Consider the following 144,139-nt stretch of genomic DNA (forward strand, 5'->3'; position numbering starts at 1 on the left):
AAGCAATAGGTTTAGCCCCACATTTTTCCATTAATTTAGTTTAGACGACCCTGGTTTAAAGTAGAACTAAACCCTAAACATGAATAAGGCTAAATATGACATATTTTATATAGTGAACTTATTGCACCAGTCTAAGGTTTCAGCTTGTCAAGAGCAGCAATGATCCAGGACTTCAAACTTGTCACAGGGGGTCACCATCTTGGAAAGTGTCTGTGACACTCACATGCTCAGTGGGCTCTGATTGTCTGTTGAGAAGCTAAGCTTAGGGCTCGTCACTAATTATCCAGCAGAAAATGAGCTTCCCCTGTAATATAAGCTGATGCTACAGGTTTGCTGATTATTAAATTCTGATTGTGCTAATTGCACTGGTTTCTGTGCTGCCATGTAGTAATTATGTGTATTAATTACTAATCAGCCTTATATTGTGACATTTCTATTCTATGTGTACTGTATATTGTGAGTGGGTCCCTAAGCTTAGTAAGTGACAGCAGCACAGAACATGTGCAGTGAATCAGCAGAAAAGAAGATGGGGAGTTTTTGCAGCTTTAGGGCATAATTAATCTCAAAAATTAGAGGTTTTTGCTGAAGCTAACCTCGAAAAACTAAATTTTTTTGGGAAAAACACAACTTGACCTTTGATAAATAACCCCCTTAATCTTCCAGTGTCCCAAAATACTTAGTGCGCCTATAATGGCTGTCATGCTTTGACAATGCTATGATATATTATATAAAAGGGTTAATTCTCTTTTGAATAGAATATATTATTATACAGGTCTGGTCCGTAGGCCCTGGCATTTCAAGTACACATTCAACGCATCTTATAGTTGCCGTTCTGACATTTTAGGGTATAATGTACCCTAATTATGAAAATATTAGACTACAAACCAGTTAGAAGTTCATATATATAATATATATATATATATATATATATATATATATATATATATATATATATATATATATATATATATATATATATATATATATACACACATACATGCGTACATATATAGTTGTGGAAAATCCATATACATATATTCTTGTAGTATTTGGTTGATGGATGTGGGTTAGTGACTTGGCAACCAGGCAAGCAATTGTGAAGCTCGATTTTAAGTGCAGATTTAAGAGATAAGTTTATGCCTATGGCATACATGCCATATTGTTAGTGCATTTATGAATCATTTTTTTAATTTAATTACCCAGTTAAATTATAGGGTGAGCTTATTTTATGCATTGATCAACTGACTCCATTCTGTTGGCTAGCTATCACTGTATGTGTATGTATATTTTTATTTATATAACGCACTTGAGTACACAGCACTATACACCAGATCAATGAATTAATAGAACAAACAAGGGGTCATTACAATAATAAATACAAATAAGTACAAAATACAATAATAAATGCACAGTACAGTAACAATAAAGATTAAGAATTTAGAGGGACATTTATCAAAGGTCGAATTTTAAATGAATATACTCAAATTTCGACCAATAGAAATTTATTATAAAAACCGAATTTTTTAAACTCGGGTGAATAGGATCGACCCAAAAACTTGAATAGAATGTAAATCAAATTCTATTCGAATTTTAAAAACTCAATGTCAGGAAGGCTGCAAACAACTCCAAATTGATTCCTGGATGTCTCCCATTCAGCAATTGCAATTTGGCAGGTTTTAGGTGGCGAATAGTTGAATTTGAGCCCTTAAAGAGCCAGAGTATGATAAATCTCGAAATTTTCTAATTTTGGATGACTCTCTAGTCGAATTTGACAGTTTTGACTAAAAAACTCTGGGGTCCCTGGCAGTGGTGTAACTAGATATTTCTGGGCCCCACAGCAAATTATTTTTCAGGCCCCCAAAATGTCTAGAGGTTGACTTGTTTTACTAGTATTTATTGAAACTGTATATGAATTAGGGCCTCATGGGGCCCATACACCTCCTGGGCCCCTCTGCAACCGCAGGGTCTGCTTCCTCTATAGTTACGCCCCTGGTCCCTGCCCCATAGAGCTTACAATCTAAATAGGAGGGTAATTTACAGACACAAATACACCATCTAACACCTGTCAAGGTCATGTAGAAGCCAATGGCAGATGTGCCTTGAATAATTTGAAGCTGTTAATAGCCTTCATGATGTTCAAACTTTTTTCAGTGAGTTTCGCTCAAAAACCCAAGCGATTCGAGTCTTTTTTTTCCACAGAAAACAAATTGAGTTTTAGGGTTGTTAACCCAGAATTCACTGGTTCAAGTTTTTTACATTGGAGTTTTTTCTTAAATTAGAAACCATTCAAGTTGTGAGTTCATTTGAGCTCTAAAAAGTTTGCAAAGCTCTGAAATTCAACCTTTGATAAATAACCCCCTTAGTGTTGTAGGTTACAGTGGGTGACACTGTCATATACAGTAAGTGCCAGTTCTCAGTTCGGGTGTTATGTGAGATAGGGAATTATAATTAAAGACATGGAATTTTTGTGCATACAAGACTTTTACTGTGTGCATAAAGGAAACATGAGAAACCAACTACTTATAAATTTCGTATATTTCAACCTTTCTTCAAAGCCTAACACAATACAGGCTGATTGTAGCTGTGGACACAGCGTTACTTATGTACGCATCACAATTGAACCTTTGCCAAGTATGTACTGTAATACTGTATTTAGCTCCTATCAAAGAAACACTAAGAAAAAGACCAGAAAGTTATAGAACATAACAAAGACACTTCTCACCATCAGAAACCATGGGAATTATTGAAAAAAATACCCTTTTTAATTATAGCTCTCTGTCAGAAATCCCATTTGCATTTCTGCTCAGGCAACACCTATGACAATGGAAGGATTGTGAAAGGTTATTCTATACAAAGCCATAGTTCTAAAGGATCAGTGAGGCTGATATAAAACATGTATAGATAAAAAGGATAAAGTCAAATAGTATGAAATCCAAGCCTGCATGTCTATGGTACATTTGCTAATGTATTAAAGGTTCCTTTTGTACAGAGAGATTTCTGAAAGCGCTAATGCTGTGTACAGATAGGCGCTGGTATATACTGTCATGGTCTGCTAGTATATAGGTGCAGGTGGTTGAATGAAAGCAGACACTGCTTGTTATACCAGTGTCAATAATATGTTTTGCCTCCAATGATTTCAATTATCCCTTGCACTAAGGTATTTTCTGGAACTTTGTTGTCTGTGGGAAAGGGCATTTCCAATGGGAAATAAAGCACCATCATCCTAAGAATGATTTTCTGGGCTGAGGTTGTTAAATCTTATATAATGTTCGGCACCCAACACCAGAACAAATGCCAAGTACCCTGGTCTCGGCTCGTGCTTCACCTGTAGTGTGACCGCCTTTGGCCTCGGGAGGAGCCCTCAGCTACTTGGATGCCACCAGGACATAAACGAGAGGTGCAAGGCAAGAGGTTCTGGGTAGGCAGAGGGGCACGACTGTTTAGCGAGAGTCTTTGGGCGGAAGGTCGTAGTACAAGGCGTTAGGCAATAGAGTAGTGAGATCAGGCTGGGTCGAGGCAGGCAGAGAATAATCATAGTCAGGCAGGCAAGGGTCAAACCAGGAAGTCAATCAGAGGGTTAAGCAGAATTGGAGTCGATAAACAGGCAAGTGTCAGGAAACAGAGAGTAGAATCGTCAAAGCCAGGCAGGAGTCAAACGGGTATCAGAATTAAAATACAAAAGCTTCAAAAGCACAAAGCACCAGGAACAAGATCCTATAACGGGCAAGGTCTGGAAGCTCTTTCAGGCTATTTATACTTTTTTGAATTTCACGCCCTTGCGCGCTGACGTCATCATGTCAGAGCGCCTGCATCTTACTGACAGAGACCGCAAGGCGGGCGTCCCCGCCGAGGGGGCGGCAGGCGTCCCTGCCGTCCCCCCCACTAGACCACCAGGTAAGTTCCTCACATCTTTGCTCTGTATGGCAAGTGCACTGAAATGGTGAAAAAATATCCCTTAAAAAGATACTGACACCAGAAAATAACCTTTTTTTTATATCTATCATAACATTGTCTTTGCATACGATTTATAATTTTTCCATACAAGTATTTGCCTGATGCTTTTACATTACCTTTTTTACCCCCAAGTTCCTCTGTGAGAAGGCTGCCATATTTGTGCAGCAGGAATATGGTAGCATCAGAAACTCTAATTGACAGGCTGAGATGGGACAGTCAGGTTGGCAAACAGTCAGGTTTAGGAGCTTCAACTAAAATAAATATTTAGGAAGGCCGGTATTTTTTTTCCAGAAAAGGTGGCAACCCTACTTCTAATATCCTCATATTTTGCAACAGAGGGTGCTTTATTTATTATAAATAATACCGGCCTTCCTATATATTTCGCTTTTTTCCCTATTAATAACATTGGGATCAACCATCATTTTTACAGACCAGGCTTATAAAATACCGGCCAGGTGGCAACCCTATTATAATTTAAATGAGTCATGTGACAGAAATGACATCACTTAGCTCCGATAACCAATGACATCATTAGGCACCGTTTATAAGAATAGAATTTTCAGGATATTCGTGGCTCTTGTGTATTATAAATAAAATGATCTGCATTAAGGGGCAGATGTATGAAGGGTCGAATATCGAGGGTTAATTAACCCTCGATATTCGACTAGGAACTAAAATCCTTCGACTTCGAATATCGAAGTCGAAGGATTTAGCGCAAATCCTACGATCGAAGGATTATTCGTTCGATCGAACGATTAAATCCTTCGAATCGAACGATTCGAAGGATTTTAATCCAACGATCGAAGGAATATCCTTCGATCAAAAAAACTTAGGCAAGCCTATGGGGACCTTCCCCATAGGCTAACATTGAGTTTGGTAGCTTTTAGCTGCCGAACTAGGGGGTCGAAGTTTTTTTTAAAGAGACAGTACTTCGACTATCGAATGGTCGAATAGTCGAACGATTTTTAGTTCGAATCGTTCGATTCGTAGTCGTAGTCGAAGGTCGAAGTAGCCCATTCGATGGTCGAAGTAGCCCAAAAAACACTTAGAAATTCGAAGTTTTTTTAATTCGAATCCTTCACTCGAGCTTCATGAATCGGCCCCTTCGTGTTTGCATATAATATATAGTGAATTTGGCAAACGGCAAAGCTCCAAGCATTTTTCCTGTCATAAATATTTTTGAAAATGGCTGATACAACTACAATTGTTTTTCGAAATCTGTAACTTTACGAGCTAATGAGTGCCCCGAACAATGTTGCCTGGGAAGCGACAAAACTGAAAATAGTATGGTTTGTGCTACTGCCACAAAAAAGTTATCTATGGTACCACTCAACATAAATACCAAACAATTAAAGATAATATAATAGAAAAAATGAAAAGGAGGAAAACACTCACAGTTCACCTCAGTCCCAAGGTGCAAAAACCATAAACATTGTATCCAAAAGATGTAAGGGTCTCCAAAAATAAAGAAACAAATGTAAAAAGTAAAAAATTTATTAGGACATGAAGACCTAACGCGTTTCGTGCCTATAGGGGCACTTACTCACAGCCTATGAGTAAGTGCCCCTATAGGCACGAAACGCGTTAGGTCTTCATGTCCTAATAAATTTTTTACTTTTTACATTTGTTTCTTTATTTTTGGAGACCCTCACATCTTTTGGATACAATGTTTATGGGAAGCGACAAAGCCCGCTTTCAATTTAAATTCGAGATTAAGCGTGCCTAAGCAAAAGCATTTTATGTCACTTGTCTTAACACTTCCGGCAGTTCCGGCGGAACTTTTGTGCTGCGTTTTTTGTTTCCGGCGGACATAGTGCTGCCGGACCCGTCCCCCTGGTGTCGCCACGCGTTCTGCTTCATGTGACAGGACACTGTGCAGACTAGTCCCGTTCGCCGGTTACCATGGGGAAGAAACGCAAGAGTTCGGTAGCGGAGGGGGATTCCGTAATGGAAGGGAAGAAAGCAAAATCTATGGCGGTGGAGTTCACTGGCACTCACTTGAAATCCCTACTAAAGGAACCACAAACTGCACTGAAAGGTGAGCCTGGCACCCTCCCTGCAGCTACACGCTTCCCCTGCTGCCAGACATTTCACATGGATGGACTTGCCACATCTCATGTAATCTGTGAACTATTTACTGGTTACTTTTATAATGTGTAGGAACATGTGTCCCCGGTTGTAAGTGCAAAGGACACAGAAAATCACTGAGGGTTTATGTATTAGGCTTGGCCTGTGCTGTAGAGTTATCTCTTTACTTTACTGCTGGACATATAATTACAGTATATAACTGTCATGTAGAGTTACCGTAGATGCCCTCCCCTCCCAATTACTGTTTTCTTATGTTTAGATATTGTTATAAACTGTAATCTTAAGTAACTTTCCATTATTGTATTCATTCCAAATTGTTAGTTATTTGTTGATGCAGTAGCAACTCAAAACTGACAGTGTAGCAGAAGTCAGTTCTACACTGCTCTCATTATATGGCTGGCTTCTGCTACATTGTTGAAAAATCAGAAATGCAGCATTGGGGCACTTATCTTTAAAGGAAAACTAAACCCCCTTGTTAATAAAAACCCCTACCCCCTACCCTCCATAGTCCTCCCTCCCTGCTCCCCAACTCATAGGAGTTAACACAAGTAAATGCCCCTAAAATGGTAATTACCCCTCATTGCAGAGTCAGCACAAGAGAGCTCACAGGGGCCATCTTCAGCACTTTGGGAATCTTCAGTAAGTAAAGGTGGCCATAGACGCAAAGATCCGCTCGTTTGGCGACGTCGCCAAACAAGCCGATCTTTCCCCGGTATGCCACTAACGGGAATGGCTATATCGGGGGTAATCTGAACGTTTGGCCTTACGGGCGAACGATCGGATTACGATGAGAGCGCAGTGGGCTCCGGCGGGACGGTCGGGAAAAAAAACCAAACCTGTTTGATCGACCAAACGACCGATCTCCGCCAGACGAAAAATGTAAAGACTCTCCACACACGGTCTGAAAATCGTACGAATCCTCGATTTGTACGATAGGATCTTTGCGTCTATGGTAGGGGTAGGCAACCCACGGCTCCAGAGCCTCTTGCGGCTCTTCATCCTGCTTGCTGTGGCTCAGTCTTGTGGCTTTGCCTGTCACGTCGTCTATACAGCCCTCACCTGCTGGCAGCTTCATGAGTGTGCGACCGCGGTAAGATAGCGGTTAGCTTACCGCGGTCGCACATTCAGGAAGCCGCCAGCAGGAGCGAGGAATGTATAGACGTCCCAGGAGTGACAGACAAGACTGAGCCGCAGCAAGATGATTCATCCTGGTCCTTACCGCGGTCACCCACTCAAGACAAGAGAGGGAAGATCAGCATGGAGCTTCAGAAACCAAAGTCACATTAAACAGAGGAGAACACTAGCAGTGTTTAATTTATTTCAAAGTAGGCCTACATATGCACACTGCACTTCTGTTTGTTGTATTCTGTTGCTGTAACGGTTAAAATTAAAAAAAGGTTAAATCTTTTAAAAGTTTTAAGCTGTGTTATGTTTTGCGGATCCAGACTATTTTTCTTTAGTGGTAGAGGGGTCAAAATGGCTCTTTTGATAGTAAAGGTTGCTGACCCCTAGTCTATGGCCACCTTAAGCGCCGTATCGACGAATGCGCAGTTGTAGCAATATTCCGGTCCCGAACAACTGCGCGTGCGCCGAAAGCCACGGAAATTGCCGAAGGGACTCGAATCGCCGGAAGATGGTGCTCGTGAGCTCTGCTGTGCTGTCTCTGCAATGCACGGAAATTACCAGCTTAGGGGCATTTACTTAATACCTGTGCGGAGGGGAGCAGGGAGGGGGGACAATGGAGGGTAGGGTAGTTCTTCTTTAAAGAAATAGTAACACTAAAAATAAAAACATTTTAAAGTAATTAAAATATAATGTACTGTTGCCCTGCATTGGGAAATGTATGTTTTTTCTATAGAAGGACGACTATAGTTCATATAAAGAGGCTGCTTTGTAGCCATGGGGGCAGCCATTTAAGCTGAAAAGCGAGAAAAGGCACAGGTTACTTAGATAACAGATAAGCTCTGTATTAGAATAAAATGGCTTTCTATAGAGTGCATCTGCTATCTGATATGTAGGCTGTGCTTTGAATGGCTGCCCCCATGGCTACTCAGCATTTTGTTTATATAAAATATAGTAGAGTTTCTGAACAAACACACCAGTTTTACCAGTACAGGCAAACAGTACATGATATTTTAATTACTTTACTACACTTACACGTTTTGGTGTTACTGCTCCTTTAAAGAGGCTTTTATTAGTGACTAGGGTCTTATCCAGACAGTTAGAACCTATTCGACAGGAATTGAATTATTCGGTTTGTGGCTTGATAATAACATATACTTTTTCTTATGCTCCCCAGGTTTGGAGCAGTTCATAACCTTGGCCCGGAAACTCCCTTCTTCTGACCTCTATGATGTGGTGGAAGGATACATCAAGATTTCTGTAGAATGCGTTGAAATTGTCAAGTTGTTAGAAGGAGAAAAGCGCCCAGAGAGTGAGGTGGGTATAAGAAATATAAACGGTATAAAACAGGTATACTAACCGAGAGGTGTTGCCGTCTTATCATTCATCTTTAGTGAGATGTGCTGTTTATCTGAGACCCCTGTCTCTCCTGGGAATGTTCATTGTAGTGTTAACTACATCATTCAGTAGTTGTTATCAAACAACTAATGAATGTCGGGCAAAATCTAAACCCTCTTTATAATGTGTATTCCTGCTAAATCTGTATTGATATTCTTTGTTAAATGTTGCTGTAGGACTCTTAATGCCTATTTTAGTACTGCTTATGTGGAAAATTCTGCAGTTCTATCTCTGTGTAAACTGTGACTGCACTGGTACTGAAACATAGCAAATAATGTATGCCAGCCCATCAGCATGTGGCAATAACATAGTAAGTTTGGTTGAAAAAAGACACTCGTTCACCAAGTTCAACCTTTTAAAGGGGTTGTTCACCTTCAAACAACTGTTTTCAGATACCGTAGATCACCAGAAATAATTACTTTTTCCAATTACTTTCAATTTTCTATGTGTGACCATTTTTCTAATATTGAAGTTTCATTTTTCACCTTCTAAAGCAGCTCTGGGAGGGGGGGGGGTCGCTGACCCTGTAAACTGTTCTAAATGGATACATTTAGTTGATACATTTCCTATCTCTGTCCCTGCTGAATCCCTGAGTTTTCATTAATTGTATTAAACAATACAAAAATTATAAAATCCACATTAGATTACATGACAACACAGGAGCCAGTGCAGTCTGTATATTCTGATTATCAATCAGTCTTGCTGTATCGGCTTCTGGCAGATATTATTTGACTTGTGCTGTTTTTGATAATTTATGATGATCCCTAAGCAGCCAAGACCACACTGAGCATGTGCACAGTCTTGGCCTTGCAAAGATGTATAACAAAGTTACAAGATGGTGACCCCCTGAAAGCTGCATAAATTATTTGTTTGATTAGGCTTGTTGTGCAGTAAGTTCATGTTTATTTTTAGTATACAAAATACAGCATTATAGCCTTATTCTCTTTTAGAATTGCACTTTAAAGGCAGCTGTTAGAATAGATACAATAGAGAGATGCTGCTGAGAAATGGATCAACTCAATGTTGCAAAATTGTAACAGTTCAGAGTCTACACTTGAATTACTGAGCTGCCAGACTCAAACACCAGAGACAAGGACATTCAACTTTAAACTTAGATTTTGGAAAAACAGTAAAAAAAATAAATAATGGAAAATAATGAAAAAAGTCTTTATTTCTGGGGAACAATCTACAAACAAATTAACAAAGTGTTTGGAAGGTGAACAAACCTTTTAAAGGATCAGTAACACCAAAGAATGAAAGTGTTTTAAAGTACCGTAATGAAAATATAATGTTGTGTTGCCCTGCACTGGTAAAACTGACGTGTTTGCTTCAAAAACACTACTGTTGTTTATATAAACAAGTTGCTGTTTAGCAATGGTGGAAATTGAAAGAAGGCTATATGGCACAGGTTAAATAGTGGATAACAGATAACACCATTATGTTCTACAGAGTTTATCTGCTATCTGCTGTGTAAGCTGAGCCTTTTCTCCTTTGAATGGCTGCCCCCATTGCTACACAGCAGCTTATTTATATAAACAATAATAGTGTTTCTAAAGCAAACACACTAGTTTTACCAGTGCAGGGCAACACTGCATTATATTTTTATTAATTTAAACACTAATTTTTTGAGGTTATTGTTACTTTAAGGCTATATATAACCTGTCTAACTGGCAGTTGATCCAGAGGCAGGCAATAAAAACCCTCTGAAGCCTCACCAATTTTCCTCAGAGGGGGAAGAAATTCCTTCCTGATGGAATCGGATAGCAATCAGACCAGTCCCTGGATCAACTTGTTCTAAGAGCTAATTCCATAACCCTTTATTCCTCATTTGCTAAGGAGCCATCCATCCCCTTCTTAAAGCTATCTAATGTATCAGCCAATACAACTGATTCAACAACAACTAAAATTTGTTTATAAGCTGAGCAATTGCCTGACAGGACAGACCTCTTTGCACCTGCTAATTTGTAGGCAATATTTGCTCAAGTATCATAAACCCTGTGATTTATATGGGAAACAATTTCTTAATTAAGCTTCTAAATTCTGATAGAATCTATAGAATAGAATTGGTGCTATATTCAAGTTTCAAATATACACTGGTGTTACAGCCCTATTCTGAAATGAGTTTCCCCCCTAAAAGTTTCCACTAAAAATTTGGATTTCATAGTATAAAAAAAGACTAAACTATTTTCTTTTGGGTTTTTGGCATTCGGACTTTAATAAACAACCCCCACAATATTGCATTGGCACTAGATGCAAAAACAATTGTTGGCATAAGCACTTTATAATTATGATGTTTGCTAACTGCTATTGAGAGCCACCGGCACTATTCATCCCCATTTTAGGATTAACCATATTTAAAGGAGAATGAAGTTCCCAACCAAGAGGGTGCCAAATGTTAGGCCACCCCCAAGGATCGTAATAACATTTCTGATACCCTGGGCTGGTTCTCCAGTTACCAGGTTACTGGAGTGCAATGGGGCACTTACTAGAGAGCATTACTCTTCCTTTGTGCTGGCACGCATGCACAGTTAATAGTCGAACCTAAACAAAAAAGGCAGCTTTTTTTGCTCTACTGTGCATGTGTTGCCCATTGGCTTTTAAAGACAGAAAGACAGAAGACGGGAGGAAGAGGATTGTTCACCCAAAAGTGCCTTGGGCCAGTGCAGTATCAAGTAAGTCAATAGTCATTGGGTGGGGGGGGGACAACCTTTCCTTTTTCTTTAAAGTGTATAAATCTAATTTTGTTTTTAGGTCTCAGCTGTTTCTTAAAATGAAATACTTTGCTAGGTAAGCCTCTGAAGTAGTGCTTCTCGCTTTCCTCTGCTATAGACCTCACAGTGGAAGCCCTTTAGTAGAGCATTAATATTATTTCATCATCTAACACTGTATTTCTTCTTGCAGATGATGTTAATTTTTCAAGCCTTGGAAGCCATTTTGCTGAGAACTGCCAGTGACCTCTCACATTTAAACCTTGCCGGAGCCAACATTGTAAAGAAAATGATTAACACGCACATGAAATTAATCTATGCGTCTGTTTACTCGGAAACCCACAGGTAAACCCACAGATGGGAAATTTGCATGAGCTTGAAACAAACATCATGTTTAACCCTGTGCTTCAATAATCCAAGCTCAGGAAGAAGCAATGGTTTAAATTCAAGGGGAATGTATCAAATGATATATAAATTTTGTGTATTTCTCCTCTGCTTTATTTCTTGTTTGAGATCATAGCTACAACTCGATATATTATTGCCTAATCGAGATGTAAGTGACAGATCAGTAAGCTCATTTACTTACCTCTGCAGAGCCGATTACATTGAAAAAAATTATATTCTTTTTGCCAGTTTAATAAAGGTCTGCTAAGCTCTAGAAACCTAAATGATTGGTTTGTGTAAGTTAATACACGTTTGTTTTTACATTCGCTCTTATGCATTTTAAATTCAGTGTCCTTACCAGGTATATATGCCACAAATATTTGCAGGCAGTCTTGAGTAGTCCCATTTCAGAAAGAATACAATTTTATTTAATGATTTTTTTGTTCTAGATCAGGGGTCCCCAACTTTTCTCTCCAGTGAGCCAGATTTAAATATAGAAAAAATTGGAGAGCAACATAATCATGCAAAAAGTTCATAGGGGTGCAAAATATGGAATTTGACCTTATGTGATCTACAGGAGGGTCTGTTTGATAGTAAACATGGTTTATATGCAACTAAAGTTTGCCAGGAATTCAAAGAGAAACATCTGCTTTGAGGCCACTGGGAGCAACATCCAAGGGGTCAGAGAACATGTTGCTCACGAGCTACTGGTTGAGGATCACTGTTCTAGATGCTGCTCTTATTATTATCATATTATTCTTATTCCTGTCATCCCAGAATGTTTAAAATGTACTAAGTTAGAATAGGGGAGTATGTTAATTACCACTACTGTGGTGGAGGATCCCATGCCTTCCTAAGCTTCTTTATCATTCTGTTAATAAATCCTGTTAAAGGAAAACGACACCCTTCAAATGTAGGTCTCTATAAAAATATATTGCTTAAAACAGCTCATGTTTAAACCCCTGCTTCATGTAAATAAACCATTTTCATAGTAATATGTTTTTAGTAGTATGTGCCATTGGGTAATCCTAAATAGATATAAAAACTGCCATTTTTAAAAAACAAAGGCCGTCCCCTGGGATCGTATGATTCACGGTGCACACAAACAAACCATACACATGAGCCAATTAACGGACAGAGTTCTGTCTTTTGCTCCCACGCTTCTTCCTGTTACAGTTAGAGCTGCAGTATTTCTGGTCAGGTGATCTCTGAGGCAGCACACATCATGAAATAGTGGTTTCAGGCAAGAGATGTGAAAGGGCAATATTTACTTAAATAAATATTCCAGTTTGATAAGATTCTTTAATATGATATAAACTATCTGTTGCTCAAGTATTCATTTTGGGGCTATAGTTTTCCTTTAAGGACTACAAATTCTGCAATGCAATGAGTGGGGGTTAGTTAGGATCCTTGAACACTGTGATCATTGGCATAGCTACCATGGAAGCAGACCCCCTGCATCAGGAGCAAAGTCTCGGACCATCCTCACCTCAAACTAAATTGCAGAGGGAACTGAGGAAATGTTTTTCCAGGGGAGCAGAACTCTCAAAGCTACAGCTATGACTATGGTCTGCATGCAGATTAAGACGAGCTCTGAATCACTGCATGTTCAAAAGTGCTAAGTGTCCTTTTAACAACCAGATCTTTAAATGCCAAATATACACATTCATTATATACCAGTATTTTATATCTGCATAGTGTAAAAAAGCCAGATGGTGTAGTGTGGCTGTCTTAATTTCTAATGTATAACTTGATATTCATATCTTCTAACATTTACTTGATTTTTAAATATCCTTCAGCTTTGTAATTAAAATGTACTGTGCCTTTGACTCTATTTATTCTTTTTTCTCTTCAACAGAATGTCCAGGATTTGCTTGAATTTATTGTCTGCCATGGTGACACAGGGACCTGATTGTGCCAGAGAAGTGTTCAGCCATTTTGATTTTCATAATAAATTCCTGCCGAATTTGTTAAAAAGGAGAGACAAACAGGTGTGAACTCTGACTCAGAGTATGAATAAATTATATACTGTCTAATGGTTCATCAACAAAGGAGATGAGGTTGAAAAATGGAATATGTCCATCAGGTTCAACCCTGTGAAGGATCGAATTATAAGCAGTGTCAGACTGGGCCAATGGGGCACCATGGTGGGTGGCACAGGATTGTGGAGGGGGCTTTGTGGCGGGGGGGGCCACAGAGACAGCATTGCCGGTGGGCTCCAGGCTGACCCTGCAGTGCAGTGTGCTAGTTTGCACACATAAAATCATTGGGACAAAAACATGTAGGGATGAGCACACTTCAGCACCCACAATTAAAGGCAGTTATTCTAATTCTATATTGTCATATGGATGAAGACTATGAGAATAATTTTTTCTCTTTTTCAGGGAAGGCCGGATGTCCGAATGGCGTACATTCAGTTTGCAATGTCTTTCTTAATTTCTGGGGACAATCCAACCATCATACAGATCATAGAACTGAATGGTATTTCTACCTTTTATTATATATTTACAAAGAACATTAATTAGAGCAGCAAACCTTGATTAGGCAACAGACTTACCTGCAGCTGCTGTGAATAATGGTATGGCTTTTTTTACCATTCAAGTCAGTACAGGAGGTGGAAAATGGAAAAACACTGGCAGAGAAAAAGCCTCTGTATATAAAATACTCTATAAATACAAAAAATGTTATAACTAATTATATGGCAGTTAACCACTTTCCAAAAAATTTGTTATTATCGGTTCATTTTCTACATTGCTTGTTAATGGGGATTTTGTTTTCCAATTTTGTAGTGTGTGTCCCTCCATTTATAGGGCCAACAGTTATGTTTATTAGGGGCCTTATTTATTAAAATCCCAGTTTTTCTAATTATTTAAATAAAAAAAAAAGTCCAGTCAAACTAGTATTCACGATTAGACCTTATTTATTATTAAAAAAGCACAATTTAATCGGATCAGGGACAAACTCAATAAAATCGAGCAAAAAACGGAATCGTATTTTTTTCTGGCTTTTACCCAGAAAAGCCAGATTTTTTTCTTTTTCTTTTTTTTTTTTTTTACCGGAAAAGTCCGAAATAGTTGGATTTTCAGGCTAATTCCACCGCAGGCCACAGAAATGTCCCAATAGGATAGGGACCTCTCCAACCACTTATATACAACCTCGGCAGGTCTGAGATTCTGGATTTATGGATTCAGACTTTTTCCATCCTCTGTGTTGAATTTTGAAAAATTCTAGTTCTTTTTTTCCACTAAAAATTCAGATTTTATAGTAAAAAGAGTTTTTGACATACGGACTTTAATAAATAACCCCTTAAGTGTCATTTAAGTCTGACTTGACAATTATAGGCCATTAACTTGTTATTCTTTTATACTGCAGACTTTGTTGGAGAGATTTTCACTGGCATAAAGGAAGATCGTATTTCTACCATCAATCTCCTTCTTTCACTGCTGAAAACCAAGGTATAACTACTTTATGGCCTCTTACACACCACAGCGTTTCACCTGATTGAAGTCACGTGGTAAAATATAGATATAGGTTTTATATTCCTTTTAAAGACAGCACTTTAAGGTGGCCTTACACGGGCAGATTAAAGCTGCTGATATCGGTCCTTTAGACTGATTTGGCAGTTTATCTGCCTGTCTGTGGGGGCTTCCAATGGGTCCTCCCGATCGATGTCATGGCCAAAAATTGGCCAGATATCAATCCGGCAGGTTTGATTTCTCCTTTGATCGAGGACCGCATTGTCTAGTTTATGCGGTCATATGAGCTGTTGGCGCCCATTTGCTTCATTGTAATCCAATTGTTCAGCCCTATTGCCCTGTCATTAGTGGGCATATCGGGTTAAGATCTAATAGTGTATGGCTCCCTTTAAGCTGGCCATAGATGCAAAGATCCGATCGTACGAATCATCGTACGATCGGACTTTCCCATCTCCCGACCCGCCACTAACCATTCAGATCAAAGTCTTACCAGTCAGATCAGCAATGTTCTGCCCCTGACAGCAATCATACGATATCTATGTCCAACCAAAGCTAGTGACAGTCTCCCACTGAAAATCGTACGATCGGCAATACACGCAGAGATATTATCGGCAGCCGACAGAAATGTTCTAACCTGTCCGATTGACCAAACGACCGATCTCCGCCGGACGAAAAATGTCGGGACTCTCCACACACGGTTCGAAAATCGTACGAATCCTCGATTCGTACGATCAGATCTTTGCATCTATGGCCAGCTTTAGGCTCATTCTGACACTGACTAGCTGCCAGGATCAGAACAGCTGATTGGGGTTTCCTCAGAGATAAGGATAAAAAAATATATATATTTATTAGTCTTTATGAGTGTGTGTTCTAGCATATGACATATCTAAACAAATCGTATCTTTGAATTCTACTTTTTAAGCTCTAAGCAGATCTGACACTGTTATATGAATTATCACCTTACTCTAGGTTGTTCACAATAAAGCAATAACGAAGACCCAGAAAGTGCGCTTTTTCACCTTCACCTTGTTAAATCACGTTGCATCGCTCTATCGCTGGAATGGGATTGTAGATGTGAGCACGGAGGACATCAAGGTATGTCGGCAAATGGTTTCCTTTTGCACAAGTGTCCTCACGGTGCTCCGCAAGAGGATCACTTTTCTCTTCAAACTAGATTTTCTGCTTCAAGCATTGAAAAGGTTTTGTCTTATGAGAAGTGATAAGGAATGAAGGCAAAATAAACAAAAATATTTACAGTGTGATTGAGTGACTCATTCTCTTTAGGATATTAAGGATCCCAAGGAAGCAGCAAAATTCATGATACGGGAATTGGTCCATAACTTCCTGAAGGATCTCTGCTGCTCTCTGAAGCATGGCATTAACTTCTATGATCCAAGTCTTGGGACGGCTGGAAGGTAAAAACCTAAACTCTGACAGGTGGTTTTGGAGGGACCAGTATGGTCAAGCTGTGGTTTGTTTTTAGGCCAGGCAATACCAAGAGTACACTTGTGAAAAATATGTTAAGGCATTGAAAACTGTAAAAGTGTTCCAAGGCATCTTCTGTTTTCTGACCTCCAGGCTTCTTTTGCTGTATATTTTATTACTGAATTGTGACACTTCTTTTTCTGTGCATGCTGTTGAAACATGGCTCTACCCCTCTTACCCTTCAGCTGCATAGTGAAATTGTGGGAGTTGTAGTTGAACAACATCTAAAGAGCTGCAGGTTCTTTATATTGTAAAATATACTGTAGCTAAAAGCAAAGGCCATTTGAGTGCTCCAAATAATTAAGTTTTCTCTTTCTAAGAATATAGCCTTTTAGTCATATAGTGTTTCCATGCAGTGTTGAAAGCAATTATTCAAAGGGATTTTGTCATGATTTTTATGATGTCGTTTTTTTTTTCTAAATGACACTGTTTACACTGCAAATAATTCACTCTACAATATAAAATTTCATTCCAGAACCAGCAAGTATATTTAGTTGTAATATTGGTGTGTAGGTGCATCTCAGGTCATTTTGCCTGGTCATGTGCTTTCAGAAAGAGCCAGCACTTTAGGATGGAACTGCTTTCTGGCAGGCTGTTGTTTCTCCTACTCAATGTAACTGAATGTGTCTCAGTGGGACCTGGATTTTACTATTGTGTGCTGTTCTTAGATCTACCAGACAGCTGTTATCTTGTGTTAGGGAGCTGCTATCTGGTTACCTTCCCATTGTTCTGTTGTTAGGCTGCTGGGGGGAAAGGGGGTGGGGGGGGGTGATATCACTCCAACTTGCAGTACAGCAGTTAAGAGTGACTGAAGTTTATCAGAGCACAAGTCACATGACTGGAGGCAGCTGGGAAACTGACAATATGGGGCTGATTCACCAAGGGTCGAATATCGAGGGTTAATTAACCCTCGATATTCGACTGGGAATTAAAATCCTTCGACTTCGAATATCGAATATATTTTAGCACAAATAGTTTGATCGTTCGATCGAAGGAATAATCCTTCGATCGAACGCTTAAATCCTTCGAAATCCAACGATTGAAGGATTATCCTTCGACCAAAAAATCCTTCCCCATAGGCTAACAATGAGTTTGGTAGGTTTTAGATGGCGAACTAGGGGGTCGAAGTTTTTTCTTAAAGAGACAGTACTTTTTAGTTTGAATCCTTCGATTCGAAGTCGAAGGTCGAAGTAGCCCAAAAAACACTTCGAAATTCGACGTTTTTTTACTTCGAATCCTTCACTCGAAGTTAGTGAATCGGCCCCCATGTCTAGCCCCATGTCAGATTTCAAAATGAAATATTAAAAAATCTGTTTGCTCTTTTGAGAAATGGATTTTAGTGCAGAATTCTGCTGGAGCAGCACTATTAACTGATGTGTTTTGAAAAAAAAACAAAACACGTTTTCCCATCACAGTATCCCTTTAATAACAAGGCTTTTTTTTCACTCTGTTGAGTGGTTTATGTCTTTGTAACCATAGTGATTGTCTCTGGCCAGTAGAGGGTGCTGCTACTGTTTGTAACATTTTCATTTATTTGCATTGCATAATAATAGTGGAACTAGGATTGAGACCTCCTCTGTAGTTTACTGACCCATTTGGTACGGCTGATGCCAAATTTATTATTAGGGAAGAATAATAACATACATAGGAGCACTGTATATATTTCCCATAAATTTATGTTCAAGTACAAGAATAGCAGAGAATGCACAGTACGAATGAAACATTACTTGCCTCCTGCATTGCTACAATCACATTTTCTATACTACAAGGGAAAGCAAGGTATTGTTTCTGGATGGGTTCAATGCCAGCTTCGGGACATAGATCTGGAATTTTAATTTTAGCTGATAGGACCAATGCTACACTTTGTGTCATTATGAGTCATGAATATAGTGGTCGTATATGTATATATGAATGTGACTGGGCAAGTGTGCATATTGGCATTCTCTATTGCTTACACCTTCACTCTTCACATTTCTAAATGTATATCTTTTTGTAATGAGCAACTCCTCTTCCTCCAAGACTTGTGGGGCTAGAGGTTCACAGTTTTATTTATTGATGATTAAGGCTCATCCCCAGAAGCATTTTTTAAAGGGGTGGTCCACGTTTAGTATGTTATAGAATGGCTAATTCTAAGCAACTTTTCAGTTGACCTTTATTTTTTTTTTTACAGTTTTTGAAGTTTCTTTCAAATGGGGGTCGCTGACCCCATCTTAAAAGCAAATGCTCTGTAAGGCTACAGATGTCTTGTTATTGCTACTTTATTACTCCTCTTTCTATTCAGGTCTCTCCTATTAACAATTCCAGTCTCTTATTCAAATCAGTGCATGGTTGCTGGGATCATTTGTAGGAATGCCCCGAATCCACTATTTTGTATTCGGCCCAACCCCTGAATCCTTTGCAAAAGATTCGGCTGAATACCGAACCAAATCGGAATCCAAATTTGCATATGCAAATTATGGGTGGGAATGGAAACATTTTTTACTTCCTTGTTTTGTGACAAAAAGTCTCGCAATTTCCCTCCCTGCCCCTAATTTGTATATGCAAATTAGCATTCAGATTCGGTTCGGCCGGGCAGAAGGATTCCTGAATTCGGTGCATCCCTAGTAATTTTGACCCTAGCAACCAGAATGCTGAAACTGCAAACTGGAGAGCTGCTGAATAAAAAGCTAAATAACTCAAAACCATAAATAATAAAAAATGAAAATCAAATGCAAATTGTCTCGGTATCACTCTCTGCATCATACTAAAAGCTAACTCAAAGGTGAACAACCCCTTTAAGAGTGTCCTATGTGTGGCAGCTGCATTTTATGCTTGGAGGGCCTGGTCACTAAATAGGCATCAACTTTTTTTTATATATTGTGTCAAAACTTAGGGCACATGACACAATTCCAAGCATTTTGTTGCCTGTTGAGCTAATAATTGTCTGGGCGACTTATAACCTGACCGCTCGGATTTCTATACCTCTTCTAGAATGACACTGTCATTACTTGCTTAGATCCAACATGGTATAAGAAAACATCCACCTTCAACATAGTGCTTTATTATTATTCTATTTAGTTTAGTATAATACTTTGTAACCTTTACATTGGGGGTAGCCTTACTTGTCAAATAGTAAAGAAACCCAGTATGAAGGCTGTATAATTTTATTTTAACAGAGCAGGGAACCTAGTGCTTCTGCGATTCCTGGTGGCCCTCAAAACAGCAACTGAGGATGAATTAATTGGGGACCTGGTAGTGAACATACTGAAGGTGTGCCCTGACATACTGAGCAGATACTTCAAAGAAACGCAATACTCTTTTGTTCCACGAGTCAAGACGGCTTGGCTGGATAATATCAAACTGCTCAAGAAGGTAAGAAAAGACAAGAAAAAGAAATAGTCATAAATTTACTATGACATTGGTATCTGCTTTTATAGTGTCTGTATGAGATTTGTTTACGAACATTGGAGAAGATAAATATCTGGAGAGATTTCTGGAGATGTTGCCCATGGCAACCAATCGGCAATTTGATTTAAAAAGCCAACTATAAAGGTGGCCTTACACGGGCCGATAAAAGCTGCCGACAGACCGCGATGGCAGCTTATTGGCCTGCGTATGGGGCCCCCCGTCGGGCTTCCCTGATCGAGATCTGGCCGAAAGTTGATTCGTTGATGCAGTCCCGCGATCTGACTGCCCATTACTATTCGTTAGGATCTGACCGTTGGGCCCTAGGGCCCACGATCGGATCAGCCCGATATTGCCCACCTCAAGGTGGGCATATCGGGGAGAGATCCGCTCCCCAAACGAGTGGATCTCTCCGTGTATGGCCACCTTAAGTTAGAAAAAAAGATTGGTTGCTATGGGGAACATCTCCAGAAATTTCTCCAGATATTTATCTTCTCCAATGTTCATAAACATGCCCCTTGTGCATTATATGTAGAGATATGTTAGTTAATGGCTCACTTCACTGATTTTCTCTCCTGTAGATCTATGAAGCTCAGCCAGTAATCTCTCCTGCTTTCAGAACGACTGAATTTGTTCCTTTGCCAAGGCTCTTGTCTATGCTGATGATCACCACAGTGGCTCCAGTGTGTAACAAGGCAATGTTCACCCAGGGACTGAATGTAAGTTTAGGTGTAAAAGTTATTGCTAATAAGGAGGTGGAGCCTTGTAGCTTATGAGGTAGGAGTTGTCTTGCTCATGAGCTGAATGAAGCCATATCATAATGAGTTAAGTTGGCCATACACTGTGTGATCTAGATTGTATCTGACCGATTGGCAGCTAATAAAGAACAGATACTGTGCAAGGGACCATACATGACATGGCCACCTTTCTGTTTCTCTTTGTGGGGCAACAGCTCAAACAATTGCTACAGCAATAAGCAGTGGCTCCTCCTCACTTTATTTCAGCCAACCTACAAAAATATTCCTTCAGGACAGATAATGCTTATAGGGGAACTATCACAAAAATGAAAATTTAATATAAGCTTCAGCATACTGAAATTAGAAACTTTCTAAATCCAATCATTTAAATATTCTGCATTGTTTCTCAAATAATCAAGTTTATCTTCACTATTGCTCTCTCAACATCTGTTTCTCTTAATTCTCTCTTCATGCAGCAGTTGGGTGTCAGATATTCATTGACAGTTAGATCCAATATATCTTTATAGGTGGGGGGCTCATTTTGCCTAGAAGATGTATTAGAGCTCACTCTATTAAAATCACCAGACATCATGTCTCTCTACATGCAGAATTTGTGCAAAAGGCAGTTATTTTTTAGATTTTGTTTGTACTGGAGTCAGTTATTTGAGTGAGCTCTAATTCATCTGCTAGGAAAGGAAACCCCCCTATAAGATATTGGATCTATCTGTCAATGAATATCTGACACCCCAACTGCTGCAAGAAGAGTGAAGAGAAACAGATGCCGAGAGAGGGAAAGTGAAGATAAACTTGATTATTTCAGAAACAATGCAGAATATTTAATTGATTGTATTTATTTCCGAATGATGAAGCTTATATTAAATTTTAATTTTCTTGATAGTTCCCCTTTAATTTTGAGCTTATTTTTCCCGTATATTTTCTTTTTTACTTAGGCTGTAGGATATTCTTTCATTACCTTGAATATAACCTATCCAATTTATCTGGTATCACATAAAGTGATCCTGTCCCCTTGCATGTCCCAGCTTGCCACCATAGCATAAAAATCACACTCCCATTTCAGTTTGTATCCTGCTCCTCACCAGGGAGATAGGGTCATACCGGGGGATCTGCATATACAGGCACAGATACATTGGAACAGAATGTCTGGTTTAGCTTGGCTGAATAGGAGACAGAGGAGGACAGAAGGCATACTTATTGTGTATCATAGCAACTACTTAGAATAAATCAGGGTTATTTATGACCACAGTTGGGACAGTGCGTTACCTATTTGTATAATAAATCCAAATGATCCAACTGTATTCTCTGCCACCTGCCTGCGTCGTGCTATGGAAGATTCCAACTCCACGGCAACAGACAGATTTGTGTCCTCCTGGCTGAGGGCAAGCGACAGTACAATTGTAATAATGTCTTTCTTGGGCACGGATGCCAAACAGATGGCAGCTATGAGAGAATAAGAGACCGTATCTTCTGTTACAATTGTGTACTAGAAAGAAATGCAGGGTGGGCAGAGCACTGGTGAACAATGCAAGATGTATACAAACTGTAAGCTCTTGTGTTCAGAAACTTCATCTTCTGAACTTAAAGGGGAACTATTACGAAAATTTTAAATAATCCTCTTCGTACTGAAGTAAAACGTTCTAAATACAATTGATTACATATTCTGCATTGTTTCTGAAATAATCAACTTTATATTCACTATTCCTCTCTCAGCATCTGTTAGATATTTGAGTGAGCTCTAATTCATCTGCTAGGAAAGGGAGATCCCCTATAAGATATAGTGCATCATTCATCTGACACCCAACTGCTGTATGAATTTTCTCTTCATGCAGGTGTCAGATGAATGATCCACTATATCTTATAGGGGATCTCCCTTTCCTAGCAGATTAATTAGAGCTCACTCAAATAACTAATTCCAGAACAAACAAAATAACTGCCTTTTGCACAAATCCTGCATGTAGAGAGACATGATGTTGGTGATTTTAATAGAGTGAGCTCTAATACATCTTCTAGGCAAAAGGAGAGCTCCTATAAGATATATTGGATCTGTCGATGATAGTTGGACACCCAACTGCTGCATGAAGACAGAATGAGTAGATGCTGAGTGGGGAATAGTGAACATAAACTTGATGAATGCAGAAAACGTACAGAATTTTTAATTGACTATATTTAGAAAGTTTCTTATTTCAGTGTGCTGAAGCTAATATTACATTTTCATTTTCGCGATAGCTCCCCTTTAATGCAAATTTTTTTTTATTATAGTTGCTGGAATCAGTGCTTTTTTGTGGCCAACTTACCGTTGTAGCCTTTGGAAATTTCAGCCTGGTTGGGAGTTTATTTATTCATATATGGTTAATTCTGTAATTAGTCTCTTTAATTTAAAGGAGAACATGAATTTGGCTAAAAATGCCATATTTTATACACTGAACTTATTGCACCCGCCTAAAGTTTCAGCTTGTCAATAGCAGCAATGATCCAGGACTTCAAACTTGTCACAGGGGGTCACCATCTTGGAAAGTGTCTGTGACACTCACATGCTCAGTGGGCTCTGTGCAGCTGTTGAGAAGCTAAGCTTTGGGGTCGTCACTAATTATCCAGCAGAAAATGAGGTTGGTCTGTAATATAAGCTGATGCTACAGGGCTGATTATTAAATTCTGATGCTAATTGCACTGGTTTCTGTGCTACCATTTAGCTATTATCTGTATTAATTACTAATCAGCCTTATATTGTGACATTTCTATTCTATGTGTATTGTATATTGTGAGTGGGTCCCTAAGCTCAGTAAGTGACAGCAGCACAGAGCATGTGCAGTGAATCAGCAGAAAAGAAGATGGGGAGCTACTGGGGAATCTTTGGAGACACAGATCTTTACTGCTAAAGGGCTGTGGTTGCCTTGGGCTGGTACAGAAGCCCAAAATATAATGGACAACATTTCTAGCTACTTCTTTAGTTAAGCTTTAGTTCTCCTTTAAAGAGACTATTCTATGAACTTACTCTTCAGTCTGGCAGCCTTATAATGTCCAATCTCATTTTCTCATTCAGTGGTTGAAGTGAACTACATGCCGTGTCATGCCATTAGCTCTAGAGTGGTAGTTCAGCAGCTGCTGCTCTGCACTGATGTGTTTGCTTCAGAAACTCTACTATAGTTCATAAAAATTGAAAAAAGGCTATATGGCACAGGTTAAATAGTGGATAACAGATAACACCATTATGTTCTACAGAGCTTATCTGTTATCTGCTGTGTAACCGGAGTGCCCCCATTGCTACACAGCAGCTTATTTATATAAATGAAATTGTCAAAAGCTGCTTTATGGGGACTATAAACTAAATCCAGTAACATGTTTATTCTCTACCATAGCTGCCTAATAAAATAGTAAAACACACCATCCTGTCCCTCGTGTGTTCAATCCTGAGGAGAGCAGAGCTCAACATCAGCCACTGCCTGCGGGAGGATATATGGCAGAAGTCAGAAATCTACACTCCGGCAACCATGTCTGAGTTTGCGCAGAAATATAGAGAGGCACTAAGCAAGGTAAGAGGGTTCCAGACTATCTTGTATACACTCCGTGGTGACATTATAGCCACCACTTACATTTATGGGCACAGTAATGATCAATGCAGGAGAGAATTTTACAGTTCTCCTGTGTAGCAATATTTTTTCAAGGGGTGGTTTGCCTTTAACTTAACTTTTAGTATGTAATAGAATGGCTAATTTTAAGCATCTTTTCACTTGGTCTTCGTTATTTTTATAGTTTTTTTTTTTAAATTATTTGCAGCCTTCTTCTGACACTTATATATACTTAAATAATTTTCCAAAGCATGGAAAAATGTCAGACATTGCCTATGACTAAGTGCTAGGTAAGCATGAAACGCGTTAGGCGCTATAGGTGGTTTCTTAATAACTCAAAAACCACAAATAATGAAAAAAAAATGAAAACCAATTGCAAATTGCCAACATACTAATAGTTAACTAAAAGGTGAACAATCCTTTTAGTATTAAATATGTTTTTTTCCAAAAGACTCACAAGCCACATTAACATTTCTAGAAGAAAGGCAGGCAAGGAGAAAGAAGATTGAGAGATGGGAAAGGAGGGGATAGAAGGGGTTAAAAGTTGAGTGCCACTTGTCCACCAAGCTAGTAATTCATCTGATTATGCACAGTACCCAAATGTATATAATTAATGTAACTGTCTTCACAATAGTAAATATAGATTATTTCTTGAAAAGGAAAGGCATCGTACACTTGGGGGTGCTTAAAGGAGAAGGAAAGCCCCTGGGCGCAAAAACCCTCCCCCCTCCCCTGTGTTGCTCCCCCTCCCTCCTCCCCCCTGGCCTACCTGTCCCGCTGGGCAAATGCCCCTAACTTGTTACTTACCCTTCTGCACAGGTCCAGTCCACGGAGTTCACAGACGCCATCTTCTTCCATGCGTTTTTGGCGCATGTGCAGTTAGGAGCATTTCGCCGGTACGGATCTACTGCACATGCGCCAAAAGTCACTAAGTTTTCCGATTTCAGTTCGTGACTTTTGGCGCATGCGCAGTAGATCCGTACCGGCAAAATGCTCCTACTGTGTTTGGAAGAAGATAGCGTCTGTGAACTCCGTGGACTGGACCTGCGCAGAGGGGTAAGTAACAAGTTTGGGGCATTTGCCCAGCGGGACAGGTAGTCCAGGGGGGAGGAGGGAGGGGAAGCAACACAGGGGAGGGGGGAGGGTTTTTGCGCCCAGGGGGTTTCCTTCTCCTTTAAAGGAGAAGGAAATCTAATGGAGCAGTTTATTGTCAATAGATTACCCACAATAGTGCAAGCCATAACACTATATTTATTCTGCAGAATGCTTTACCATTCTTGAGTAAACAGCTCTGAAGTGTTCTGTGTTTGTTTAGGATAGCAGCTGCCATATTGGCTTGTGTAACATCACTTCCTGCCTGAGTCTCTCCCTGCTCGCTCATAGCTCTGGGCTCATATTACAGCAGGGAGGGGAAGGGGGAGGGGAAAGGAGCAAACTGCGCATGCTCAAGGCCGTGCCCTGGAGGTTTAAGATGAAAACAGGAAGTCTGATACAGAAGCCCATGTGTACACAATAGAAGGAAAGAAATGCTGTGTTTTTTTTGACAGGACTCAGAGCAGCATTACTTTGAGGGTTTACTGGTGTATTTATATAGACCTTTCTAATAAAGCTTACTTACTTTTAGCCTTTCCTTCTCCTTTAATGTTCGGCACCCCCAAGTGATTGTATTGACTTACCTGAAACCCCAGGCATGTGCTCCTATCAGCAGAAAACTGCTCCGGCCCGGGGGTTATACCAGTGAGCACCACGGAGTGATCCTCTTCCGTCTTCCGCTTTCATCGCATGCGCAGTAGAGTGAAAAGCTGAACTTTAACTAAAAAATCGGCTATTTCATTCTACTGCACATGCGTCTGCCCCCGGGAAATTTGAAGAAAGAAGAAGACTGAAGAGGATTGCTCCGAGGTGCTCACTGGTATAACCCCGGGCCGGTGCAGCTTTCTGCTGATAGGAGCACCTGCCGGGGTTATAGGTAAGTAAATACAATCACTTGGGGGTGCCTAACATTTGTGACCCACAATAAAAGTGGTATTGTACTAGTTTCTGATATTGAACTAATAGTTTAGCCTTTTTGGGGGCCTCCCTTGAAATTCTTTATTGATATCAGCCCATCTGTCAGATTTCAGTATATATCTACGGGATTCACAAACATTATAACTACTGTATAGTTTGTCTATATGAGCAACTTGATTTCTCTCCACAGCTGCTCCCGGATATAAATACTGTTGTAGCAACCTGGCAGTCTCTTTCAAAGGGAGAGGGTACGGAAACAGAGGGTGCGAGTGGAAATAGCACCACCCCAGAAGAAGAATTACCTCCAGCATTCCAGGAATTACCTGGAACGCAGGAAGAGCACGGTAAGTGGTTCTACTCTTGTTCTGTTCAATATACTATGTATTTTATGAGGTAACTTGCAGAGACCATCATCATAAAAATATGTCCATTTACTAAAACTCAAACTCCTTGTTTTATGAAAACAAATCCGACCCAGCTCCTTTCCATGATTTAACTCTTTTATCAATAATTTTTCTCGAAAAAAATAGGACAGACAAAACGCCACTTCAAAACCACGCGTCAATTCGGATCATATGATTGACGAGCCAAATTTTTTTTTATTGTTTTTGAGTTTTTGTTGCGAAAACTCAACTTTTTCGGATTATCATCCGCAACTCCGAATTTTTTGGATTATCCAGCGCAAAATAACAATGTCAAGAAACAACTTTGGGGACATGTGCCCTTGACTTGTACATGAGCTTGACAGGTTTGAGATGGAGTTTTTTTCAGTTTTTTAGCATCTTTGGGGTATAATAAATCTCTAAAAATTAGATTTTTTTTTTTTTTTTAACATTTTAAATTTTGAGTTTTTCCCCTAGAAATCTAGAAAAAAATTAAAAAAAATGTGTCCTGGACTCTTTTCAAGGGAAAATGAACGACAGCTACTGCTTATAAGATAAGGCTATCTGTGCAAAATAACCTATACCCATATGTGGTACATAACATATATTGAAAAAAACAAAAGGAAAGTAGCATTAATAGGGTACCCTAAAAAATAATAGCATGTGCTGTAGTGATGTGCAGGGTCGAGTTTCCCTTCCAAACCCGAAACATGCCCGGCCAGCTCCGTCTCCTCTATTTATAGACCCACGCCAGCCCAGTGGTGACATCACAAAAGGGGCGGGGCAGGAAGCCGACAGTGTGAGGTCGCGGGTGGGGAAAGCAGAAGGGAGTACCTGACCCGAACCTGTGACTCGAAGGTTTTTTCTGTAGCCAACCCGAACCTGCCCGACCCACGGGTAAACCCATGGTTTTGGCCTGGCCCACACATTACTAATGTGCTGCAATTTGCTTGGGATTTACCAATTGGGGGCAAATTGTGGCTCCAGTTCTTCTTTGTCAGTCTGTGAACAAATGGCATCACCGTGCATCATGGCATTAGCTTGCAATTCGTTTAGTTCTACTGTATGTGTGTAGGAGCAACATGTTAAGGGTACAGTGAAAGTACAGTAACACCAAGGCAGACATGAATTCATGCACTTTCTTGGGTCATGTATTTTTCACCTTTCACTTAACTGCAAGGAATTCACGAAAGCAGGTTGAACCAACACATTGGCAGGGGGTTCAAGTCGCATGGCGCATTAGTACTTAGTAGAATGCATGCCATGAAAAAAAGGAAGGGCTTCTGCAGCGTTATTTAAAAAAGAAAAAGTTTTACGAACTAAGGATATTTTTGCTGGTTCTTCACAGGTTTGGAAGATGTTCAAACCACCCTTCTGAAAGCCTCTCTGCTTCAGGTCGTTTGCCTCTATCAGAAGGTGGTACCGCACTTGGTGGCGCAGAGTAATTTTGATTTCAGTAAACTTCTTAAAGGTATGTAATCAGGAGTCCTACACACCAGTTCTTCAGGCACTTTGTGCAATGGTATGTAACATTACTTAGAAGAGGGTAAGTGGGGTTCTTTAAATCGCAGATAAGCTCAAATATATGTAAAGATTTAAATCATAAACACCATCATGGTAGTCGCAGAAGCTGCATGATTTTAATGGTATTGGTTTCATTGATCTTCAGGTATTGTGACCGAAAAAGGTGTGAGAGAGGAGGTGCCGCCTGTCTTACAGTCTCAGATTCTTCAGGTGGCGTTGGTACTGCCTGCTAACAAGTTTTCTTGGTTCAAAGTCCAGGTTAGTTTGATCTCAGTGTGACTTGAGAACATTCTAATGCTGAGTATAGACACTGTAAGCTGTTCCAATTAGGGATGCACCGAATCCAGAATTCGATAGTTCAAGATTCAACCTTTTTCAGTAGGATTCAGATACGGGCCAAATCCAAGTGCTTGGCTGAACCAAATCTGAATCCAAAAAATCACGACTTTTCATCACACAAACATGGAAACCAAAAAATGTTGTAACCAAGTGCTGAGTGTGTGGGTCTCTCTTCCCGTAATATGCAAATTATGGTTCTAATTCAGTTCGGTATTCAGCCAAATCTTCCACAAAGGATTTGGCCGAATCCTAAAATAGAGGATTCGGTGCATCCCTAATTCCAATTATAAATGGAAACTGTTCTTTGTGGTTATACTCCTGGTTTCTGTAATCAAAGATTATAATAATTTTCAGGCCTTATGCTTGCAATGTATGTAAACGTTTTCTAATTTATTGCATTTGCAGGAGACTCCTGATGCTAGCGGGGAAAAATCTGTCTTTTATCTGCTTCTCAAGATGTTTGCAACATGCGTCAAGCCACAGCTCAAGAATTCTACACGACTATTGATAATTAAGGTAATGTTTACTGGTGATATATTTATTTAACTGAACATTCTTAAAGAGACCTGCTCTGTGTGAAAGATTTACAACACTGCTCTTTCTTTGCCTTTATTCCTTCAGGTCTGCTCAGAATTAAAACTGTACCCAACCGTCGGATACTTTAGACTCCCTGGGAGTTTTAGGGCTTGTTTCCCCAGATCAGTTTTTCTGTGCATCAGATCGGGTTGAAAATCATGCATCTTTAGTTATTTGTTACCTTATTTATTATGTAGGCTTAAGAGAGGCCTGTGTTTCTCTTTGCCAGGTTCTCCGTGACAGTGGAGTGTTCGAATACACGTGGAATGAGCTGGATCTCTGGCTGAGAAACCTGGATAAAGTTACAGAAGACTCTAAGGAGGCAGTGATACAATTTTTAGAACAGGTATAACCGTGTTGCTACTTCTCATGAAGTTTCACAATGAATTGATCACAATTATTTAGTAGTAAAGATCTGTGCCTCTGAAGATGCCCTCAGTAGCTCCTCATCTTTTCAGATTATTGACAGCACATGATCTGAGCTAGAATTGGTCAGCATTGCACCCTTTAGCTTCTTTGAAAGTTAGTGCCTACTATTTTGATGATCTCAAAACATAAGCTTGGGTTCTCTGCAGCAGCCCAGAGCGTGTAGGGAGCCACTAACACTCAAAAGATGGTCTAAGATCCAAAACGGAGAGCTGCTTTGGACAAATTTGAAGATATTTTTTATTCCTTAAAGGAACAGTTCAGTTTAAAAATAAAAACTGGGTAAATAGATACGCTGTGCAAAATAAAAAATGTCTCTAATATAGTTAGTTAGCCAAAAATGTAATATATAAAGGCTGGAGTGACTGGATGTCTAATATAATAGCCAGAACACTACTTCCTGCTTTTCAACTCTAGAACTCTGAGCTAGTCAGCGACTTGAAGGGGGGCCACATGGGACAAATTTGTTCAGTGAGTTTGTAATTGATCCTCAGCATTCAGCTCAGATTCAAAAGCAACAGATATGACCCATGTGGCCTCCCTCAAGTCTCTGATTGGTTACTGCCTGGTAACCAATCAGTGGAAACCAAATGAGCTGAAAAGCAGAAAGTAGTATTCTGGCTATTATGTTACACATCCAGTCACTCCAGCCTTTATACATTACATTTTTGCCTAACTAATTATATTAGAAACATTTTTTATTTTGCACAGCCTATCTATTTACAGAGTTTTTATTTTTGCACTAAATAATTCCTTTAAGACTTTCATTTGGTGACCAAACCTGGTTCAGGCCACCAATTAACTTGATTGTGTCTTTGTACCTCAGACAGCTTTGATATGCCAATTACTATACATGCTGTTTCAAATGTAGTCTAGCGCTTGTTTGTATGATATCAAAATAGACCACATAGAAGCATTTTAAATAAACATTTTCTGCATCATTTATTGTTGTTTCTTTTATCATTGTATTTTTTTTATTTTTTTATTTTGTTTTACAATAAAGGAATAGAAGAAAATCAAGTTACAGTTGCTGTTCCTGTTTTCCATGAAAAAAAATTGTCTAAGATTATAATGCAGATGACAAATATTGTTTGATATTAAGAAAAATAGAACGCCAATAGTAATAGTATAGAAAAGAACAGACACAAATGGTACAACATTAACTAGAATAAATGTATCCGTAAGGGGTGCATTCTCGGGTCAGGATGTAATCATTGTACTTTTTATAGGGATGCACTGAATCCTATATTTAAGGTTTGGCGGAATCCGCAAATGCTTCACTAAATATTCGGCTGATTACTAAACTGAATCCTAATTAGCATATGCTAATTAGGGACAGGAAGGGAAAAAGTGGAAAAATATTTTTTTTAAATTCTCTTCCTGCCTTTAATTTGCATATGAAAAGTAGGAGTCAGATTCAATCCAGCCAGGAATGAGAATTCGCCAAATCCCAATCGTGCTGAAGGCCGAATCCTGGATTCGGTGCATCCCTAATTTTTTAGTCTCCATTCCTTATTATTTGTTTCTTTCTACTTGGAATTTACAGGTTTTGGTTAAACTGGTGTCCAACCCGTATCCATACACAGATAAAGCAGCAGAATCTGTTCAGGAAGCTAGCATGCTGCAGAACAGCTTGAGCAAGCAGGATTCCGACACAGTCAGCATCCCCATCTCACACATTGATGGTCTGTATTTGTTATTGATCGTACAGCTATCTGTCTGTCCATTTAGCTGTGTTTATATAAACAGTGGCACCTGTCAAATTTGCCATTGCTTGCTGCATATTTCTTAACTGTGTGTAACAATATAACTTTTAAGTAAAAGAAAAACAACCATAAAAAAAAAAAAAATTATAAAAAATGGCTTAGGACGGCAGCCTTCGTTGCTGCCACTCAGCCTATTTAAAATGTACATATGTACTCAAGTACAACCGTGTCTGCAGGCGATGAGGCTACTAATCAGACATCCAACCAGGAGGATCATATTACAGCCCTGAGCTTTTTCTTCATTTTGATTATTTCTTAACGGGGAACTATTGCGAAAATGAAAATTTAATATAAGTTTCAGCATACTGAAATAAGAAGTTTTCTAAATATAATGAACTAAATATAATACTCAAGCTCATCTTCACTATTCCTCTCTCAGCATCTGTTTCTCTTCATTCTGTCTTCATGCAGCAGTTGGGTGTCAGATAGTCGGTGACAGTTAGATCCAATATATCTTATAAGGGGGCTCCTTTTGCCTAGAAGATGTATTAGAGCTCACTCTATTAAAATCACCAGACATCATGTCTCTCTACATGCAGAATTTGTGCAAAAGGCAGTTATTTTGTTTGTTCTGGAATCCATTATTTGAGTGAGCTCTAATTCATCTGCTAGGAAAGAGAGCCCCCCTATAAGATATATTATATTTAAAGGGGTTGTTCATTTTAAAAATAACTTTTGGTATGATGTAGACAATTCTGAAACAATTGTTTTTCATTTTTTATTATTTAGCTTTTTATTCAGCAGCTCTCTAATTTGCAATTTTAGCAATCTGGTTGCTAGGGTCCAAATCATCCTAACCACCATGCACTGATTCGAATAAGAGACTGGAATATGAATAGGAGAGGCCTGAATAGAAAGATGAGTACTAAAAAGTAGCAATAACAATAAATGTGTAGCCTTACAGAGCATTGGTATTTAGATGGGATCAGTGACCCCATCTGAGAGCTGGAAAAAGTCAAAAGAAGAAGGCAAATAATTAAAAAAAAAACTATAAAAAATAAATAATGAAGACCAGTTGAAAAGTTGCTTAGAATTGACCATTCTATAACAAACTAAAAGTGAACCACCCATTTAACTCTCAATGAATATCTGACACCCAACTGCTGCATGAAGACAGAATTAGAAGAGAAACAGATGCTGAGGGAGGAATAGTGAAGATGAACTTGATTATTTCAGAAACAATGCAGAATATTTAATTGGTTGTATTTAGAAAGTTTCTTATTTCAGTATGGTGAAGCTTATATTAAATTTTCATTTTCAAGATAGTTCCCCTTTAAGCTTGTATATCATAAAGTAGTATTGTAGTATTTACCCACAATGCCCAGCTAATTCTGCATTAAACCATTGTTTCTTTTCCTCCCGCAGATGTGATGGATATGGTGGATGTCATTGTCGAGGGGAGCGAAGGCCTGGATGATGAAATCGGTGTCACATTGGACAATGATTTAATTCTTCAGACATTTCCATTTAGTGCAGCTGTGCCGGTGGCCCTGGAGATACGCAGTCGGCTTCTTTCATCAGAGGAGAGTGAAAATGGTAAGTTTTATAACGTAACTGCATAGATTATAGCAGTATTTGAATCCTTTTTTCCTTTTTTACTTTGGAAAGCAAAATACTTCTAACACAGGCAGGTATAGGATGCAGTGGCAGAGAATATCTTCTTAAAAATAACATTTAAAGGGGTGGAGCACCTTTATGTTAACTTTTAATATGTTATAGAATGGCCTATTCTAAGCAACTTTTCAATTGCTCTTCATTATTTATTTTATATCATTTGCCTTCTTCGGACTGTTTCCAACTTTCAAATGGGGATCACTGACCCATCTAAAAAGCAAGTGCTCTGTAAAGCTACAGATGTATTGTTATTGCTACTTTTAATTACTCGTATTTCTATTCATTCCCTCTCCTATTCATATTCCAGTTTCTTATTCAATTCATGTTGCTAGGCTAATTTGGACCCTGGCAATCAGAGTGCTGAAATTGGAATTGACTGGAGAGCTACTGAATAAAAATCAAAATAACTCAAAAACCACAAATAATAAAACAAGAAAACCAATTGCAAATTGTCTCAGAATATCTCTGTCTACGTCATACTAAAAGTTAACTCAAAGGTGAACAACCCCTTTAAAGGGGAAGGAAACCTCGTCGGCGCTAACCCCCCTCCCCCCCTCCCGTGTATTGCCCCCCCTCCCTCCTCCCCCCTGGCCTACCCCTCCCGCTGGGCAAATGATCCTACTGCGCATGCGCCAGTCAAAGGAGGAAGAAGATCGCGTGGAAGAAGATGCCGGCTGTGAACTCCCTGGACTGGACCTGCGCAGAAGGGTAAGTAACAAGTTAGGGGCATATGCCCAGCGGGAGGGGTAGGCCAGGGGGGAGGAGGGAGGGGGGGCAATACACGGGAGGGGAGAGGGGGGTTAGCGCCGATGAGGTTTCCTTCCCCTTTAAGGTATTAATTGCCATACTGTTTTTAATCAACTGTTACCATAGTAATATGAAATACAAATGACCCTCATGAAACAGTGACCACAGCTGGTAAATTGGTTAATTAGGAATAACTAGACTGTAACCTTTGGAACAAAGCATCTTTCAGATCGGGGCAGATTCCCTAATGGGCGAAGTTACTAACGCTAGCGAAAACCTCCAGCGTGATGTCATTTCAGAACTTCGCCGATTTCCTAACGGGCGCAGGCGTCACTTCGCTAGCGAAGGAGATAGACGCTAGCGTTGCTTCGCACTCTAATGCTAGGGGAATTTTCGCTCTGGAGAATGGATGTAACGCGGCAAATTCACTAAGATGTGGATTTTACTGAACGTTACCTCATTCGCCAGACTTGCCTTCACCAGCTCAGACCAGGCCAAGTGCAATGGAGTGCATAGGACTCCATTTTTAGTGCAAAATTTTTCTAAGTCCCAAAAAATGGTGGCGTCTTTTCTGAGTGATAGCCTGCAATGTTCCGTAAAAAAATTTTTTGGGTAACCAGGTTCCCCCCTCCATTTTCTAACATATGAATCATAAACTATAGAGTTGGATCATGTGTAGGGCAATATAACAACTCTATTTTATTTATTAAGGTTCCCTGGACTTGTGTAATGTAATGTATTTGCTGCAACATATACGGCTGGAAATGTAATTTTTTCATTTCCCGCCGTATGCAATTTTGGCAACGCTGGTGTGTCTTTGCTTTGATTGCTGAAGTAACGCTAATGAAAATTGGCCAGCGTTCGGCGCCCTGGACGCAACTTTGCACTTTAGTGAATTAGTGTTGTCCTAGAAAATTTAACGCCTGGCGAAGTGTTGTGATGGCTGCAAAACTGTCGCTGTCAAATTAAGCCGGTTAGGGAATTAGCCCCTGTGTGTTGTTTTTGTTTACTTGTGAGCAAGTCATAGGGAAGTCTATATTATACTGGTATGGACACCTTTATACAAAATGCTACAGTCCTGAATTTTTTGGTTTGGTGACTTTATTACTCTGTTTCTTTATAGCATTCTGTACCAGTACAAAATAAAGCAATTACAATCTAATTCTATCAAATATATAAGTTCCTGTTTTTTTTTAATGTCCAAAAACATTTTTAATAGTTTGTATTGTATGCTCAAGTGCATTTCTAGTGCTTACTAATGTGTTTGTGTTCCACTTGTGCGCATTAGGCTGTGTGCAGCAATACCTGGTGTCAGTGCTTACAGACATACTGCACTCCCAGAGAGACCCCCTGGCACTCTGTTTGTTACTCCAAAACTATGACAAGGAATTAAAAAGCCTGGGCACATGCAGCAGCCACTATTCCTTGCTTGGAAATTTCCACAAATACTACAGTCTCTGGATACCTTCACCCTCCAAGGAAGCACTGGTAAGTACAAGTACCTCTCTCATGTTTCTAATTTACTTTTAAGTAAGCAACTCACACACACACACCGCATCTCAAGAGCTCATTGGCTATGAAAAGAGACACTCATCAGCACTCTTTGTGTAAGTGATAAGACACGGCCTTAAAGTGGACCTGTCACCCAGACATAAAAAGTTGTATAATAACAGTCCTTTTCAAATTAAACATGAAATCCAATTTCTATTTCTTATTAAAAGCATTCATAGCTGTTGTCAGCTCATTTAAAAATCTCAGCTGTCAATCAAATATTGTCTGCCCCTCCTCTATGCCTAAGGCATAGAGGCAGGGCAGACAATTACTTTCACTTTCCTAGATGTCACTGCTCTCCCCACATTCCCCTGGTTCTTTTAACCATTTAATTGTGTATGGGGATGGACATCAGGTCCCCCATTCTCAAGCAAGATTCTGAGATAATGCAAGGCTTCACAAAATGTCTCCTGCCTGCTAGCTATAATTATGAATTCCCAGACTGAAGGAAACAAGATTCAAATAATTTATACAATGTAATTAAAGTTAGTTTTGCTTGACTAACATGATAAAATAGAATTTTAAATATTTTTTTTGGTGACGGGTCCCCTTTAAAAAATCGCCCATTGAGGGGGTGCAGCCATAACGTTTCCATTAATAAATGCGTATCTCGATGCCGGCGTGATATTCCAGTAATACCCTTATGAACACCCCTTCCCAAAGTTTTTCAATCATTCTAACAATCCTTTTACTTGACGCCAGCTGTGGATGTGGCCTGATGGCTCAGAGGTCATGGTCTCAGAGTGGGTGCGGCTATGCAAGAGTAATTCCCTAAAATTTCTCATGACCTCTATGTATACAATTTCTTTGTGTTTTCTCCTTGTCTATGTGAAGTAACCTACTAAGACACATCTGAAGATTAATCAGTATTTTGCATGTTTACAGTTCCAAGGGCACAGCAGTCCCCAGACAGACATCGGCCTACAGGATGACGGTGCATATTCCTCATTGCTGAAGAAGATATTTGTGAGCAGTTGTGCTCCAGAGGGTAATACTGAGGAGCTGCTAAAAGAAGCTGTTGGCAGCCTTACTATAGAGCAGATACCCGTGACCGTGAAACATACACTGCTCTGCCTCCGATCTACAATGGACAACTTCAGCCAGGTACGAGAGACACTGTATTGCCATTTTATTTTATTTCTGCTTCTTAAAGGAGAAGGAAAGGTTAAAACCAAGCAAGTTTTATCAAAAAGGTCTATATAAATACACCAGTAAACCCTCACGGTAATGCTGCTCTGAGTCCTCTGTCAAAAGAAACACCACATTTCTTTCCTTCTATTGTGTACTCATGGGGTTCTGTATCAGACTTCCTGTTTTCAGTTTAAACCTCCAGGGCACAGCATGAGCATGCTCAGTTTGCTCCCCTCCCCTCCCTGCTCTAATATGAGCTCAGAGCTATGAGTAAGCAGGGAGAGACTCAGGCAGGAAGTGATGTCACACCAAGCTAATGTGGCCGCTGCTATCCTAAACAACCAGATAGAACTTCTAGAGCTGTTTACTCTGGTATTGTAAAGCATTCTATAGAATAAATATAGTGTGCTAGCTTGCATTATTGTAGCTATAATCTATTGGCAATACTCTCCCTCAGTAGCTTTCCTTCTTCTTTAGGGTGGTGGCAGATGTGGCTACTGGGGGAGATTAATTGCCCAGCGACAAATCGACTCTTCTACGGGCGACTAATCTCCCCTAAATGCCTTCCTGCAGGTAGAATGTAAATCACTATCGGGATGGCACTCGGAATGCTTCATTTTCTGAAGTTGCCTCACGAGGAAACTTTGGGCGACTTCGGAAAGCCGAAGAGATCCTAGTGCCATCCTGCAGGTGATTTCGATTCTAGCCAGCGGGAAGAAGAGGCGACTTGTCGCTGGGCGACTAATTTCCCCCAGTAGCCACGTCTGCCACCACCCTTAAGGGCAATGACATGCACAGTAGTTTTGAATGGTTTGTCATCTGGACAATCAGCAGCTCCAAAATGCTCAAAAATGCTCCCTATCAATTTGAATGACAATTGCGAGTTCAACTGTGGGTCCGGCAATTGTAGCTGTGAATTTCAATAATTGCCTAATTTGCTATCAATTGCCTGATTTATTGAAAATTTCTGTAAAAACCCTACTAGTTCCACCCATGTAGTGTTCCACTTCCTGCTGCCTCCTTTCCCAGGCTTTGCAGGGGAGCTGGTGGCACACTGCACTGTAGGATAGAAACCAATCAGCAGCTAGTCTGACCTGATAGTGAACTGAAGCGGGGACCATTAGGACACACACACACCACTCATTTGAATATGGACAGGGAGTCTAGCAGATCTCCAATAACGGGGCTATTTTTAAAGTAAGCCAACACCATAAATTATTGCCTACAAGATTGGAGGGGTGTTAAGTTAATGCTATAAGTCTCTTTTGTATTTAGTTTAAAAAATCAATCGGTGCCTCCCGACTGGGACTTTTCCTGGATTTATTAAACTGCCTCCTGTGCAGAGCAAATACAGTCCGAGTCATCGACCAGGGAGTAGCTGAGGAATCACAGAAGGAGTCAGAGCTTTTCATAGACACCGATTCCACTTCCGTCCTGGAGTCTTCAGTGAACATGGTAAGAACTGCTACAGTATCTTAAATACAAGTCATTTAAAATGTTTTAGCTCCTTGAGGTGAAGTTATACGGAGACCTAGAGAAACTTATCTTCTGTGTTCCAGGTCCTGGAAGATATCCTCACTGTGATCTTCAGACATCCTTCTTTGGAGAATTGGTTCCTGGCTCTGGAACGCCAGTCAGTGCCTCCTCATTCTTTAAACCCTGTTGGTGTAAAACAGCTCTCCTCTCATCTAAACCAGGGAGTAACGCAGCTACTGAAATCCAGTGCTCCATTACTCCAGGAAATCGGTAGTCTTCATTTGGTATCCAAGTACTTTGAAGCCATTTCGGAGAGCATCTTGAAAGAACTAAATTTGCTCAGTAAGACCACCAATAAAAAGTCACAGGCTCTAGAAGCCTTGGAAAGCTTGTATTTGTACATGGATACAGCTGAACTTAATGAAATCATTCTTGCTATCTTAAAGCTCCCAGAAGAATTACTTCTTGTGCAGAATGTCCAGGATGAGACGGGAAAACAATTAAGTTTCTATGGGAAAGTCCTGCTGCAGCTGCTTACTGCATGCCACCAAAGAAAGCAGCCAGAGCAGAATTTGGCCTCAGTGGTGGCTCATGTGAGAGGAGTGAGTAACCTCTTGCCATCATCAGATGAAGAGGAACTGGAAGCTGTGCTGTATGACTCCTTGCAGGCCCACACAGAGTTTGCCCATGTAGTGGGAGTTGAAATCCTGACCTACTGCCTCAACAAGGTGTCTGAAATCAGTCTCTGCATTGCCGCATTGCTAATTCAACACAGCACAACGCATCTGCTGCATTTTGAGGTATGGTGTTTAAATCCCGGAAAGGAAAAGCATCTGAGGAAAAATTCTGAAGCCTACCTACCGCTAATCAGTGGCTATATGAAGAGCAGAGGCCGTTTTCATTTTGCACGACCATCTAAAAGTAAGTAACAGCCAAGTGAGGTGGGAAATGCTTAGGTGCAAGTGAAATACTAATAGGAAACATTATACTGAAAATGGCAGAGGCTTGGAAAGGGGAAAACTTACTTATACATAATATGGTTGCTGAAAAATGAAGACATCTCCGTGATCCTAATTTTAAATAATTACCATTAGCTAGAAACTGTTCCTTAGTTGACTAACGTTGAATAAAGAATGTTAGACGCAGGAAAAGAAAGGTGGACAAACAAGTTTAGTTCAATGTCATTTTGTTATGTTTGATATTATGTATAAAAATGAAAACACAATAGTTGTACTGTACTCGCTTTCTTCATATAAATACATCATTCGACTCTTGTATGTTATCGATGAAAGTATGAAACAATAGTACATTATTGTATTGTGAAAAAAGAGAAAACTTCAATAAAAAGAAATAAAAACATAATAATAAAATGCCAAGTTCAACTAATTCTGTGACATATACACTGAAGTGTCCATGGCTTTACCTGTAGCAGAACTGAAGCCACTTGTCCCTTTACTAAATTCCCAAATATATTCTGAATAATTGCAGAAGGGAAGTGTTAATATGTATGTATTCGTTATCACCATTCTCCAGTTTCCTCTGCTGTTCTTTGTGTCCTGAAAGAAGCATTCTGGAGCAAACTGCTAAAGGTGGCCTTGAGCTCAGATACGGTTGAAGGTGCTGATGAGCAAATAAACGTTCTTTCCAAGCTTATGGAAACAGCTGATATCAGTGACTTGCAAAAATTTATTGATCAGCTCCCTGAGATCCTGGCCCAGTCCTACAGCCAAGCAAAGTAAGTGACTTTTCCTTTAAATGGAAACACTCAAACAAGAACTATGTTGAAGATCCTTTCTTCTTCTTCTCATGACATATTTTGCCCTGGTTGGATTAGAGACAGGTAGCCTTCCATACCGGGAGCTGTAATTATATAACAGATTTGAGTTTGCTTTTTAATCTAACCCCAGCTCTGGTTAAAATTCCCACTTTTTAAGCAACAATTTTCACATCTTACTATACAAGCATGTATTTAAAAGTTTGTTCCCTTATCATCGCAGATGGGATTTGGTTGATGCTGTAACGCAAGCTGCAGAGACTTCTGGGATGGAGATCAGCTCTTGGATGAGAGCCTTAATGGCAGCTTGTATGAAGTGCTTGACTGCCACTTACAGTGCCAACAAAGAATGTGAGAAAGCCAAAGAGGAAGCAGAGAAAGCCATGCTTTTGCATTTCAAGAAACTCTTGGTAATGATATGAAAAGCTGCTCTAGTGTTATGATGCTATGAGGTCATGCCATCTGTGTGGCTGGCTACTCTGATAAGAGGTGTTGCTCTTCTACACTTCCGCTGAGCAGTACTATGAGCCCCGTTAGCTGACTTGCAGCTATTTTCATTAAAGAAAGAGAATATTTCTCCTGGTTATAAGGCTGTTGGGTGTATAATATATTTTGTTTACATGTAATTCTAAACAGCAAGATAATTGAATGGGCTGGTTAGTGTAGGGCTGGGAGACCTTGGTTAGTTAGGGCAGTTGAATGATTCCTTAATAGAAAAGTCTGATATTAGGCCAGGAAGGGGAAATGTTGAACTTGCATGGTATAATAGGGCATTTTCTCTCTCTTATGGACTGACTCTATGGGAAAAATTCACTAACCTCAGAAAATTCACCAGCGATGGCTTCACTCACAACGTAACACTTCGCCAGGCGAAGGTTCGCCAGGACAACGCTAATTCACTTAAATCCAAAGTTGTGTCCAGGGTGGCGAAGTTGCGCTACCGTTACAGCACCAGGCAAAGCAAAGTTGCGCTAGCATTGGCGAATTTGCAAACAGCGGGAAGTTAAATTTCAATAGACGTATATGTTTTGCAGCAAATACATTACATTACAAAAGCCTGGGAAACCTTAATAAAACAAAATAAAGTTATTATATTGCCCTACACATGTACCCAGTGTATATTTTATGTGCCATATGTTAGGAAATGTAGGGAGGAAGCTGCTTACCCCAAAAAAAATTTACGAAATTTTTTAAACCTTTCATCCTAATAAAGGAAAAGACACCAGTGCAAGTTCGCTAGGCGTTAGGGAGCGAAGTATCGCTAGAGTCTATCTCCTTTGCTAGCGAAGTTACGGCAGCAACCGTTGTTAAATCGGCGAAGTACCGAAATGACGTCACGCTGGTGAATTTTTGCCCGTGTTTGTCACTTCACCCTTTATTAAATTTGCACCTATGACTGTGAAGTGCCATGTAAAAGTCATTCCTTCCAACAAGGTTTTACCCTACTGCGGGACTGTTGAATATTAACACTTCCTGTATTTATTATTCAATGGTTTTTTTTTTTTGTTTCTCAATTTGAATGCAGCCTTTTGTCAGAGAGGATGTGCCAGCTGAATGGAATGGATTTGTGAAAACTGGACTTAAGTAAGTTACGTCCATGATTGTATGTCTCCTGAATTTCTCTTAAAGGTCCAAGAGATCCACTTTTTTAATAATGAAAAACTATGATACAACTGTAAAAGGGGATGACCTGAAAGTCTCCACCCTACAATCCAAGATGCAGGAGATATAAGTGTAGATCACTCATTTCTTGGGACCCAAAATTGGGTATCGGTGCTGCTTAAAGTGGATCTCCGTGACCCCCTTCCTTTACATAGGGATTTATCTTTTGTCAATAGAAAGCCATCATAATAATTTAATTATTCTTGATCCTGTTATTGGGTCATGATTTAATCTCGGCCCCAAGACAAACGTTTGCAATAAGATTTGGCGGCGACTGTTCAGTCATACCAATTAATTACAGGGGCGCTGACCGTTTTTTCTTGTATTAAATGCCAAAAGATTTCTTGTGTGTTATGACTGAGAATCTGGCTGTTTTTATAAAAGAGCAGGTCATTAAAGTTCTTGGCAAGTTTCAAGCACGGTATGGTTGTCATTTTGACTCTTTCACTATACAAACCCCTGACATATTTACATGTAGTTTCTTATTAGCAATAATGAAAATGATGGTGATAATGACACACAGGGCCAGCCATAGGAAGTACAGTTGTCTTAAAGGACAAGTAAACCTTTAAAATAAGTGAATGTAAAAGTGATGAGAGTGCTATTCTAAGCACTTTTGTCATTTACATTCATTATTTATTTTCTTTTTATTCCAAGATATTAAGGGATACATGTGCTGTTAATGTGAATGAATTTTGTTCCAACAACGCCACCTGCTGGTCAGTTTCTGACCACCAAGTAGTCAAGGAAGTTGTCAGGAGAAAGAAAGAAAGAAAGGCTGCTCTGATGTTGTTCTGCTTAGGAAAACAATTAGAAACATTTCTCAAATCTTTCCTAAGCAGAAGAACATCAGAGCAGCCTCTTTCTTTCTCCTGACAACTTCCTTGACTACTTGGTGGTCAGACTGGTCAGGAACTGACCAGCAGGTGGCGCTGTTGGAACAAAATAAATTCATATTAACAGTACATGTATCCCATAATATCTTGGAATAAAAATAAATGAAATAATTAATGTAAATGACAAAAGTGCTTAGAATAGAACGCTCGTCAATTTTACATTCACTTATTTTAAAAGTTTACTTTAATGATACTGTCTTACTGAAACACAGCATAATACTGACTGCAATATCTAACTCTTAAGTGTACTCTTAGAGACTAAAATATAAAATATATAAATAATATATAAAATTTTACTGTAATTCATATCCAGTGCCTACTGGGTGCCATGATTAATTTCATGTGAGTAAGCTGATTATGTAAAACATTAGCCCAGTAACTCCCATTTAACATAACCTGTTTAACAAAGGTGTTTATTTTTTTTTTTTTTTTCCACATCTTCCCCAAAGGCATCGGTACAAGGACTGGGAGTTCCTGGATGCACTAAACGCTGCTATTGGTCAGTGGTATGAATCGGACATTCCATCTTCGCAGGGATTAGTGCCACTTCCTACCGTCCATATGATGCTTACACAACACTCCCTTTTTCTGCCAACCCTGCTGAGCTCTCAACAGGAGGGATCTGCTACCAGTCATCTGCAAGGTACCTATTGTTTCCATTTCCACCCTGACACTAAACAGCCCTGTCCTGACAGGCAAGTTCACATTTAGTTTCAATAGAAAAAAAAAACGTTCTTGGTGATTGTTCAAATCCTATTGTAAACTTGGCCTAATGCGAGGCTCTGTCTTCAGAACTGATGTATAGGCAACATCACCTTGAGACTAGCATAGTGATCCGGCCCGTTGTTACCATGCAAACTGCTGTTCTGTTAAGCACCCACTCACAGAAGGTTGGTGTAAGGAGCCAAGGTAATTTCATTTGCAGTGAGAAGTTGGTGCTTTTTTAAATGCCAGTTTTGACCTCAAAGTGCAGCAATTCAAAAGTTTTTAAAGTAAAACACTTTATATGGTGTTTGCTCAGTCATTGCTTAGCTACAACTACCAGCATCCTGCTTTCAGAAAGGCTGATATGAGAATGGTTAGAGTTAAAAGTCAAAACACACAGCAAAAAGACAGGGCTATCCGGCACTCGGAGGAATCCACAGGACCAAAAGTACAAGTTAAAAAGATAAGTCTTTATTGGTCATAGTTAAAAGTATAAGTGCATCTCCGTAGGCCCTATGCGTTTCGTACCCGCAAGCAGGTCCGGACTGAGAATTAAAATAGGCCCTGGCATTTCAGGTACACAGAGGCCCAATCAGCCCACACCAGCCCACTAAATACTGACTTTCTATGGCACCTTATAGCAGCCCCTCTGGCATTTGCCAGAACCCACAGATTGCCAGTCCGGGCCTGCCCGCAAGGTACTTAATCATGGGCTAATAGAATTAAATAGAATTAAAGTCACCTTTATTAGGAACACTTGGCAGAACCTGGATAGGCAACGTTTCAGGCTACAATTGGCCTTTTATCAAGCTGATTGTAGCCTGAAACGTCTCTTATCCAGGTTCTGCCAAGCGTTCCTAATAAAGGTATTTTTATCTTATTTTCTTTTTTTCCCCATAATGTTTTTACTCAAATATAAATTTACAAATGAAATAAAATTATAAAATTATTGTTGCGTCAGATGGTTGTTAGCAATCTGATGAGATAGTGACTCCTGGGGGGCTCCACTGTTGTCTGTCATCTCAGGTTTTCTGCATTCATAAGTAGCTGTTCTGCCTCTTATTATTTCCGCTTCATACCATGTAGTATGTCAGAACGTTTGTATGGTTAGCTGTCTTGATTGTTGTGGTTTGAGTTTTTATATAGGTAAACCATGTATCAAAGAAGCCTTTAGTATTTTTGTCTGTGTTTGTCAGAGTTTCTACCCTGGATGGAAGATATAATGTAATTTTTGTCGAACTAGAGAGATAAGTAGAGGGTCGTGGGAAAGCCATTTATGTAAAATGGCCTTCCGGGCTGCCACTGCTAGTCTTTCTGCCCAGGCTTTTTCTGGTTTTGAGATGCTTGTGTTAGATGAAAATTTGCTAAATATAGCCCAGGCAGCGGTGACATTTAGTGTCTTTCCAGATAAATCTTTCCAATATCTGGCGACATCTCCCCAAAATTTCTGAATGTGTGGGCAAAGCCATAGGCAATGTAACATATCTGCTCTGGCTGCTCCGCATTTCAGGCAACTGTCCGATGTGATGGTGCTAATATGAAATCTTTTCAGTGGTGTGAGATATGTGTGGTGTAAAATTTGTAAAGACATTTCTTGATAAGTGCCGGCTGGTAGACACTTCATAATGCGTGTGTGATATCGGAGAATGCCTTTATGTTCAGATTGGGGGATTATTGATTTCCATTTTGTGAAGTCCGTATTAGATTTGTCTAATTTGTCTGTAGATTTGTGCAGTCGATTTTATGGAATCGTGGCGTAGCCATAATGAGTCTATGGGGTTATTTTTGTATTTTTCTGCGAGTTTTGTTAGTTGTTGTTTAATAAAGTGCATTAATTGGTTTAAGAAAAAATTCTGGGTCTGTAGAAATGGATATTTTTGCATCAAATCCGAAACAGGTTGAAATGTGCATTGGTCTGTAATCAAATCTCTTATATTCTGTATGCCTTGTGGCTGCCATTTTTAAAATATGGTGTTGTTTAGGTATTTTTATCTTACTTGTGGTGCTGGACTACCAATAAGAATGGATTGTGGCCATTAATGGTACGTGCACCAGATTTCCTAGATATGAGGAGTGGAGGAGCTGATTCTGCTAATTAAAGGGATACTGTCATGGGAAAAAAAATTTTTTTCAAAATGAATCAGTTAATAGTGCTGTTCCAGCAGAATTCTGCACTGAAATCCATTTCTCAAAAGAGCAAACAGATTTTTTTATATTCAATTTTGAAATCTGACATGGGGCTAGACATTTTGTCAATTTCCCAGCTGCCCCTGGTCATGTGACTTGTGCCTGCACTTTAGGAGAGAAATGCTTTTTGGCAGGCTGTTGTTTTTCCTTCTCAATGCAACTGAATGTGTCTCAGTGGGACATGGGTTTTTACTATTGAGTGCTGTTCTTAGATCTACCAGGCAGCTGTTATCTTGTGTTAGGGAGCTGCTATCTGGTTACCTTCCCATTGTTCTTTTGTTAGGCTGCTGGGGGGAAAAGGGAGGGGGTGATATCACTCCAACTTGCAGTACAGCAGTAAAGAGTGATTGAAGTTTATCAGAGCACAAGTCACATGACTTGGGGCAGCTGGGAAATTGACAATATGTCTAGCCCCATGTCAGATTTCAAAATTGAATATAAAAAAAATCTGTTTGCTCTTTTGAGAAATGGATTTCAGTGCAGAATTCTGCAGGAGCAGCACTATTAACTGATTCATTTTGAAAAAAAAAAATGTTTTTCCCATGACAGTATCCCTTTAAGCAAGTGGAATAATAGTCATGCAGTGGCTCTGGCACTAGAACTCACTTAGACAAGGTTTATGTTATTGGCCACTACAAAGGAAAACTGAGGGGAGAGGGTAAGATACAACTACACTTACAGACTCCATTAAACAATTTTTTCTTCTTTTATATTTTCAGAGGTGTTGGTGGATATACTGAAAACCATAGTTAAGAAGTGCCCATCTGTTTGCGATGGCAATCATTTTGCTATTTTACTCGGTGCTTACGGAGCCACCCTGAGCAACACAGGTAATAAGGACAAACCCTGTAGCTGATATTGCTCGTGTTTCTGTGATCCTACGACTAATGTACTGTTTGCTATTGCAGACCAAAAAATACTCCGCCTCCTGCAAGCCTATGAAATGAATAATCACAGCTTAACAGAGTTCAGGTACAATACAATATCTACATTAATGAAATGTAACCTAGGTTTTCCATGAATTCTTTGTAATCATATTACTGTTTGTGCTACAGCAGTGCAGTCCAACTTCTGTGGTACCGAGGGCCAAAATTTTACTGGTCTATGCGGTGGAGGGCCGATAATGTTATATTAATGTGTTGGCCACGCCCCTTTTAAACCACACCCACTGTAAACCACACCCATATTACCACAAGAACGTTTAAGATCATATCCAAATTAAAGGTGGTAGAACACCAAAAAACCAAATGGTTAGTGCTCACTGCAGGGAAATCCCTCATCACTCATGTGAAAAATTGAAGTCATGTTAAAAACATACCCTTAAATCCATATGCTTCATCCTCCACTGTGGATAATACAACAACCCCCCAACACATGATTGAACACCTTAAGGGCCCTTAACAAGAATTTCCAAATGCTAATAACCCCAAGAACAAACCACTAACAGGCTTACATCCCACAGGTAGTGTAGGGGAGGCAGAGAATGGCACACACAAGCAGCACTGGGCAAGCAGAGAATGGCACACACAAGCAGCACTGGGCAAGCAGAGAATGGCACACACAAGCAGCACTGGGCAAGCAGAGAATGGCACACACAAGCAGCACTGGGCAAGCAGAGAATGGCACACACACGCAGCACTTGGCAAGCAGAGAATGGCCCACACAAGCAGCACTGGGCAAGCAGAGAATGGCACACACAAGCAGCACATGGCAAGCAGAGAATGGCACACACACGCAGCACTTGGCAAGCAGAGAATGGCACACACAAGCAGCACTGGGCAAGCAGAGAATGGCACACACAAACAGCACTGGGCAAGCAGAGAATAGCACACACACACAGCACTTGGCAAGCAGAGAATGGCACACACAAGCAGCACTGGGCAAGCAGAGAATGGCACACACAAGCAGCACTGGACAAGCAGAGAATGGCGCACACAAGCAGCACTGGGCAGAGAATGGCACACACAAGCAGCACTGGGCAAGCAGAGAATGGCACACACAAGCAGCACTGGGCAAGCAGAGAATGGCACACACAAGCAGCACTGGGCAGAGAATGGCACACACAAGCAGCACTGGGCAGAGAATGGCACACACAAGCAGCACTGGGCAGAGAATGGCACACAGAAGCAGCACTGGGCAGAATATGGCACACACAGGCAGCACTGGGCAGAATATGGCACACACAAGCAGCACTGGTCAAGCAGAAAATGACGCACACAAGCAGCACTGGGCAAGCAAAGAATGGCACACACACAGAGGGAAGGCAGAACAGAGCAGGAGACAGGGAAAGCTATTATTCTAATATGCACTACATACAGTGACACAGTGCTGGTGCCCCATTAGCATTTTGTATATAAAGTCTCAAGTGTGAACAGTACAGGCTTTAGGATGTAAACAATAGAGGTGTTTTAAGTGTGAACAATACAGGGGGATCACAGGTGTGAACAATACAGGGGATTAGAGTGTGAGTCTGAGGTTTAAACAATGCAGGGGCCAGTTAATCTCTGTAGTGATACCTTTTAAATTTTACATATGGTAAATAGACACAGCATGTGGGGGGCCACAGAAGGGGGGGTGGTCGCGGGCCGCCAGTTGGACAGCCCTGTGCTACAGTATTAACAACAGTCTTCATATTCACTGAATACTTATATTGACTTCATTGCATGTAGTGGCTGTGCACCCGTTGGTGTTTAAAGGAGAACTAAACCCTAAAAATAAATATGGCTTAAAACGCCATATTTTATATAGTGAACTTATTGCACGAGGCTAAAGTTTCAGCTTGTCAATAGCAGCAATGATCCAGGACTTCAAACTTGTCACAGGGGGTCACCATCTTGGAAAGTGTCTGTGACACTCACATGCTCAGTGGGCTCTGAGCAGCTGTTGAGAAGCTAAGCTTAGGGCTCGTCACTAATTATCCAGCAGAAAATGAGGTTGGTCTGTAATATAAGCTGATACACTTTGCATGTGCCTACTCTCATATAATCGGGTTCTTTGCAGACACATATAAGAGCTAATTCTGCTCCTATATAACAGAGTTTCCCCTAACTTATCAGACATTTTTCAAAACTCACAGAATCTTTTAGTAACCCTAGAGGAATTCATTCTGGATGGAAACGTATAATGTATTTTTAGGCTATGTGTGGCATCGCTCATAAGCTTTCAGCACTCTCAATCCCTGTTGCCATTGCAGGCTGCTATTGTGGGGACCGGCTGCTGTTGAGCATCACAAAACCCGCAAGACTCTAGGAAAATCGCTTTGGCAGCAGCCCAGCATGGATGAGATTCTCAGTCTTCTGGATCGGGAGAAAATGATGGAAACCATCCTTCATTTTCCGCAGCACCGCAAGTTAATCGCCGAGGTACTGTTTTTATATTCATTGTTAAAACTTCCTTTATAGCCAAGCTGAAAACGAAATAATCCTGGGACTTGATCTCATTGTAGTGTCTTTACTTTGGATCAAATGCATTTTTATTCCAGGGAGAAAAAGAGCATTTGTATGAAGACTCTGGAATAAAAGAGCTGGATAAGCTTTATGATCCCTGTTTCCTGCTGCCACTTTTCAGCGAGTTGGTTAGACCAGGTAAGCAATAACATTACGGTGCTATTCATGTTCTCAGCCTGCTTTTTTCCTTTGGCAACTAGCCCCCCACAGCTTGTTGTGAGAAATCCATATACTGGTTTTATATTTGTTTATAGACTACATTATAGGCATCAGGTCCATTTGGAATCTGTGCAACACGGCTGACTGACACACACCTGTAGTATGGACTATTGACAAAGTTCTGCACTATGAGTATCTAGAACAGTGATTGTTGAACCTTTTTTGTTCAAGTCCCTTGGAGGTCTAAGCCTTGTTAAGAGTTCCCTAAGACTCTAATGAGGTTAAAAATATATGAAAACACTTGTATCAACCATTCAGCCATAGTTTCAAATACACATCAGTGAAAGTTCTGTGCCTTACATGATCCTTATTGTGGACAATAAACTTGATGAACTGCTGCTTCCCTTCTTTTCCCCTTTGGTGCAGGAATCCCAGTATATAGTGTAGTACAGGAACGTCATCAGAAATCGCAGGGCCCCATATGACAAAATTTCCTGGGCCCCCTGGGCTGCACCCACCGCAAGCCCCAACTACAGGTCCGCCCTCCCCACCCCACAGGTCCGCCCACCACACAGTAAAAAAAACAAAAAAAATATTGTTGGCTAGGGTTCCCACATGTTAATAAAAAATAAAAAGATATTGGTGGTCAGGGCCCCCCATAAAAAAACATTTGTGGCCAGGGCCCCCCCATTAAAAAATATTGGTGGCTAGGACCCCACATGAGAGAAAAAAATTGGTGGCCATTATGAGAAAATTGGTGGCCAGGGCCCCTTAAACTTCCATGCCTTCCCGAAGTCAGCTGCTCTCAGAAAGATGGGGGGCCTGGCTAATCAAGTAAGTGTGGCGTGGCCGGGCCCCCCTTACCCTTGGGGCCCCCTACAACTCTCCCCCCTGCCCCCCCGATGGCTGCCCTGGTGTAGTATATTGATGTGACTCTAAAGAAACACCACCCACACACTGTGTGTGATTGTGAGGATCGTGATATTGACACTGAGTGAACACTGTGAAGCAGATTCCTCCTGTTCCGACCCTGTGAGTGAATCTACCAGACATAGGACTAAGTTGGACCATTTATTAGGGCTCAAGCCGCTATGTCTCACAGCAGCATTTTAATCATTGCCATATGCATCATAGGCCTTCAGTACTCAATCCGTTGGCCACATATAGAAAGTAAACGACCAGATATAGTGTAACACCATTTATTGAACAAATTACAAGCACCAAAACTGGCTACTTACAATAATCCAGTCCATATAGCTATATATAGATACAATTTTAAAAGACATAGTTTCAAGAATATCTAATATGTGTCCACCCCAAATCTAATTTTAATTTGGGTATCTAGAAGAGATAATTGGCATTCTCACTGAATCTCACCGAAATAGGCCTTAGGCCCTGAAACAATTGAGGAGCCAATATCTTGAATGCAGCAAACGGGGTGATCCCAAATTTATTACACTTAAAACACGTTTCGGGACCACATGTACCTTCTTCAGCGATAGTGGGAATGTACAGCATTTATAGGAAAACACAGTGACACCTACTGGTGGTCCAATGAAGTAACCCAATAGAAACAAAATATTTGACAATGAGTACATAGTATATAAACATTTTTAAAGTTCAAAAACTTTGTTTAATTCAGTCCAAAGCCATTTCAGTGTGTGGCCATACATAACAGCATTGTTGTTCCTATAATAGTCCATCAAGTGAAGATTCAATTAATCAATTTCTTCAATCTAAGCCCCCCTGCCACTACTTTTTGCCCTGCCAGGCGTCTGCCTTATGGTTTGGGAGCCACTGATCAAAAGAATCACTTGACACATTCAGTGGGTAGCTTTATTACACAGAGAGAGAGTGGCTGGCAACAGCAGGTGGAACTTGTGATATGAAGATTTGAATGGCCAGGACACTGCCCTGAGGTGGGGTTCTGAGTGGCCTGTGCCTTGCTTAGGAATGCCATAGCTTAAAGGGATACTGTCATGGGAAAACAATTTTTTTTCAAAACGCACCAGTTAATAGTGCTGCTTCTGCAGAATTCTGCACAGTAATCCATTTTTCAAAAGAGCAAACAGATTTTGTTTTATTTCATTTTGAAATCTGACATGTGGCTAGACATACCAGTTAATAGTGCTGCTTCTGCAGAATTCTGCACAGTAATCCATTTTTCAAAAGAGCAAACAGATTTTGTTTTATTTCATTTTGAAATCTGACATGTGGCTAGACATATTGTCACTTTCCCAGCTGCCCCCAGTCATGTGACTTGTGCTCTGATAAACTTCAATCACTCTTTACTGCTGTACTGCAAGTTGGAGTGATATCACCCCCTCCCTTCCCCCCCAGCAGCCTAACAACAGCACAATGGGAAGATAACCAGATAGCAGCTCCCTAACACAAGATAACAGCTGCCTGGTAGATCTAAAGGTGGCCATACATGGGCAGATAAAGCTGCCGATATCGGTCGTTTGGACCAATTTGACAGGTTATCTGCCCGTGTATGGAGGCTTCCGAAGAACAGCACTCAATAGTAAAAGCCAAGTTCCAATGAGACTGATTCAGTTACATTAAGTAGGAGAAATAACAGCCTGCCAGAAAGTAATTCCATCCTAAAGTGCAGGCACAAGTTACATGACTGGAGGCAGCTGGGAAACTGACAAAATGTCTAGCCCCATGTCAGATTTCAAAATTGAATATAAAAAAAAATCTGTTTGCTCTTTTGAGAAATGGATTTCAGTGCAGAATTCTGCTGGAGCAGCAATATTAACTGATGTGTTTTGAAAAAAACATGTTTTCCCATGACAGTATCCCTTTAATGTAACACACTATAATGAGCTTCATCCCCACCTTCACAGAATTTTTCATATATTTTGCATTTGATGTGTTTTAGCAGTTAAGCTAACTAGAGTTGTGCCACAATCACAGTGCTGCGTTTTGCCTCTGCTTCTTCTTTTCCCCTGCCCTGCTTTTAGGAGTAAAACATCAGTATACTTCATGTTCCCTGAGTTCAAATGATCAAGCATAATCAGTCAGGGTATATGTCAGCGTTTTTTTATGGTCTGCCCCTGGCCTGTGATATATGCATGTTCTTTGATTATCAGCAAATCCATCTACTAACAATATTTTGCTAATGTTCCCGTATGTGGAAAGGTCTTGAGAAACCAACTAAGTTCCTATCAGATAGGCAGGCATTTCAAGGCTAAAAAAACATATTTATTATATGTCACAAGGTCATTACACTCCAGTCGATGTTAGAAAAGAAATATCTCATTTATTTCTGGGTTTTGCATCAGGATTGAATAGTACACTGCCTTTATTATATCCTACTGGCACCTATGCATGGGATTGTTGCTATTGTGGTTATATGGGATCTGTTATCCAGAAACCCGCTATTCAGAAAGTTACGAATTACATAAAGGCAGTTTCCCATAGATGCCATTTTATCCAAATATTCCACATTTTTAAAAATCATTTCCTTTTTTTCTCTATAATAATAAAACAGTAACTTGTACTTGATCCCAACTAAGATATAATTAATCCTTATTGGAAGCAAAACCAGCCTATTGGGTTTATTTAATGTTTACATGATTTTCTAGTAGATGTGAGGTATGAAGATCCAAGCATTCTGGATAACAGGTCCCATACCAGTATTATGATCCTACATATCACAATCGGATTTCTTTGCCTGCAACTTTCCTTTAACATATAACAGCCTGGGAGTGCTGCATTCACAAACAGCTGTCTCATGTTGTTGGATCCATCCTTAGGGTAAGGGCACACCTGGAGCTTCGGGGAGATTTAGTCGCCCGGTCGACTAAATGCATCTTCTTTGTGGCGACTAATCTCCCCAAACGGCTTCCGCCTGGTAGAATGTGAAATCACCTGCGGCATGCCACTCGCAGCGCTTCGTTTTCCGAAGTCACCCGAAGATGCCTCACGAGGAAACTTCGGACAACTTCGGAAATCGAAGCGACGCGAGTGTATTGCCGCAGGCGACTTTTGCAGGTGGAAGGCAGTTCGGGGAGATTGTCACCCCAAAGAAGAGGCGATTAGTCACCAGGCGACTAAACCCCCCCGAATATGCCCGTGTGCCCCTGCCCTTAGACTGTGTATTCTGTACAGTTACCTGATATGTATCTGATTATTTTTTGTCAAAACAATTTTGCTCCTCTCAAAGTGGTACACACATAGTTAACCTAATTGAACATAATTGTAAAAAACATGAATGCAGAATGTTCTTTTGTGCTCTTTTACAATTGATATTATTTTTTTTTTAGTTTTGAGGATGTTAGCAATTTATGTATTTAAAACAATCGTTCCATCTGCTGTTTATAGTAGAAAATAAATTTGAGATGCTCCTCTGCTTAGAACCAACCATAGAAAGGTCAGGCAATCTCCGCTTACTAACTGTCATTTTCTGAGCAGCATCACAAGACTTCCAGTTGCCTGAAATGAACAGCAGGTGGCCCTGTTGCTTCAGATTCATTATATTAGCACTGTACAAACTGATGGTATTTTGAAAACTAGAAAAAAAAAATCTTGTTTTACCGTTTCTGGAAACCGATGTCCCCCATGGCATAGCCATTGTTCATATCAATATTTTTTTTTCTCTATGTCCGATGCAGAATTGGTGGTGGACTGTGTGAAGTTTGTGGATGCAAATGCACTGGGATTAACAATGGTGGCCCTCAGTAGTTACGACTATAACATGCGAGCAGCTGCCAATTACGTCCTAGGCTGTTTCCTCTCCCACATGGAAGGGGCACGATTCCGAGACAAGAGACAGGTACATTCACAGAAGATAAAACAATGTAAATAGTTTTGCATACATTTAGGGTGGCACAGCGGGTATAAGCAGTAGTGGCTTTCAGAAGGGAATTTATAAGATGTTGAAGGTTTCTGGAAAGAATTAATAACCAAATTCTATTTAAAAGCCTAAAGAAACGTCAGAACTGGAACAAATTGCAGATAGGGGATTGAAATGGTCCTGCGCTCTCAGCAGAATAGATGGAGTCTTTTTTTCATTATAGGGAAGTAAATGCTTAAAGGAGTAGGAAAGGTTAAAATTAAGTGAGCTTTATCAGAAAGGTCTAAATAAATTTACCAGTAAACCCTCAAAGCAATGCTGCTCTGAGTCCTCTGTCAAAAGAAACACAGCATTTCTTTCCTTCTATTGTGTTCTCATGGGCTTCTGTATCAGACTTCCTGTTTTCAGCTTAAACCTCTAGGGCTTGAGCATGCTCAGTTTGCTCCCCTCCCTGCTGTAATCTGAGCTCAGAGCTATGAGTGAGCAGAGAAATACTCAGGCAGGAAGTGATGTCACACCAAGATAATATGGCAGCTGCTATCCTAAACAACCATAGTTTCTAGCGCTGTGGCTAATCTATTGCCAATAATCTGCCTCAGTATCTTTCCTTCTCCTTTAAATGCAAAATGATTCATGCTCCATGTGCCTTGTCCCATAACTATTAATAATAGTAATAATAATAATAAAAAAAAACGATTGCCTGCTATGCTACCAGGTGACGTTTTTATCATTGTTGAATAACTTATTATTAATAATAATAAACTATTGCCTGCTATGCTACCAGGTGACGTTTTTATCATTGTCGAATAACTTATTATTAATAATAATAATAATAATAATAATAAACTATTGCCTGCTATGCTACCAGGTGACATTTTTATCATTGTCTAATAACAATAATAATAATAATAAACTATTGCCTGCTATGCTACCAGGTGAAGTATTAATCATTGTCTAATAACTATTAATAATAATAGTAGTTATTATTAACTATTAATAATAATATGCTACCAGGTGAAGTTTTTATCATTGTCTAATAACTATTATTATTATTAATAATAATAATAAACTATTGCCTGCTATGCTACCTGGTGAAGTTCTTTTCTTATAAGGTTTGACCGTTTTACTGTGTTTGAGAGGTTTTTACAGTTGAGGAATGAATTAACTTCTTTTTCTTTCCATTTTCCAGCTGCAGTATCTGATGGACATTGTGAAGAATGGCATCCGACAGCCAAACCAGCGGCTCACTTTCCTGCTGCCTCTGTACGTTGCTAAGGCATCGCAACAAATTCTTAAACCAGGTACAAAAAATGATTATCATTGTATAAAGTTTGAAACCTATGGCCCTGTCAATATATATCTTCCCACAGCCTTTGGTATCCCCAAAGAAATATATCTGTCCAGCGATCCCAGTCACCAAGAGACCCAGTCAGCCTTCATGTGTTTATCTTGAATGCCTTTTGAGTCCTGCCCTGCAATAATACCACCTTTTCTCTGCTTTATTCAACAGAAGAGCATATTTACATAAAGATGTCCAAATTCCTTTTGTCACATCAGTACCTGGATATGAAAAAGGTTCCAGATTTCTACAAGCTTTTTTACAGCTTTGACTTCGAGGTAAAACACCTGATCAATGGCTGCCCGGTGATGTGTCTGTATGTGCCCCTATATAAGGCTGAAAAGACCTTTTCTTTTCCCTGATCCGTAGCACAAAGTGGAGCGGGAGTGGATTCTGGAACTTCTGAGGGATGGAATAAGGGACAAGTATTGCTATGAGCTTTGTGATAATCAGAGGATCTTTCACGTCATTATGGCCTATTATAACAGTCCCTTGTCTGATGAAATCTCTCAGGTAATGTATCCATATCCTTAATGTGCTCTATTGTATTGTATTGATGGATGTATTCATCGCTGGCACCAAACGTGCTGCAATTGAAGTAGATTCTCGCACACCCGTTGTACAGATATTTGGCTTTGCTCGGTGCACAGTGAATGGAGGATACGGTAACCTCCCAGTAAACTGTATAGAAAATACCACACTAGCACACGAGACTTGTGTCTGCAGGGCAAGCCCTTGCAAAAGTTTTACTGCGGTGGTGCAACGTGGCGGAGCCCCGAAACTTTGCACCACCGCAGTAAAACTTTTGCAAGGACTTGCCCTGCAGACACAAGTCTCGTATGCTAGTGTGGTATTTTCTATACACCAAACCTGTGCTGCCCTTATTTACAAATACTACACAGGTTACAGAATGTGTTGGCACATGATCTAATAGTAGAACATGTTTGAAGGCAATTTCAATTTTTTTTTTTTTTTTTTTTTCCATCCTTACAGAATCTGGTGCTTGAGATACTGAAAAATGCTTCACACGTCACAAAAGCTGCTTATCAGCTCATCCGAGACCACAGCCTCTTAACCTGGATTATTCATATTTTAGAGAAAAGGTGAGTGATAGTCTAGCTGGGAATATTTCCACTGGTAAACAACTTTATGTAAGGACCACTCCCACTTTAAAATACATTGGAACCCCCACATTTTTTAGGTGACCAGAAAAAATTGGTGTAAAATCCAGGAATATATCGGTGAAATGAGGGAAACGGGTTATGTAGCATTGAGGTTTCACTGTAGTAGGAATAGAGTTCACAAAGTTCTGTATCAAAACTGAGCAAGATGAAACACTGCATGGTTGTCTTTTTGGCTGTGCTTGAATTTCTTACATTTTTATTGGATTCCAAGCAGGGTCATTGGGGTACAACAGGGCTATTGAACTACTAACCCTCCAGCCATTGTTTTTGCTTCTGGTTGGCTGTAAATGTCGCAAACAGCTGAAAACCTCACCTCTGATGTTACTAATAAAAAAGTAATATAAGGAAACTGCCGCACAAATTGAATATCTCAACTCAAATTGAACTGTAGTTTTGCAGTTCAGAGACTTATATTATTGTTCTTTCTGGTATATTTCCTTATTTTGTAGCTGTGCTCACTGATTGGCAGGCCTGGTCTTTCAAGGATTATTTTTTTTTCTTTTTTTAGATACCTCGAAAACAAGTTGTTGGAGAATCTCATCTCACTGCTTCATAATTTATGGCTGACAAACCTGGGAAAAAGAGTTAGCAGCATGGCAAGCGGAGCACAGGACAAAGATGAGCTGGTAAAGGAACAGAAGTTGCTGCCGCTTCACCTGGTCAGTGAGTTTGTCAGCGTGCTTGTGGCAATGATCAGGCACATACGGTAAGTCGTGGTCTTTTAGCAAATGTTATTAACTTTATTGACTTTAATTAATCTGGCCACACAGTAAAAGCCTACCTAACCTGTGTTTAGGAATATTTGGCTTAGCATCTAAGTGTACAATGAGAAAGGCAGGAAAATTCTCTTTGGTGGTGGTTGATTTTGAAGATTTGATGTCTCGTTTTGCTTGTGAAAAACAGTCGTTTAACAAAGCTTCTCATTCAGGTATGGGATCCGTTAATCGGAAACCCGTTATCCAGAAAGATCAGAATTATGAAAATCATGTCTGCCATAGACTCCACTATAATCATATAATCCTTCCTTTTTCTCTCTAATAATAAAACAATAGCTTGTACTTAATCCCAACTAAGATAGAATTAATCCTTATTGGAATCAAAATCAGCCTATTGGGTTTATTTAATTTTTATATGATTTTCTAGGAGTCAGGGCAGAACATCCGCTGATCTGTTCTTTTACTACTTTATTTGATCGGGAAATGGAGAACTCCGATCCTACCATGATTCATACGGTCGGATCTTTGCGTCTATGGCCAGCTTAAGTTTATACATAAGTCTGCATATTTACAGTTATGCAAGTTATGCTTCCAGGCCCAACGGACCATTCCAGTTATGCAAGGAAGAAGCTCACCGCCGTAGACTGGCAACTGCCTTTAACACATTTTAATGCAGAAAACTGTGGCACAAGCTTTCGGGGACCAACCCCTTTCTCAGATGCATTACATAGGGGTTTGTCCGCGAAAACGTATGCCACAGTTTACTGCAATAAAATGTGTTAAAGGTACTTGCTAGTTTATGGTGGTGAGCTTCTTCCCTGCATAACTGGAATGGTCCGTTGGGCCTGGAAGTGTCCTGGGAACTGAAAGCACCCTACAGAAAAAGTGACGTGCTGCAAGAAAAAGTGTTGCTTGGACTTTAGTCTGCAAAATTATACCATTGTTTCCCCAGGAGTAGGGCACAGTATCATTTGAGTAGTAAAGGAGAAATCATCTACATGGTGTTTAATGGTTTTTGATTTTATAGCAACACTCATTCATGAATGCCTGCATGTGCTGCAGTTATAGAGACTGTCTGACGTGGCCATACAAACAGTTTATTCTTTCTTCTACAGGTCCAATTTAGATTTCATCCACATTACCCAGTTTTTCAGCACTCTCAGTTCTGTTCTGAGATATCGTTCCATGGTGCTGGATGCCTTCAAGGAAATGGGGCGGTTTGCTGTTAATGAGCTCCTGTTTTCCAGCCTGGATGCCCTGCTCATCTTGCACAAGTGGAGCACAATAGAGAAAGACTTGGATCTGCAGGAAAGTCTGAGTTCTTTAGCTCAGAAACACAAGATCAAAGAACTGCTAAGTAAGCGTGTGCTGATGGATTTATTATTTATTAACCCTTTGTAATATTAAAGCTCACCACAAAATCATTAGTAAGTCTCACTGATCAGCCCAAAATTTGCACCGTGTATGGTTTGGCCACTTTGTACATGTGTGTGACTTGGTCTGCCCCCTGGCCAAAGATGAGATCACATTAAAAGTGCCGCCCCATATACTTAATGGACAACCATATTTTCAGTTCGCACTGGACAAATCCAGCGTGATTGTCTAAAGGTGGCCATACATGGAGAGATCCGCTCGTTTGGCGATGTCGCCAAACGAGCAGATCTCCCTCCGATATGCCCACCTTGAGGTGGGCAATATCGGGCTGATCCGATCGTGGGCCCAACTATCGGATCCTAACGATGCCAAACGGGCGGTCGGATCGTGGGACCGCATCAACGAATAGATGCGGCCACGATCTGACGAGATTTTCTGTCCCATCCGATCGAGATCTGGCCGACTTTCGGCCAGATCTCGATCGGTGAAGCCCGTCGGGGGGCCCCATACACGGGCCAATAAGCTGCCGACACGGTCTTTCAGCAATCTTTTATCGGCCCGTGTATGGCCACCTTTAGATTCTCACATTGGATGTGGTGAGGCCATGTAGAGGATATGTTAATATCACTCTGTACCCCCAAAATGAATACTTGAGCAACATATAGTTTATATCAAATTAAGTGCCATTTTATGTTGGTCTGTGTGCTGCCTCAGAGATCACCTGACCAGAAATACTGCAGCTCTAACTGTAACAGGAAGAAGTGTGGAAGCAAAAGACAGGTCACATGAGCCAATTAACAGACAGAGTTCTAACATTATGGTTTGTTTGTGTGCTCCGTGAATCCTACGATCCCAGGGGGCGGCCCTTATTTTTTAAAATGGCAGTTTTCTATTTATGATTACCCAATGGCACATACTACTAAAAAGTATATTATTATGAAAATGGTTTATTTACGGGTTTTACACATGAGCCGTTTTATGCAATATATATTTATAGAGACCTACATTGTTTGAGTGGTATAGTTTTCCTTTAATCATTGAAACTCTGCACGAGTCCACAGGTAAAGATAAAAACTTGCTAAAAAAAAAGTATGATCATCTATTCCCTCAAGGAATGAATATGGAAATACTAATTAGAAAGAACAATAATCATTGCTCTGTGAGTTTCAAGGTGATTATTATTCGTTCCTACAGGCACTATCAAAGAAAAGTACAAGCCACAGGTTCCCCATAAGCTGAGAAAGCAAGTGGAAGCCGCAGTTCAATCACATGAAGAGGCCCCTCAGGAATTATCTGTTGTAAAGGCCACTAGAAACCATGTCAAATCTGTACTAATCCACTGGGAACCTGTATTCTTGACCTTGTCATTAAGACTGGAAAAGGAACAAGGGGAAGCTGCAACTGATCAATGTGAAACCCAAGATAAAAGCAGTGATACAGACAGCTTTGAGAGTGCTGCAGCTTGTCTTATAGCCAAGTGGATATTAAGGACTGAGAGTGGCGATAGCCCAACCCCAGAGAATATATATACATCTCTTCAGTGGTTTCAGACAAGTATACTGCCCCATGGGCCTGTGGTGGAGGAGCTTCTGGAAGACCGGGTGCTGAGAAGCTCACTGTATAAACTTTACAGCACAGTTTGCAGTGACATGAAACCCACCACCTCCAGCCCTGACCTGCTGCCATTGTTCAACACTGTTATGGTGCAGCTCACAAAGACTCCGAAATCCGCTGCTAATCTCTGCCTTGATGCCCTGAAAGCAGTCTCTCTGTCTTCAGATGAAGAGGACTCCGTGCAGAAAGGTAGGAGGAATCTAGAATACTGTACTTGCATTTCTGTTTCAGAATCTTCTGGCAATCTTTATTTACACACAATGTTACATATTGTTTTAGTGACATTGGTTTTGGGGGTGAGAGGTAGAGCAGGGTAGACATTAAGTGGGTTCAGAAAGTACAAGTGGTCCTGTCTTGTCCGGCCTAGGGTTGCCACCTTTTTTAAAATGTTTTACCAGCTGCTGGGGGGCAGGGACACAAAGGGGCGGGCCATGATGTCAAAGGGGACGGGGCAACGCCACGGACGCTAGAAGATGTAAAAGAAAAGGTAAGTTCCAGGGGATTGGGGGCAGGCCGAGGGCTCCTTTTAATCGTATTACAAATTTACCGGCAGCTACATTGTCGGTAAATTTGTAATACCGGCCCCGGCCTTGGCAGGTATTTTACCGGCTAGGCCGGTAAAATATCGGCCGGGTGGCAACCCTACCTGGGCCCCTGAGAGAGTAATATGCAGTGTTTTTTTTTATAGGTACCCAGTAGTGATGTGCAGGTCAGGGTTTTCCTGACCCCCGCACCTGACACTAACCCGCGCTGCTCCAGCCCACGCCCGCCTCCGCGCTTCCGGGGTGCTTTTATAGACCCACGTGTAAACATTAAATAAACCCAATAGGCTGGTTTTGCTTCCAATAAGGATTAATTATATCTTAGTTGGGATCAAGTACAAGCTACTGTTTTATTATTACAAAGAAAAAGGAAATCTTTTTTAAAAATTCTCATTATTTGGGTAAAATGGAGTCTACAGGAGACTGCCTTTCCGTAATTCTGAGCTTTCTGGATAGCAGGTTTCCGGCTAACTGACCCCATACCTGTACTGTATTTTCTATATTTTATTCCTTATTCATATGATTTTTCTATCATTTTTTTTTAAGCTATGTGCAATTTCCTCACGTCCCTGTACATCCAAGATATGTGGCTGGGAGCAGACGATCTGGACATGTTCCGATCTCACGTGAAAGCTGTGTGTCAGGCCGTTGACTTGGAATTTCCAACTGCCAAGGAAAAGACCCCAAAGCGAAAGAAGAAGGAAACACAGGAACCAATCATCTCCTTTTGCAAAGACTTATCAAAAACATTACTATAATACTGTCTTCCACGGCTCAGCCTGGACTGATGTATCCTTCAGATCTGCTGGAGATCCGGCCGTTTTGTACTGAGAACAAAATCAGAACTAGGCTACTGGCTCTTAATAAACTGAGGAAACAAACAGAAAGAAGGAGAACTGACCTCATTTTTGAGCCTCCGGAGCAGAGAATAGATTTATCAACTTTAGCATCATAAAATAAGAGAATGAGAAGTGCCTTAGTAGTGAGCTTCAAGAACAAGGAACCTCCTACCCTGTGTAGAGCTGGAAGTCTGTCTATCTTAGTGCTACATCTGTATAGCAAACAAGACTCTTCACAGGCACTTCCTTCTGATCAGCCCACAGATAAAGCCTTTAAGGGTCACAGGTGTAATTTACAACACACAGGGTCCTTGGTTTTATGATTGAGGTTTTTTGGGGAACTCATGGTTATGAAAGGCAGCTGATTTTACATTCTTCATTTTAGAACATCAATGAAATCGCCTTGTATCCTGTTATTTACTGTTTTGCAAACAATGAAACCATGTTGTATTTTGTAAGAAGTGTGTTGTGCCTTATTTGCAGCTAATTCTTCATTATATCAATTAATATAATTAATAGACCAGAAACATGGAAAGAAATTGTAACAAGTTTAATTTGTCTTGGTGGTTTTTTTTTTTTGTGGTATACTAACGAATTTTTAAAAAGAAATTTTTTGATGTTACTGGTCCTTTAAAGGGTTGTTGGCCTTTAAATTACATTTTAGTATGAGGTTGAGAGTGATATTCTGAGACAATTTGGAATTGGTTTTCATTTTTTATTATTTGTGGGTTTTGAGTTATTTAGCCTTTTATTCAGCAGCTCTCCAGTTTGCAAATTCAGCAGTCTGGTTGCTAGGATCTAAATTACCCTAGCAACCATGCCTTGATTTGAATAAGAGACTGGAATATGAATAGGAGAGGGATTGAACAGAAAGATGAGTAATAAAAAGTAGCAATAATAAATCTGTAGCCTTGCAGAGCATTTTTTTTTTTTTTTTTTTAGTTAGAGTAAGTGATCCACATTTGAAAGTTGGAAAGAGTCAGAAGAAGGAGAAAAATAGTTCAAAAACTCTAAAAAAAAAAACAGAAAATGAAGGCCAATTGAAAGGTTTCCGAGGATTAGCCATTCTATAGCATCGTAAAAGTTAACTTAAAGGTGAACCACCCCTTTAGGGTCAGGGCACACAGGCAGATTCGGGGAGATTATTCACCTGGCGACAAATCTCCTCTATTTCGGGGCGACTAATCTCCCCGAACTGCCTCCCCTCCTCGTGAGGCACCTTCGGGCGACTTCAGAAAATGAATCGATTTACATTTTAGCTGGCGGGGAGGCAGTTCGGGGAGATTAGTCGCCCTGAAGAAGAGGAGATTTGTCACCAGGCGAATAATCTCCCCGAAACTGCCTGTGTGCCCTGACCCTTTAAGGTTCTTTACAAACACAGACTCCCAAGTCGTGAGATAACAATAAACAATAAAATACATAAAATGAAATACTTATTATTCTTTGGGAAATATAGTAAGTCTGGTCTGGATATACAAATTCTGCCAAATGCCGTAATACAGCCAATCAGATCTCTGCTCATCACAAAGATCAGGGACACATGACTGATTCTGTGACTATTTTGCCCCTCTCGGCTATAGTACAGTTGAGAATTCAGTTCCTACCACAAAAATCCTCCGGTTTCAACTGAGCAGTATGTACAGAGCTGTGAAATACAATGTCGCTTTATTATAAGTACTTGTTAATAATAATTATCTTTGTTTTGCTATTGGTCATCAAGGCACATCTAATAACTTTGGTGGAAGAGAGAACTGGAGGCAATGGCAAAGAGGAGAAAGATAATTTGGGGGGCAGAGATTGATAACAATGAAAGATGATGAGTATGGTGAATGCAGAAATGGCCGCGGTGGGGAAAAGTACAGAGATTTGATGTCACAACTGACAGTACTAGGGAAAATGGCAGAAATGGATGTACATGGGAACATGGAAGAGATGCTGAAAATGGGGTGGAAGAGCCTGTACAGTCCACTTTTCTTTATTCTGGGTTCCTGCTATTTTCTCCATGTTCTCTTTCTTTTGGCTGCTCCATGTGTTTCCTCTTTCTTCTTGCTGTATTCCTGGTTTATGGAATCAAGACATGAACGAGAGCATTACATGTAAGAAAGGGGAACGCATTGTCTTACATGAGACCATTTATAGCAATACCGGAGTAACAAGCTCCAGGAGAGTAATGTGGAACCTGCTGGAACATCTGAACACATATTGTCAGTGGCGTAACTACCAGGGGAGCAGGGGCCCCCCAGCAGCTCGCGCGCCACTGATTCCGGGTGTATGGAGGGAGGAACGGCTGCAGGTCCCATGCCAGGGCCCATCCCCCTCTAGTTACGTTGCTGCATATTGTCCTGTTTTGTAACATAATTAGTAGTCTTTACACTGCTACTATAATTTGAAACAACTGCACCTGCTGTTCATTTTGTCCAATAAGCCTCAATTGCCAAAATATAAAGTTAGCGAGAAGAGTAAAGTCTAATCTAGTCCGTTTGAACCTACTTAAAACACATTAATCTGCATCTGCTCGTTAGACGGCCCGCTTGCTAGTTTGTCCAGAAGGTGACACATTTTGCACGGATTATACATTTTGCACGGATTCTGTTGCACTATTTAGTTGTTATGGGGGTGTGGGGCTTGTTTAATAACATAGCTGCTAAATTGCACCAGTGCAGTTACCAGTAGGAACCAATTAAACCTGTGCAATCAGTTTTTTTGTTTCCAATGTAATATTTGTTTAGTGTGTACACTCATTGATTGTACAGCACTGCAGAATATGTTGGTGCTTTATAAATATGTATTTAGTCATTGGTTATAGATATTGGTAACTGCACTAATGCAATTCGGCAGTTTCAGCAGCCATATCGGCTCCTGTGCCTCCCACTTTGGTTTTATTGGTATGGAAAATATAGTCTGGGCAGTAACACAATCACCTATATTGTTTAGAATAAGGAGATATCCCCTTAAAGGGATACTGTCATGGGAATTTTTTTTTTCAAAATGAATCAGTTAATAGAGCTGCTCCAGCAACAGATTTTTTTTATATTCAATTTTGAAATCTGACATGGGACTAGACATATTGTCAATTTTCCAGCTGCCCCAAGTCATGTGACTTGTGCTCTGATAAACTTCAATCACTCTTTACTGCTGTACTGCAAGTTGGAGTGATATCGCCCCCCTCCCTTTTTCCCCCCAGCAGCCAAACAAAAGAACAATGGTAAGGTAACCAGATAGCAGCTCCCTAACACAAGATAACAGCTGCCTGGTAGATCTAAGAACAACACACAATAGTAAAAACCCATGTTCCACTGAGACACATTCAGTTGCATTGATAACAGCAGCCTGCCAGAAAGCATTTGTCTCCTATAGTGCAGGCACAAGTCACATGACTGGGGGCAGCTGGGAAATTGACAAAATGTCTAGCCCCATGTCAGATTTCAGAATTGAATATAAAAAAAATCTGTTTGCTGTTTTGAGAAATGGATTTCAGTGCAGAATTCTGCTGGAGTAGCACTATTAACTGATGTGTTTTGAAAAAAGCATTTCAGAAGTTTGAGGATTTGACCGATTCACACTCCTCTCAGAGATCCACAAACATGTGCCCCTTATTAACACCAATGATAATGCGTATTCATAAATTTTCTATAATAATTTTCTATAGAGTGCTTTTTTTTTCCTCCCAGACCATACTGTATATAATTATAAAGTGCTGTTGCAATAAATCAATTCTTATTATATTAATATAAAGTGACTTGTGCTCATTAAATTCATTATCCAACTATCTCTTTTTCATTAAAGTGACTAGTGCTGAATAACCATACCTCCCAACTGTCCCTTTTTCGGAGGGACAGTCCCTCTTTTGACAGCTCAACCCGCAGTCCCTCATTTGTACTGGAAAGTCCCTCTTTTCTATGCACTGAACAGCCAGAAAAAGAAACAAAGTTTCTCACGTAATTGGCTTTTAGCAGAGAGCCCAGAAGAGCTAACAGGTGCAAATAAGATACTTTGTAACAATTTTGAGGCACAAAAACACAGTTTAGATAAGGAGAAATATTTTCAAACTTTCATAACCTGCCAAATTTTGTAAAACAAACATGGTAATTAGGGGGTGTGACCAAAGAAAGGGGTGTGGTCAAAAAATTGCGCTACGTGCGGGAAAAATTTTTTTGTCCCTCTTTTTACTTCCAAAATGTTGGGAGGTATGGAATAACTAAATAATTGATGATTTTATATTGTGATTTTATCCAAAGATCTTTGGAGTCTGAATCGGTCAAATCCTCAATCTTCTGAAAAGCGTCATAATTCATTAAGGGGATATCTCCTTATTCTAAACAATATTGTCTTTTTCTGACGAAAGTCAGATCCCTTTAATTAATTCTAGTACATCTACTGATAGATCTCTCTACTGTCAAATTCACAATCGCCTGTATTATACTCACTTATGTCTACATTTAGCGATTTACCTTCTATTACAGTAAATTTAGCATAATATTTTTCCATTGCCAGGAGACTGAATGATGCTGTATCATTACTAGGGATGCACCGAATCCACTTATTTGGATTCGGCCGAACCCCCGAATCCTTTTCGAACGATTCGGCCGAATACCAAACTGAATCCGAACCCTAATTTGCATATGCAAATTAGGGGTGGGAAGGGGAAAACCTTTTTTACTTCCTTGTTTTCTGACAAAAAGTCACGCAATTTCCCTCCCCACCCTAATTTGCATATGCAAATTAGGATTCGGTTCGGCAGGGCAGAAGGATTCGGCCGAATCCTACTGAAAAAGGCCGAATCCTGGCCAAATCCCGAACCGAATCCTGGATTCGGTGCATCCCTAATCATTACACTCTGAACTCTGCTCAAAAACTATTTATGAATAATGAAATAAAAAGTCCAGGAACATGCACAGGGAGTTCAAGAACAATACCCTTAAATATCGACTTACTTTGATCTTGCGACGGTCCTGGACATGTACAACAGTATGAGAAACAGAAAAACAACAAAAACAGCAAGGCCGACCCAAAGGGCAATGACAATCGAATCTGGAATTGAGATAAATATACACAGTTGGACCATTGTTTTACACTGCAAGAACAAACATCAACTTGACCATAAATATCCTGCTCCCATGGTTCTTAGCAGTATAAAATATCCTACATTTATGTTCCCGTGTCAGGTCATGGCTGTCGTGCAATTTTTTTAAAGTGATACTGACACAAAAAAAACGATTTTCAAAATATTAATCTACATTAAAAGTCCCCTGTAGATCATGTTGTTTGTTTTTCACTGATAGTTCTGCTTTTGTAAGTAATTGTTACATGAAGTTCCTAAACCTGATTGTTTTCCCAACCTGACTGTCCCTTCTCAGCCTGTCAGTAAGAGTTTCTAATGCTAAGGGACCTAGTGCTGCACAAATATGGCAGCCCCCTCATAAAGGAACATGGGATAAGAAAGGTAATGTAAAAGCATCAGGCACATACTTTTATGGCAAAATTCTAAATGGCATTCAAAGACAACGTTATGATAGATATAAAAAAAGTTTTTTTTTTTGGTGTCAGTATCTCTTTAAAGGGAAACTGTCATGGGAAAACATGATTTTTCAAAACGCATCAGTTAATAGTGCTGCTCCAGCAGAATTCTACACTGAAATCCATTTCTCAAAAGAGCAAACAGATTTTTTTATATTCAATTTTGAAAGCTGACATGGGGCTAGACATTTTGTCAATTTCACAGCTGCCCCGGTCATGTGACTTGTGCTCTGATAAACTTCAATCACTCTTTACTGCTGTACTGCAAGTTGGAGTGATATCACCCCTTCCCCCCCCCCAGCAGCCAAACAAAAGAACAATGGGAAGGGAACAAGATAGCAGCTCCCTAACACAAGATAACAGCTGCCTGGTAGATCTAAGAACAGCACTCAATAGTAAAAGCCCAGTCCCACTGAGACTGACTCAGTTACATTAAGTAGGAGAAATAACAACCTGCCAGAAAGTATTTCCTGGAGGCACAAGTCACATGACTGGGGGCAGCTGGGAAACTGACAATATGTCTAGCCCCATGTCAGATTTGAATATAAAAAAATCTGTTTGCTCTTTTGAGAAATGAATTTCAGTGCAGAATTCTGCTGGAGCAGCACCATCAACTTATGTGTTTTGAAGAAAAAAAAAAACGTTTTCCCATGACAGTATCCCTTTAAGTTGTGCGGTGGTTCACAGTGCAGAATCATTCTAAGTGACAATATTATCAATGAAGAGTATATCTGTGCCTTAAGATATATATTTGGTAAAGAGTTTTGTACTGGCATGGGTATCGGGTAAGTGAATAGAATCACTGGTGGGTGTCTAACATTTGGCACCTCCAGCAATTTAGACTTTCCCTATAAGTATATAAGAATACTATTTCTCATTCATAAGTACTTCCAGTTGGTTCATGGCACTAAATTATGCCCCAAAAAAGTCCAAATCCTGCAGTGATAGAAGCAATGCATTTCAGAGGAGATCCTGGACCAACTGCCTTTGCAAATACTGTATAGCTAAAATCTCTGCCGCAAAGTAAGACACAACTGCTGCTTTGGGAAAGGAAATAGCTCTACATCATCACAGGCTCAAATACACACACATTTTTTAATGACAGCGTCTCTTTAGTTAAAACATTACTTAGAGGAACAACAGTAGAGAAAGAGGTGCAGCAGCATATACTCACATTTATTTGCTTTTGGGTCGCTTTCATCGAAGGATGCAAAATCCTCATAGTCATAGTAGTCTTCATAAGTGTAGGAAAAGTTACTGATGTCGGCCATCATTGCATTGTGAGCACAACTGGTACCTGCTATTACAAACTTGGTGCATGTGAGAATAAGCGACAGCTTAGCAGCTCCTATCATTGGTGTAAGCGCAAGCTAAATAAGCTGCTTTCTGTTTAAACAGCAGAGTATAGCAATCCGGCCAGTTACTTCTTGCTGCTTATTTCCAGCTCGTTGCTCTGCCCAAGTCCAGCTAGTAGATAAGGATCTAAAGAAAACATGCAACGTTAGCTCATTGAAGGACTGCAGACACTGCAAATGCAAATCAGTTATGTCTATAATATTTAAATTAACATTTTTAAATGAACATCGACTCCTGGAGGATGCCTTGGGAGGCCATGCATGTTGGCTGGCTTTGATGTGGAAAAAAAATGATTGTGAGAAATTGTGGGGTTGCTCTGCTTAGAAGCGGCCAGAGAAATGTCCCAGATGACTCTTCTCTGCTCACTAACTGAATTTTCTAAGCCAGCAACACTGGCAGAGTTACTGCAGAGATTAGGAAGGGGTACTCCTTGTGATCTCCAACACTTGACCATCTACCTACATGAGCGACATTTGCAATTGTATAAAGGTGGCCATAGACGTAGAGATCTGCTCATTGGCGATGTCACCAAATGTACAGCTCTCTCCCCGATATGCCCACATTGAGGTGGGCGATATCAGGCTAATCTGATTGTTGGCCCTAAGGCCCAACAATCGGATCATAATGCTTCCGATACGGGCGGTCAGATTGTGGGACCGCAAACACGTATAGATGCGGCCACAATCCGATGGGATTTTTTAACCTGCTTGATCGAGATATGCTTGATTTTTGCCCAGATATCGATCGGGAAAGCCTGTTGGATGGCCCCATACACGCGCCAATAAACTGCCGACTCGGTCTGTCGTCAGCACCTTTAGAGCTGAATAGATAATAGGTGTTTTACATAATACATTGCAGGGTGCAAAATAGGGTTGCCACCTTTGGCAGCAGCCAGGTGGCAACCCTACCTACTGGTGACTAGGGTTGCCACTAGGGTTGCCGCCTGGCCTGGCCAGTAGGGTTGCCACCTTTTAAAAAAAAAAATTACCGGCCACTGGTGGGAGCGGAAACGAAAGGGGCGGGACGTGATGGAAGAAGGGGCGGAGCAAATGAGGGGGCGACACAAAAGGGGCGGGGTCATGGGGAGTAGTGTCACAAAAGGGGAGAGGGCCACCGCACAAAGCCGACGAAAATGTCATTGGCGGGCAGGGGATTTTGTAAATGGTATTACAAATTACCGGCAGCTACATTGCCGGTAAATTTGTAATACCGGCCCCGGCCCGGCCGGGTGGCAACCCTACTGGCGGGTAAAAATGATGGTTGATCCCAATGTTATTAATAGGGAGAAAAGATAAATATATAGGAAGGCCAGAATTTTTTTCCAGAAAAGGTGGCAACCCAAGTTGCCACTTTTTCCAGAAAATTAATATCATTGGAATCAACTATCATTTTTACCAAATTAAGAATAAGAAACAGTATGCGCTTCCTATATTAAATAAACTCCCACCAACAAAGTACTTTTCCTCACAACAGTTCGACTTTTGAAAAAACAGTTCCGTAAAGATCTTTATGCCTCTGATGAAGTGATTCTGGATCACGAAACGCGTTGGGCCGTGGACTAAGTATTTTAAATGTGAGTGTATACTATTGAATTATATTAATAAAAATCCTATCAATTGAGCATGTGTCTTGCTGTTCAACTGACTTCCCAGCCAGCAGCACCAGTCTCCATTCGATCAACTGTAGTCTGCAGTGTGAGGAGGTGATAATAGGAACGTGTGAGCGAGTGGAACACCAGGACGCTGATACGATCAAGCCAGCAGCGCCAGTCTCCATACGTTCGGCTGCAGCCTACAGTGTGAGAGGCTGGAAAACATTGAGAGACACTGCTGTAAATCAGCCCAAACCTGCAGCTGTAACTAAAGCATACCTCCCAACTGTCCCTTTTTCGGAGGGACAGTCCCTCTTTTGACACCTCAACCTCCAGTCCCTCGTTTGTACAGGAAAGTCCCTATTTTCTTTGCACTGAAGAGCCAGAAAAACACCCAAAGTACAGAACGCCTAACAGGTGCAAATAAGATACTTTGTACCCATTTTGAGACACAATAAAACAGTTTAGATAAGGAGAAATATTTTCAAACTTTCATAACCCGCTAAATTTTGTAAAATGAAAATGGTAGTTAGGGGTGTGGCCACAGAAAGGGGCGTGGTCAAAATTGCTGTTCTATGTTTGAAAACATTTGTTGTCCCTCTTTTTACTTCCAAAATGTTGGGAGGTATGAAAGGTTTCAGGCTGAACTAAAAGGACACCAACCCCAGTGCTCATGGAGGAGGCCCTGACTTATTGTTGTGATATTGAAATATTCTCTCTGCTTCACCAAACATCTCAGCAGTACAAAACAAGCTTTCCCATAAACTTGGACAGAAGCTGCTTTGAATCATAGAGGGGTAACTACTTCACTCACACAGACAAAGGCTACAGATAAATATATGCCTTTAATGATTCCCATTATGTATGAGGGAATATTTAATTGCTGGAATTCACCGGCACAGAACTACAACTTGAAACAACCGCTTTATTTTGTGGGTATTACAATCAAACACCATAAAGATGATTTAAAGTCCAGGCGACGCTCTGTCCAGTCAAAGCGCCGCTCGGTGCGCTACGTCATTTCCGCTTTGCGCTTGAATGGAAATGGCGGCAGATAAGAACTCAAGCTTCATGCCCGCTAATGGAGGAGACGGACATAACAGCAGCTTGGGGAAGCTTCTGAATTCGGAGGAAGATCCGCCGGTGGTGTTTCTATGCAGCCATTGCAAGAGGCCGGTCGGAGACACGTACAGCTGGATGGGCAGCGACATGGGAGACCAGACTATATTACTGAAAGGTGCTGAGCGATAAAAGTGACGGGACAGGAGGGGAGAAAGAGAAGGTCATTGGTTGTTATTACAATGTTCTAAATTCAATCAGATGATGGTTATTGGATCTGCTGTTTAGTGTGCAGTTCTGGCTCAGTGCCACTAGGCGTCGCTGTCCTACTATCTTCTATTAGCAGCACTAAGGGGCGTGTTTACTAACCGTAGAGATAAATATCTGGAGATGCTGCCCATAGCAACCAATCAGATCTTTGCTTTTGTTTTCTAAGTTATAATTAGCTGTTTAAATCTAATTGCTGATTGGTTGCTATGGGCAACATCGCAAGAAATCTCCAATGTTAGTAAACATGCTACATGATACATAACACTTAATCAGGGTGGCCAGGTGTAATATTCAAAACCAGCCAAAGTTGGCTACAAAACCAGGCTCAAAACTAGCCAAGAGGCACTTCTAATGTAGCCCAAAAATAGCACAACATGTGCAGTGAAATAAAGTCTCAAAACAAATGAATATATGGGAAAATATGCCTTTTTCAAATTGTCCCTGTTTTGAAAATATTTCCATGAAACCAAATGGGACAGATTTGCCCGTCACCAGGGTGAAACTACAGAGGGGGCCCAGGAGGTTTAGGGGTCCCATAAGGCTCTAATACATATACAATTGTAATAAATATTGGTAAAACAAATCAACCTCTGGATACTTTGGCGGCCTAGAGATTTTTGCCGCATTGTTGAGGAAAGTCACCAGAAAATGTTAGAATGGGACGGGAAACTGGGGTACAGAGCCCAAAATCTGGTGACCTCTACTAGGGAAGCACCGAATCCACTATTTGGGATTCGGCCGAATCCTTTGTGAAAGATTCGGCTGAATACCGAATCTGAATCCTAATTTGCATATACAAATAAGTAACAGGAAAGGTAATAGTGGAAAAAATTCTTCTTTTTGTGAAGAAAAATCACGTGATTTCCCTAAATTACATATGCAAATTAGGATTCGGTTCGGCCAGACACAAGGATTCGGCCAAATCAGAATGTCGCTAAAAAAGGCCGAATCCTGGATTCAGTGCATCCCTAACTTCTACACAAGTCAGTACCGTTGCATGCTGGGTATTGTAGTCTTGCGTTAAGCTTGTAACACCAACAGTTTTTTTTTTTTTTAGAAAATTAGTTTGTATGCTATGAAAAAAAAGACACCACTGCATATTAAACTTTAAAGTCGCAAAGTCTATTTTAAGAAATAACTTACCTAAACTCTGCTTGCGCTCCTCTTTAGAAAAGGCGATCGGTGATCCATCATTGGCGCTCGTTTTCTCCTCCCTGCCTTCCTTATAGGAGATAGCCAGGGAGGAGAAATCAAGCGCCTCACGATGGATTGTCGCCCTGTCGGTAAGTTATTTCTTAATAAAGACTTGGTGAATTTAAAGTTTAATATGTGTTGGTGTCTTTCTTTCGTAGAATACTAACAAATTTTTTTTTTTTTTTTTTGTAGAAAATTTTTCCTGTTTCTGGTCCTTTAAACAAAAACGACTACCCGACATGCATTGGGAGACAGTCTTGTAAAATTTGGCTGGTTTCCAAAGTACAAACCAGCCAAAGGCCCATAAAGTAGCCCAAATCCGTACCTTGGCTAGTTTGTACTTTCAAAACCCACCTGGGCTTTAAATTAGTAGCCCAATTTGACTGGAAAACCGCCAACCTGGCAACTCTGCACTAAATAGCACTTTTGCATCGTCTCTGAAGTGAGCGCACATTCCGTTTAATATTGGTCATACTTCAACACCCTCATTTTTGCTAAAAGGCAGCTCTCCAGCTTGTGACACCCATTATAGGGATTGTTCATCTTTAAATTTAACTTTTATGATGTAGACAGTGGTTTTCATTTTTTATTTGTGTTTTTTGAGTTATTTAGCTTTTTATTCAGCAGCTCTCCAGTTAGTTTGCAATTTCTGCAATCTGGTTGCTAGTGTTCAAATTCCCCTAGCAACCACTCGGGCCATGAGATTTTTTCTCTTATATAAGAGAATCAGTAAACCATTTTTGTCAAATACAATAGTTGTATACTATGCATTAACCAACATGACCTCTTGTTTAGCTTTTCCGTTATACCGGACATCATTCTCATTTATCTTTGACAAAGCCATTTTGGACTATATCTGGGACCCACAATTTAAACCCTATCACATTAATCCCGATGTCTTCCAGCATTTCTGGCGTTTTTGATTTACTTGCCCCAGACTTTATCAAACAAGTCAATATTATCATGTTTTAGGGCCAAGTAATCCATTCTGCTTACATATCTTGTTCTCTTATTTCAGAAGGGGATATTGTCGATTTTTTTTTTTTTTTGCTACAAGATCTCTAGCTGCTGTAAGAATAAAGTTGACCATTTTCTGTGCTGGGCTTTTTATATTGGGGATTTTGTTACCTAGTACAAAGATTAAGAGCTCTAGCCCTAATGTAAGCATTGTCATGCTGTCTACTAGCCCCCTCACCATTTCCCAGAACCTCTTCAGTTTTTGACAACTCCAGAACATGTGTAGAAGTGAACCCTCCTGTTCCTCACATCTCCAGAACACCGATGCTGCTGTATCTGGATATAGCTTATGCAAAAGTTGGGGTGCGTGATACCATCCTGTTATCACCTTCTATATGTTCTCTTTAATGGTGGCACAAATTGAAGTTTTCCTGGTGTTCTCCCATATCTTCTCCCAGGTTGAGTGGTATTTTCTCCCCTAACATCTTCTCCCAGTATCGTGTATACTTATGTGGGTGTTGAATAGGGTCTGTCTCATTGATAGTTTTGTACCATCCAGTGATCAATCTCCGCTTGATTATTTGCATAGTTCAATCGGGGTGATTTGTGGGGGGACGTGCTTTTGGGTCGATTGATAGATCAGGGGGAGACTTGCTAGGGTCTAATATCAATTGAGAAGTCACATTATACCAGCATGTAGATGTTTGTTTAATGGATTCCAGGGGAAGAGCATGCTCCGCATTTTTGGGTCTTTTCCATAGGGTACCTGCGGGGGTGCCCATTTGGGGATAACTCCTCTCTATTGCTGTCCATATTTTTAATTGGGTATCAGATGTCCATCCCAGGACTTGCTTTGCTTGGGAAGCCAAGTCATATTTGTATAAATCAGGTACAGAGAGACCTCCTGATGATCTATATGCTTTTAACACTTTTTGGTCAATTCTGTGTCTCTTATGGCCCTAGATAAATTTTATGATGGACCTTTGGAGGTCCTCTATGGTTCACCTGGGGATTGTTATTGGAAGGGTGTCGTGGAGATATAATATACAAGGAAGCAGGTTAAATTTTAATGACACTATGCGCCCGAACCATGATAAATTGTATCGATTCTATTAGCTCCTTCCGCAGGGACACTTATCAATTTAGGGTAATTAGCTCTATATAGGGAGCTATTTCTTGGTGTTAGTTTTATTCCAAGATACGTGATAGCTTTGTGTTGCCAGTTATATGTAAAATTTAGTTTTGGAAGCTTGACCTGAGGGTCTGGAAAGCTGATTGGCATAGCTTCCGTTTTAGCGTCATTTATCTTATAGCCAGATGTTGTCCCATATTTTGTCAATTCCGCGTGGAGATTTGGGAGTGATGTCTAGGGGCGAGTCATCTTCATATATGGCTATCTTGTATTGTGTTCCTTTTACCGTTATGCCATGTATATCTGGGTGCGCTCTGGTTTTCTGGGCAAGGGGTTCTATACTAAGAGCAAACAGTAATGGGGAAAGGGGGCATCCCTGTCTCGTTCCATTGCTTATTGTGATTGGTTGGAAATACGTTAGCCATTATTTTAATTTTCGTGCTGAAATAAATGGAGCCTAGGATGTTCAGAAATTCGCTCATTGAAGCCATTTGTTGTAAAGTTGCGAACACGATATCCTTGTCTAGAGAAATTTATTAAACATTTGTAGCATATGTGGTGACAGGATTTGGTTGTTTGTCTTGTAATCACTGTATGGAAGACCGTCCGGTCCTGGTGTAGATTTGTTCTTTAAATTGAATTTGTACGTTGGTACATTTACCTTTTAAATGCAACTTAGACAGATGTTTGTCTTAACATTTCATTTATTTTTACCTTTCTGTGCTCTGCAGTAAACACACACCAGAGGGGATTGGGGTGGGTGGTTTATAAAAGCTAAATGCTAATAAAGGCCAAGCAAACCACAGTACATTTCTGTAATAGCCTCTGTATGTAATTGTGAGTTGTGTGTAAGTCTGTTGTTTGTAACCCAGGAACCTGTAATTGCTGTTAAAAGCAGCGCCTGTCTCTTAATATTCTCTCCACTGCTTGTCCTGACTGCTGGCACGACTCGATTTCTGTGTGGGTAGTCCGTTCTCCTCCATCCAGGGCTCCCATTCTTCGAATGTCTTTTTTTTTAATATTCTGAGAATAACAAACTGGAGAGGAAGGGTTATCCCAAGGCATTGTGGGAACTGGAGTTTTGGTTGGAGATGAGATGATTTCTGTAGTCTGGCAAGCAGTGCAGAGAATTTAAGGGCCCCTGAGTCTTCCTTGTGTTAAAGGATTATTGCTTTTCCTTATGTTTGAATTTCTTGTCATTTTCTTGTAGCTGTATCTGAATATGTTTCCGTGGATGAAGTGCAGATCGTCTCAAAGGTCGCCAGTGACTATGGCTGGTAAGTATATGGTTCTGTCGGGATTCCCTGTTAATTGGCCGTCTCTCTAGCGTCTGTTACGTTGCAGCTCAACTTGATGAAGGAGCGAATCATACCTGCCATTATGACTCCTGCCTCACAGTTGTTATTGCTGACTATACATTTCCATCTGCCATCTTTCCCTCTAATTGTAGAACTACACGGTGCGCTTACCTCCGTTCGGCCGCAATATAAGGAAGCGCAGACGTCACGTCAGATGTGCCGAATCTAATGTAAGTAATCGGAATGTCGCACTTAGAAGCTAATTTCATCCGACAAGACACAACTGTCGGGTAAGACGCAACCTGCAGCGTTCACATGCGACAGTTGTCGTATTGGATGCAATCGGCTTCTACGTGCGACATTCCTATTACTTATGTTAGATTTGGCGCATACCTCCGTTCCGACGCCTTGCATTGTATAGTTTTACCCTAAATTGCTCCTGACCTCTTCCTACCCATCGATCAGTTTTACCAGTGCAGGGCAACAGTACATGATATTTTCATTACTTCAAACCACTTTCACTTTTTGGTGTTGCTTTTTCTGTATAGTTAACCCTACGCTGACACTTTGCCTATAGTGTCTATATGTATACTCTCTTCAAAGACAAGGGTGTGGTGAGAGAAGAGTGGGACAGCTTAATGTAGTTATGGGATCCTGCTACTCAATAATAATCTCTTTAAAGGAACAGTAACACCAAAAAAATTAGTGTTTTTAAAGTAGTGAAAATATCAGGTAATGTTGCCCTGCACTGGTAAAACTGATGTGTTTACTTCAGAAACACTACTATAGTTCATATAAACAAGCTGCTGTGTAGCAATGGAGGAAATTGTAAAAAAGTCTATATGGCACAGGTTAAATAGCAGATAACAGATAACACCATTATGTTCTACAGAGCTTATCTGTTATCTGCTGTGTAACCTGAGCCTTTGAATGGCTGCCCCATTGCTACACAGCAGATTATTTATATAAACAATAGTAGTGTTTCTGAAGCAAACACACCAGTTTTACCAGTGCAGGGCATTGCTACATTATACTTGTATTAGTTTAAAACATTTTCATTTTTTGCCGTTACTGTTCCATTAACAGGAAGATGAGATTTGTAGTTCAGGTTTCCCATTACTGACACGTGAGACCAAAACAATCCACTTTCTGCAGTAACCGACCAAATAACTTCCACTGAAAGCTGATCTATTGAATCACTGTCCCCTCTTTGTGTTCCAATCCCTTAGTACATTTGAAACCGTATCCTGCAGCGGCTGCTCCTCTGTCATGGGGAAGATCTACAGATGTACTCCCAAACACCTCGACTTCAAACGGGATCTGTTCTCCCTTAATATTGATGCTGTTGACAGGTAGGAGACTCTCATGCAAGGAAAAGGTTATGTTCTTGGCAGATTTGTTATTTCAAATCTCTAGTTCAGATGCAGTTAAAGGGAAACTCCATCCAAGAATTGTCCTAAAATAGCATATTTAATTTTATTTACAGTACAGGTATAGGACCTGTTATAAAGAATGCTCGGACCTGGGGTTTTCTGTATTACAGATCTTTCCGTAATTTGCATATTCATGCCATAAATCTACTAGAAAATAATGTAAACATTAAATAAATCCAATGGGCTGCTCCTCAACCCCTTTTACTTCTGAATGTTGCTCACAGGTTCAAAAGGTTGGGGATCCCTGCTATAGAGAAAAAGGAAATAACTTTTAAAAATTTGGAATATTTGTATAAAATGGAGCCTATGGGAGACGGTCATCCCGTAATTCGGAACTTTCTGGATAACGGGCTTCTGGATAAAGGATCCTGTACCTGTAGTAGATGTGACCCTTCTGCCTCTGCAGGGAATGAGCAGGGTTAACAGACATAAAGGGGCAGATGTATCAAAATATTTTAGTTTAGAGCTTAATAAATAAAAATTCACCCACATTCTATTCAGTCCTATGGGATTTTTAGAATTGTATTCTAAATTTAGAACTCGCCATATTATAAATACGCTTCAAAAAATCCCATAGAAATGAATAGAACTTGGATGAGTTTTTATGTATTAAGCTTTAAACTCGCATTTTAACAAATCTGCACCATAAAGAATGTAGGGAATAGTATTTGTACATCCCAACTGATCCTTTCATTCAAACAATACATTTAGGGGCATATTTATTTAGGGGCTTCTTGTTGTATATACTAGGGATGCACCTAATCCACTATTTTGGGTTCTGCTGGATCCTTCGCAAAAGATTCGGCCAAATACCGAACGCATCTAAATCCTAATTAGCATATGCAAATTAGGTGTGGGAAGGGGGAAAACATTTTATTGTTTTCAAGCATTTGTGTACCGACAATTATTTACACAAAACAAGGGATGCACCAAATCCAGGATTCGGTTCGGTTTCTGGACAGGATTCATCCATTTTCAGCAGGATTCGGCCAAATCCTTGAGCTGAACCGAATCCTTAAAATCAGGTGACTTTTCGTCACAAAACTTGGAAGCAAAAAAATGTTTTCCCTCCCCCTCACTGATTTGCATATGCAAATTAAGGTTCGGTTTGTTATTCGGCCGAATCTTTCACAAAGGATTCGGGGGTTCGGCGAATCCAAAAAAGTGGATTCGGTGCATCCCTAAACAAAACATCGCTGTTATACGTATGTCAACAATAATATGCTTTATATTATGAAAACTGTTGCAAAATATGTCACACAATTCAATGTTCTAAGCAAATAGCCTGTACTGCCTGGTACTTTCACAATATAAGCCAATTGATAAATTAACAGAATGCATTTCCATAAGCATTAAGGTTACATAACTGGCCTGGCCAGTCCGAACAGGGAAACACATTTGGGGGTAATGCTTGTATGATGGACTAGATATTCCTGGAAGTCCAGTTGGAGCGATATTTATTAATAAGCCTTTATTTATTCAAAGTCAACATGTATGAAACCTTAATGATCTTGCATGTCCTAGTACGCATACATTTTATTGAACTGTTTTGAGGGCTACCAACCCTTTTTAAGGGGGTGAAATAACCAATTTTCCATTGTTCAGTTATATTTTAGGCTCTGCACACAAAGAAGCAGTGTTGGAATTTGAAGAACCTGTTACTCTGGGTGTCCGTGCAGCATTTGAAGAGGAAATTGAAAAGGTAATGAAAATTAATGTGTTCGGGTCAGTGGGACACTCACCTCTAGATTGTATTTTATACGAGCTTAAAGGAGTGGTTCACCTTTAAGTTAACTTTTAGTATGTTCTAGAAAAGCAACTTATCAATTGGTCTTTATTCTTTTTTTATAGTTTAACTATTTGCCTTCTCACTCTTTCCAACTTTCAGGTAGGGGTCACTGACCCCATCTAAAAACTGTAAAGCTACACATTTACTGTTACTGCAACTTTTTATTACTCCTCTTTCTATTCAGGCCTCTCCTATTCATATTCCAGTCTCTTATTCAAATCAGTGCATGGTTGCTAGATTAATTTGGACCCTAGCAACCAGATTACTGAAAATGCAAACTGGAGAGCTGCTGAATAAAAAGCTAAATAACTCAAACTGTAAATAATAAAAAACGAAAACCAGTTGCAAATTATCTCAGAATATCCCTCTCTACATCATACTAAAAGTTAACTGAAAGGTGAACAATCCCTTTAAGCCTGGTGCTAGATAGATTTTAGGTTTTAGTGCATAGTCTAAATACTAGAAGGTACACGTGCTGGGCAGTGTCATTGTTTTTCTACCTGGTCTTTTTTTCAGTTGGTATCCACATAGAAGCTTGATAAGTCTGCTGTCCATAGCACAATTTTAGAGGTCAGACTGCATGGCAACTTTGTAGGTACAGGTAGGGGACCGGTTATCCAGAATACTTGGGACCCGGGGTTGCTTGCATAATGGATCTTTTTCCGAAATGCGGAAGTGCCAAACCACTGAAGGACCTGAAGCCACGAAAACAGCTGAAGTCATGAAGCGGAGAAAAGACCCAAAGTCTTATAACTTGTGTATGGGGGGGGGGGGTTTACTTTTTTAGCGCTGATGTCTGTGTGGTCTTTTAACTGTGATGTGGAGTGGGCGGGATCTGGGGTGGGGCCTGGGCACCAGTGTGGGTGGGGTTCGGAGGACCCTGAAAATGTTGTTGTTCAGAGCCCCATGATTTCTAATGCTCATACCTGTACCACATATAGAGTCCAATACATCCGCAAACTGAGTGCTCACTGGCAGCTGCTGAGATGTCAAACTGGATTTCCTGAAATCAGTCTCAATGATTTTCTCTTATGTTTCGTTTTTAGACCAGGGCCGTGCTAAACGTGTTGCAGTCCAGAGTCTCCACCATTGAAGCGCACATGTTTTCCGGTAAAGACCTTAGCAGCACTCTTGATGTGGATATCACAGATCTGAGAGAGAAATCCTTTCCGAAATCGTAGCACTGCAATGGCAAGATGTTTAAAACTTCACAACCTTCAGAAAAACTAGAACTAAACATCCATTTTCCTGCAGAATGATTGTGGCAATTCCCTAACATAATGTGGTTACGTTTGTGCATAATGAGAAATCTGTTGTGCCGATGCGTTGCATAGCAATAGCTGCTTTGTCTCACTGACAACTGTTTGCAATTGTGGAGTTGTACAGCTTCCCGCTACTTCCGATCAGAGCACGACTAGTTAGAACATGATCTGCTTTGCTTTTAGTGCCAGACCAAATTGGCTGATAAAAGCCACAGACATCTGCCTCCAAGTCGCTTTCATCCTTCCGCTGGGTTGGCGCCTAAACAACTGATGAATAAATGATTGCCACACAGATACTCTTGCTACTGTACTGAGCCGGGGGGGGGGGGCATGCTCTGGTATATTGCTTTTTAGCATTTTTCACACTGCTTTCTGTTTAATTCTAATTTATCTTTCTTTATTGGGATGGTGCATTTGACAGAAGCCAGTAGTGTAAATGCACTCGCTGGGGTATATTTATCAAAGAGTCAAGTTAGAGATGGCTGCAGTCCTCTAGAGTGAAATTCCCTCACTCTCCATTCTATTGGATTTTGAAAAGGCATATTTATCAAAGGGTGTATTTTTCACTTTCACCCATTGATAAATACTCTTTAAAAAAAAATCCCAAAGAAATGAATGTAGACTGTTGGCATTTCACTCTAGCGGACTATGGCGATCTCTAACTTCACTCTTTGATAAATATATCCCACTGTTTTTAACTGTGATTCCCATCAACCTCCGCAACTGAGAGCTGATTTTATCTTTTTATTTCTGGATTCAAGGTTGAGTCCTGCAGTGAGTCGGGTACCCGCAGGTTACCCACAAAAACCTGCGGGATGCAGGTAGAAGTCAGCGGTTCTCCGGGTTTGTGGGTCGCAGGTCTTCTCAATAGAGAATTTTACTCCTTTATTTTTTATTTTTTTGAGCACTTAATGTTTTACACCTTTTTTTTTCTGATCACGCTTACTTCTAATGATATCACTTCCGGTTTACAATGACAGCACTTCCTGTTTCTTGATGGTCAAGGATCGGGTTGCATATAAGGTACTTGCGGGTCGGGTAGCGGGTCCAAGCGGGTAAGTATTCGGTTTGCAGGTCCGGTGCAGGTTGTGGGTCGGGTTTAACAAATTGGTTCCGTGCAGGACTCTAATTTGAGGATTAAATAGTGGGATCAGTCGGTTCGCCTGTGAATGGTAGCCAACTGCTCTTCAGATGCACACACAAGCTGGAGCGGAGGGGCATTTTTTGTAGTTTAGCAACATCTGGCTGGATCTATTGCCCAGATATGTTCTTTACTTACTCTGCATTAATCTCATTAGCTTTGAAATGCAAATCATGGTTATTTCTGCTGGTCAGCAGAGGGCGCTGTTACATTGATTTCTGCAGCATTACTTTGTCTCGTGTTTGAATTTTCAGCCTGCTAATTTTCCGTAGAATAGAATTGTGGTTGTTACCTTGGATATCCGTGTAATTTGCCTCCAGTTTATAGGTCTATTTTATAGTATAGTTCTAGCTGGTTCTTACTGTATGTGAAAATAGTAGAAGAGCAGCTAAACCATGTGCCTTCCCCAGGGAACCAGGAGATCAATTGCATGTCACCCATCAATGGATTTCTCATATTCTTACACTGGGTGACTGATATATGCTTCTAACACGCAAGACTCATGAAGACTTATGAAGTTATATCCTTCTTAGTGATGTCATTGGTAATAATTGGTGCTCAATGATGTCATTTCTGTCACATACGTCTCTGAAACTTTTCTGTATTGTAATAAATACCCCATGTTTTAAGAAATAAGCTCTGCGTTCCATGACCTGTATAAAATCACTTATAATATTTCTAGTTCTCTCAACCAACCATAATATTTCTAGTTCTCTCAACCAACCCCTTCCCCTGCTGAAATGTGTTTCTGTATTTAGCCTTTTAGGTTCCTTACTTGCCCTGCATAAACATCCAGACCTCTGCCGTCCTTTTATTTAGCTTATATTGTGCTAAATCGGAAACATTAAAGGGGACACATACCCTTCATTATAACCTAATGTATCAATTCTTTTAGATTTTATGCTGTAAGTGGCTAGTCACGTATATCCTTAAGGGTCGGGGCACACGCTCTGATTCGGGGAGATTAGTCGCTCGGCGACAAATCTCCTCTTCTTTGGGGCGACCAAACCCGCCAAACTGCCTCCCGCTGGTTAGAACGTAAATTGCCGGCGGGATGGCACTCAGAGCGCTTTGTTTTCCTAAGTCGCCCGAAGTTTCCTCATGAGGCAATCCCAAATCTGAGCATGTGCCCTGACCCTAAAAGAAGCGAAAACCCTTAAAAGAGAAGGAAACCCTGTAGAGAAAAAAAACCCACACCACGTAGACCCCCCTGGGGAAATGCCCCATACTTTATACTTACCCCTCGGCGCAGATACTGGCAGCGGACTTCACGGCATCCATCTTCCGGGTCCTCGGTAAGCTGACTGGGAGATGGGCAATCTCCATCAATTTCGGTGCATGCGCAGTTATCAAAAGCCGGCAAATTGCTCCAACTGTGCATGAGCCGAAAATACCGGTCTCCCAGTCAGCTTACCGTGGACCCGGAAGATGGATGCCGTGAAGTCCGCTGCCAGAATCTCCGACGAGGGGTAAGTATAAAGTATGGGGCATTTCCCCAGGGGGGGTGCAGTTAGCCTTGTTTCTGTGCTGCCATGTAGTAATAATCTGTATTAATTAATTACTAATCAGCCTTATATTGTGACATTTCTATTCTATGTGTACTGTATATTGTGAGTGGGTCCCTAAGCTCAGTAAGTGACAGCAGCACAGAGTGGAGCTCTGCAGTTTCAGCAATCTGGTTGCTAGGGTTCAAATGACACTAGCAACCATGTATTAATTTGAGTACGAGACTGGAATAGGAGAGGCCTGAATAGAAAGAAGAATAATGAAACAATACAGTTGTAGCATTGCAGAGCATTTGTTTGTTTTAGATGTGGTCAGTGATCCCCATTTGAAAGCCGGAGAGTCAGAAGAAGGAAATTTATGCAAAAACGATATATATAAAAAAAAGATTTAATGAAGACCAATTGAAAAGTTGATTAGAATTAGCCATTCTATAAAATACTGAGAGTTAACTTATAGATGAACCACCCCTTTGCTGAGCTGCATGTAATGTATCATAATGTTAAATGTATTTCTAATAACCATACACTGATTATTTCATGTATAAACCCCAGGGAGAGTATAACCCACTGTAATTCACTTGTATCATCTAATTATCCGCTAATTACAGCACTTAATTGGATTTTACGTCTTATGTTGGAATGGAGGAAAAAGAAAAGAATGAGAAACTGGAACAAGAGAAAAGTGGGGGGGGGGACTTTTAGGCAAATTTAAAGCACCCCTAACCCCCCCTAATTTGAACTTCTAATGGAAAGGCTAAGAGGTGAATGTGACATGCTGCTTTATTATGTTTAAAGGGGATCTAAGCACTAGGGATGCACTGAATCCACTATTAAGGATTCAGCCAAACCCCCCCCCCTCCCAAATCTTTCGCTAAAGATTCGGCCGAACAGCGAATCCTAATTTACATATGCAAATTAGGGTGGGAAAGGGGGAAACCTTTTTTACTTCCTTGTTTTGTGACAAAAAGTCACTCAATTTCCCCCCCCCGTTCCTAATTTGCATATGCAAATTAGGATTGCATTCGGCCAGGCGAAAGGATTTGGCCGAATCCTGCTGAAAAATGCCAAATCCCGAACCGAATCCTGGATTTAGTGCATCCCTACGAAGCACAAAATATGGATTTATGTAACCTTATTCACAATGGTCCTCTCAGCACATTTGCAGCTTATAGTAATGTCCAATGTTTAGTTGTTTCTGAGAATAATATCAGTATTATACTGCTAATAGCCTTTGGCTCCGTTCACCTCTTTAGGAAGAGACAGTTAGGGTGGCTGACATTCCATAAGTCCATTAACTCTTAGTTGAGCCCAAATCCTGATATTCACAGTCTAAAAATTTAATTCTCAGAAGCTGCTAAAAATAGAGAGTAAATGAGCCCATTTGCAATTGTAACTATTATTTGCGGGCTTTGAATGATTGAGCTAAACATCTTAGAATTATCACCCCTATCTGATTATTGGGGTATAAATGACCCTGGCAAGCCGGCAGTGCTATGAATAAACATTGAGAGATGGTAATGTGAGGTCCTGAATAGAAAGATCAGTCAATAATAACCATAAAATTGTAGCTTCACAGATCAATTGTTTTTTGGCTGTTTGGGTCAGTGACCCTTATTTGAAAAGCTGCAAAGTATCAGAATTGGAAAGTACGTTGCTAGGAATTTGCAAAGCTTGGCCTTATTTCCCTTGGCTCTGATTGGTTAATTGCTGTAAGGCAAATTCTGATTGGTTACTAGGTGTTATTTCACTGAAGTTAAAGTTGCTCCTGGCGTTTCCCCCTAATTCAGTATTTCATAAGGTGTTCAACACATCAGCTTTAAAGGAAATGTAAACCCTGAATGAATGTAGGACTGTTATCCAGAATGCTCAGGACCTGGGGTTTTCCAGGTAAAGGATCCTTTCATAATTTGGATCTTCATACTACTGAAAAATCCTTTAAACATTAAATAAACCCAACAGGCTGGTTTTGCTTCCAATAAGGATTAATTGTATCTTAGTTTGGATCAAGTACAAGCTACTGTTTTATTATTACAGAGAAAAAGGAAATATTTTTGAAAACTCTGATTTGATTAAAATAGTCTATGGGAGACGGCCTTCCTGTAATTCGGAACTTTTTGGATAACGGGTTTCTGGATCCTATACCTGTAGTTTACGTTTCTATATTTACAATTGTCTTGTTTTCATGATATTTGCCGTTTGTAATGTTAGCCGACTGGGCTGCTAATGTATTTCCTAAAAAGGAGGAACATTTTGTGATGTTACTCTGCTTGGCTTTGGAGGGGGTTGTTTTGGACAAAACACAGCTCTGGGGCGGTACTTTTTTGTGCCAATGCTGAATGTAGATCAAGGCCACTATGTCCCCTTATTATATCATTATCATTCACAATCTAAAACCTGGCGAATTGCTGTTTTAGCCTATGGGGGACCTCCTAGAACCTATTTGGAGTCAATTGGTGGACTTTGAAAAATCAAAGATTTTTTTTTGAAAATACTACGATTGAATTCGATCTTACTTCGATTCGAATGACTGGGGAAAAAAAAATATTTTTATTTTTAATACATTTCGGTTGTTTTTTTTTTATTTTTTTATTTGAATTTCAAAGTTATGGGAGTTAAAAAAAAAAAAAAAAAAAAAAAAACTCCCATTACTTTGAAATTCGTCCCTTGATAAATCTGCCCCTTAACCTTCTATGTTTTTTGCCCACGTTTAGTCAGTGTATTTTATGTTATTTAAACCTAATTAGAACAAACGCTGTAAAACTTGTGTCCAGGTTGGGATCAAATCCAGGACCCCAGCCCTGCTAGATAACATTGGAAAACATTAGGCAACAATTTGAGTCAATAAATATGTATAGAAAAAATAGGAAGAGTTATTCCTTTAGGTTTGTTTTTTCTTGCTGATCCTTTTCCAGTCTCTCAGCTGTACACGGAGTAGCACCCTGTGTTAGGAAATATACTCTATTGTGCAGGTTCCCCTCTAATGAAACATTTCACTTCTCCAAACAGTGCACCAATGTTTATTCCAGAAGTCTTCACCAATTTTGTCCAAAATGCCAACTTACAAGACGATAGTTATAGATATTGCCTGTTGTATTCAATGGTAATCTCCCTTACTTTACAGACTACCTTTAGGCTCCAACAGAAGGATACAAAAATCCAGTAGAATAATACCGTTTATTTCTAAGGATAAAAAATCTTTTAAAAACATTGCACTCACATTTGTTTCCATGAGGTTAGTCACCTATATACAGTCATATGAAAAAGTTTGGGAACCCCTCTTAATTCTTTGGAGTTTTGTTTATCATTGGCTGAGCTTTCAAAGTAGCAACTTCCTTATAATATAGAACATGCCTTATGGAAACCGTAGTATTTCAGCAGTGACATAAAGTTTATTGGATTAACAGAAAATATGCAATATACATCATAACAATTAGACGGGTGCATAAATTTGGGCACCCCAACAGAGATATTACATCAATACTTAGTTGAGCTCCTTTTGCAAATGTAACAGCCTCTAGACGCCTCCTATAGCCTTTGATGAATGTCTGGATGGTGGTATTTTTGGCCATACAAAATCTCTCCAGTTCAGTTAAATTTCATGGTGGCAGAGCATGGACAGTCTGCTTCAAATCATCCCATAGATTTTCCATAATATGCAAGTCAGGTGACTGTGACGGCCATTCCAGAATATTGTACTTCTCCCTCTGCATAAATGTCTTTGTCGATTCCCAATTAGGGTCATTGTCTTGTTGAAATATCCAACCCCTGCGTAACTTCAACTTTGTGACTGATGCTTGAACATTATCCTGAAGAATTTGTTGATATTGGGTTGAATTCATCCGACCCTCAACTTTAACAAGGGCCCCAGTCCATGAACTAGTCACACAGCCCCACAGCATGATGGAACCTCCACCAAATGTAACAGTAAGTAGCAGGGGGTTTTTCTAGGAATGTGGTGTTCTTCTTCCACCATGCAAAGCACTTTTTGTTATGACCAAATAACTACATTTTTGTCTCAGTCCAAAGCACTTTGTTCCAAAATGACTGTGGCTTGTCTATATGAGCTTTTGAATGCAACAAGTGACTCTGTTTGTGGCGTGAGTGCAGAAAGGGCTTCTTTCTCATCCCCCTGCCATACAGATGTTCTTTGTGCAAATTGCACTGAATTGTAGAACGATGTACAGATACACCATCTGAAGCAAGATGTTCTTGCAGGTCTTTGGAAGTGATCTTTGGGTTGTCTGTAACCATTCTCACAATCCTCCGCATATGCCGCTCCTGTATTTTTCTTGACCTGCCAGACCTGGGTTTTACAGCAACTGTGCCTGTGGCCTTCCATTTCCTGATTACATTTATTACAGTTGAAACTGACAGTTTAAACCTCTGAGAACTTTTTTTTGTAGCCTTCCCCTAAACCATGATACTGAACATTCTTTGTTTTCAGATCTTTTGAGAGTTACTTTGAGTAACCCATGCTGTCACTCGTCAGAGGAGAGTCAAACAGAAGCACAACTTGCAATTGGTCACCTTAAATACCTTTTCTCATGATTAGACACACCTGCCTATGAAGTTCAAGGTGCAACAAGCTAATCCAACCAATTTGGTGTTGCCAGTAATCAGTATTGATCAGTTCTGAAGTGAGTTGTTTGACATGCATTAATACACAGTTTTTATTTTTAATCCTGGAAATTGCTAGTGACAAATCCCTTTATTTAAATGTTAAACGCTTTGCGCAAAGCTGGTGGATTTGGGAGGTAGAGGGGTTTGAATCTGTTCTGCATTTGCAATGAAACTTCATTGTTACGAAAGTGGCCACATTAGAATTAAAAATAACTCTGAAGCTCAATTACAGTCAAGTGACGGTGAGAGATACCGTATCCAGCCTGGCCGGGGAGATGAATAAGGAAAGCTTTTACGCATAGAGAGTGCTGGAAACACTTTTAGCAGCAAATACTTTCAATTGGCCTCATTGAATAAGTCGGTAAATCGTCATCGGCAATAATGGGCTCTGCAGCCTCTCCTGCTCAGATCATGGTGAATCACTGGAGCTATGGCATGCTCAGGTACTATTAACCTTTCCTAGTGAGGGAAGCGCTGGTCATTATTGTGTAGTTAGAGGAGAGCTAAAATATCTTACAATCTAAATGGAGAATGTAAAGTCCTGCACCGGGGATGTAAATAACTACTGTAAAGGGCATGTAAAGGCAAAAAAATAAAATCCCATTTTTACTTTCTTTAATGAAAACGAAACCTATCTCCAATATACTTTAATTAAAAAATGTGTACCGTTTTTATAAGAAACCTGACTGTATGCAGTGAAATTCTCCCTTCATTTACTGCTGTGGATAGGAATTGTCAGACGGTCCCTAACTGCTCTGCAGGGAAACAGTCATACTTATGAACAGCAGGGGGAGCCCCCGACTTACTTCCCAGCCATGCAGAACTCAAGCAGCTTTGTTTGTTTCCCTGTTTTGATAATTTATGACGATCCCTAAGCAGCCCAGACCACACTGAGCATGTGCACAGTCTTGGTCTTGCAAAGATGTTTAACAAAGTTACAAGATGGTGACGCCCTGTGGCCAACTTGTTTGATTAGGCTTGTGGTGCAGCAAGTTCATGTTTATGGTTAGTATGCAAAATACAGCATTTATAGCCTTATTCTCTTTTAGACTTTACTTGCCCTTTAATGGAACTTCACTAGACAAATCCATAATGGAAAAGGACCTTGGAGGCCTTGTAGATAATAAACTTGGAGGTAGTAAGCAATGTCAGTTAGCAGTATCAAGGGCAAATAAGGTCTTGAACTGTATTAAAAGGGGAATCTATTCCTGGGTTGGAAGCGGTCATTCTTCCACTGTATAGAGCACTGGTAAGGCCCAGTTTTGGTCTCCATCACTCAAACAGGACATTATTGTATTAGAGAGGGTATAGAGAAGGACAACTAAGCTGGTAAAAGGTCTGGAAAATCTTAGCTATGAGGAAAGACTGGCCAAATTGGGGATGTTCACGCTGGAGAAGAGGAGCTCTGAGGCAAATTGGAGAGGCTTCATGAGTTTTTTTGCCTTCCTGTGGATCAACTGGCCGTTAGGCAGGTTAAAATAGAGTTTAAAGGTTGAACTTGATGGAAGGTCTGTCTTGTTTCAACCTCACTTACTCAGTTCTTGCCAAGAAGGACATGAGACACAAGGTGTGGGGTTGGCAAGATCAGGATTAAGCGAGTTGAGGTGTGACATTGGCATATGGTCTGCCACCTCTGCAGGGGGCAATTGGTCGCCCAGGAGCCATCTGACTCTCACATCGCTAGTGAAGCACTAGCACAGTCTTCAATATGAGTATGTGAAGAGGTAATGAGTAAGGTGTCGAAGTACAAACGGGTTGGTGAGAACAGTAGAGTAACTATAGAGGACCAATAAGTCTGTTTCCTCTAAAGTTACAAGGAAATCTCAACTCCACAGTCATTCTCCTAATTTAGAGCTGGCAGGGAGTGACGACAGCCAAGCTTTTTTTAGCTTGGGGACCTGGCGACACATTGTTATACAACTAGGTGAGAAATTCGGGATAAGTTCAGAGATAGGGTGGGACAGAGTTATGAATTGCTTTGAATGTTCAGGTCATTAGAATGTTATTCTAAAAGGTATGAGAAACCAGTGCACAGAGGAGGAGCGGTTGCTAAGGTGTTTGAGCCTGGCAGCAGTATTCATTATGACTGGAGAGGTGCCAGTCTCTGGTGTAGAAGATTAATTCATAGAGAGTTACAATAATCAATGTGTGATATGATGAGGGAGTGAATTTTGGTGGCATCTTGGGTGATAAATTATTATATTTTGGAAGCATTCCTTTAGTGAAAGTGGCACAGCTAGTTATTGATTGAATGTGAGGGGTGAAGGACAGGACAGAATCATGGATACCAAGCCTGGGGGAGATGGGGAAATAGTGGAGTTGTAAATGATGCTAAACATTTCTGGAATGTTGGATGGGGAAAGCGGATCCATTTCTGCATTAGAGAATTTAAGGTGTTGGGACCTTTAGGTAGACATGACTGACAAACAAGAAGATCAAAATGAGAAAATTCTCAAATCTTGCTAGTTTTCACATATGAGATGAGATCTCCAGCATTTCTTACAATTTCTTGGTTCTCTAGGTTTTTTCCTTTGTAGAAAATACTGTATGAAAGCTTATTCTAGGCTTAGTTCACCTAAAAATACATCAATACCGTCACCCTCCAAACTTTGGCAATAGGGTCTTGTTACAAAAAATACGCTTGGTTCCTAGAACCTCATATAAGGGACTACCCCTTTCATGGAAAAGCACATCAAGAATTCTTGACACCTCTTGAGAATCATTAAACGGAAGACAAAGATTTTGATTAAAACAAAAGCTCAAGTGCCATCGGTTTGAATGGATCCCAACAGAAAAAGAAAATGTGAGAAACATGGATACATAGAAATAAAACTGATCCATTGGAGAAAGGAAAGACTTTTGTTGAGGGCAATGAAATTTGCACCCTGTTCTCATCATGGGCACCAATAAAACCACTTGTTTATTTGATGAATGTTTCCATGTACGGACTTTATGAGTTTAATGTATTTCAATTCCTATTTCATTGGGACTGAAAATTCCCACACTTCAGTAAATGAAGGATGCAAATGGGATGAATCATAACCACAGAAAGTGCTCAGAATAGATGAAAAGGCATTTGGAAGGTTCCTTGCCCCATTAAAGCCATTTCCTGCATTAAAACAACAGACACCACTAGAATGGCACATGTTTTGTATTTCCTGTGGTTTCAATGCCTTTTCTTGTGCCCAAAAAGACATTAGAAACGTTTCACAAGTGCTTTTTACGCACAGATTGCGCACCAGAGGGGCCCTTAGGAGAACCAAACATCTGTATTTCAGCACAGGGGTCAATGCTCATATGGCACAGTACAAACAAACTAATTCTCTGTTTTCAGCAGAAAATGCCAAAGGACCAATTTTAGTGAATCTGTACTAGACACTGTCTTTCTGCCCTTTCATACAGTACTGGGGGCACAGTTCACAAGCAGTTGAGGGAGTATACAGTAATATCAGGTCCCATACTTGTATATGACCCTGGGCAACGTGGCATGCCCACATTGATGCCCTCACAAGTGGCAGATTTATGTAGTGTAGGACTGGCCCACCGGGATACCAGGAAAACTCCCGGTGGGCCCAGGTGTCCGTGGAGCTCTTGCTTCTAGCCTATTTCATGGTAATTCTTAATTTCTTTATGGGGGAAAATGCTAAATAATCGAAGAATATAGTAAGTAGATATAAAAGACAGGAGAGTAAAGAGGTTGAATGAGATGAGGAGGCATAATAGTTTGGTAGCTCCATGGTCTAAGGTTTTCTGGTAGCCCCACGGTCTAAGGTTTTCTGGTAGCCCTACGGTCTAAGGTTTTCTGGTAGCCCTACGGTCTAAGGTTTTCTGGTAGCCCTACGGTCTAAGGTTTTCTGGTAGCCCCACGGTCTAAGGTTTTCTGGTAGCCCCACGGTCTAAGGTTTTCTGGTAGCCCCACGGTCTAAGGTTTTCTGGTAGCCCTACGGTCTAAGGTTTTCTGGAAAGTCCACGGTCTAAGGTTTTCTGGTGGGCCCCGGGCATCCCAGTCCGACATTGGATTTATGAATCAGATGCAATTTTTTCTCTACTGAAATACCTGCTAAAAGTTGAGTCCATTGCATTTTTTTTGGGAATGAGCAGAATTATACTTAAATGCTCAGTAAAAATGCTGCATTGTGGGGGGAAAAACATTAGTGAATTGTGCCTTATATGTGTGCTTTGCATGAGGCAACATTTTAATAAACGAGCCTATTAAATGAGCTGAACAAAAAAAAAAAATCAGATTTGTGCTCTAAATTTGCTCCCCATCTTTATTTCGCACATGCTCTGGGCTGTAGCTGGTTAAAGTATGTTAAAGAATTACCAATTATAAGCAACTTTTCAATTGGTTTTCATTACTTGTTTTCTATATTGTGTTCATTATTTACCTTTTTCTTCTCACTCTTTCCAGCTTTGAAATGGGGGTCACTGACCCCATCTAAAAACAAATGCTCTCTCATGTATTACTATTGCTACTTTTAATTACTCCTCTTTCTATTCAGGCCTCTCCTATTCATGTTCCAGTCTCTTATTTAAATCAATGATTGGTTGCTAGGGTCATTTGGACCCTAGCAACCAGATTTCTGAAACTAAAGAAAAACTAGAGAGCTGCTGAATAAAAAGTTAAATAACTCAGAAACCACAAATAATAAAACATGAAAACCAACTGCAACTTGTCTCGGAATATCACTCTCTACATCATACTAAAAGTTAACTCAAAGGTGAGCCATCCCTTTAACCGACTCAAAATACATTGAATCTATACAATTTCAAATTCCCAAAACATTTAATTGTTAGTAATTAACTCAAATTCAGTGCATTATGCATCACCGTCAATTAATAATCAGCCTTGTAGCATCAGCTTCTATGACAGATGTACCCTCATTTTCTGCTAAAATGTTCATGAATTTTGATGAGCTCTAAGCTTATATTCTCAACAAGAGCTTAGACAATGTACCTGAGTTCCTCACCAAAGACAGAATGAGAAGATGCCCTCATAATACCTTAAAAGAAGTGATGGGCGAAATATGTCACCGGTCGAAACTCGTGAATTTCCCGTAAAATGATGAAAAATTTGCAAAACGCATTGAAGTCAATGGGCGTCAAAATTATTTTGACGTGCGTCAATTTTCGACGCCGGCGACAATTTTTATACTCGCGCCTATTTTGTCCAAATGCATTAAAGTCAATGAGTGAATAATTTTGACGCGCGACAATTTTTATGCGCGTGACTATTCTGACGCACACTTGAAATTCTTTTGACATGGGGGATTTTTCGGCGGCAAATTTTTGCAGCAGTTTCACAAATTAATTTGCCGGCGGTGAAACACGGAAATTCGCCGCAAATCCACGCCTGCTGAATTTATTCACCCATCACCACTACTTAGAAGCCATTTCTCTAATAAAGACACAACAAAACCAAGATGGGAGGCCCAGGGCACACAGAAAAGCAGGTTTTACATCTGAAGGATCATAAATCAGGGATGTCCATTCTACATTGTCTTTATAACAGTTCCCTTAAGATGTCACCTTTGTCCCAGTCGCACTGTAGGAAACCACACAGCCCAGTGGCACAAGCCCATATATTGTTAGTGACGGCTGAGCCCCATTTCTCTTCCGTGTTTTCCTTCCTGGAACATTTCCTGTGCAGATGTCATTCCCCATGATGTCTGTGTGTGAATCTTCAGCAACTGTTCGGCACATGTTGGTCACGGTCACCAGAACATGAAATGATCCATGGGAAAACCAAGCCCTAAAGGTCTGCACTGAATAAAACTACATAAATGATAGACACCAGAGACAAATTAAGATTTTTTTTTTACATTTTTATAAATAAATAAACATTAAACCAATGTTCAGATTAACTGACCCTAAAATCTCCAGAAATGTATTCAAACTTTTCATAACCTGCCAAATTTTGTAAAATAAACATGGTATTTAGGGGCTGTGGCTATAATATGAGTGTGGTCAAATGTTTTTGTATTTTTCAAATTCCTGTGGCCACTTCATTCTAAAACGCTGCTCCTACCCCAGGGCTGTGCTTATTGGCAACTGGACCCTGTCCATGAAGTGGAGCTGATGTGGTACCCGTGGCCTCAGCACCTGGAAAGCTTTCAGTCCGGGAGCAATACTGCTACATAAGATACTACATATAGAATGTGATAGGTATTGAGTTCTTCGTTTGAAATACAAGAAACCTGAACAACTTTTTTGTACTCTTTCTCTTTCCTCCCTTCATCCTTTTTTCTCCTTCTTCCCCTCTTCATTCTTTCCACCCCCGTCCCCTCTTGTTGCAATACAGCACAGCGGATATATGATACTATATGATGTGATATATTGAAATATCCAATGAGGACACCTAAGCCACTGTTTTTTTTAATTGAACTTTTTTATTTGTCATTAAAGAAAATCAATAAAATATGTTAAATTAAAAAAAAATCTCACATTCTGGAATTCGAGTCACACATTCACTTGCACAGATTTCTTCCCAAATAAGAAACATAATAGTAATTATTATGTTCCCTTGGTCAAAACTGGAACAACTTTTATAGCTTTTTGGCTAAATCTCTATTTATCTAAGAAAAATATTTGCTAATTTCTCCTTATAAACATGTACTAGCTGGGTTAGTTTAGTTGTGATCTGGCAATTGTGAGACATTGAATTCTGAGTTTACCCTTAAGGGCAGAGACACACACTCCGATTCGGGGAGATTTAGCAGCCCGACGGTAAATTGCCTGTTCTTCGGGGCGACTAACCTCCCTCCCACCAGCTAGAATCGAAATCGCTGGTGGGATGGCACTCGGAGAGATTAGTTTCCCAAAGTCGGCCAAAGTTTTTTTTCTTCATGTGACTTCGGAAAACGAAGCGAACCGATTGGCATCCTGCCGGTTCTAGCCGACGAGAGGCAATTCGGGGAGATTAGTCACCCAGAAGAAGAGGCGATTTGTCGCTGGGCGACTAATCTCCCCGAATCTAAGCATGTGTCTCTGCCCTAAATGTCATTGATCATGTGAAGCCTGTCAGCCCCTACTGCTAAAAGGAGTCACCATAATGCGATGTCACCAGTCAGGGCAGCCATCAGGGGGGACAATTGTGCCGGGATCTGTGGCTTTTGGGTCTTTAGGATTGGCTGGGCCCCCTTCATGTGAGTGAGCTGCCAACTTCAGAATGGAGGGCATAGCTGCAGTGTATGCTCATTGTTTACAGAAGTTAAGTCCCAGTAAAGCCGCATGGTGATTGGATGAGCTGGAGGGGACGTTCAAACTTCACCCATTCAATCCCTATGCAGCTCTACTGGAACTTGAACTTCAGCAAGAAATCAGCAACTAGGTATGAGTGAATTTTTTTGCCAGCCATGGATTCGCGGTGAAATACCGCATTTTGCCGTATGCAAATTTATTTGAGTAACTGTGTAAAAAAAATTGCCCGCAAAAAATTCACCTGACAAGAAGTAGCTGCGACAAAAAAGTGGCAGAGACAAAAAAGTCGCTTCAAGAAAAAATGCCCATTGACTTTAATGCATTTTGAGTAAGAAATAACTTAAAAAAACGCCCATTAACTTTAAAGGAGAAGGAAAGCTACAGAGGCATTTTATTGCCAATAGATTAGCCACAATATTGCAAGCTATAAGACTATATTTATTCTGCAGAATGCTTTACCATACCTGAGTAAAAAGCTCTAAAAGCTCTCTGTTTGTTTAGGATACAGCTGCCGTATTAGCTTGGTGTGACATCACTTCCTGTCTGAGTCTCTCGCTGCTCAATCATAGCTCTGGGCTCAGATTACAGCAGAGAAGGGAGGGAGGGAGAGAGGAACAAACTGAGCATGCTCAAGCCCTAGCCCTGGAGGTTTAAGCTGAAAACAGGAAGTCTGGTACAGAGGCCCATGTGTACACAATAGAAGGAAAGAAATGTGGTGTTTATTTTGCATTACTTTGAGGGTTTACTGGTATATTTAGGTGGACCTTTCTTATAAGGCTTTTTAAGGTTTTAACCTTTCATTATCCTTTAATGCATTTGGAGGGAGAAAAAAAGTTGTGGACGTAAAAAATTGTTGCACGTTAAAAAAATTTGTGACATAATTGGCGGCGCAAGTTTACAAACAGAGAGGAGGAGACTGATGCTGGTGGGGTCGGAGTGCAAGTAAAAAAACCTCAACCCGCACATCACTAGTCCAGTTGGCAGCAGCCTAAGCAGGACTAGACTGAGATTCAAAATAGGCCCTGGCATTTCAGGTACACAGAGGCCCAATCAGGTCTATGGCAATTTACAGCGGCCCCTCATTTACAGAAACCACAGATTGCCAATCCAGGCCTGCGTCTAAGGATTTGTGCAATCCGTGATCAGAGCCGTGGTTATAAAAACAGAAGCCAAAGCAGGAAGACCCGCAAATTGAGTGGTGAGGTTGTTCCGACCCCTGGGTAAACCTGAGGGTCCAGTGGGTATTGGCCGGCACATCACTAAACTGGACTAAAGTGAAACGATTGGCACTGCTGTGTGTTTAGAACGGTGGGGCAGCAGCGTGTGGAGTCATTTGATGCCTTTGCTTCTCACTAAATCTAACCTCAGAGACAACCCTGCGAGCTGCTTTCCTGCCGTCCAGAACTTGGGGGCGATGATGGATTTGAAGCAAAGCAGACGACGTTGTCTATAGATATGTACATCAGTAATCAGAACTAGTGGAGTGAAGAAGGGATCACAAGCAAGGGATCATATTCTTTATAAAAACAGTAGGGCTTTTTTAATAAATGTATATTAGAAAAAGGTTGCTTTGTTTGGATGCTGGGTTTTCATTTGGAGGGGTTGAACTTGATGGACTTTTTTCAACCCAATTTAACTATGTAACTATGTAATGTTTCTATATATCTGTAACCTTGTTATGAGCTAAGGGGGCCCAGTTTGAAGACCAGTTAGGGGGAGATTTGGGGTGAGTGTTTATTTGTGCCCTGGGTACCCCTGGAACTATAGTAGGGTGACAACCCAATGTTTTTATATAACTGTAACCTTGTTATGAGCTAATGGGGCCTATTCTAAAGGCCAGTTAGGGGGAGATCTGGGGTGAGTGCTTATTTGTGCCCTGGGTACCCCTGGAACTATAGCAGGGTGACACCCCAATGTTTCTATATATCTGTAACCTTGTTATGAGCTAAGGGGGCCCAGCCCGAAGGCCAGTTAGGGGGAGATTTGGGGTGAGTGAATATTTGTGCCCTGGGTACCCCAATAACTATAACAGGGTGACTGTTACCCCAATGTTTCTATATATCTGTAACCTTGTTATGTGCTAAGTGGGTCCAGCTTGAAAGACCAATTGTGGTGACTTGAGCTTTGGTGTGTGCTTATTTGTACCCTGGATACCCATGGAATATTTACATCACTGTTTCTTATCTGTTATAGTGCTGTGAGATGGTGTGTGTGGAGCACCAAGGCAGATTGGAGAGTATCTTGTGTGGATTTTATTATTATTATTATTATTATTAACATGTATTTATATAGCGCCAACATATTGCGTAGCACTGTAAAGTAAATGTGATTATACAACTACATCACATGAATTCTATACATAGAACATATGGAGTTACATACATCACAATCAATACAGGTACAAAAAGGTGAGGAAGGCCTTATACATACAGTCTAAAGGGAAGGGAGTAATACACAAGGTGTGGGAATGGGCAAGATCAAATTAATTGGGTGAGAAATGTGGTATTGTATGTGGTGTTGCGTTTGGTAGTTAAGCAGAGTGAGGGTAGATCAATGCAGACTGTTCAAGATTGACTTTGCTGAGTGAGCAAAATAGCTTATTATGGACTGTATTGTCACACACACAGCTGTCTGTAAGTGCACACTCTGTCTTTTTCTACCGAAATAAATCCCTCTGATAAATAAAGTACCATTTCCATTTAATTGTCAGTCACAGTGCTCTCAGCTGAAAGTATCGTAAAGATAAACATCAGCTCCTCCATCATTACCATTCCTGCCTAGAAACTTTATTCCTTTTTTTATCTGTTTGGCCCTTGTAAGAGCGATGCAGTGACACAATATTAGGCTGCAATAATAGTCCATTTACTCTTTAAACAAGCCAGCTGAGGATTTGGTATCAGAGATAGGGAGGACTTAAAAGCTGCAATTAGCATTCCATACTAATGAACAGTATTAACTACACATCAAAGTTAAACCTAAATACAGACGCTCCGTCTTCACTCGTGAGCATTCGGCACAAAGGGGATTAACAAGCAAAGTCAAGGTCTTTTTTTAGAATTTCCTAATTTTTTTAAGGCGAGAAGCTGATTTTATTTAGAATAATTCACATCCAGCTCTAATGCATTCAGAAGCCGCTGTTTATTAAAGGAAGCGAATGTTTAATTAAAAGTGTTTCACTGTCTTTTCCCATTGTACAAGAACAATTCAAACTTTTAATGACAGCACAAAGCAATTATCAGACTTCAGAGTTTTAATGAACTGTTTTTTAAATATATATTAAAAGTGTTTCTTAGCAGATTTGCCAGTAAACTGCACTGCACCTTTTTCTTTGTGAGTTCTGGCAAATTCCAGAGGGGATACTGTAAGATGCAATAGACATTCACTATTTATTGGGCCTGTGTGTTCTTGAAATGCAGGGGCCTGTTTTGAATCCTAGTCTATACCTGCCCTCTTCTCCGGAATCAGCATTGAACAGGGGCTCCAATATTTTCCTATATCTGTACATATTTTATGAGCTTAAAGGGGCCCTGACCAAAAGTAGGGGAGAAAACTGAAAAAAGTTTGGACAGTGCCCATCATTGAAGGCTTGAAGTAGTACTGAGGGGCAATCAGATGGTCATTTAAGATTTGAAAGGAATGCTGCTCTGTATATATCTAGAAGCCAGGGAGAATAAAGCTGGCCATAGAAGCAAAGATTTGATCATACAAATCTTAGTTTCGTACGATTTTCGTTCCAGGTGTGGAGTGTCCCGTCATTTTCCATGCCATGGCGATCGGGCGTTCAGTCGATCAGACAGGTAAGAAAATTTCTGTTGGCTGCCGATAATATTTCTGAATGTATTGCTGATCTGACGATATCAGTGGGAGACTGTCGCCAGCTTTTGTCGGATTTGACTTTCGTACGATTGCTGTCAGGAGCAGAACATCGGCTGATCTGTTCTTTTACTTCTTTATTTGATCTGAATGGTTAGTGGCAGGTCGGGAGATTGCACCGAACTATCGTTGTCCGATATGAAGGTAAATCTCCACGTCTATGGCCAGCTTATTGCTGGAACCAGAGAAGGGTCATTTATACAATATTTTCAAGGGAGGGGCCATGAATAAATGTTGTGCTGATAGCAGAGGAGGAACCCTGTGCTCAACTGTACTTGTAACTGTATTATTGAGTAACTGATGCAAGTCAAACCTACTGACCAAACTGTTGAAATTACCCAACCACTTTCATTAAGCTCCCCATAGACGCGACGATTCTTCTTGCCGAATGACCGATTTTAGGGAAGTCCGACCAATCCTCGAAATTATCGTGAGGTTAGTGGGATTTGAACGATCGTACATCTTACGATTTTTCGGCCGACATCTGTCAGGAAATTGATCGGCCAGGTCAAAAAATCTTTGTCGGTCCCAGTGCAATCTATCTGTGTTTGCAGGGCCAAGCAGGCAGCTCCCCTTTGTTTTCCTGGCAAATTGGTCTTTTTAGTTGATGGACAATTCGTATGATCGATCTGAGAAGATCGTGGTCTCACAATCAGGATCTGATCTTTTAAAAATCTCAACATCTATGGCCAGCTTTAGACACTTACAAAGATATCTGGTTGTTGTAGTTAAAGCCATAACACCTACCCTTTTGCTGCACTAAATTTGAAGCACGGCTCTGCCTTAAAGATCTCTTTTTTTTATTTTGTAATCAACGAGGCATTGAGAGTTCCCCCCCTAGTAGACCTCACATTAGCAATTCATGACAGTCATGTTCTTCACACTGAAGGGAACATGCACCCGCCCTCTCAGGTCATGCCTTGCAGTCTACATGCATGAATGTGCTTTTTCATTGCTATCTACACTCGTGTTGCTTGTCCAGTGTCGGCCTGAGAATAAAGCCAGTTAGTATGAGGGATGTGGAATGAGTTCTGGGTGCTGGGAAGTGCTGGGGGTGTGCTTTCTTCCCCACTAATATCTCATTTTGCCCCTATTAACACATTACTATGAAAGATGCAAATGTGTCGTATTTACAAAAAACACATTATCTGGTGTTATTTCTCTCTATATATTCAAGGTATTTGTATTAGTCCCTTTGGGATGCAGCTGGGGAGTTCTCGGCACCATATATAATCACGTTATGTTACACAGACAGGCACTTGTTTTTAGTGGCTCAAGAGAGGGGTATAGTGTACTTATAAAGGTAAGTTTTACCACTGATTTGACATCAAACATCTTCTGTTCATAAATAACATTATTCAATTAAAAGTGAAAAACAAACTTTGCTAATGATGAAATCATGGAAAAGCCTATAAAACAGAAGGCAGTCACAGTACAGTTATAGGATCCGTTATCCGGAAACCCATTATCCAGAAAACTCTGACTTACGGAAAGGCTGTCTCCCATAGACTCTATTTTATACAAAGTATTTCCTTTTTCGCTGTAATAATAAAACAGTAGCTTGTACTTGATCCATATTTAACCGATAAGCTTATGATTCTGGAGTCAATAGCTGTTTTATTTAGCTTGTTATCCCTATGAGAGGTGTGTGTGTGTGTGTGTGTGTGTGTGTATAAAAAAAAAAATATCAATCGAAGGAGTCAGGTGCACACTGGGATTTAAATAGTTAAAATGTCCACATTTTATTTAAATACTTATAAAAAAAAAAACTGGTCGACGTTTCGGTCTTTCTCTAAGACCTTTCTCAAGACGTCTTGAGAAAGGTCTTAGAGAAAGACCGAAACGTCGACCAGTTCTGTTTTTTACAAGTATTTAAATAAAATGTGGACATTTTAACTATTTAAATCCCAGTGTGCACCTGACTCCTTCGATTGATTGATAAAACAGCCTCTTAAGGTAGCACCTGGGTCCTGCAATTTATGTACGGAGTGTGCTCGAAATATGGATTATATATATATATATATATATATATATATATAATATATATATATATATATATATATATATATATATATATGTGATAGTCCATCGCATAGAAACCGCACTCACAGGTCTTAAGTATTTTTAAAAAAAATGTAATTATTATCATATTGGCGGCTGACGTTTCGGCCTAGTCCTAGGCCTTTCTCAAAGTGAGATATATATATATGTGTGTGTGTGCGTGTGGTTGCTATGGACCAGCACTCTCTTGTATCCAATTTAAAACAAAAACTTTATTTCACACATCACGTGTCCAACGTTTCAGTCCACTTTACGAACTTTATCAAGGATATGCATACTTAACTATAAAAACTATATAAATTAATATATATAAGTATCAATATATAAATACAATTCACGCGCATTCTAAATGAACACAGCTGCTACAGTAGAATGCATCCATGCAGTTCTTGTCTAGTCCAGTAGAGGGAGACATACATCTTGGTGATTTGTCCACTAAAATGCTCTTGGTGAGTTAAAACTCCCACTTGTAGTACAGCTTAAATATCCCAAACTGCTGTATTGTCTCAATGTACATGTGTATCCTCAAGGCCATGGGCACACAGAGCTGTAGGCCCCATCTTTATATTTTTTAATCCGCCTGTGCCTGCTCACAAGCAGCAGAGGTCAACCCAAATACGCAAAAGGAAGCATCTTCGGGCCGACCTCTGCTCCCTTGCGTGTGACTGCATGCAAGCTGAATCAGCTGAGATGAATAGAGCAGGTTTACGCAGCTAAGAGCAGAGGAGCCTACCCTCCAATGACTCCATGTGCCCATGGACTTAAAATATTTTTTTGACTGCTTCAGGAAGAAAGGTATTTGCAGTACTGGGGTCCTGAGTTCATCTAGAGCTTCCTATAAGAACTTCAGTTTTCTTTCACTGTCCAAACACACATAGGCAGGGTATTGACTCCTGATTAAACTGACCTGTGCCTGTGTGTGATTGTGTGTTGTCACATTGTACAAATATTCAACCGACTGTACAACTATGCAAAATAGTCTACTTTGCAACCAGCTGTCTTATGAGGTTGCAACTGCCCTGGATTCAACAAAGAGCCAAGTGTAAAATAGAATAAGGTTAGAAATGCTGTATTTTGTATACTAACCATAAACATGAACTTACTGCACGACACGCCTAATCAAACAAATAACTTATGCTTTCAAAGTTGGCCACAGGGGGTCACCATCTTGTAACTTTGTTATACATCTTTGCAAGACCAAGACTGTGCACATGCTCAGTGTGGTTTGGGCTGTTGCTTAGGGATCGTCATAAATGATCAAAACAGCACAAGTCAAATAATATCTGCCAGAAGCCGATACAGCAAGACTGATTAATAATCAGAATATACAGACTGCACTGGGTCCTGTGTTGTCATGTAATCTAATGTGGATTTTATAGTTTAATATAAACTTTCTCCAACTCTGCAGAACCAGTGGCTGCAGCAAAATAATCTCCAAATAGAATCCCAGTTCATCTGTTTAAATCTGGCTCCATGATCTTTGTCCCTGCAGTTGGAGTTGGAAACAGTAAAGGGGATGTAAAGGCAAAAATAAAATCCAATACAACTTTCTACACAGTCGTCAACTGCTCTACAGTTAAACAAACAAAGCTGCTTGAGTTCTGCATGGCTGGGAAGTAAGGCGGGGGCTCCCCCTGCTGTTCATAAGTATGATTGTTTCCTTGCAGAGCAGTTAGGGTCCGTCTGACAATTCCTATCCACAGCAGTAAATGAAGGTAGAACTTCACTGCATACAGTCAGGTTTCTTATAAAAATAGTACACATTGTTTAATTATAGTATATTGGAAATAGGTTTATTTTCCATTAAAGAACGTAAAAATCGGATTTTATTTTTTTGCCTTTACATGCCCTTTAAGGTATGGAGATCCAATTATGGGAAAGATCCCTTATTCGGAAAACCTCAGGTCCGAGCATTATAAATAACAGGTCCCATACCTGTATAAATTAGGTAGTTTGCCTTCAAAGTGAGCGTAACACAATTCCAGCCTATCAGCCTTCTTGAAAACATCTGTAATCACTACATATAGACTGGCATCTAATAACTGACTGGGCTCAGCATCATGACATAAAAGGCTGATGTCAGGAACCATGTATTAAAGGAATAATAACTGGGCCAGGCTTGGTTCCCACAGGAATAGAACTCCACCGCCGGTGTCGCCAGCTGATTTTCACTTCAAACATGCGTCACCTTGTGTTGTGGGAAAGCAGAAGCCGACAGAGCCTAAAATTCTCCGCTAGCACTTAATTTTATTTTTACTGCTCAATAACAGGCCCTTTTCATCTGCTCAACACTCAAAGGAAAGACGTATAAAGCAGCCCTCCCTAATAGTGCGACAAGAAGGAAACAGCTAAGTGGCAGGTTTCAGTTGGAATGTGAGTCTGAATGGACTTATCTGGAAACTGCCTCGGGGACTATTGCTGCTCCTTAGTTATAGTGGGACCCAGGTCCGGACTGAAAATTCAAATAGGCCCTGATATTTCAGGTACACAGAGGCCCACATAGAGGCCCAAACAGCCCTATCAGCCCACTAAATACTGACTTTCTATGGGACCTTATAGCAGCCCCTCTGGCATTTGCCAGAACCCACAGATTGCCAGTCCGGGCTTGGTGGGACTATGTTAGTAGAGAGAGGGCACTTGCCCTGGGAATCAGAGGGGTGCCTTGGGGGAAAAGTAATAGAAAAAAGGAATTTTACACTGTGTAATGATTATTTTAACCAGTAAAGTAATAAATGAGGGTCGGGCCCAGGTGCAGGCCATGCAGCCGAGCTCCCCCACCCCCCCAAGGGGTGCACCCCTGTACCCCTGGTAGTTACGATTATAATCGGGGATCTTTGTCTAGTACAAGGGGTTAAACTGCAATCCTCAGCAGAAACACAAAACAAACTGCCCCAGAGTTACAGACCCAAATCTATGGGACCCAGTGGAGTCTCTCTCTCTAAATTAGGGGCAGGGACCTCATTCCTACTGTGAATTAAAACTCCCAGCACTTATATATTTGATCTCTATATCTAATTTATATCCCTTGTTTGTGTTTATATTGTGTACTGGAGTGACATAAAGAAACATGCAGTAATCCCTAATTTACACCATGAAAGGGATTGTTCACCCGAGTTAAGTTTTAGTATAATGTAGAGAGGGATATTCTGAGACAATCTGCAATTGGTTTTTATTTTGTATTATTTGTGGTTTTTGAGTTATTTAGCTTTTGATTCAGCAGTTTGCAATTTCAGCAGTCTGGTTGCTAGGGTCTAAATAACCCTGGCAACCATGCATTGATTTAAATAAGAAACTAGAATATAAATAGGAGAAGGCATGAATAAAAAGATCAGTAATAATAAGTAGTAATAACAATACATGTGTAGCCTTAGAGAGCATTTGTTTTAGGTGGGGTCAGTGACCCACCCCCCATGTGAAAGCTGGAAAGAGTGAGAAGAAAAAGGCAAATAATTAAAAAACTATAAAAAAAGAAAAATGAAGGCCATTTTTAGAAGTATTTATTCTATAACATACACAAAGTTAACTGTAGCATCAGCTTATATGACAAACCAAGATTTCTGCTTAATAATTTGCAACAACCCCAAAGCTTAGCTTCTCAGAGCCCACTGAGCATGTGCAGTGTCACTGACGCTCCTAACAAGATCCAAGATTGTGAGCTCCTGTGGACAATTCTGAAAGCCTGGATCATTATTGCTATAGATGTGCTGAACCTTTAGGCTGGTCCAATAAGCTCATTGTATAAAATATAGCATTTTTAGCCAAATTTAATTTTAGGGTTTAGTTCTCCTTTAAAAAAAGCTCTTCATCTTCTGTGCCTGGAATGGCAAAGCAGTTTGTAAATTAGGATAATGTTTAGCATTATCCTAATTTAGCCAACCAGCTAATGCTAATATAACAGACATCATACATGGACACTGACCTTCAATGACATCTCAAGCTTTCAGCAGATCCAGTTGAACCCACCAGTGGGGTATAAATTATATAAAACTTTTTAGGCATGGATAAACTATGTGATGGGTGGCCCAGGGTGGAGGAGAACCTAATATAAAAGTTACAGGTAAAGAATCCATTATCCCGAAACTCATTATCCAGAAAGCTCCTAATTAAAGAAAGACCGTCTCCCGTAGACTCTATTTTTTATCCAAATAATCCAAATTTGAAAAAGTTATTTCCTTTTTCTCTGTAATAATAAGACAGCAGCTTGTACATGATTTTCTAGTAGACTTAAGGTATGAAGATCAGAATTACAAAAAGCAGGGTCGGAACTAGGGGTAAGCAGAAGAGGCACGTGCCTAGGGCCCAAAAGTAAAGGGGCGCCAGGCACTTATCTCTTCTGATACCTTCCCCTAGTTTGGATCATTGTGGCCAGAAGCTTTTGCTGCAGTACCTTCCGAATGCGTATGTGCGCTCATTTCCTCTGCATTTGCGTCCTTCCGCGCAGGCGCACTTGCGCTTCCGCGACAATTGCGTCCTTCCGTGCATGTGCGACCAGTGGTGGGCGACGAAGTTGCCTTGGGTGCCCAGCCGACTTGGTCCGGCACTGACGAAAAGAGTCGTTATCTGGAAAACCCCAGGTCCCAAGGATTCTGTATAACATGTCCCATACCTGGCTGTATAAAACAAACATTCCATTATAATGAGCTGGGGGCAGGGGTAAAAACAGCAGATCTAAGGGAGAGGAGACATATGGCAGTCAATTCGCTAGCCTTCCCGCCTGCAGGGACTTCGCCAATTTTCTAACGGGCGCAGCCGTCACTTTGCTAGCGAAGGAGATAGATGAGAGCGTTGGCAGGCGAATTTTCGCTCTGGCGAATGGACGTAACTCGGCAAATTCGCTAAGATGCGGATTTTACTGAACGTTACCACATTCGCCAGCTCAGACCAGGTGAAGCGCAATCGAGTGCATAGGACTTCCTCAATATTTAGTGCAAACATTTTCTAAGTCCTAAAAAACGTCTGGCGTCTTTTCCTTTTTTCAGAGTGATCGCCTGAAAAGGCCTGTAAATTTTTTTCTGGGTAACGGGGATCCCCCCTGCATTTTCTAACATATGGAACATAAACTATACAGTGGGCTCATGTGTAGGGCAACTCTATTTTATTTGTTAAGGTTCCCTGGGCTTGTGTAGTCTAATGTATTTGCTGCAACATATACGTCCATGTAACTTTATCATTTCCCGTTGTATGCAAATTAGGCAACGCTAGCACAACTTCGCTTTGATTGCCGAAGTAACGCTAGCGAAAATTCACCAGCGTTCAGCGCCCTGGAAGCATCTTCGCTCTTTAGTGAATTAGCACTGTCCAAACGTATTTACGCCTGGCAAAGTGTTTTGATGGTTACGAAGCTGTCGCTGGCGAATTTTCGCCTGTTAGTGAATTTGCCCTATAGGGGTATATTTATCAGAGTGAAGTTAGAGATCGCCACAGTCCACTAGAGTGAAATTCCACCACTCTCCTTTTATTTACTATGGGATTTTTAAAATAGTATTTATCTGGTGAAAGTGAAAGGTCACCCTTTAATAAATATCCCTTTTAAAAGGCTATAGAAATAAATGGAGAGTGGCGGAATTTCACTATAGTGGACTGTGTGATCTCTAACTTCACTCTGATAATTATACCCCGTAGTTCTACGACTTATTTCCTCCATGACTTAATTTTTATTTCTCTCCCTTTTCCCTCTTCCTAAAAGTGTTTTATACAGTTGGTTGCACCTGCAGTATTCTGCTTTTCTCTGTTCGCCTCTATGTTGCCAACTTTTAGGTTGGTGGACACAATCTGAAGGAAAGTGTTTGTAAATAACTGCAACATCTTATAGAAACGGCAATGAAATTAAAAAATTTTTAAAAACCCAAATCTGTATGAAACAAACTTCACCTCCCCACAGTTTCATGCGTAAAAATATCCAGTGCTGTGAACCATCTATTTAGCAGACAGAAACAATCTGAACAATTTAATTCTGTTTGAAACATTTCATATATTTAGTATTTTCAGAACATCCAGCAGTATAAATAAAATAAGAGAGGGGTTTTTTTTTTTCCAGTTTTTCTGGATTCCGTCGTGGAACAGATGGCCATAGAGAATATTTAAACTCAAGTAGGTTGTCTGCTGGAAGTTAGCAGGTTTATTTAAGTATCTTTCATTTATATAATGGATATTGCAGATGGCTGTGTTTAAATGACATTTTCAGGGAAAGATTCATATTACTCATTATTGCCATTTATTTCCACTTTGAAATGCGGCTGCCACACCCAATCTACAGTCTGATGGGGACAGAAATAAAGGCAAAGAATTAATGGGCTGGAGGCAATGGGCCCAACCAGTTCCTTGTTTATTGACAACAATGTCCCTTGTCACCCAGAAATTGTATCAGCTGGGGGTTCAGTAGTTAGTAGATGTGAGGGTCATTCATGATGAAGTTAGCAGCTCCAAGGGCTTCAAAGCACTCTGGCACCTTCTACTTCTACACAGCATTCCGTGCCATCATGGAAAGGTTTGGGGAATTGGGTGGGGTTCGGGGAGATCATGGGTGGAGTTTTAATATAATTGGGGGTATGATTGGCTGAATCAGGGGCATGACCATGCAAGAGAAGGGCATTTTTCTCATTAAGGACTCTCTTTAGTTCATGGCAGGGCCCACCACCCAGGGGCCCCAGTGGTCTAATAACTGGGGTATCCTAGGCCTTTTAACTTGGTACAATGTAGAAGCAGCATCAGACTGGTGGGGTCTGGGGCCCACTGGGGCTGTGTCCTTAAAGGAGAACTAAAGCTTAACTAAAGAAGTAGCTAGAAATACTGTACATTATGTTTTGTGCTTCTGTACCAGCCCAAGGCAACCACAGCCCTTTAGCAGTAAAGATCTGTGTCTCCAAAGATGCCCCAGTAGCTCCCCATCTTCTTTTCTGCTGATTCACTGCACATGCTCTGTGCTGCTGTCACTTACTGAGCTTAGGGACCCACTCACAATATACAGTACACATAGAATAGAAATGTCACAATATAAGGCTGATTAGTAATTAATACACATAATTACTACATGGCAGCTCAGAAACCAGTGCAATTAGCATCAGAATTTAATAATCAGCAAACCTGTAGCATCAGCTTATATTACAGGGGAAGCTCATTTTCTGCTGGATAATTAGTGACGAGCCCTAAGCTTAGCTTCTCAACAGCCAATCAGAGCCCACTGAGCATGTGAGTGTCACAGACACTTTCCAAGATGGTGACCCCCTGTGACAAGTTTGAAGTCCTGGATCATTGCTGCTATTCACAAGCTCAAACTTTAGGCTGGAGCAATAAGTTCAGTATATAAAATATGGCATTTGTAGTCATATTCATTTTTAGGGTTTAGTTCTCCTTTAAGGCCCTCCAGCAGAGCCATTAAGTCCACTTGGCCACAACCCCCCTTTCCCCCGGCGCAAACTTTGTTGCAGGCCTTTTTCTCTATTTGCTGCCACGATCAGAGCTGGGGGGAGGGGAAATCAAGGGACAGCACCAGTAGGGTTCCCACCTGGCCGGTATTTTACCAGCCTGGCCGGTAAAAATGATGGTTGATCCCAATGTTATTAATAGGGAAAAAAGATAAATATTTAGGCAAGCCAGTATTTTTTGGCAACCGTAAGCACCAGGGATTCAGCGGAAGTGGGTCTGGGTTGACGGGCCCACTGAGGTTTTCTCCGAAATCCTGCCAGCCCAGTCTGACCCTGCGTAGAAGTAGCATTTCCATCTTTATTTAACAATAATACTGGCCTTTGGGTCAGGGAAGGGGGGCATTGAGTGGCTTGGGGGTGGGTTGGTGATGTCACAGAGTGGGGAAATGGAAGGACAGGGAATTGAGTGGGGGTAAAAGTGGACTTTTGCTTATAAGGGGTGATTGTTAGTGATGGACGAATAAATTAGCCACGCGTGAATTTGCAGTGAATTTCCACATTTCACCGCTGGCAAATAAATTCACGAAACTGACGTGAAAATTCGCCAGCGAAAAATCCGTCATGTCGAAAAAATATGGGCACGCTGAATAGTCACTTCCAGAAATATTGTTACGAGTCAAAATTATTCGGACGCCCATTGACTTTAATGCATTTGGCCAAAATAGGCGCACATATAACAATTGTCACGGGCATCGAAATTGACACGCGTCAGATTCATTTTGATGCCCAACGCTTTCGCAAATTTTTCGGGGGATCGAAACGGGACAAATTTGCCCATCGCTAGTGATTGCCAGCGGAGAGGGAGGGGAAGGGAGGGACATTTAGGGTATTAGAAATTTACCAGCAAGTACATTGCCAGTAAATTTGTGACACTGATGCTGGAACTAGCTGGTGATTCGGTCAAACACTGGCTGGGTGACAACCCTACGTAGAATGTGGCCCATTGATTTGATGGCGGCCCTGCTGGCCAGTAAAGTTGCCCAAGGCTTTGTTTTAAACATGGGGTAATACCGGCACTATAAATCTATTAACTGAGTGAGTAAGAAAATAAAGATATCGCAGGTGTCACACGCAGGATGCACATGTTATTCCCTTTGAAGGGGCAACGACTTCTAAATCGACCATAATTTGTGTCTTGTAAAGAAAATCGAGAAGTAAACGGCGGTTAATGGGAACCATATGTAATTGCTGTTAAAACAACTGGATTGTTTTCTAAAAAAAAACGACTACAATTATTTCCATGCAAGTTGCTTTTCATTGCAGGTGGGAGACATTAGCTCATAACCTTCACGTAACCACACAGGGGTCTCACCAAGAGCAAATCAATCCCATTTCATATGGAAGTTGATCTTATTTGCAGATGTAGTGTTTGGGGGGTTAGATCAGTGTTATGCAATGCTCGCTGCTCAATCAGCGTTTCCATAAATGTCCTTCATTTTCTGCTCGGCGTGGGGGGCAATCCTTCTTCAGCACTTTAAGGGGGAGGGTGACTGGGCTTTATGAGAATTGCCTCTTTTAGGCTTCCCATCAGTGCATGCAGGCCCGGACTGGCAATCTGTGAGTTCTGGCAAATGCCAGAGGGGCTGCTATAAGGTGCCATAGAAAGTCAGTATTTAGTGGGCTGGTGGGGGCTGATTGGGCCTCTGTGTACCTGAAATGCCAGGGCCTATTTTAATTCACAGTCCGGACCTGAGTGCATGTACAGATACAATATCATCCAGGGAGGAACTAGGGGCAAAGTCAGACTGGGCTGGCGGGTTGGGACACCGGGAAAAAACCTGGTGGGCTCTGGCTCTCATGGGCCCCACTGACCTTGACCCAATACCTGCCTCTCCTCCAGCATCACTTTTCACTAACCTCTGCCCCTGATCATGGCAAAATTAAGGGGGTTGTTTACTAAAATCAAAATGTATCAATTTTATTAAAAAAACCACATCCAAACTCCCTTGCTCATTTGACCTTATTTTTTAATAAAATAACCTGAATTAATCGGATCATGGAAAAACTCGATAAAATCGAACGGAAACCCAAATTGCTCAAACTTTTTTCCCATACCAGAAAACTCCAAAAAAGTCAGATTTTCAGGCTAAACCCAACGCAGACCACGATAACTTTAAATTGAGATAGGTGCCTCTCCTGTTGACTTATACAGGACCTCGACAGGTCTGAGATGGCGAATTTTCTGGATTCAGGCATTTTGCAGCATCGGGTTAAAATAAATCTTGAAAAATTAGAGTTGTTTTTTTTTTCCATGAAAATTCTAGTTTTTGTCCCAAAATGCCCGACCAGATAAATGAGAGGTTTAGTAAATAACCCCTAAGTGTAACGTGAATGAGCGAGGGGAAAGGGTTGGAGGTTGGTGATTGGGCAGGTAGGGGGAGCCCCAGATGGGGTGTGGGGCCCCTGGAGTAGCAGCCCCAGTGAGCCTTACAAAGTCTAGTCTGACCCTGACTAGGGGTGGGCAGAAGAGGTATAGTTGGCATTCCAATTAATACCACAAGAGTTCCGTTGGGTTGAGGTCAGGGCTTCTTGGTTTTTCCTCTCCCTTCTTAACAAACCCATTCTTGTATCGACCTGGTTTTGTGCATGGGGACATAATTGTGCTCATCCACGAAAGGATCTTCCCCAAACTGTAGCCCCAAAATAGGGCATATGGAATTGTCACAAACGTCATTGTACATTGTAGTGCTTATCTTTACTTTAACTTGATTTCTGACCATCCTGAATAATGGGGTTCTCAGCAACCGATTTTATATTTTACATATTTAACTATGTTCTGATTTACTGCTTTTCTCGCAGTCTCATTGGCTACAGAATAATATAAGTTCTATCATCCCCCAGTCTGAACCAAGATCCTTCCATTTTGCAGTCAGCGACAGGTGTGGGTTGTGTGACTGATAATATTTTTGATGAACTGACTGTAAGATTTGGACAGAGTCCTGGTTTAAAATGAAATACTATTTAAGTGTCAGCTTTGGAAATGGATATATAAACAAGCTCCATCACACCTCTGGCGCCCAGCTCACACTCCCTGTTGTGCTCATCCGACACATCTCTAAACCCAAAACCAAGGTCACGCCGGGGCGATGGACTGGAACGTCCTGCTGCAGCTGTTCCTTTATTGGGATGATTCTGGCTGCCTGTTCTCTTCTCTCTTTTGTTTCTTTACAATCTGATGCAACAGGTTTCACGGATTCAAATGAGCCAGTTACTCCCTAATCATGACTGCAGTTATAAGAGGCCCAATGTAAAGCAATTATATTATTATGAAGTTTAATTTACAGTGAAAGTATTAAGACCCATCCACCTTTTTTTATTGTTTATACAATTTGGTGTTACTTTGGTCTTTTGTGTGGGGGATGATCCTCCTGCTGAAAGTAACTTTTACCCATGATTCAATTTTATTGCACTGAAACAGGGTCTCCTGATGTATTTTCTGATATTTTGCATCATCATTCTAATTCAACAAAATGTCCAGACCCTGCTGATAACAAGCAGTCCCACAGGATGATGCCACCATTCCTTATTGTTGGTGTGACATTGAGGCCTCCATGTAACCATGGCCAGTATGGGATGGTGCACTGCTGTTTCTGGCTCAGATATTACATATGGATTTCCTTACTGTGCACATGGGTTGACACATGAGACGGAGTGCTGTTCTTTGTAACATTATATATACTGTGTATATATATATATATATATATATATATATATATATATATATATATATATATATATATATATATATATATGAACAGTCTTTAATCAGCTGCACTCTTATCCGGATTTGAATGTCTGCGGGTGCTGGCTCAAATTTCTTCTATATAAATCTTCACATAGACCCGCACTCCAAATGCTCAGTAAATCAAATTATTTTTATTTGCATACATTTATGTGTCCAAAGTTTCTGCCCACCTTAGGGCCTTTATCAAGGATATATATCACTAGAAGCATTGTTGTTATAGCAATAACTGAGAATGCAATAGCCGAGAAGAACGACTGAAGCAAGAAATAGAACATTTCCTATCAATTAATGCACTTTATACATGGAATATATGATAGATGAGTGTTGCTTAGAGATATGGCAATGCTCACCAACATATAAACCAGTAGTAACCATCACACACACTGTGTAAATCAGCATAAAAAGGCTTCCATGTAAAGCTTACTTAGTTGAGGTATTAAAGGGTAAGTAAATGCCTTTAATACTTGTTACCGGTATGATTCTACTCAGCTCTTGGCCCTTTTTCCAGCTGCATCTGGTAAATGCCAAAGGGTCTGCTGTATGTTGCCATAGACAATCACTATATAATGGGCTGGTCAGGGGCTTTTTGGGGCTCTTTGAACTTGAAATGCCATGGCCTATTTTGACTGCCTGGGCCTATTTTGTGTGTGTTTCTGTTTGGCAGTCAGTGTCAGGGAGGGCAGTTTTTGGTAGTCGTTTGGATGTCGTTGGTTGGGAGGACAGGGGGTGTGTGCAGGGTAATTCCCCCTTAATACAATTCCTTAGAATAAAAAGCTTCAGGGAACAACTCTGAACAAACTTCAGAATGGCCCTAAACCTGTGCTAAACCCAAAGGAAATCAGAGATTCTGTTAAAAAAGCCACAGTCCATATCAGCAACAACCTGTTCTCATTTCCTTCTGTGCTTTTTGCACTGCCTTGTGCTACAAAGAATTGTTTGTATGGTCCCTATAGGGGAGAAAAGGAGGTCAGTGAACTTTTCTGCAAAACGAGACCTTCCTGTTGGCTGGAGAGTCGGGCAAGTCAATAAGCTAAATAAATAATGCTCTTATGGAAAGAGTTAGCAGTCTATTCCAAAGCATGAAGTTCACTTTCCAATAAGTGCAAATGGTGAGGCCACGCAAGCCCCTATGGTTTGTACAGCAAATGAGCGATGCTCTTAGACCCCATTTATCCATTAGCATCTCTCTCTCTTCAGTCCAACTCCAGCTGTTTGGCTGCTCCTGACTCCCTCATGCACCGCCTCGCTCACTCTTGAATCTCTTCCATAGACATTCTTTCACACGGAACAATTATATCACACATAGCTTGATGGTAAGTCAGCTTTTATTTTTAATTTGTCGGCCTGAAGCCGGCGTTTTCTTTGACAAGCAGACAACTGCATAATAACCACGGAAGAAGAGATCATGAGTTTATAGCAATACCATTTGAGGAATCTTGTCCACTGGAAAAATTATAAATATAATGTTGTAAAGGTGTAAGTATTTACTGAAGAGCCCATGGCATAGGCCTGCAACTATATATACATTACACTATACTGTATATATATTGTACACACTTCCATGCTAGCCTTCTCCAGCATCTTTCTCTCTTCTGTTCCTTCTTTATCCTAACCTTACCCATTGTCATTTAAGGGCAATGGCACACTGAATGTTTTGTCTTCTTCAATAAATCTACAGTGGGCAACAGAAAACCTCTAGTTCATTTCCCACAAGTGGGAAGAAATACACATTGCTCTGAAGTTGCCTGATGGTGCCTCGCGAGAAAACTTCAGGCTACTTTGGGCCACTTGTGTGTTTACATTAGAAAGGAAATTAGGGATGTTTTGTCACCCACTTAATGAAGTTTCCTTTCCCTGACTTTACTCATATACTCTCCTTTTTTATGGCTTGAATCCTCCACTATTTCTCCTTTTATGTTCTCTCTTTATTTTTCTTCTTAGTCCAAATCAATCTTCTTTGATTCATCCTCTTTTGTTTATTCATTATTATTCCTTTCCTCTCCTCTTATCACATTCCCCTCCTCTACCACATCCCTTAACTCCTTCTCTAACCCTTCCTTTTCTGTCCCACATTCTCCCATCTTCCCCTTCTCTTCTGTTTTTTTTTTGTCTACCTTGTCTCTGATTTTTACTCCTTGCCAGATCTGCCCTGGTATCTCCAAACTGGAAAATGCCAGCTGCTATAGATTGATGCTTTATATTGGGTCTAAGCAGGGCTGTTTAGACACTTGTGCCAGGGCATATTTTGAACCTCAGTCCAGACATGCTCTTTGCAATGTACTACTACAGGTTTGGGATCTGTTATACAGAAACCCATTATCCAGAAAGCTCCGAATTAGGGGAAGGCCATCTCCCATAGAGTCAATTTTTATCAAATAATTAACAGTTTTAAAATTGACTTCCTTTATCTCTGTAATAATAAAACAGTATCTTGTACTTGATCCCAACTAATATATAATGAATCCTTATTGGAGTGAAAGCAAACCTATTGGGTTTATTTAATGTTTAAATTAGTAGACTTAAGGTACAGAGATCCAAATCATGGAAATCTGGAAACCCCCAGGCATCGAGCATTCTGGATAAAAGGTACTATACCTGTACTTGTAATTGCCATTATTTTTCATGTTTCTAATATTACTGAAGACTTAATAACAAACAACAAATCCATGAATAAATACATTTGGGCAGGGGGGTCAAAATGAATAAATACATTTCTATTATGTAGAAGGAGCAGGGTTAAAATACGTCCTGTGGGCTGTTACCCATATTATTTAGAAGTTACCTAACTTGAGAAAATACTTTCAATGCAACAGACCAGAACAAGACAAGAGGCCTACTGACCCCGCTTGCACAATCTTACAGTCTAGACTAGGAGATAAGGGGTATCTTCTAGTCTAGACTGACTTGAATGAACATGTTTTAAGCCTATTTCAAATCAATGGGGGTGGCAGGAGGTAGTCACAAGCATTTTTCAGTCAGTAGAAATACACAAGCTGAAGAGAGCATCATCTTCCTTGAGTTTTGGTCTTCTTTCCCCAGGTGAGATGAATGAAACTGACCTACTCTGTTAGGAGACACCTGACAACAGAGAACTATGGGAGCTTAAAGAGCAAACCCATAGAAGAAGCTGTCTTAACTCAATATTTATCTGATGGAACCTTTTGACATCAAAGATTTTCATTTTATACCTCCTCGTTGTAGACTGGACTCTAAATGGTCCTTGTTTGTCACTTGGCCTGATAAACAAGACTGATGAAGTAGAAAGCGAGAATGATGTCAGTATTTTGGCCTTTACACTGTCTCAAAAAACACAACTGACTGGAGCCAAGTGGATATTTTTGCCAAGGTACTGGCCTTTGCTGATGATAAATGATGGTCCACGGCTTCTTGCCTTTGAAAGAAACCAAAAGTCTCCAAGGATATTCATTGTGATAGATTCAGAAATCCTCAAGCCAAGAGCCTTTAAATCCATGTCTCTGCAGCTGTTGATGAGCTCCTAGAAGGCTTGATAGGAGAAGACTAAAAGGAATGCTGGAAGTTGGAGTTTAGGTTTACAGATGTGAGGTCCAGCAAAGTGTAACCCAACTGTTGTTACAATGTATTCAGTGTTTGTTTCAGTTGTATCTAGGTGCCAGGACTGATGGCAGGCCAGCTTATTCACATGAGGCTCATTAGACTTAACCCATCACTTAACGCATAAATATTATTATTTTCTTAATATATTCTGCATTTGTAGTGAAAATTCCCAGCAGAAATCCTTAGAAATGGCAAAGTTCCAAAAGGTTGAAGACCGCAATGAACCCATCCTCCTCAGCATTCTTATCACTTCCTTCTAGATAAGTATCATAACCTTGGAGGAGATTGACTCAATAGGTTTAGTGCAATGGCACTTGGAGTGTTTTTCCATTTTGGACATGTTGGCCTTGCCTTTTGGCCTACTATAAAAGCAAAGCAACTTTGTGCTATTGTCCTTGTACTATTGGCATAAACATTGCCTATGAGAATTAATCTCTCTTAATATCACCTATAGATTTGTATTTTCACATTTTAAAAATACAAGTTGCGACAACTTCTTATATCTCCAGCCCTTAGATTTATCTCAGACACTTATAGGACAATTCCCAAACAAGCAAGTTCCCAGGACCATCGGTTTATCTACTTGTATGACTCCTGTGATATGTGGATGTGGGAATATGTCCTGGATCAAGTTATAGGACCTACGTTAACCTCACTCCTCATGTCATTGCCTCACTATGAAAAATAACATCTGTATATATTTATATCTGGAACTTGCAATACCAATTTAAATGAGACTTGAAAAATTATCATTCATGGTTGATTATATAATTTCTTATATTAAAAAATGTTATTAACAACCTGCACAGAAAGCCATATAATTTAGGGTTATAAATAGTTGGATAAATGATCACGAAGCATGAAAATGAATAAAACTGTGTGCTTAATGTTGATATTTCTTGCTAAAATTCGAATGATTGAGGTTCATAGAAACTCACTTTCATCCCTGGGCCCCCTTCCCCGCTAGGCTTGAGTTTTAAAATGTATTGAGCATGGGTGCAATGGGCAATGGGATGCCCTGTGCTTTATCAGTAGCAACAGCTTTTTGTATGGAATTTTACTGTATCAGATTTGTGCAAGATTTACCCCTAGCGTTCGTGACCATGATATTAAATGGGTCATGTTGTGTGCTGACTGCATGTGCCCATTCCCTTCCCAGCCTGGGATATGGTGTCTGTGGGCATGGTTACACTACTACTAAAGAACCAGGTCAGTCTCCTCATAATCAAGTCTACAGACTCATTCAGTAGAGCTGTGAAATGATCTTTCTTGAAGTTCATTCCAAATATAGAAGCGCAGATTAAGTTCTATTTCTGGTTTAGCTCACTAGGTTTGTTTGCTGTGATTCTTTATCCTAATTATATTGGTTTGTCGGTCATACAGAAATGCAACTAATTCTGTTTCACCTCTGATGGGCAATGAATGATATGATTAAAAAGACAGAAAAAATACAATGTATATATAAATAGTATGGGTATTATTATTATTTCTCTAGGGCCATCATGCCCTTCATGCAGCACTCTACAGAGTATGGGGATAGAAACACAAGACATAACAGTTTATCTGAATATCAGGTTTATTGTTTCAAATTCTGAGAATACAACGTGTTCATTCAAATTGCAACACGTATGAGAATTACTGGATTATTGTGGTGGTCTAAGAGGTGTTTGTCACTACTTCTGGAAAATTGGTTCCCAAGCAGAAGGGCTGCCCTCACCATGGGGTCCCGGAACAGGGTTTTGTGGGGGGCAAGTTGGAGGTCATGAGACCATGAACAAAGGCATGTGAAGTTGACTTCATTAAGACAGAAGAACATCTTCAACAAATGATTCAAAGCCAACTGAACAACAGTAACTCTAAGACTAATCAGCCTTTATGGCAAGCTCACCATATGCCTGGGTTTTGGGCCAAATGGTTGTTCACCTTTGAGTTAACTTTTAGTATGGTGTAGAGAGTGATATTCTGCGACAATTTGCAGTTAGTTATAATTTTTTATTATTTGTGGTTTTTGACTTAGCAATATACCCTATACCCTAGCAACCACGCATTGATTTAAATAAGAGACTGTAATATGAATAGAAAAGACATTTGTTGCCTTACAGCAGGGGTGTCCAACCTGCGGCCCAGAATGGATATGAACGCGGCCCAGCTCGAAGGAGAGAGAAAAGGAAGAGAAGGGAAAAAAAGAAAGAAATTAAGAAATAAATGTATGGAAATACAGAGATAAACAAGATAACACTTTGTGCTCTCTAAGTCCAGACACAATAACCACCTCAGTCTGTCGTCTTATTAGGAACAGGTTTACTATGCCAGGTTGTAACAATGTGGTTACCTATGGAGTAGGAAGGAGGGGGGACTCTGCCCATTGCCCAGTTAGTAATAATAATATAATAATAAGTCTATTTAATATCCAGGTGTCCCATATTCCAGTGTTCAGTATTCCATCTGGTTATCCAACAGGGTATTGTAGTTCTTTTCTGTGTATTTTCTTCAATTTTACAAATCAAAAGTGTTTGTGTATTTCATGTGTGGCCCCAGACAATTTTTCTTTTTCCAATGTGGCCCAGAGAAACCAAAAAGGTTGGACACCCCTGCCTTACAGAGCATTTGTTTTCTAGATTTGACCCCAATTTGAAAGCTGGAAAAAGTCAGAAGAAGAAAGCAAATGATTCAAAAACTCGCCAGGCTTTTTCAGGCGACTGTTGAAAAGCGCATCGCCTCGTGTGGTTAGCACAGGCGTTTTTACATAGGCGCCCATACAAAACTGTCGCCTGCGCCGGTCGCGGCGACTGTCGCGGCGCTTTGTCGCCGCGACCGCAAACGCGTCGCTATCTCCCCGTGTGGACTAGCCCTAAAAGATAAATAATGAAGACCAATTGAAGTTGCTTACAATGGGCTATTGTATAACATGCTAAAAGTTAACTTAACGGTGAACCACCTCTTTAACGTTTTGGCTTTTGGGCCATTGATTGGATGTAACAGGGGGCTATGCAGACCCTGTCTAGAACCAGATTCAAGATCTGATGCAAATGTCTGCCTAAGGGATTTTCAAAACCCTGGGCAGAAATCAGTTGAGTTTTCACTCCATACATAAGCCAATAAGCTGTAGGGGATTTCCACAGCAATTGCCAGCATGGCAGGCTGGTAACAAAACATTCAGAATCTCAAGCTATTCATATCTATGGGACTCACAGGTGCACATGCAGGTCAGATGTCCCTTAATAGCAAGGCAATAAAACGCTCCACATTGACACCCCCTCCCCATTAATTCACAGTATCCTGGACCCATGAGTTTTCTTGCAGATCAGTAGGTTGAAAACTCACTAGTGCATATTTTCCAGAAAAAATGGTCTGGCCCACGATTTCAACCAAGGGCTCAATTAATTGCTGCAGAAATAAATGGGATAAGTAGGAGCATGTTGTTGCCCACCCAACATGTTGGACGTTGTTTAGACAACAAAAAGCCCTAAATAGTCTGGTCCTTACCTTAAAAGTACAGTCAAGGAACAACTGTCAAATAAAGGAAAACAGTTGTTTCCAAAGTGCTTCTTCAGCAATAGATTTGGGGGCAAATTCACTAAGCTTCGTAGTTGCGCCAGCGTCCACTTCGCCAGGCGTATTTTCGCCAGCGCTACGCAAATTCACTAAAATCCGAAGTTGCGCTCAGGGTAAGTGTAAGGTTGCGAAGTTGTGCAAGCATTAATTCACCAAGCAAAGCGAAGTTACGCTAGCGATGGTTAATTTGCATACGGCACCAAATTCAAGTTACAATGGAGGTATATGTAGCAGCACGACACAAGCCTGGGAAAACTTCAAAACAGCAAATAAAATTTTTATTTTGCCCTACACATGTGCCCACTGTATAGTTAAGTTGCCATGAGTTAGGAAATGTAGGGGGAAAGGAAGGGAGCCCCTAAACATTTTTTGATCTTTTTCAGCCTATCACCCATAAAAAATTAAAAAACGCCAACGTTTTTTGGGACTTAGAAAATTTAGAAATTTTTTTTTGAAGCGATCCCTATCTACTCTATTGCACTTCGCCTGGTCTGAGGTGGCAAAGGAAGTCTGGCGTAAAACGTAGCGTTCAGAAAAATCCGCACGTTAGTGAATTTGCGTAGGTACGTCTGATGCGCAAATTCGCCAGGCGTAAGGGTGCGAAGTAACACTAGCGAATTTACGCCAGTGTCCGTTAGTGAATCGGCGAATAAATGAAAATGCGATACACTGGCGAATTAACGCTAGCGTTAGGCGCTTCGTCGTTTAGTGAATTTGCCCCCTTGGAGTCAATTTGGAGTTTACCGTTGCAAAGAGTTGCAGGGTAACTGGGATTGGAGAATTGCACAGGGTCAACTACACATTTACCAAAGACAATACAAAGTATTACCCAATATTCACTTTCCCCTCCATGAACTTATATAAGGATAATGTCAACACTAAACATTTTTGCCTGTTGCCTCGTTCAGAAACATAAAATGTAAAATAGTTTTTCTTCACTTTGATATTTAGAATTTTACCATTAAATATCCAGTTCTCTTTATGTTCACGCTTTATGATCATGTATCCAACTATTTATAACCCTAAACGATGCAGCTTTCTGTGCAGGTACTAATGTAGAATTTCAGTTCTGAAGTTCTTGTAATCCTCCTGCCAGATGAATACTGAGATCTTAACAACATTTGGTTAATCTATTTTAGTGAAATGATACAATCAAAATGGGGGCCTAGGAGAGCACAATTTTTAGATCCGGCCACTGCCTGTTAGAGTTTACAATTTAAGTGATGGAAATTCTTGCGTTTGTATTGTTTAGCTGATAAACTCAGTTCTTGGTACTTGACCGTATTGTTCATGAGAAGATCCTTGATGAGGAAAGGCCTTCAGAAGGTCAGTTTACATTAGATTTATTAGCTGCTGTCTCTGCACTGGCACAACCATGATCCAAATCATTTTATTTACTAGGTCCTTTCACTGGGGAGAGAGTACCTGTTGTCTGTGGATCTGCAACTACCAACTGGCTACAACCAACCTTTAAGGTGGCCATACAGACCATGATATTGTTTTAAGATGAAGATGTAGGAATGGTCGGCCAGCAGACCCACCTTGAATGTAATGTCTCTAGTTGGGGAACCAGTCAGGATTCAGGAACGCAAAAGTCATAGAAACCAAAATCTTTTATCCAACAATATCTGAGAACATTAACAACTGCCAAATCCAATAGGTACCATGCCAATTTTGGAAACTTAAAGCCTCAATATACAGTAAGGGTATTCTATACATAGTGCTTCACTATACTCAGTACACATTTGGTTCTTAAAACTAACAATAAGTTAAACAACAGGGGGCAATAAGCACTGACAGTAGTCTAACAGTTCTTATAGTGGTGCCTTCTCTGGCTTCTTCATCTCTGGTTGGTTTCTCAGAGATCTGTACCCATATGTAGGTATATTACTTGTCTGAAATGAAAGCAATATAAACTTTTATTACACACAATGGTGAAGAAATAATTATCCCACGTTACTTCTCTCAGAAAGCCCTTGGGGATCATCCTAGCTCTCTTTCTAGTCTACCCCAATGGAGCAGCTCCCTTTAGCCTTCAGAGACGCTTTCCCTGCAGCAATTACTGACAGAATGGCTGTAACTCCTCTGCTATTTCTCTATAACTTTCATAACTTTACTTTTATTTCAACAAATCATAGGAATAGCTAGGATATACTATGCAGTTCCGTTTCCGTATAGTGAGTCAGTTATACAGGTACCATGTCGGACTGGGTTGTGCACGGCCCACCAGGGCTGCCATCTGGAGGGTCCACCGCCCCAGCCACGGAAGCCTCCATATTGTCACAAATCCCCAGCCACACCTCCTCCCCTACTGTGCCTCTGAGCCAGGCCAAGTAATTTATCTCCCTTGTGATGCCTGCACCTGTTGCAGCTGGGTCCCCCGGACCAGTAAACGGCGGGTCTGGGCTAGTGGGCTCACCTGTTTTGTTTCCCAGTGTCCTACCAGCTCAGTCCAATGGTGTACATGTATTGGACCTTTTAACCAGAATGCTTTGGGCCTTGAGTTTTTCAGATAAGGGGTTGTTCTGTAATTTGTATCTCCATACTTTTGTTTTAAATTCTACATTTTAAATTTACATTATAGTCCGATTGCCATCTTGGAGTCAGGAAGGAATTTTTTCCCCCTCTGAGGCAAATTGGAGAGGCTTTAAATGTTTGTTTTTTTGCCTTCCTCTGTTAAATAAACCCAACAGGCTGGTTTTGCTTCCAATAAGGACTAATTATATCTTAGTTGAGATCAAGTTCAAGCTGCTGTTTTATTATTACAGAGAAAAAGAAAATCATGTTTAAAAATCCAAACTATTTGATTCAAATGGAGTCTATGGGAGATGGCCTATACTACAAAATTAATTGGGGACCAGAAAAGGCTATTTAGTACATTGTTACCCCTACTGTCCCTACCAGACATGCCATGGGATGTCGTATGCTCCAGAACATTGCTGGTTAAATTGCAGATGAATAATTGGGAAAACAAAGTTGGAGAGTTCAGCTGAAGGTTTGGGAAACACCTCCTGTTCCTTTAATTAAATATAAATGAAATGAGCATAATATACAAAGGAGCCATTGAATGCACTGCTAGTGGTGTTATTAGAGGGTGCAGAGGCGCAAATGGCGGTGAGGATAATAGGGTTATTTTTATGTGAGACTGGTTGGAAAGCCGCACCTTATTAGACCTCTAAGTGGGTGCAAACACAACACTTCGGGGACTCAAAGTAACAGTTGCTAAGCCGGCTCCTAAAATGTACTCATCTTAATGAATTGTGCTGGTAGGTTGTTTATTGAGCAGAATAACATACCCTCCTACGTTATTCCAGATAGAAAGTTACACATCTGCAGCAACTCCCAAATGTTTACATTTTATGACAAATTGCTTCACGCTCTTATCTTGCAGCTCACGCAGTAATGGCTTGAAAATACAAAACTTGTAAACAGAAAAAAAATTGCACAATAAAGAACAAAAACGGGCATATTATATTCTTTATTAGCCAATTACATAGTAACATAGTAGCAATTGTTCCCTCACCAAGCACATTTATAGCCATTGTAGCATGGTTGGAAAAATCATAGATGGAAAGTACTGTATATCCCTCCCAGAATCCTTTATGAGGCAGCAGAGCTGCCATCAATGGGGCACAGGGGTACAATTGTACTGGGCCTGGGCCTTAAGGGGGCCCGGCTGCGATACACTTTTCGAATTAGCCAGGCCTGCCTTGACAGCTCCGAAGACCGTAGCACCGAAGACCAGGGGCCAAAGCCGCAAAAGGACCCGAAGTCGCAAATGGCGCTGAAGCTGCAAAAAGACCTGAAGCTGCAAAAGACCCAAAGTTGAAGTCCTTAAGCCACAAAACCCCAAAGCCATATAAGAAGCTGAAGCCAGAAGCCGCAAAAAGACCTGAAGCCATGAAAGGAGCCTAAGGCAAGTTCCACTGAACACCAATGTGTTTTTTTTAAATTTTATTAAACCCCTGGCCACAAATGTATTATTTTAATACTATATAGGCCCCTGGCCACCGATGTTTTTTTTTTAAATATTCTATGGGGCCCCTGACCACCAATGTTTCTTTTTAACTTGTAAGGTGGGCCATGGCCACCAATGTTTTTTTAAAAACTTTTATGGGGGGGCCCTGGTGCCAATGTTTTTTTTTTTTAATTTATAGGGGGGCCCTGGCCACCAATGATTTTTTTTAACTTCTAGGGGAACCCTGACCACCAGAAAATGTTGTTGTACGGGCCCCCGTGATTTCTGATGGCAGCCCTGTGAGGCAACACGGAGGGTTGTGAAAATGAGGGTCTGATTAGCCTCATCTGGAGTTAAAAGGTGTGGCTCAGGAGTAACTGCTCTCTGCTCCTGGTCTGAGAGAGAAAAGAGAGAAACTAAGATTGTACTGGGGAATTCAGTTACACTGCATGCAGCCGGGTGTTATTTGCCATAAGGATTGTTGCTGGACACTTGAGGTTTTATTAACAAGAGGTCAAATCCTTGAGTTGGCCCCATGAATACACGAATACACTGTCACCTGCATTTGGCAGCACTGTATTCATGATAGGTGGGAGGGGGTGGCATATAGGCATTCCCCTTCTCATCCCCTACCGGGGAGAAGATGGTCCAAATCGGGTTACTCCTGACAAAATTGGATGAGTTGACAGCTATCAGTATTAGGAGCTGTTGGGTATATGTTGCCTATATAATATCAGTATGTGTACAGGGTCGGACTGGGCTAGTGGGACACCTGGGGAAAAACCCGGTGGGCCCCGGCACTCGTGGACCCTGCCGGCCCAGACCGGATTTTTTTCCCTGCTGCACCAAAATGCCTCTTCCTTCCTGGTTGCACTTTGCAAAATTTACAATCGTGCACGGGAGCGGATAGGAGCGCACGCAGGGGTGTGTACAAGTGCGTGGTTGTATGTGCACCAGGGACCCAGAGGGGGCTTTGTAGAATGGGTGGGGTCGGAGGGGGGGGCCCGAGAGAGCAGCCCCGGTGGGCCCCAGGCCCCTCAGTCTGACCCTGTATGTGTATGTTCACCTTTACTGACCAATGCCTAATATACTGCACCCTTCAGAAAAATTAACAGTATTGCACATATATTGAGTACTATATAAATATAAACCCTCATGAATGCCTATTTATATTTTGAGCATACCAACAACAAGGAGCAAAGTAAGTGCTGTTATCTACTCCCTGCTTCATATAGTTACCAGTCTCTCCCTAAAGGAGGTCACAGTAATGCCAAAGTAATGAAACAGAAAATCTGCATGTGGGAATCATAGAGTAGCTCTAAGAGGAATGGAGGAGACAGCCAGGGACATATGGAGGTGCAGAAGGCAGAGGCACGCTCCATTGAAATGATTTCCATATTGGACTTATATTTGGAATATCCAGTGTGTACAGTAACTAAAATAAGACTACAAATCAAACCTGAAAAAAGCAACAGATGGAACACATTTTAGTTTTTTTTTAGGTTCAAGACCATTTTCCTTGTAGAGTGTTTCTCTCTTGTTTACCTGTTCTTTAAGCAAATGGTATGGAAATAGCATGTGTGGCTCACAGTCTGTTACATGTTCCAGTCCTCTGCGGAAACCATCCCAAATATTCCAGGCTTTGAGTAATCCTGCCTTTCGGCTGCCTGGGAAATTTCTAAATGAAATCTTACATGGTGAAAAATATGCCCAGTAAGACCTTTGTACTTTAAAATCAACACCGGTCACACATGACATGACTTTTCCATCCTTCGCTGCTAAAGGGAACATGATTCAGGCCATTCATTCCGAGCAGCCACAACGACTGTCTTAAAGGGAAACCATCATTAAAATAGAAGGGGTTTTTATAAGGAATACTGGAAAGGTCTGTGCAGAAATACATTCATTATACTTCAGCAGTCTTTTAGATACTTGCAATAAAACCCTGTGCAATGTAGAGGGAAACAAATACTCAGATTCATTTACGCGTTTGCTGATAGATGGTCGAGAGATGGAAATGGAAACTGCCAGAAGGCAATGGGGAATATATAAACTTCTACACACTTCACTGCTTTAGATTTCAGAGGATACTTTTCACTTTGCATTGGTGTTTTCTGTTGTAAGGACCTCCCATACTCTTGCTTGGGACCACCATCATCCATATGGATGGCTGCCAATACCGTGGATCATCTAGCAGGAATTCCTTCAGTACATTGTCCGGTTCGCTGGCTAGGAAACACTCTGGAATTATTAAAGGGGTCATTTTAGAAAATAGCCTTTCACATTGCTGCTCACAGAGTTTACCAGTTCAATCAAACCTGTTCCTGGGGGTTTAGTGGGCAGTCTTCAAAAAAGAAAGTCACAAACAAGGCCAGAACTAGGGGTAGGCAGAAGAGGCAGCTGCCTTGGGTGCAATGATAGGGGGGCACTAGGCAGTTACCTCTAAAATTGTCTTCTGCCTACCCCTTGTCCGCACCCCTCAGTCTTACACATCTTAGTCCCCTTCCTTCCCTCTACCACCCACCCCTCCATTGCTCTCCCTTCCCTTCTGTAACCTTCCCCCCTGTTGCTCTCCCCTCCCTCCTCTTCCCTCTGTTGCTCAACCCTCCCTCCACTCCATCGCTATCCCCTCCCTCCTCTCCATTGCTCACCCCTACCCTCTGTCTCCTCTCTATCTCCATCGTGTCAGTTGGGCGTGTGGGGCATTTGGCTGGTCGGCCGGGTTGTCCAAGGCCCTGGTCACAAATACTATTGTAGATGTCAGATATCCTTTATATTCTTTCTATAAAAAAAATCTGGTGTTTGGTAGATTGACTTCATCCTTATATTGGCGAGTCAGTTTAGTAGTGTATGTTACTCTTTTGGAATATGAAACAGTCGGAAGGGGACAAGTTTCACATCACTGAGTGCACATGGTCACCTTGAATGGTTTGATATCCTTTGGTCTGTAATTCAGTAGGCCAAGGAACCACCTGACTTTACATAGCCCACCCATCTGTAACAAAAATGTAAAAGACGAGAATGGGTTGCAGGTCCTTTTTTGCTATCCCCAACATAAACAAGTTCACAGGGACAGCTACTTAAACAAATTGCTAACTCTACCTCTCAGTGAATGTTAGGATACCTAGATCTGGAATCAGATATATCTGGCAAGCGATTGAGGTGAGTTTGAGTTCTGGCTCTGTGATTATCTCATGGTTTACTTAATAAAATAACTCCACTCTAGTTTATGAAGAGATATGGAACTGAATCATACTCTAAATCTGATTTGAACTGGACTTTGGTCTCTAGATATTGCCTATATACTGTACATAGTCTATGAGATATTGAGACCTGGAAACAGGGAAAGTTCATCCCAGGATATTGGCAGGGTCAGACTGGGGAGTCCAGGACACACCAGACCTGTAACTTCTAGGGCCCTCTGTTTTAAATTGAAGGGCCTGGCATCCAACCTTGCACCGTTTCCCCCCACCCCCACTGCTTCATTTTTTCCTATATATATTGCGGATGCCATCGGATCTGGGCAGGCCCAGACTGAGCCAGTTTGCTCCCTCCCCAGCACATGCACCGGATGTAGTGATGCACAGGTGGATCGTGCCGATCACCAGTGGGGGAACAAGGGTCTGGACCAGGGGTAGGTGAAAAAAAAGGTATGTGCTTGCCACCCCCACTTTCGTTGCAACCTATGCACATGCCTCTTCTGCCTACCCATAGTTCTGTCCCTGGATCTGGGTGGGGGAGCGGGCTCATGGCAGGGCTAATGAAGGCTGGGGCCCACTTGGTTTTTCCTGGTGTCTTGCTGGCCTAGTCACTGGATATTAAACTTAAACAAAAGTTTCATTATGAAGCTTATCTCAAATAGTAGTTCTCCCTGCACAGCATCGCCTTAGTTGCCCCTATTTTCCATTACTTCCAGTTAAGTTTGGCTGAAGCATCTGGAGGCCCACATGACTGCACCATATTGTCCATCTTAGTAAATATCAACCCCACTCAAGGAAGATCAGCAACTATCCACTGCTTTCTGACTGCTGCGGTTGTACCGGGAAGCAGCCCATATATTGGTGTCTGTTATATATGCCTAATGAGAGTTGAATGTTATTCATCCCGTATTTAATGTTATGCCTGGGTTCATGGTTTGCCCTTTGGAATGCAAAGGAATAGTTTTATTACTGCCCCTAATATATATATATATATATATATATATATATATATATATATATATATATATATATATATATATATAAGACAAAATGCTGGAAAAACCGCACTCATAGGACTTGTAAGGTGCAAAAATAGAAAAGTTTATTACACAACGTTTCGGCTCTTCCTGTCTTACATAATACCATTAACCAGCACCAAGGCGGTTGTTATATATTGCATGAGTGCTCCAGCTTGATGAACAATATCTCTCTCTATATATATATATATATATATATATATATATATATATATATATATATATATATATATATATATATATATATATACACATATATATATCTATCTTATATATATATATATATATATATATATATTTTATAATAGGGCCCCACAAGTATTATTTCATTGTAGTTAGAAAAAGTCCTCATTTTACTATAGAAGACTGTCTGCTTTTTTTTTTTTATAAATAGCTGTATTCACTAACATGCGTTATAAATAAGAGGGCCTGCTGCAAAAGGGATAACACTGTGTTAATCAGGATCACTCACACGCTGACACTTTCCTTTGCACAGCCCTCTGTTATTTGTTCCAAACAGCCTAATCACTTATTTATTTTCTTAGTTTAGATGGTTAAAGGGAGTATTTATGGCCGAGTAGGTATAGAAATACTCCATTTATGCCCGCCTTTTAATCACTCGGTGGAATGTGTGCAGGAGCGGAACCTGGAGCTGACAGCTTAATAGTGTGGGATAAAATCAGGAGAAAATGCGCACAAAACCACAATGAGTGAAGGTCTTCTCTTCAGCGTCATTTGATCTGCCACTCTGGAAACCATCCAACTTGCCCAATGATCAAATGGTGATCCTTTCAAAGGCTCTGGGGCTATTTCTTAGACTGTCAGGTAGTAATTAAAAGAGAATTAGGCATATCCCAGCGGACAAACAAGCAAAGCACAAGTAATCTTCAGCTGAAAAAGAATATGATTTGTCTTGAGTAGTTTGGAAACACATAACAAGGTTTCTGTGGGCTGGAAGCCTCCAGTGTAAATATGGCTTTCTTTAGAAAATAATGATCAAAATATTCTGTTATTCTGCTTTTTTTAGAAGGGTTTAGAATTTGTATACAGATGCCATAGGGATTGGGTTGTAGTCGTGATAAAGAAAGTCAATGTCATGCGAAGGGAACGTAACTATAGAGCAGGGATCCCCAACCATTTGAACCCGTGAGCAACATTCAGAAGTAAAAGGAGTTGGGGAGCAACACAAACATGAAAAATGTTCTTGGGGTGCCAAATAAGTGCTGTGATTGCCCATTTGGTAGCCCCTATGTGGATTGTCAACATACATTGAAACTCTTTTTGGCAGTGCACCTGGTTTTATATAACCAAAACTTGCCTCCAAGCCTGGAATTCAAAAATAATCACCTGCTTTGAGGCCACAGGGAGCAACATCCAAGGGGTTGGAGAGCAACATGTTGCTCACGAGCTACTGGTTGGGGATCACTGCTATAGAGGAAGCAGACCTTGTAGCTGCAGGGGAGCCCAGGAGGTATAGGGGGTCCCATGAGGCCCTAATTCAAATAGAAGCTAAATAAATATTGGTAAAACAGGTCAACATTTTGGGGGCCTGAAAAATAATTTGCTATCCCTTTAATATCTAGTTACGCCACTGCCCACCTCTGCTGCACCAAAAAAATATTGTTATAATCTCTGCCCCAAACTTTCAGAAAAGTGTCTGTTTGTAGGCGGTGGGCCCTAAGACAATGGGGGGGGGGTGATTTTAACGGCTGTTAATGGGGGATATCCGATGTCAAGAAGAAAGTCAATGATCCAAATCTTCTCAGGCCTCTCCTTACGTCATTAGATGTTCCCTATGGCTGCAGTGGAGATGTGATGAGTGAAGCACAAAATATATACAGATGTTTGTGATATAAATGGGGCCAAATGCATCAGCCAGATCCATACCTGCAAAAAGTACCGAGATACTTCTCTCTGTTTATTGCTAAACATAGCAAGGCTTAGCCAGAACTAGTCAGTATTTCTCCCTGACTCCTTCATGCAATTTTGGGGCCGGCCTTTAGGGTGGGTGACCTGTGCAGCAACACAGACCTCCACATGGAAGGGGACACCAGAGTGACCATTATTCTAGTAATGTACAATTTAGTGTATACTTGATATTTTATATATTAGCTTCCAAGTAGATGCCACTCATTTTCCAATATCCAGTGCAAAAGCGCAGAGAGCAGGTTTCAGAACCAAACAAATCCTGTATTTAACACCTGTTGCCCAAGGTGCTCCCTTAAAGGAGAAACAAACCATTATTAAAAAAAAAACCCCTACCACCTGCCTCCTCCCCCCCAGCCTAGCTGCTATCCCGGGCAAATGTCACTAACTTTTTACTTACCCCTCGGTGCAGATTCAGGTATCGGAGTTGACGGCAGCCATCTTCCGGGTCTTCTGTAATCTGAGAATGAGACCGGCGGAGCGGCACAGGCACAGTTGGAGCAATTTCATGGTTTGCAACAACTGCGCATGCGCCGAAATGGACGGAAATTGCTGAAGCGCTGGAAGAAGAACACAAAGACCTGTATGTAGTAGATGGATAAATCCACCCACCCACTTTGTGCCCATATATACTGTATGCACTACTGGCATGCGCTACTGGTTCTACATATTGAAAGTGATGCAACTTTTTGTGCTCTTTACTGTGAGGCCAAATATTTGTACTTATTAATAAAAATGAAGGGGGTGGTTCACCTTTGAGTTAACTTTTAGTATACTATAGAATGGCTAATTCTAAACAACTTTTCAATTGGTCTTTTTTTTTATTTTTAATTATTTGCCTTTTTCTTCTGACTCTTTCTGGCTTTCAAATGGGAGTCACTGACCCCATCTAAAAAACAAATGCTCTGTAAGGCAACAATATTAATAATAATGTTATTGCTACTGTATTACTCGTCTTTCTATTGCCTCCTATTTTATACTCCAATGCAGCGTTTTTAGGGTAATTTAGACAGTAGCAACCAGATGGCTGAAATTGCAAACTGGAGAGCTGCTGAATAAAAAGCCAAATAACTCAAAACCACAAAATGTCTCAGAATATCATTATCTACATCATACTAAAATTTAACACAATGTGAACAACATCTTTAAGCAAATCATAGAGCAAGGTGCAAAGTTGGAACCTTCCGTGACACAGCAACGTGCCAGACTGGATCCTGCTCGGTAACATTTCCTAATGTGGGATGATATTTGGAGAGTTTTGGAATGGGCTGTAATGGACTGAAATCTCAGTTTACGTCTGAGCTTGGCTCCAAGTGGTCACTTCTTCTATTCATTACTCATGTTTGTTTAAACAGAATGAGACGCAGCCCTGAAACATTAGAAAATCTACATTGGGAGCCCATGCAAGAACCATGTTCCCATAACAGTAATGGCTCAGGGGTCAGAAGTTGAAGCAGTCACCCCATCCTTTCCTTCTATGAAGTGCGTCTTTTTATATCGTTGTAAGATTTGAGCCACCGCACTGGATCACGCAGCCCCCTTAATTTGTTTAAATAATAATATTCTTTATAAAAACAAATGGTTAGAAATGACAGGGTCCATATTAAGTTCATCCGATGGTCAGTTTACACTGAAAATGCAGTAGCCTATAGTTACTAATAAGCAACTGTTTATTGCACATTACAAACCAAGAGCAAATGTCTGATTAATTATTACATTGAAGTCAGTAAGTGTCCCCCTGCAGTCAGTAGTGATGGGCGAATTAATTCGGCAGGCGCTAATTTGCAGTGAATTTCAGCATTTTTGCCAACGGCAAATAAATTCGCAAAACGAACGCAGCGAAGATTCACCGGCGTCAAAAATTTCTGGATGCACGTCGGAGAAGACACTTGAGTCAAAACCGTTGTGCGTCAACACTATTCGGACTCCCATTGGGGGTAAATTTATCAAAGAGTGAAGTTCCGCCACTAGAGTGAAATTCCGCAGCTCTCAATTCATTTCTATGGGATTTTGAAAGGCGTATTTATCAATGGGTGAAAGTGAAAGTTCACCCTTTGATAAATACGCCTATAAAAATCCCATAGAAATAAATGGAGAGTGGCGGAATTTCACTCTAGTGGCGGAACTTCACTATTAACTTCACTCTTTGATAAATATACCCCGTTGACTTTAACGCCGGCTTCAAAATTGACGTGGGCGTTTGCGTTTATCTAATTTTTCGCCCAAAACTGGAGAAATTTGCCCATCACTAGTGGTTAGTCCACGGTACTGTTACACTAGTGCCAACCACCAGCTATACCAGCTATATAAGTACTGATTCATGCTGTGTTCATTCAGTTCATTTTGGGAAAAAATTGAAATTTCCTTAAAAACTCTGTTCTGCCATTGTTTTTCAGCTGGGAAACTGTTAAACAAATTCCTATTCCAATGGGTGGATTAATGCACAGACTACGCTAGGCTATAGCCTAGGGGCCCAGTGTGATCAGGGGCCATTTAGCTTTTTTTCAAATATGAATTCCATTTGCGCTGCTGGGTCAGGTCGGGGGCACCTACTGGGAGAAGGTGACAGACAAGGAGTGTGTGAATGCAGAACCCTTTTAGTAAATTATAGAATTCTAATCAACTTTTCCATTGGTTTTTATTATTTATAGCTTTATAATTATTTGCCTTCTTCTTCCAGCTTTGAAATGGGCGTCGCTGACCAATCTAAAAAGCAAATGCTCTGTAAGAATAAAAAATGTGTTGTTATTTGCTAATTTTTATTTCTCCTCTTTCTAGTAAGGTCCACTCCTATCCATATTCTAGACTCTTATTCAAATCAATGCATGGTTGCTAGGGTAATTTGGACCCTAACTACCAGAATGTTTATAATGAAAATTGCCAATTGTCTCAGAATATCCCTCTCTACATCATACTAAAAGTTAACTCAAAGGTGAACAACCCCTTTAATGTACAATGCTGACTACTGAAATTGGTGGAGGACAAGTGGTCTGGGCTGTTTTTCATGATTTTGATGACACCCTGGTTTCCAGTAGAAGCTAAAGAGTAAAATTACACTCTAGTCTTGGCCATTCCTGACTATTTTGTGCTACGTACTTTGTGGCAGTAATTTACGGAAGACCCTTTCCTGTTTCAGACAATGCCCCTACGAACAGATAAGATCCATATAGAATTAGTTTACTGGAATAGAAATGGAAGAGCCCAAATGATCACCTGTCTGATGAAATGCAACACTGACTGCAAGTGTAATAATACCTGGGAGGAGCCAGGGACGCCCGTTGCCTCCTCTTCTACTCACAGCTTGCTCCACTTCTGGGATTGATCCTGGCATCTATACACATGGATCTTTTTCATTCTGTGTGCCACATTACATCATTGTGCTTGGAGTGAATTTCAAATATTTAAAGCCAGCACATTCCTATTCAAATCGCCCAACATAGGTCTGTTTTACATAGTTCCTCGCAGGCCCGGACTGGCAATCTGTGGGTTCTGGCAAATGCCAGAGGGGCTGCTATAAGGTGCCATAGAAAGTCAGTATTTAGTGGGCTGGTGGGGGCTGATTGGACCTCTGTGTACCTTAAATGGCAGGGCCTATTTTAATTCTCAGTCGGGACCTGGTTCCTCGGTGCTCTTCTAGTCTGGTTTCTTTGTTCTTGACTCTTGCCTGTCCCTGACTTGTAGCCTGTACTGACCGTAGCCTGTTACTGACTATTCTACTGGATTCAGACTTTGAACTGAGTTACGGTTTGGTTTGACCCGGTCTATGTCTTTGATTACTGTTCTGGTTCCTGATTCAGTGTCGGACTGGCCCGGCAGGACACCGGGAAAAAACCCGGTGGGCCCCGACCCACATGGGCCCCCGCCAGGCCAGACCCCTCTCCTGTTGCTCGTTTTTTTCCCTTTTTTTTTAAAAATGATCTTCGCGACATGCATGCCCGCCGATGGGGCGTCTTGTGCGCATATGCGCCGGAGGCACCACGTGCGCATGCGCGCCAAGGGGATGGTGCACAGCAGAGCACAGCGCCGCACGGTACGTACAGCAGGGGGACGGGGGCCTGTAGGGGGCCCCTGGACTGCAGTCCCGGTGGGCCCCGGGCCCCCCAGTCCGACCCTGTCCTGATTCCATATTGCACTGATTGGTTTTGACCCCAGCCTGTTTTATAACTACACTTAGCGCTAACCCCATTTCTCCTACTGCATGTTACGTGTTTCTGCCGAGAGCTCTCTCCTTGGTTCTCTCACTGGCGGCATCTGAGTACCGTAGGGCTCCCCCGAAGTGAAAGGTGGCTGTTATAGGCAGAAGTGTGAGCCATGCCAGGAACCTTGGCGTCAGTTCTGGGTTTTGGGAAACCATACATGACAGCAAGCCAGGCCCGGCCCCAACATCACTGGCCAATTTCACTAATACTCTTCAGACTGAATGAAAGCAAATCCATCAACAATGTTCCAACATCTAATGGAAAGCCTTCTGAGAAGCGTAGGATTGTAGAAAATTATATCAGCAAACAAAGGACCCATCAAAGCTAATATGAAGACTATATTAGGCTTACTCTTTCCTGAATGAAAGCAAATCCATTGACAATGTTTCAACGTATAGTGAAAAGCTTTCTGAGAAGAGTAGGAAGTTATAGCAGCAAAGAGGACCTATGAAAGCCAATATGAAGACTCCTGTATGACTTACTACAAAACATCAGTATAAGGTCTGATTAAAAAGTGTCACAGTGTTGCAACAGTTCCTTAATGCCGTCTTAGGTTAACAACCCAAATGCATGTTCTGCTTTGTTAGCAAAGAACATGCAAATATAATCTTCAGAACATGCTCACGCCCCAGTATATTCTTTTTTAATTTTCTTTGCAACACTTTATGATACATTTTATGAGACTATAAATTAGAAGACAGGCCCTCGGAATCTGACATCTTCCTAGAACAGGTCTGGCACTTCTGTTTTAATCGCTGTATGTCATCTAAGGTGAAGGTGATGCCAGGTCACATTGTATCTTCAAAGAAATGCAGAAGGGAGTTGTCCAAACTATGGTCAATGAATAGAGACCCATGAATGACCTGAGCTCCACCAAGTTACATGCAAAGCAGAAACACATAAATGTTACCATTTCAAGACAATTTCTAAACCTTATGCTTTTCCGCTGGTCCTGCACCAATGAGCTCAAACAAAATTGTGGTCAGATCATTTAGAAGCCATTAAAAGCAAAATGTATGACAATGACTTTGACTATTAGCAGATCACTAATTGTCTAAAACATATTCTCATTGCTTCAAAGATCCATCCGTCTGGATTTGACAGTTAAAGGAACAGTTGAGTGTAAAAATAAAAACTGGGTAAATAGATAGGCTGTGCAAAATAAAAAATGTTTCTAATATAGTTAGTTAGGCAAAAATGTAATGTATAAAGGCTGGAGTGACTGGATGTCTAATATAATAGCTAGAACACTACTTCCTGCTTTTCAGCTCTCTAACTCTGGTACCAGTCAGTAACCAATCAGTGACGTGAAGGGGAGCCACATGGGACATAACTGTTCAGTTCATTTGGATTTGAATCTGAGCTGAATGCTGAGGTTCAAAAGCAAACTAACTGAACAGTTATGTCCAATGTGACGCCCTTAATATCACTGATTGATTACTGACTGGTAACAGGTTAGAGAACTGCAAAGCAGGAAGTAGTGTTTAGGCTTTTACGCTAGATATCCGTTTCCTCCAGCCTTTATAGATTAAAGTTTTGGCTAACTAACTATATTAGAAGCATTTTTTTAATTTGCATAGTCTATCTATTTTACTTTTATTTTTACACCGAGCCATTCCTTTACGGCTACAGTATTGCCAATTACATGGTTGGAGTGTAATAAAGGCCACAGCCCTTGTGACATGTCTTGTTACCCATAGCAACCATCATCAGGATGTGTTTACTGATCACCTGTTGGTAAGCCAATATCTGTTTGACTGCTATGGAACACTAGAATTGGTGCAAACGTTGCCCTTTTTATTACCTTACCACACTTGGGGGCAGATTTACTATGCTCGAGGGAATAGTTTGAATAAAAAAATATTCGAATTTCGAAGGATTTTTTTGGGTACTTCGACCATCGAATTGGTCAAATTCGATCGAATGATTCGAACGATTCGAAGTAAAAATCATTCGACTATTCGACCATTCGATAATCAAAGTACTGTCTCTTTAAAAAATACTTCGACTTCATACTTTGCCACTTTAAACCTACCGAGGTGCAATGTTAGCCTATGGGGACCTTCCCCAGCACTTTTCTAAGTTTTTTTTGATCGAATAAAAATCCTTCAATCGATCGATTAAAATCGTTCAAATCATTTGATCCGAACGATTCAATCGTTCGATCAAACGATTTTTATTCGATCGATTGTAGCTTTAGCTCTAAATCATATTCGAGATTCGAATTCAAAGGATTTTTACTTCGAGGGTCGAATTCGAGGGTTTTTGAACCCTCGAAATTGGACCCTTGATAAATCTGCCCCTAAGTGCTGAGCCTACCACCAGTAATTGTTTTGCGTGTGGCCTGGTGAACAATGAGTATACACTATTACATCTTCAGATTATGGATGACTTAAAGGGACAGTAACACCAAAAAGTAAAAGGAATGACAAAATTATGTACTGTTGCTCTGTACTGGTAAAACAGGTGTGTTTAAAATCACTACTATAGTTTATATAAACAAACTGCTGTGTAGCCATGGGGGCAGTCATTCAAGCAAAGGATACACAGTAGATAACAGATAAGTACTACTATAGTTTATATAAACAAACTGCTGTGTAGCCATGGGGGCAGCCATTCAAGCACAGGATACACAGTAGATAACAGATAAGTACTACTATAGTTTATATAAACAAGCTGCTGTGTAGCCATGAGGGCAGCCATTCAAACACAGGATACACAGTAGATAACAGATACGTACTACTATAGTTTATATAAACAAGCTGTTGTGTAGCCATGGGGCAGCCATTCAAGCACAGGATACACAGTAGATAACAGATAAGTACTACTGTAGTTTATATAAACAAGCTGCTGTATAGCCATGGGGGCAGCCATTCAAGCACAGGATACACAGTAGATAACAGATAAGTTCTGAAGAATCCCATTGTATATTTCAGCTTTGAAGCTTGTTTATATAAACTATTGTAGAGTTTCTAAAGCAAACACACAATTTTTTACCAGTGGAGGGCAACACTTCATTATATTGTCATTATTTAAAAACACTTTCAGTTTATGTTACTTTCTTTAATATTGATTGGTGGCCGCACTTTTTCTATTATAGGCATGTCTTATAGCAGCGAGTGAGACTCATTTAATAGATTGGCTATTCGACATTAACAAACATTGGCTGTGGTTACACTACAATACTAAATTATAAAACATTGCGCATAACCCCAGCCTAAATGGGATATTGTGGGTCTTGAACATGGAATATGCATTTAAGGAATATGCCCAGTGAAAACAGGATCTGATCTATGGTTTGGAGCAGTGTCATCAGTTCCAATATATATATGAGATATGGCAGCATCTTTTCTGTCCTTATTAATATGTAACTTCACATGAGTCACAATAAATAAAACATCCAATGTACACGGAAGGGGCCGCTCCTGCTATTCCACCACTTTGGTTTTAGGGTGTCAATACTTTCTCAACATTGATTAATAAATAATATGCGTTCATATTAAAGTGCGGAATATTTGACAAACTCCAGGTGTACTTTCATGGTTCCTTTTTGAATACCGGAGACTTTTGTGCTTCCCTTCTGTACAGACCAGTGTTATACAGAGCCTTTGAAATACCTCCCAACATTTTGTAAATAAGAAGAGGGACAAAAAAGTTTTGACCATGCCCATTTTGTGGCCACACCCCCTAATCACCATGTTCATTTTACAAAATTTGGCAGGTTATGAAAGTTTGAACATATTTCTGTGTTTTTTTCAGTTATTACAGTTTTGCTAATGAAGGTTAATTGCCCTTTAAGCTGTGAGTCTAACTTCTCCCAAGGGACCTGTTATCTTATATTGTTACAATTACTTATTTGCTTATCTCAAAAATGTTAAAAAAGGTTCTTATCTGCAGCTGTGGCTGTTCGGGGCTCTCTGCCAGAAGGCAATTCAGTTAGAAACATTGTTTCTTTTTCTGCCTCTTCAGTGCAGAGAAAAACTGGACTTTCCAGTACAAACGAGGGACTGCGGGTTCAGCTGTCAAAAGGGGGAACGTCCCTCTAAAAATGGGACAGTTGGGACTTGGGAGGTATGCTTTTGATATGTGGACCCATAACAACAATGAAGTATAGTACAGGTATAGGATCTGTTATCTGGAAACCTATTATCCAGAAAGTTCCGAAATACGGGAAGGCCATCTCTCATGGACTCCATTTCATCCAAATAATCCAAATGTTTATAAACTTTTTCCTTTTTCTCTGCAATAATCAAGCAGTACCTTGTTCCCAGCTAAGATATAATTAATCCTTATTGGAGGCAGAACCAGCCTATTGGGTTTGTTGAATGTTTAAATGATTTTCTTGAAGACTTAAGGTATGAAGATCCAAGTTACGGAAAGATTTATTATCCAGAAAACCCCAAGTCCCGAGCATTCTGGATAACAGGTCCCATATCTGTAGTGGTAACATCATGTCGTAGGGCTGTTTCATCCAGGCCCAGACTGGCAATCTGTGGGTTCTGGCAAATGCCAGAGGGGCTGCTGTATGGCTCCATAGAAAGGTACCATATCGTGGGCTGGTAGGGGGCTGTTTGGGCCTCTGTATACTTGGAATGACAGAGCCTATTTGGACTCCCAGTCCAGGCCTGGTTTCATCAACAGGGTTAACACATCTTATTAAAAGTGGAAGAAGAATGATTGGAGCAAAATACAGGGCCAGTAAGAGACCATGAAGATTCGGCATGAGTTCATATTTCAGCAGGACAATACATCCCACAAGGCTAAAGAAATGATAAAGTAACTGGCCAAGGGTTTGAATACTTGTCCAAGGCACTGTGTGTGTGTGTGTGTGTCTATATATATATATATATATTACGGGGTTGATATAAATACATTCCACTGGGGTTGTTTTTTTTTGGGAAGTGGTAATCAAGGAAATTTAGTTTATTCCACCAGAGACACAATTCCAAGCATAAACATAAATTGGAAAATATTCAGAATTCATCAAACTCCAGTCCCAACCACAGCGAACATTAAACTCGCAGTGAGTATTTACTAAACAAAAGAAATTCTACAGAAACCACCAACACTGCTGGACTTTGTGTTCCCTTTAAGCCAATGCTTGACTTTCAGAAGGAATATTTCGTTTGCAACGGTGGTGCCAAAACCGTTTTCTGGTTTGGATAGAGGAGAAAAGATAATGGACATAAAATGGCTGGTTTATTTGGGGATACAACGATATATGGAGCAGACCCAGTGCCTAATTAAAGGAACAGTAACACCAAAAAATTAACAGTTGCCCTGCACTGGTATAATTGGTGTGATTGCTTTAGATACACTACTATAGTTTATATAAACAAGCTGCTGTGTAGCCATGGGGGCAGCCATTCAAGCACAGGATACACAGTAGATAACAGATAATTTCTGAAGAATCCCACTGTATACGACAGAACATATCTGTATCTGCTGTGTATCCTGTGCCTTTTTTCCTTTTTCCATCTTAAATTGCTGCCCCCATGGCTACACAGCAGCTTGTTTCTATAAACTATAGTAGTACTTATCTGTTATTATCTGCTATTATCTATTAAAGGGCACCAATCATAACTAACATCATTTCCTAAGTAAATACACTATGTGAAAGTTCAAGAAATCCAATCCAACAAGGAATTTCAACTGAGCATGTGCGAGATTTCAGAGCTGCAGTTGGCTGGGAAGATATAGGTAGGAGGAGCCAGTGAAATCCAAGATGGCTGCCTCGGCTAGAACTGCAGGGGAGATAGGGGAGATCTTGCAGAAGGAATAGTGAGCTGATGATTTACATTATACAAACAATTCTGTTTTAAAAATCGGATTTCTTGAACTTTCACATAGTGTATTTACTTAGGACATGATTTTAGTTATGATTGGCGCCCTTTAATGGTTTAAAAATTAGTGGTGAGCAGAACTTTCCCTTGTTTGTTATATTCATCAGCTCTGTCAGAATCCGTATTCCTCCTCCAGAAGCAACTTGAAATGCCACTAGCTTCCACGGTGCACTCCTGTAATGGCCCTGAAACCTTGCACTGAACTACAGGGATGATCAAGGGCAGTGAAAGTCCCACCAAGAAGTGTTTTGGGACTAACACACCCTAGAAACAATACCAGTCAAAAAAATCATGAGTTTATTGTAATGCGTAATGAGTGTAAGGTTGTTGTGGTCCCTATAAATCTTCTTATTTGGTCTAGAAATCCGTGTGGCCCTTAATAATGTTGGTAACCGACACCCTTGGGCAAATAAGTGCTTTGCTTTTGAATTGCTTCTAATCATTTGCCAAGTAAAGCAGCTGATCTTATGGATTCGGGAGCTGTAGCACAACTTGAACTCTAAACTCTCATGTGGTCTCTAGAATAACAATCACAGTCTTATCCTGTTCCTATGGAATTGCATTTAGACATACGTACAATGAAACACAGGTTTGCTGTTTAAAGTTTTGATATGGACCGTATGGGAAGCATCTTCATGCAGTAAATCGTATATAAAAATCGATATTGCATTTAATGCATATTTAATTTACATCATCTTCCTTTGCTGGGGGAGTTTCCTTGGGTTGAATCAAGGAGGGAAATTAATGTGATTGGTAGGGATGTCAACTTTCTCGCCAGTAATACCGACCTTTGGGTGGGGGGTGGGCTTGGGGAGCAGGGTGATGGGTGATGATAATGGGTGGGGAATGGGCAGACTGGGCAGGGAAATGGGGGAAATGGGTGTTGTGGGTGGGGAAGGGGGTAGGGTAGAGGCGGGCCTCTTCTTTATAAGTGATTGGCAGATGGTCAGGTTAGGGAGGGATTTATAGGGCTTTGCAAATTTATCAGTAGGTTCATTTGTAATACGGGTTCCGGCCCTAGCTGGTCAAATACTGGCCAGAATGGAACCCTAGTGATTGGGAAAGTTGGAAAGTTAGGTGTGGATCTCCCTATCATCATCATTTATCTGTATAGCGCCAGCAAATTATGCAGTGCTTTACACAAATTTATAACGATCAAGAATTTACAAAGGGTTTACAGAGTAAGAATAGGATTAGAGGGCACTACTTGCATAAGGGTCAGGGCACACAGGCAGATTCTGGGAGATCTCCTCTTCTTTCAATGGCACTCGGTGCGATTTTTTCTTTCGAAGTCGTCCAAAGTTGCCTGAGGAGGAAACTTTGGGCGACTTCGGAAAACAATCCCACCGAGTACTAGCGATTTACATTTTGCCCGACGGGAAGGCAGGGGAGGCAGTTTGGGGAGATTAGTCGCCCTGAAGAAGAGGAGATTTGCCGCCAGGTGATCTCCCTGAATCTGCCTGTGTGCCCTGACCTTAACAATGTTGGACAAATATAGCCCCATGTGGCCCTTGATGGTTTGTAATACCCTAAGCCTGCTCAAGAGCTCCCTCTCTTTGTAGGACATCATTATTTATAAGTGACTATCCACTACACGGAAAAAGAACAGTACAGCTCTAGAACATCAACTGGATCCATCCATTTAAAGGGATACTGTCATGGGAAAAATGTTTTTTTTTTTCAAAACGCATCAGTTAATAGTGCTGCTCCGAATGATGAACAATAATTGATAATAGTAGTACCGTATATACTCGAGTATAAGCCGAGATTTTCAGCGCCCAAAATATGCTGAAAAAATCTACCTCGGCTTATACTCGAGTCAGGCCTGCTTGCCCAAAAATTATCCTTTGTACCTAGCTAATCCGGGAAGGAGATCCATGCGGCCCAGCATGAAACGATCCGTTGCCTTGGTTAACGTCGCGAATAAGGTCACGGTGCCGCAGGACAGTGAACAGTGTGCTCGCTGCGTGTGCGCGCTGAGTATGCGCGCTGCGTGTGATGTCAATGCAGGCGCGCTGTGTGTGACGTCACCGCAGGCGCGCTCCGCACTAGCCATATTGGTGCTGCTGGGAGACGAAGATACCGGTAATTCAGGAGAAGGAGCGTACTATGAAGGACAGGGGAGACAGAGCTGAGGGACACACATTAAAACAGGAGAGCGATCCATCGCTGTTGCTGCTCAGATGGTGAACAAGGCAGGCTGATTCAGGCCAGGGGGGTAGGGATTCCAGGACTTCCCATCCATGGGGTACCCAAACTCTCACTCCTCATCCTATGCACGACCCCCCAACAGACAATGGGGAGCCCAGGAAGCTGGATGTTGGCGACATATTGCAGCAATCACTGACAAGAGCCTTTACGAAGCCCAGGCAAAGTGAGTACAAGAGGGAGGGGGTAACTTTAGGTGCTGGAGAAGAGGCTTGTGTGTGTATGAGCGACTGCTCCGTGTGTATGAGAGCCTGCATTATGGCCTTTACCCTCTGCCCATTCAAATCCTTCTTTCCACCAAAAAAGGTCCACAGCTCCCCTCACAGCACAGCTTCCTAATCACAACTTTCACTTCCAAACTTAGTGCCCCCTATGATTTGATAATTGAATGGTCGCTGGAGGATGCTGGGAGCTGTAGTCCAGTTAAAGAAAACATTGAAAGCTGCTGCATTTATCACCCTAGGCTTATACTCGAGTCAATAAGTTTTCCCAGTTTATTTTCGTAAAATTAGGTACCTCGGCTTATACTCGGGTCGGCTTATACTCGAGTATATACGGTATATAAGAACTTCTCTGGTCTCTGCTCACCAAATGTAGGAGGAGGTCCAGGTGCTTAGGGGAGCAGACAATCGCAAACAAAACGAGCAGGCACTTCCAAAGATCACTCCTCCAGGCAGACTTGTCAAATAATGGGTAACTTTATTCTGATATACAATTATACAGCCTTATGCGTTTCATATCATACTGATACTTAATCAATAGTGCTGCTCCAGCAGAATTCTGCACTGAAATCCGTTTCTCAAAAGAGCAAACAGATTTTTTTTTAAATGTAATTTTGAAATCTGACATGGGGGCTAGACATATTGCAGGTTTCCCAGCTGCCCCCAGTCATGTAACTTGTGCTCTGATAAACTTCAGTCACTCTTTACTGCTGTACTGCAAGTTGGAGTGAAATCACCCCCTCCCTTCCCCCCCCCCCAGCAGCCTAACAACAGAACAATGGGAAGGTAACTAGATAGCAGCTCCCCCCCAGCAGCCTAACAACAAAACAATAGGAAGGTAACCCGATAGCAGCTCCCTAACACAAGATAACAGCTGCCTGGTAGATCTAAGAACAGCACTCAATAGTAAAATCCAGGTCCCACTGAGACACATTTAGTTACATAGAGTAGGAGAAACAACAGCCTGCCAGAAAGCAGTTCCATCCTAAAGTGCTGGCTCTTTCTGAAAGCACATGACCAGGCAAAATGGCCTGAGATGCAGCTACACACCAATATTACAACTAAAAAAATACAGTTGCTGGTTCAGGAATGAAATGTTATATTGTAGAGTGAATTATTTGCAGTGTAAACAGTGAAAATTTAGAAATAAAAACCACATCATAAAAATCAGGACAGAAACGCTTTAACTCATTCCATGCAATGATGTGATTCCTTTGCTCATGTCCAGCTAAGTGCAGGGAACCAGGAGGGTCCCATGTATTTATTTCATTGTGAATAAGACTCCTTCATCTTGTGTATGGCTGACGCCAGAGATGAAGTTCATGACAGATGATGCCTCCTCATGTATCTGTTTGTATGACTAAGTACACACACATGCTGTGTATAGTCTGTCAAATTGACATTAGTCGTATTTCAAGTGTAATTTGACAAAGGCCCAGAGGAATGCACCGATCAGTCACAATTACAGCAATGTCACACTCATATAGCCGTAGATAATCAGCCGTTTATTATCCCTGTCACAGGCAGAACATTTGTTTAGTGCAAAGTCGGCTTACTGTCCCGTCTCACGTGCAACATATTGTGCACTAGCAAGTATTTACTCTGTATCCATGCAACGTTTCTATATCAAGAGCCACATGTCAACTTCATCTGGAAAGCACATCTATTTGACTCTAAACTAAATCTAAACTAAATATACAGCTCCCCATGCACGGGCAGGGAATTGTATATTAAAGGGGTTGTTTACCTTTAAATTAACTTTTAGTATGATGTAGAGAACGATAGTCTGAGACAATTTGCAATTGGTTTTTTTTATAGTTTTTGAGTTATTTCGTTTTTTATTCAGCAGCTCTTCAGTTTGCAGTTTCAGCAATCTGATCGCTATGGTCCAAATTACCCTAGCAACCATGATTTGAACAAGAGACTGGAATATGAATAGGAGAGGCCTGAATAGAACGACGAGTAATAAAAAAGTAGCAATAACTATAAATCTGTAGCCTTACAGAGCATTCGTTTTTAAGATGGGGTCAGTGACCCCCATTTGAAAGCTGGAAAGAGTCCAAAGAAGGCAAATAATTCAAAAATGATAAAAAGGAGAAAATGAAGTTCAATTGAAAAGTTGCTTAGAATTAGCCATTTTATAATATACTAAAAGTTAAATTAAAGGTGAACCACCCCTTAAAAATAGCAGCTTATTTGTCACCATATGGTCCCCCAATACTCAAAATCTTTCCTGACCACGACTATTTATTCTAAGCAATAGATGCATATAGATTACATTTTATTCAGGATGCCTGTATGCACACGAATGAGGCACCAGACCCCCTGTATATTTAAATGCCTTTAAAAGTGCTGAACAAATTGCGGGGGTATTTGTCAGTTTACAGACAGCCTAAAACTCTTGTATCTCCTGACAACATCATCTGTATATCATCTACAGCCAGTAATAAGGGTTATTATTCTGAATTAGGCTCGTGTCAAACAAGGGAGCTATTTAGTGCTGAGGGAGCCTCAAAGAAATGCAGGAAGGCTTTAAAAGGTAAATATCCAACCTACAGCCCTCTGGCTATTCTTAAATTTCAAATCCAAGTGCTGTTTTTGGATGTGGCGTTTGGAGTTTCGCTGTTTAAAATGTCAGAAATACAGTAGCAATAGCTGTATGGCCACTTTCCTATTGCTCTATTTGTTTGGGTTTGTCAGAACAACAAAAAGTGAAGAGGTGCCAATGAGTCAGTCCAATCAAGTGTGTCTATTGATGACAGGGAACCCTGGAGTGATTGTGAAAACTACCATAAATCAAGGAGTTTGACATCAGTGTGACCTGTACACCCAATTCATTTGGCACAATTGCGCTGCACCTATTGACAAAGGCAGTTGTGGGAATCCTA

The 144,139-nt window shown here is 40.6% G+C and overlaps 3 protein-coding genes across 3 annotated transcripts; 2 read left to right on the forward strand and 1 right to left on the reverse strand.

The window, feature by feature from the left end:
- Window positions 1-5,721: 5,721 nt before the first annotated feature.
- On the forward strand, window positions 5,722-61,559 carry urb1.L (URB1 ribosome biogenesis 1 homolog (S. cerevisiae) L homeolog). The gene is made up of 39 exons (XM_041581578.1): window positions 5,722-5,992; window positions 8,342-8,481; window positions 11,464-11,615; window positions 13,513-13,645; window positions 14,039-14,135; window positions 15,027-15,109; window positions 16,100-16,225; window positions 16,415-16,545; window positions 19,771-19,966; window positions 20,581-20,718; window positions 24,111-24,284; window positions 26,521-26,674; window positions 28,062-28,184; window positions 28,383-28,495; window positions 28,982-29,092; window positions 29,382-29,498; window positions 31,125-31,263; window positions 32,710-32,880; window positions 34,994-35,193; window positions 36,142-36,360; window positions 37,663-37,842; window positions 37,947-38,784; window positions 39,397-39,598; window positions 39,861-40,047; window positions 41,163-41,221; window positions 42,645-42,838; window positions 45,807-45,917; window positions 45,996-46,059; window positions 48,281-48,449; window positions 48,569-48,671; window positions 53,312-53,472; window positions 54,683-54,794; window positions 55,004-55,110; window positions 55,202-55,345; window positions 55,826-55,935; window positions 56,525-56,722; window positions 57,848-58,089; window positions 59,301-59,909; window positions 60,809-61,559. The coding sequence occupies exons 1-39, from the start codon at window positions 5,857-5,859 to the stop codon at window positions 61,018-61,020; spliced, it is 6,855 nt and encodes a 2,284-aa protein (XP_041437512.1). The 5' UTR covers window positions 5,722-5,856; the 3' UTR covers window positions 61,021-61,559.
- Window positions 61,560-62,749: 1,190 nt separating this feature from the next.
- Window positions 62,750-68,270, reverse strand: LOC108707880 (melanocortin-2 receptor accessory protein 2A). The gene is made up of 3 exons (XM_018245940.2): window positions 67,793-68,270; window positions 66,036-66,132; window positions 62,750-63,158 (listed from the first exon to the last, which is right to left on the reverse strand). The coding sequence occupies exons 1-3, from the start codon at window positions 67,971-67,973 to the stop codon at window positions 63,077-63,079; spliced, it is 360 nt and encodes a 119-aa protein (XP_018101429.1). The 5' UTR covers window positions 67,974-68,270; the 3' UTR covers window positions 62,750-63,076.
- Window positions 68,271-70,550: 2,280 nt separating this feature from the next.
- Window positions 70,551-80,253, forward strand: mis18a.L (MIS18 kinetochore protein A L homeolog). The gene is made up of 5 exons (XM_018245941.2): window positions 70,551-70,802; window positions 75,388-75,454; window positions 76,705-76,827; window positions 78,514-78,610; window positions 79,744-80,253. The coding sequence occupies exons 1-5, from the start codon at window positions 70,604-70,606 to the stop codon at window positions 79,876-79,878; spliced, it is 621 nt and encodes a 206-aa protein (XP_018101430.1). The 5' UTR covers window positions 70,551-70,603; the 3' UTR covers window positions 79,879-80,253.
- The last annotated feature ends 63,886 nt before the right edge of the window (window positions 80,254-144,139 follow it).

This window comes from Xenopus laevis, chromosome 2L, assembly GCF_017654675.1.
Source record: "Xenopus laevis strain J_2021 chromosome 2L, Xenopus_laevis_v10.1, whole genome shotgun sequence".
Classification (NCBI taxonomy): Eukaryota; Metazoa; Chordata; class Amphibia; order Anura; family Pipidae; genus Xenopus; species Xenopus laevis.

What these genes read in the sequence shown, in the direction of transcription:
- urb1.L (XM_041581578.1), top strand. Translation starts at nt 5,857, where the DNA reads ATGGGGAAGAAACGCAAGAGTTCGGTAGCGGAGGGGGATTCCGTAATG. An exon ending in ACCACAAACTGCACTGAAAG is followed by an intron (nt 5,993 to 8,341) that starts GTGAGCCTGGCA and finishes TATGCTCCCCAG; the next exon opens with GTTTGGAGCAGTTCATAACC. An exon ending in AGTCTTGGGACGGCTGGAAG is followed by an intron (nt 16,546 to 19,770) that starts GTAAAAACCTAA and finishes TTATTTTAACAG; the next exon opens with AGCAGGGAACCTAGTGCTTC.
- LOC108707880 (XM_018245940.2), bottom strand. Translation starts at nt 67,973, where the DNA reads ATGATAGGAGCTGCTAAGCTGTCGCTTATTCTCACATGCACCAAGTTT. An exon ending in CGACCCAAAAGCAAATAAAT is followed by an intron (nt 66,133 to 67,792) that starts GTGAGTATATGC and finishes TCTCAATTCCAG; the next exon opens with ATTCGATTGTCATTGCCCTT. An exon ending in AGGACCGTCGCAAGATCAAA is followed by an intron (nt 63,159 to 66,035) that starts GTAAGTCGATAT and finishes TCCATAAACCAG; the next exon opens with GAATACAGCAAGAAGAAAGA.
- mis18a.L (XM_018245941.2), top strand. Translation starts at nt 70,604, where the DNA reads ATGGAAATGGCGGCAGATAAGAACTCAAGCTTCATGCCCGCTAATGGA. An exon ending in CCAGACTATATTACTGAAAG is followed by an intron (nt 70,803 to 75,387) that starts GTGCTGAGCGAT and finishes ATTTTCTTGTAG; the next exon opens with CTGTATCTGAATATGTTTCC. An exon ending in GTCGCCAGTGACTATGGCTG is followed by an intron (nt 75,455 to 76,704) that starts GTAAGTATATGG and finishes CCAATCCCTTAG; the next exon opens with TACATTTGAAACCGTATCCT.